We start from the raw sequence: 144179 nt of genomic DNA, 5'->3' as shown, positions 1-144179 counted from the left end.
GAGCTGTATATTATAATATTCTGCAGCAGGTGAGCTGTATATTATAATATTCTGCAGTAGATGAGCTGTATATATAATATTCTGCAGAAGATGAGTTGTATATTATAATATTCTGCAGTAGATGAGCTGTATATATAATATTCTGCAGAAGATGAGCTGTATATTATAATATTCTGCAGTAGATGAGCTGTATATATAATATTCTGCAGTAGATGAGCTGTATATTATAATATTCTGCAGTAGATGAGCTGTATATTATAATATTCTGCAGTAGATGAGCTGTATATATAATATTCTGCAGTAGATGAGCTGTATAGTATAATATCCTGCAGTAGATGAGCTGTATATTATAATATTCTGCAGAAGATGAGCTGTATATATAATATTCTGCAGAAGATGAGCTGTATATATAATATTCTGCAGAAGATGAGCTGCATTTTATAATATTCTGCTGTAGATGAGCTGTATATATAATATTCTGCAGAAGATGAGCTGCATTTTATAATATTCTGCAGTAGATGAGCTGTATATTATAATATTCTTCAGTAGATGAGCTGTATATTATAATATTCTGCAGTAGATGAGCTGTATATTATAATATTCTGCAGCAGATGAGCTGTATATTATAATATTCTGCTGTAGATGAGCTGTATATTATAATATTCTGCAGTAGATGAGCTGTATATATAATATTCTGCAGAAGATGAGCTGTATATATAATATTCTGCAGAAGATGAGCTGTATATTATAATATTCTGCAGAAGATGAGCTGTATATATAATATTCTGCAGAAGATGAGCTGCATTTTATAATATTCTGCTGTAGATGAGCTGTATATTATAATATTCTGCAGTAGATGAGCTGTATATTATAATATTCTGCAGTAGATGAGCTGTATATATAATATTCTGCAGAAGATGAGCTGTATATATAATATTCTGCAGAAGATGAGCTGCATTTTATAATATTCTGTAGTAGATGAGCTGTATATTATAATATTCTGCAGAAGATGAGCTGTATATATAATATTCTGCAGAAGATGAGCTGTATATATAATATTCTGCAGAAGATGAGCTGCATTTTATAATATTCTGCTGTAGATGAGCTGTATATTATAATATTCTGCAGTAGATGAGCTGTATATATAATATTCTGCAGTAGATGAGCTGTATATTATAATATTCTGCAGCAGATGAGCTGTATATATAATATTCTGCAGAAGATGAGCTGTATATTATAATATTCTGCAGTAGATGAGCTGTATATATAATATTCTGCAGTAGATGAGCTGTATATTATAATATTCTGCAGTAGATGAGCTGTATATTATAATATTCTGCAGTAGATGAGCTGTATATTATAATATTCTGCAGTAGATGAGCTGTATATATAATATTCTGCAGAAGATGAGCTGTATATTATAATATTCTGCAGCAGGTGAGCTGTATATTATAATATTCTGCAGTAGATGAGCTGTATATTATAATATTCTGCAGTAGATGAGCTGTATAGTATAATATCCTGCAGCAGATGAGCTGTATAGTATAATATTCTGCAGAAGATGAGCTGTATAATATAATATTCTGCAGTAGATGAGCTGTATATTATAATATTCTGCAGTAGATGAGCTGTATATATAATATTCTGCAGAAGATGAGCTGTATATATAATATTCTGCAGTAGATGAGCTGTATATTGTAATATTCTGCAGTAGATGAGCTGTATATATAATATTCTGCAGCAGGTGAGCTGTATATTATAATATTCTGCAGTAGATGAGCTGTATATATAATATTCTGCAGTAGATGAGCTGTATATTATAATATTCTGCAGAAGATGAGCTGTATATATAATATTCTGCAGAAGATGAGCTGTATATATAATATTCTGCAGAAGATGAGCTGTATATTATAATATTCTGCAGAAGATGAGCTGTATATATAATATTCTGCAGAAGATGAGCTGCATTTTATAATATTCTGTAGTAGATGAGCTGTATATTATAATATTCTGCAGAAGATGAGCTGTATATATAATATTCTGCAGAAGATGAGCTGTATATATAATATTCTGCAGAAGATGAGCTGCATTTTATAATATTCTGCTGTAGATGAGCTGTATATTATAATATTCTGCAGTAGATGAGCTGTATATTATAATATTCTGCAGTAGATGAGCTGTATATATAATATTCTGCAGTAGATGAGCTGTATATTATAATATTCTGCAGCAGATGAGCTGTATATATAATATTCTGCAGAAGATGAGCTGTATATTATAATATTCTGCAGTAGATGAGCTGTATATATAATATTCTGCAGTAGATGAGCTGTATATTATAATATTCTGCAGTAGATGAGCTGTATATTATAATATTCTGCAGTAGATGAGCTGTATATTATAATATTCTGCAGTAGATGAGCTGTATATATAATATTCTGCAGAAGATGAGCTGTATATTATAATATTCTGCAGCAGGTGAGCTGTATATTATAATATTCTGCAGTAGATGAGCTGTATATTATAATATTCTGCAGTAGATGAGCTGTATAGTATAATATCCTGCAGCAGATGAGCTGTATATTATAATATTCTGCAGAAGATGAGCTGTATAATATAATATTCTGCAGTAGATGAGCTGTATATATAATATTCTGCAGAAGATGAGCTGTATATATAACATTCTGCAGTAGATGAGCTGTATATATAATATTCTGCAGCAGATGAGCTGTATATTATAATATTCTGCAGTAGATGAGCTGTATATTATAATATTCTGCAGTAGATGAGCTGTATAGTATAATATCCTGCAGCAGATGAGCTGTATAGTATAATATTCTGCAGAAGATGAGCTGTATATTATAATATTCTGCAGTAGATGAGCTGTATATATAATATTCTGCAGAAGATGAGCTGTATATATAACATTCTGCAGTAGATGAGCTGTATATATAATATTCTGCAGCAGATGAGCTGTATATTATAATATTCTGCAGTAGATGAGCTGTATATATAATATTCTGCAGAAGATGAGCTGTATATATAATATTCTGCAGTAGATGAGCTGTATATTATAATATTCTGCAGTAGATGAGCTGTATATATAATATTCTGCAGCAGGTGAGCTGTATATTATAATATTCTGCAGTAGATGAGCTGTATATATAATATTCTGCAGTAGATGAGCTGTATATTATAATATTCTGCAGAAGATGAGCTGTATATATAATATTCTGCAGAAGATGAGCTGCATTTTATAATATTCTGCAGTAGATGAGTTGTATATTATAATATTCTGCAGCAGGTGAGCTGTATATTATAATATTCTGCAGTAGATGAGTTGTATATTATAATATTCTGCAGCAGGTGAGCTGTATATTATAATATTCTGCAGCAGATGAGCTGTATATTATAATATTCTGCAGCAGATGAGCTGTATATTATAATATTCTGCAGTAGATGAGCTGTATATATAATATTCTGCAGTAGATGAGCTGTATATTATAATATTCTGCAGAAGATGAGCTGTATATTATAATATTCTGCAGTAGATGAGCTGTATATATAATATTCTGCAGTAGATGAGCTGTATATTATAATATTCTGCAGCAGATGAGCTGTATATTATAATATTCTGCAGTAGATGAGCTGGATATTATAATATTCTGCAGAAGATGAGCTGCATTTTATAATATTCTGCAGCAGGTGAGCTGTATATTATAATATTCTGCAGTAGATGAGTTGTATATTATAATATTCTGCAGTAGATGAGCTGGATATTATAATATTCTGCAGAAGATGAGCTGCATTTTATAATATTCTGCAGCAGGTGAGCTGTATATTATAATATTCTGCAGTAGATGAGCTGTATATTATAATATTCTGCAGCAGATGAGCTGTATATTATAATATTCTGCAGTAGATGAGCTGGATATTATAATATTCTGCAGAAGATGAGCTGCATTTTATAATATTCTGCAGCAGGTGAGCTGTATATTATAATATTCTGCAGTAGATGAGTTGTATATTATAATATTCTGCAGCAGGTGAGCTGTATATTATAATATTCTGCAGTAGATGAGCTGTATATTATAATATTCTGCAGTAGATGAGCTGTATATTATAATATTCTGCAGTAGATGAGCTGTATATTACAATATTCTGCAGTAGATGAGCTGTATATATAATATTCTGCAGTAGATGAGCTGTATATTATAATATTCTGCAGAAGATGAGCTGTATATTATAATATTCTGCAGTAGATAAGCTGTATATTATAATATTCTGCAGAAGATGAGCTGTATATATAATATTCTGCAGTAGATGAGCTGTATATATAATATTCTGCAGCAGGTGAGCTGTATATTATAATATTCTGCAGTAGATGAGCTGTATATTATAATATTCTGCAGCAGATGAGCTGTATATTATAATATTCTGCAGCAGATGAGCTGTATATTATAATATTCTGCAGTAGATGAGCTGTATATATAATATTCTGCAGTAGATGAGCTGTATATTATAATATTCTGCAGAAGATGAGCTGTATATTATAATATTCTGCAGTAGATGAGCTGTATATATAATATTCTGCAGTAGATGAGCTGTATATTATAATATTCTGCAGCAGATGAGCTGTATATTATAATATTCTGCAGTAGATGAGCTGTATATTATAATATTCTGCAGAAGATGAGCTGCATTTTATAATATTCTGCAGCAGGTGAGCTGTATATTATAATATTCTGCAGTAGATGAGTTGTATATTATAATATTCTGCAGCAGGTGAGCTGTATATTATAATATTCTGCAGTAGATGAGTTGTATATTATAATATTCTGCAGCAGGTGAGCTGTATATTATAATATTCTGCAGCAGATGAGCTGTATATTATAATATTCTGCAGCAGATGAGCTGTATATTATAATATTCTGCAGTAGATGAGCTGTATATATAATATTCTGCAGTAGATGAGCTGTATATTATAATATTCTGCAGAAGATGAGCTGTATATTATAATATTCTGCAGTAGATGAGCTGTATATATAATATTCTGCAGTAGATGAGCTGTATATTATAATATTCTGCAGCAGATGAGCTGTATATTATAATATTCTGCAGTAGATGAGCTGTATATTATAATATTCTGCAGAAGATGAGCTGCATTTTATAATATTCTGCAGCAGGTGAGCTGTATATTATAATATTCTGCAGTAGATGAGTTGTATATTATAATATTCTGCAGCAGGTGAGCTGTATATTATAATATTCTGCTGTAGATGAGCTGTATATTATAATATTCTGCAGTAGATGAGCTGTATATTATAATATTCTGCAGTAGATGAGCTGTATATTATAATATTCTGCAGTAGATGAGCTGTATATATAATATTCTGCAGTAGATGAGCTGTATATTATAATATTCTGCAGCAGATGAGCTGTATATATAATATTCTGCAGAAGATGAGCTGTATATTATAATATTCTGCAGTAGATGAGCTGTATATATAATATTCTGCAGTAGATGAGCTGTATATTATAATATTCTGCAGTAGATGAGCTGTATATTATAATATTCTGCAGTAGATGAGCTGTATATTATAATATTCTGCAGTAGATGAGCTGTATATATAATATTCTGCAGAAGATGAGCTGTATATTATAATATTCTGCAGCAGGTGAGCTGTATATTATAATATTCTGCAGTAGATGAGCTGTATATATAATATTCTGCAGAAGATGAGCTGTATATTATAATATTCTGCAGCAGGTGAGCTGTATATTATAATATTCTGCAGTAGATGAGCTGTATATTATAATATTCTGCAGTAGATGAGCTGTATAGTATAATATCCTGCAGCAGATGAGCTGTATAGTATAATATTCTGCAGAAGATGAGCTGTATAATATAATATTCTGCACTAGATGAGCTGTATATTATAATATTCTGCAGAAGATGAGCTGTATATATAATATTCTGCAGAAGATGAGCTGTATATTATAATATTCTGCAGTAGATGAGCTGTATATATAATATTCTGCAGTAGATGAGCTGTATATTATAATATTAAGCAGTAGATGAGCTGTATATTATAATATTCTGCAGTAGATGAGCTGTATATTATAATATTCTGCAGTAGATGAGCTGTATATATAATATTCTGCAGAAGATGAGCTGTATATTATAATATTCTGCAGTAGATGAGCTGTATATATAATATTCTGCAGTAGATGAGCTGTATAATATTATATTCTGCAGTAGATGAGCTGTATATTATAATATTCTGCAGAAGATGAGCTGTATATATAATATTCTGCAGAAGATGAGCTGTATATTATAATATTCTGCAGTAGATGAGCTGTATATATAATATTCTGCAGTAGATGAGCTGTATATTATAATATTCTGCAGTAGATGAGCTGTATAGTATAATATCCTGCAGCAGATGAGCTGTATAGTATAATATTCTGCAGTAGATGAGCTGTATATATAATATTCTGCAGTAGATGAGCTGTATATTAAAATATTCTGCAGAAGATGAGCTGTATATATAATATTCTGCAGAAGATGAGCTGTATATATAATATTCTGCAGAAGATGAGCTGTATATTATAATATTCTGCAGCAGGTGAGCTGTATATTATAATATTCTGCAGTAGATGAGTTGTATATTATAATATTCTGCAGCAGGTGAGCTGTATATTATAATATTCTGCAGCAGATGAGCTGTATATTATAATATTCTGCAGCAGATGAGCTGTATATTATAATATTCTGCAGTAGATGAGCTGTATATATAATATTCTGCAGTAGATGAGCTGTATATTATAATATTCTGCAGAAGATGAGCTGTATATTATAATATTCTGCAGTAGATGAGCTGTATATATAATATTCTGCAGTAGATGAGCTGTATATTATAATATTCTGCAGCAGATGAGCTGTATATTATAATATTCTGCAGTAGATGAGCTGTATATTATAATATTCTGCAGTAGATGAGTTGTATATTATAATATTCTGCAGCAGGTGAGCTGTATATTATAATATTCTGCTGTAGATGAGCTGTATATTATAATATTCTGCAGTAGATGAGCTGTATATTATAATATTCTGCAGTAGATGAGCTGTATATTATAATATTCTGCAGTAGATGAGCTGTATATATAATATTCTGCAGTAGATGAGCTGTATATTACAATATTCTGCAGCAGATGAGCTGTATATATAATATTCTGCAGAAGATGAGCTGTATATTATAATATTCTGCAGTAGATGAGCTGTATATATAATAATCTGCAGTAGATGAGCTGTATATTATAATATTCTGAAGTAGATGAGCTGTATATTATAATATTCTGCAGTAGATGAGCTGTATATTATAATATTCTGCAGTAGATGAGTTGTATATTATAATATTCTGCAGCAGGTGAGCTGTATATTATAATATTCTGCAGCAGATGAGCTGTATATATAATATTCTGCAGTAGATGAGCTGTATATTATAATATTCTGCAGAAGATGAGCTGTATATTATAATATTCTGCAGTAGATGAGCTGTATATATAATATTCTGCAGTAGATGAGCTGTATATTATAATATTCTGCAGCAGATGAGCTGTATATTATAATATTCTGCAGAAGATGAGCTGTATATTATAATATTCTGCAGTAGATGAGCTGTATATATAATATTCTGCTGTAGATGAGCTGTATATTATAATATTCTGCAGTAGATGAGCTGTATATTATAATATTCTGCAGTAGATGAGCTGTATATTATAATATTCTGCAGTAGATGAGCTGTATATATAATATTCTGCAGTAGATGAGCTGTATATTATAATATTCTGCAGCAGATGAGCTGTATATATAATATTCTGCAGAAGATGAGCTGTATATTATAATATTCTGCAGTAGATGAGCTGTATATATAATATTCTGCAGTAGATGAGCTGTATATTATAATATTCTGCAGTAGATGAGCTGTATATTATAATATTCTGCAGTAGATGAGCTGTATATTATAATATTCTGCAGTAGATGAGCTGTATATATAATATTCTGCAGAAGATGAGCTGTATATTATAATATTCTGCAGCAGGTGAGCTGTATATTATAATATTCTGCAGTAGATGAGCTGTATATTATAATATTCTGCAGTAGATGAGCTGTATATATAATATTCTGCAGAAGATGAGCTGTATATTATAATATTCTGCAGCAGGTGAGCTGTATATTATAATATTCTGCAGTAGATGAGCTGTATATTATAATATTCTGCAGTAGATGAGCTGTATAGTATAATATCCTGCAGCAGATGAGCTGTATAGTATAATATTCTGCAGAAGATGAGCTGTATAATATAATATTCTGCAGTAGATGAGCTGTATATTATAATATTCTGCAGTAGATGAGCTGTATATATAATATTCTGCAGAAGATGAGCTGTATATATAATATTCTGCAGTAGATGAGCTGTATATTATAATATTCTGCAGTAGATGAGCTGTATATATAATATTCTGCAGCAGATGAGCTGTATATTATAATATTCTGCAGTAGATGAGCTGTATATATAATATTCTGCAGAAGATGAGCTGTATATATAATATTCTGCAGTAGATGACCTGTATATTATAATATTCTGCAGCAGGTGAGCTGTATATTATAATATTCTGCAGTAGATGAGCTGTATATATAATATTCTGCAGTAGATGAGCTGTATATTATAATATTCTGCAGAAGATGAGCTGTATATATAATATTCTGCAGAAGATGAGCTGTATATATAATATTATGCAGAAGATGAGCTGTATATTATAATATTCTGCAGCAGGTGAGCTGTATATTATAATATTCTGCAGTAGATGAGTTGTATATTATAATATTCTGCAGCAGGTGAGCTGTATATTATAATATTCTGCAGCAGATGAGCTGTATATTATAATATTCTGCAGCAGATGAGCTGTATATTATAATATTCTGCAGTAGATGAGCTGTATATATAATATTCTGCAGTAGATGAGCTGTATATTATAATATTCTGCAGTAGATGAGCTGTATATTATAATATTCTGCAGAAGATGAGCTGTATATTATAATATTCTGCAGTAGATGAGCTGTATATATAATATTCTGCAGTAGATGAGCTGTATATTATAATATTCTGCAGCAGATGAGCTGTATATTATAATATTCTGCAGTAGATGAGCTGTATATTATAATATTCTGCAGAAGATGAGCTGCATTTTATAATATTCTGCAGCAGGTGAGCTGTATATTATAATATTCTGCAGTAGATGAGTTGTATATTATAATATTCTGCAGCAGGTGAGCTGTATATTATAATATTCTGCAGTAGATGAGCTGTATATTATAATATTCTGCAGCAGATGAGCTGTATATATAATATTCTGCAGAAGATGAGCTGTATATATAATATTCTGCAGCAGATGAGCTGTATATTATAATATTCTGCAGTAGATGAGCTGTATATATAATATTCTGCAGCAGATGAGCTGTATATTATAATATTCTGCAGTAGATGAGCTGTATATATAATATTCTGCAGCAGATGAGCTGTATATTATAATATTCTGCAGTAGATGAGCTGTATATATAATATTCTGCAGAAGATGAGCTGTATATATAATATTCTGCAGTAGATGAGCTGTATATTATAATATTCTGCAGCAGGTGAGCTGTATATTATAATATTCTGCAGTAGATGAGCTGTATATATAATATTCTGCAGTAGATGAGCTGTATATTATAATATTCTGCAGAAGATGAGCTGTATATATAATATTCTGCAGAAGATGAGCTGTATATATAATATTCTGCAGAAGATGAGCTGTATATATAATATTCTGCAGTAGATGAGCTGTATATATAATATTCTGCAGTAGATGAGCTGTATATTATAATATTCTGCAGAAGATGAGCTGTATATATAATATTCTGCAGAAGATGAGCTGTATATATAATATTCTGCAGAAGATGAGCTGCATTTTATAATATTCTGTAGTAGATGAGCTGTATATTATAATATTCTGCAGAAGATGAGCTGTATATATAATATTCTGCAGAAGATGAGCTGTATATATAATATTCTGCAGAAGATGAGCTGCATTTTATAATATTCTGCTGTAGATGAGCTGTATATTATAATATTCTGCAGTAGATGAGCTGTATATTATAATATTCTGCCGTAGATGCGCTATATATTATAATATTCTGCAGTAGATGAGCTGTATATTATAATATTCTGCAGTAGATGAGCTGTATATTATAATATTCTGCAGTAGATGAGCTGTATATATAATATTCTGCAGTAGATGAGCTGTATATTATAATATTCTGCAGCAGATGAGCTGTATATATAATATTCTGCAGAAGATGAGCTGTATATTATAATATTCTGCAGTAGATGAGCTGTATATATAATATTCTGCAGTAGATGAGCTGTATATTATAATATTCTGCAGTAGATGAGCTGTATATTATAATATTCTGCAGTAGATGAGCTGTATATTATAATATTCTGCAGTAGATGAGCTGTATATATAATATTCTGCAGAAGATGATCTGTATATTATAATATTCTGCAGCAGGTGAGCTGTATATTATAATATTCTGCAGTAGATGAGCTGTATATTATAATATTCTGCAGTAGATGAGCTGTATATATAATATTCTGCAGAAGATGAGCTGTATATTATAATATTCTGCAGCAGGTGAGCTGTATATTATAATATTCTGCAGTAGATGAGCTGTATATTATAATATTCTGCAGTAGATGAGCTGTATAGTATAATATCCTGCAGCAGATGAGCTGTATAGTATAATATTCTGCAGAAGATGAGCTGTATAATATAATATTCTGCAGTAGATGAGCTGTATATTATAATATTCTGCAGTAGATGAGCTGTATATATAATATTCTGCAGAAGATGAGCTGTATATATAATATTCTGCAGTAGATGAGCTGTATATATAATATTCTGCAGCAGATGAGCTGTATATTATAATATTCTGCAGTAGATGAGCTGTATATATAATATTCTGCAGAAGATGAGCTGTATATTATAATATTCTGCAGTAGATGAGCTGTATATATAATATTCTGCAGTAGATGAGCTGTATATTATAATATTCTGCAGCAGGTGAGCTGTATATTATAATATTCTGCAGTAGATGAGCTGTATATATAATATTCTGCAGTAGATGAGCTGTATATTATAATATTCTGCAGAAGATGAGCTGTATATATAATATTCTGCAGAAGATGAGCTGTATATATAATATTCTGCAGTAGATGAGCTGTATATATAATATTCTGCAGTAGATGAGCTGTATATATTATATTCTGCAGTAGATGAGCTGTATATATAATATTCTGCAGTAGATGAGCTGTATATTATAATATTCTGCAGTAGATGAGCTGTATATTATAATATTCTGCAGCAGATGAGCTGTATATTATAATATTCTGCAGTAGATGAGCTGTATATATAATATTCTGCAGTAGATGAGCTGTATATTATAATATTCTGCAGTAGATGAGCTGTATATATAATATTCTGCAGAAGATGAGCTGTATATATAATATTCTGCAGAAGATGAGCTGTATATATAATATTCTGCAGAAGATGAGCTGTATATATAATATTCTGCAGAAGATGAGCTGTATATATAATATTCTGCAGTAGATGAGCTGTATATTATAATATTCTGCAGAAGATGAGCTGTATATATAATATTCTGCAGAAGATGAGCTGTATATATAATATTCTGCAGAAGATGAGTTGTATATTATAATATTCTGCAGTAGATGAGTTGTATATTATAATATTCTGCAGTAGATGAGCTGTATATTATAATTTTCTGCAGTAGATGAGCTGTATATATAATATTCTGTAGTAGATGAGCTGTATATATAATATTCTGCAGATGAGCTGTATATATAATATTCTGCAGAAGATGAGTTGTATATTATAATATTCTGCAGTAGATGAGTTGTATATTATAATATTCTGCAGTAGATGAGCTGTATATTATAATATTCTGCAGTAGATGAGCTGTATATATAATATTCTGTAGTAGATGAGCTGTATATATAATAATCTGCAGCAGATGAGCTGTATATATAATATTCTGCAGATGAGCTGTATATATAATATTCTGCAGAAGATGAGTTGTATATATAATATTCTGCAGTAGATGAGCTGTATATTATAATATTCTGCAGCAGGTGAGCTGTATATATAATATTCTGCAGTAGATGAGCTGTATATTATAATATTCTGCAGAAGATGAGCTGTATATATAATATTCTGCAGAAGATGAGCTGTATATATAATATTCTGCAGAAGATGAGTTGTATATTATAATATTCTGCAGTAGATGAGTTGTATATTATAATATTCTGCAGTAGATGAGCTGTATATATAATATTCTGCAGAAGATGAGTTGTATATATAATATTCTGCAGTAGATGAGCTGTATATATAATATTCTGCAGTAGATGAGCTGTATATATAATATTCTGCAGTAGATGAGCTGTATATTATAATATTCTGCAGTAGATGAGTTGTATATTATAATATTCTGCAGAAGATGAGCTGTATATATAATATTCTGCAGAAGATGAGTTGTATATTATAATATTCTGCAGTAGATGAGTTGTATATTATAATATTCTGCAGTAGATGAGCTGTATATATAATATTCTGCAGAAGATGAGTTGTATATATAATATTCTGCAGTAGATGAGCTGTATATATAATATTCTGCAGTAGATGAGCTGTATATATAATATTCTGCAGTAGATGAGCTGTATATTATAATATTCTGCAGAAGATGAGCTGTATATTATAATATTCTGCAGCAGGTGAGCTGTATATTATAATATTCTGCAGAAGATGAGCTGTATATTATAATATTCTGCAGTAGATGAGCTGTATATATAATATTCTGCAGTAGATGAGCTGTATATATAATATTCTGCAGAAGATGAGTTGTATATTATAATATTCTGCAGTAGATGAGTTGTATATTATAATATTCTGCAGTAGATGAGCTGTATATATAATATTCTGCAGAAGATGAGTTGTATATATAATATTCTGCAGTAGATGAGCTGTATATATAATATTCTGCAGCAGATGAGCTGTATATTATAATATTCTGCAGTAGATGAGCTGTATATATAATATTCTGCAGTAGATGAGCTGTATATATAATATTCTGCAGTAGATGAGCTGTATATTATAATATTCTGCAGAAGATGAGCTGTATATTATAATATTCTGCAGCAGGTGAGCTGTATATTATAATATTCTGCAGAAGATGAGCTGTATATTATAATATTCTGCAGTAGATGAGCTGTATATATAATATTCTGCAGTAGATGAGCTGTATATATAATATTCTGCAGTAGATGAGCTGTATATATAATATTCTGCAGTAGATGAGCTGTATATTATAATATTCTGCAGTAGATGAGCTGTATATTATAATATTCTGCAGCGGAGGACAGAGGAGCGGAGGACGGAGGGGAGGACGGAGAGGAGGACTGAGAATAACCACAAGAGCCCAGCAGGGACACAGGAAACCCCGTGCTTTTATGTATCTTGGAGCCTACAGATTTACGTTACATAAGATAAAACAGATGAGACCCCCCAGGGATGAAATCCTATAACCCCCCCCTATAAAGCGCAGCCAAGCTCCTCCCCTGTACAGTGATAACAGGACTATTATAGCGCTATTACAGGCGAGTAGGTGACGTGTCTCCAGCCAATAAGAGCGGCCCGTCCATTATCCAATCAGATTACAGAGGTGCCGGGGCAGCGACCAATCAGGACGCGCTGATGACAGTTCTGGATCGGCGGTCCCGGCTTCCCGTCCGTGCTCTTTATCGGTGCCCGCTCCGCTCTCAGGAGCGGCTGTCAGGCGGTGTCTAGTAACCGTCTGTGAATACGTTCCCGGCTTCCCTGCCTGTTACGCTGCTGGTGGAGGGCGGTTTGTGTTATGGCGTCTTATTACCTCTGTTACATGACAAGCGCTGGCTTGTCAGCTGCCGTGAGACTACAACTCCCAGCATGCCCGCCTATGTCCTGATGGTGCTGGTGTGCCGGGAGCTGTAATGTCGCCATGTTGGCTCTCCTGTGGCTTACTCTAGTCTTGCGCTGCCGCTAGACACCAGTAGGGGGAGCCCTGCGCATAGGATTTCATATATGGGCTCTATAACCCAAGTCTGTTCCCCGGGCTCCCCCTGGTGGTGGATGCTGGTATAGCATAGGGCTGAATGATGAGCTGCTCTTCGCCCAGCTTCTGTAGTTAGAGAGAAACCTCCCTACTAATTCTCTGGGGTTTCCTCTTCTCCTTGTCTCTACAGTCTGTGGTAGTGCAGATGAATCATGTACTGCTGAATACATGGACCTGATGCATGAAGACTAGTGATGAGCGAGCATGCTCTCTACTGCTCGGTGCTCGCCCCAGCATCTCACTGCTCGAGATGCTCCACGCTCGCCAAGTATTTCCGGGGTTGCTCGGCGGGAGCTCGAGTCCCCTCCCTGCGTGTTTGTTGCTCTTTACCGAGCTAATGAACATGCAGGGATTGCCTGTCACTCATTGTAATGCCGCGGCCATGTTGGTTGTGGCATTACAGTGATTGGCTGGCCGCACAGAGTCATCAGGTCTATATCAGACCTGGGGCCGCTGTGCTCGTCAGTCACTCCGGAATCAGACAGTGGAGGGAGAGCAGGTAGATCTGTGGCTCACACCGCCGAGCCTAAAGCCAGGCATGGACGTGTGTGACAATGGCCGGACCCTGGTGGCAGCTCTGAGGCGAGCTCACACACGTACCATGCCTGGCCCATGTGCTTAACCTCGTGGTTCAGCGCTGTCTCAAATCCTACCTGGAGCTGCCGGATCTGCTTGTTAAAGTACGCCGCCTGTGTGCCCATTTTAGAAAATCACCTCCAGCTTCCGCCACCCTTGCCGTGTTTCAGCAGCGTTTGCAGCTTCCGGCTCATAGACTGGTATGTGATGTCCCTACGCATTGGAACTCTACACTGCAGATGTTGGGAAGGATTTGTGAGCAGAAGACGGCAGTTGTTGACTACCAGCATCAACAAGGCCGTCGGTATTCAGTTCAGACTCCACACATAACACCTCAGGAGTGGACATGGATGTCAGACATATCCTCCAAAACTTTGAGGACTCCACCAAGATGGTGAGTGGCGATGACGTCATAATTAGGCTATGTGCCCACGATGCAGAAATGAAGCAGAAAATTTCTGCATCATTTCTGCATCTCCCTGGCAGATTATGCATGCGTTTTTCCTGCCAAATACATGCGGATTTGAAGCGTTTTCACATGCATTTCTGCATGCGGATTCACAAGCGCTTTCCAGGCGATTTTAGCATCACTTGGAAAGTGCTTGACAACTAGGTCACACTATATAAATCCATGCAACCGGCATGGATTTATATAGTGTGACCGTAAGAATGTTTAAAAATAAAAAAATAAACCTATACTTACCCTCCGATGGCCCGGCGTGTGTAGCTGCGCTCGCTTCTGTCTGCTAGCTGATCGCAGGACACTGCACTGAAGGGCCTGCGGTCACATGACTGTGACTTCACCGCAGGTCCTTCAGTCCTGCCCGCAAGCAAAGGGAAGGAGACCGGGGGCCATCAAAAGGTGAATATAAACTTTATTTTTTATTTTATTCTTTTTTTTACAGGTACAATGGTACCCAGGTCTGGATGAGAGTCTCCTCTCTTCCAGAACTGGGTACCATCCGCACATTGAAACGCATATAATCCGTGAGTACAAATGTACTGACACGAATTATGTGCGTCTCAATGCAAGTCAATGGCGGCGATTACGCTGCGCTTCCGCAAAATTAATGGACATGCTGCGGATTTTTGAGCGCAGCATAAACGCTGCGGAAACATCCGCAGCATGGGCATAGAACTTGCGGAATCCCCTTGGGGACCATGGGGGGCGGATTACCTAGCGTTTAACAAGCATTTATGCTGCGGAAATTCCACAGCACATACGCTTGAAAAACGCTATGTGGGCACTTAGCCTTAGCGTCACCATCCTGCTTCTGTCTTCTGAAATGCTCTCTGCTCACAATAAAAGAGTATGCACTGCAGGCGGAGCACGATGAGATGGAGCAAGGAACCATACAGGGTGATTACACACAGCCCAGCCTCATCTCATCCCAATGTGGATTGGGTGACAATGAGGAAGAGGAGGAGTAAGAACAGGAGCTAGTTTCCTGCGCTATAGATGGTACTATCTGCACTACTGTCATACCGTCTGTTCAGCGTGGATGGTCTGAGGACAGAGAGGAGGAGAGCATGGTCAGTGGTCCTATTGGTGAGGACACAGAAGTATTGCCTGTTAGCAGTCTGGCACGCATGGCTGAGTTTGTTACGCTGCCTTTCCCATGACCCTCGCGTTCTCAAAATTTTGGGTGACCGTCATTACTGGTTGGTGACACTTCTAGACCCACTCTACAAGTAGAAATTTCTATCTCTTATTCCTGAGGCGGACAGGTCTACAAAAATGGGGCAGTACCAGAAGGCCCTTGTTGCGGAACTATTAAAAATCTGAAAACGCTGGTGGCAGAGGTCACAGTTCGTTGGACAACTAAGCAGCAGAGGCGAGAGACACAACTCCAATCCAGCAGAGGCAGTGGAACACTGTCCAAGTTCTGGGAGAATTTTCTCTGCCCCTCCCAGGCCCTGAGGCTCGGGGTACTCTCACAAGGAGAGCAAAGTTTGGGAAGATGCTGAGGGAGTACCTTGCCGACCGTACCAACGTCCTCTGTAATTCCTCTGTGCCTTATAATTGTTTGGTATCCAAGCTGGATACGTGGAATGAACTGGCTCTCTACGCCTTGGAGGTCCTGGCCTGCCCTGCCGCCAGTGTTTTATCAGAGCGGGTTTTTAGTGACGTTGGTGGAATTATAACTGATAAGCACATCCGCCTGTCAACTGAAAATGCTGACAGGCTGTCTCTTATAAAAATGAACAAGGGCTGGATTGGGCCAGACTTCTCAACACCACAGTATGAAAGCAGCGTAACATAAACTCAAACCAGTGTCTTTTTTTGGGAGGTGTATTCACATGCACCTTTTCACACCCACACATGGGTATACGCTTCCTGATTTTGGTGGCTATTTGCTCTTGTCCTCCTCCTTCTCCTCATCATCCACCACCATATCACCAGGGTGACCGTGGTCCGTGATGCAACACCCACAAATTTTTTTAAAGGGTGTTTATGATGCCCATAAAAAAATTTTTTTATGTTGTATGTTATCTGTCAGGACCCTGTAATGGGTAATTGCTGCAGTGTAGACATGGCGGCTGATCAGTGCTGCTCATAGCACTATGGATCTGTCAGGTCCCTGTAATGGGTAATTGCTGCAGTGTAGACATGGCTGCTGATCAGTGCTGCTCATAGCACTATGGATCTGTCAGGACCCTGTAATGGGTAATTGCTGCAGTGTAGACATGGCTACTGATCAGTGCTGCTCATAGCAGAATGGATCTGTCAGGACCCTGTAATGGGTAATTGCTGCAGTGTAGACATGGCTGCTGATCAGTGCTGCTCATAGCAGAATGGATCTGTCAGGACCCTGTAATGGGTAATTGCTGCAGTGTAGACATGGCGGCTGATCAGTGCTGCTCATAGCACTATGGATCTGTCAGGACCCTGTAATGGTAATTGCTGCAGTGTAGACATGGCTGCTGATCAGTGCTGCTCATAGAACTATGGATCTGTCAGGTCCCTGTAATGGGTAATTGCTGCAGTGTAGACATGGCTGCTGATCAGTGCTGCCCATAGCACTATGGATCTGTCAGGACCCTGTAATGGGTAATTGCTGCAGTGTAGACATGGCTGCTGATCAGTGCTGCTCATAACACTATGGATCTGTCAGGACCCTGTAATGGGTAATTGCTGCAGTGTAGACATGGCTGCTGAGCAGTGCTGCTCATAGCACTATGGATCTGTCAGGACCCTGTAATGGGTAATTGCTGCAGTGTAGACATGGCGGCTGATAAGTGCTGCTCATTGCACTATGGATCTGTCAGGACCCTGTAATAGGTAATTGCTGCAGTGTAGACATGGCTGCTGATCAGTGCTGCTCATAGCACTATGGATCTGTCAGGACCCTGTAATGGGTAATTGCTGCAGTGTAGACATGGCTGCTGATCAGTGCTGCTCATAGCACTATGGATCTGTCAGGACCCTGTAATGGGTAATTGCTGCAGTGTAGACATGGCTGCTGATCAGTGCTGCTCATAGCACTATGGATCTGTCAGGACCCTGTAATGGGTAATTGCTGCAGTGTAGACATGGCGACTGATAAGTGCTGCTCATTGCACTATGGATCTGTCAGGACCCTGTAATAGGTAATTGCTGCAGTGTAGACATGGCTGCTGATCAGTGCTGCTCATAGCACTATGGATCTGTCAGGACCCTGTAATGGGTAATTGCTGCAGTGTAGACATGGCTGCTGATCAGTGCTGCTCATAGCACTATGGATCTGTCAGGACCCTGTAATGGGTAATTGCTGCAGTGTAGACATGGCTGCTGATCAGTGCTGCTCATAGCACTATGGATCTGTCAGGACCCAGTAATGGGTAATTGCTGCAGTGTAGACATGGCGGCTGATCAGTGCTGCTCATAGCACTATGGATCTGTCAGGACCCTGTAATGGGTAATTGCTGCAGTGTAGACATGGCTGCTGATCAGTGCTGCTCATAGCACTATGGATCTGTCAGGACCCTGTAATGGGTAATTGCTGCAGTGTAGACATGGCTGCTGATCAGTGCTGCTCATAGCACTATGGATCTGTGAGGACCCTGTAATGGGTAATTGCTGCAGTGTAGACATGGCTACTGATCAGTGCTGCTTATAGCACTATGGATCGGTCAGGACCCTGTAATGGGTAATTGCTGCAGTGTAGACATGGCTGCTGATCAGTGCTGCTCATAGCACTATGGATCTGTCAGGACCCTGTAATGGGTAATTGCTGCAGTGTAGACATGTCTGCTGATCAGTGCTGCTCATAGCACTATGGATCTGTGAGGACCCTGTAATGGGCAATTGCTACAGTGTAGACATGGCTGCTGATCAGTGCTGCTCATAGCACTATGGATTGGTCAGGACCCTGTAATGGGTAATTGCTGCAGTGCAGACATGGCGGCTGATCAGTGCTGCTCATAACACTATGGATCTGTCAGGTCCCTGTAATGGGTAATTGCTGCAGTGTAGACATGGCTGCTGATCAGTGCTGCCCATAGCACTATGGATCTGTCCGGTTCCTGTAATGGGTAATTGCTGCAGTGTAGACATGGCTGCTGATCAGTGCTGCTCATAGCACTATGGATCTGTCAGGACCCTGTAATGGGTAATTGCTGCAGTGTAGACATGGCTGCTGATCAGTGCTGCTCATAGCACTATGGATCTGTCAGGTCCCTGTAATGGGTAATTGCTGCAGTGTAGACATGGCTGCTGATCAGTGCTGCTCATAGCACTATGGATCTGTCAGGACCCTGTAATGGGTAATTGCTGCAGTGTAGACATGGCTGCTGATCAGTGCTGCTCATAGCACTATGGATCGGTCAGGACCCTATAATGGGTAATTGCTGCAGTGTAGACATGGCTGCTGATCAGTGCTGCTCATAGCACTATGGATCTGTCAGGACCCTGTAATGCGTAATTGCTGCAGTGTAGACATGGCTGCTGATCAGTGCTGCTCATAGCAATATGGATCTGTCAGGACCCTGTAATGGGTAATTGCTGCAGTGTAGACATGGCTGCTGATCAGTGCTGCTCATAGCACTATGGATCTGTCAGGTCCCTGTAATGGGTAATTGCTGCAGTGTAGACATGGCTGCTGATCAGTGCTGCTCATAGCACTATGGATCTGTCAGGACCCTGTAATGGGTAATTGCTGCAGTGTAGACATGGCTGCTGATCAGTGCTGCTCATAGCACTATGAATCTGTCAGGACCCTGTAATGGGTAATTGCTGCAGTGTAGACATGGCTGCTGATCAGTGCTGCTCATAGCACTATGGATCTGTCAGGTCCCTGTAATGGGTAATTGCTGCAGTGTAGACATGGCTGCTGATCAGTGCTGCTCATAGCACTATGGATCGGTCAGGACCCTGTAATGGGTAATTGCTGCAGTGTAGACATGGCTGCTGATCAGTGCTGCTCATAGCACTATGGATCTGTCAGGACCCTGTAATGCGTAATTGCTGCAGTGTAGACACGGCTGCTGATCAGTGCTGCTCATAGCAATATGGATCTGTCAGGACCCTGTAATGGGTAATTGCTGCAGTGTAGACATGGCTGCTGATCAGTGCTGCTCATAGCACTATGGATCTGTCAGGTCCCTGTAATGGGTAATTGCTGCAGTGTAGACATGGCTGCTGATCAGTGCTGCTCATAGCACTATGGATCGATCAAGACCCTGTAATGGGTAATTGCTGCAGTGTAGACATGGCGGCTGATCAGTGCTGCTCATAACACTATGGATCTGTCAGGTCCCTGTAATGGGTAATTGCTGCAGTGTAGACATGGCTGCTGCTCAGTGCTGCTCATAGCAGAATGGATCTGTCAGGACCCTGTAATGGGTAATTGCTGCAGTGTAGACATGGCTACTGATCAGTGCTGCTCATAGCACTATGGATCTGTCAGGTCCCTGTAATGGGTAATTGCTGCAGTGTAGGCATAGCTGCTGATCAGTGCTGCTCATAGCACTATGGATCTGTCAGGTCCCTGTAATGGGTAATTGTTGCAGTGTAGACATGGCTGCTGATCAGTGCTGCTCATAGCACTATGGATCTGTCAGGACCCTGTAATGGGTAATTGCTGCAGTGTAGATATGGCTGCTGATCAGTGCAGCTCATAGCACTATGGATCTGTCAGGTCCCTGTAATGGGTAATTGCTGCAGTGTAGACATGGCTGCTGATCAGTGCTGCTCATAGCCCTATGGATCTGTCAGGACCCTGTAATGGGTAATTGCTGCAGTGTAGACATGGCGGCTGATCAGTGCTGCTCATAGCACTATGGATCTGTCAGGTCCCTGTAATGGGTAATTGCTGCAGTGTAGACATGGCTGCTGATCAGTGCTGCTCATGGCTCTATGGATCTGTCCGGTTCCGGTAATGGGTAATTGCTGCAGTGTAGACATGGCTACTGATCAGTGCTGCTCATGGCTCTATGGATCTGTCCGGTTCCTGTAATGGGTTGTTGCTGTGGTTGGAGGCACAGTCCTCTATTCTCTGGTCCTGGCATCTGTAGGAGGATCATCGCTATAACACTGGGCACCTGCTTACCAGGAATGGCTTCCTCTCCTGAGCTCATGCTATACTCCTCCTGACAAGGACCAGCATTATGAAGGGCTCCTCTAATATTCCTGAGTTGTGGTGTCAGGAGATTGTCCAGGGGTTGGTGAGGAGGACACTACTTGTTGGTGTGTTCTAAAATGAAACGTGGCTCATTCTTATATTTTGCCTGCAGAATCTGACTATAATGGCGACCGTGATCTACAGTGACCAGGAGAACGGTGATGTTAATGCTGCGCTGTTGTCCAGAGATCGTGCACAACTATCAGGTGCCGGTAAGTGGTTTCTAAAGGTAACGGCCGATCTGGCCCCAATTCATCAAGGGGTTTAATAGATTTCTAGCAGAACTCTGACAGGTCAAAACTTTTATGCAACTAGATGTTAATTTTTTTATATAATATATATATATAATTGGTTAGTATATGGGTACAGGAGGCGCTGTGGGCTCGTCACTACTAGTGGCAGCAAATTTGTGGACAGGGAACCAGGGTTGTCCAAATAAGTGTTGATATAGCCGAGAAGAAGTAAATTTGCGCTAGTGGTAGTGAACAGAAGGACGGCACGAGAGATTTTGAGTGCAAGGGATAATTTTATTTAATCGAACATGTGCTTAAAAATAGCTAGTTAAAATGATTCAGACTCAGTGAGGTCACTGGGTCGGATATAAGAATAGTTATTAAAAGTATTAAAAGTTATAAAATCGATAAATAGATCGGTGTCCACTGATACAAGGTAATCACTGATTGATAAAAATAGGCCTTTTTCCCTCGTAGTCTGAGGATGTTCGGTTGCAGTAGATGTATAAGGAGGCAAAGGCTTGTAGACCTGGTGGGATAGAATAGGAATGTATAAATATGGTATACTAATAAGCGATGGGGGAAGGGGTAGGTATCTGTTTGTCTGTGGTTACCTGATACTGGTGCCTCGTATGGGGTATGGAGGTTCACTGGTGGCACGTGTTGGTGCCTGGGAGGGAGGACGAGGGGTACCTAGAGTGGGGTACACAAAAAAATGTATGGATAAGTGGGGGTGGAACTCGACAGAGATGTCTCTGCTGGACTCTGAGTTGGGTCGTGAGTTACCTGTTCTTGGTATGGTACTCAATAGACTGTGGTAGTAGTTAGCTGTTGATCCACAGTAGCACTGCTACTGGTGTGACAGTCAGCAGGCTGTGTGGATAATACTGGATTCACCGGAGCAGTACTATAGGGAGTGAGAGGAGACAAGTATTAAGAATAGGGTGCAGGGCTCAAGGGTTAAGGTACAGGGTTCAAAGAGGGTAGTTTTGGATTAGTTACCTTCTAGAGGGTAGCGGGGGGTGTCCTGATTATTTTGGATGACTAGGAGGTATCGGTCCTGGTCCTTCTTGGAGAGAGGTAGAGGATATGTCACACACGGCTGTGGGTTGATGATCTGAGTTAGATCTGCAGGGGGAAGGAATAGGGATAGATCATAAATTAACTGATGTAGCTGTGGTACAAGCCTTGGAGACAAGAGTTTTGGGGTTACCTGTTGGTAGGTACAAGGGGCATCCAGGGACGTCTTAGAATGAGCTGGAGGTAGTAGTCCTGGTCCCTTGTTGAGTGGAGGTAGCACGAGGAGGTCAGAAGTAGGATGCAGCAAGAGGCTTGTACTAGCATGTAATGCCTCTGTTCGCTGTATAGAGATCTGTAGGGAGGGGGAGGGGGTGTATCTGTTAAGGTATCACTGGATTGTGGCTGTAGCCTCCAGTTTTTGCCCAGAGATCGTGATTTACCTGCTTCGTAGGGATTAGGGTGTCAATAGTAGATGCTGGTTCAGGTCTCCATAATGTAGATACAGCAGGGTGCTGTAGTAGGAGGCTATAGTTATGTCAGAGGTAACCAGAGATAGGATACAGTAGGAGGCTTATGTTTTCCTATGTTGGGTGCACCAGGAGGCTCTGGCTGGAAACAGTGGGTGCCAGATTCAGCAATAGGGAGGGTGGCTGGTGCAGAGCCCAACTGAAGGGGTTGATAGCAAGTACTGCGGGGAACAGGGAAAAACCGTTAGAGGGTCAGCTGCGTACAGTATGGACTTGGTGGGGCAGGGGCCCGTTGTTACTTACGGTCTGTAGAGGGCTTCACCGTCTGGGGGTGGTCGAGGTCCGGAGCGAGAGCGGAGTCCTGGCCGGTGACTGCCGCGTGCTCGCTACTTCCGGGTAGGAGGAGGAGAGAGAGAGTATGTGGAGAGCGCACGAGAGTGGGGCAGCGTGACGTGGGGTCACGTGGTGTGCAGCGTGCACAAGGTACGGAGGCCTGTGGGCGCCTCTTTAGCTGTGTTAAGGGTCAGTCCGACGCGTTTCAACAACTGCGGCTGTCTTCCTCAGGGATGGCTTAACCCAGTCAAATGGTGTCCTTATATATGCAGGGCTGGTGACGTCATAGGTCAATTTGTTAGTCATTAAATGCAAAGAGCTCTATTTCGCTGTTCAATCCTCTTGGTCTTAAGGTGTTCAGTTTAAAAATCCACTCACTTTCTTTCCTGGACATGCTCTTAATAAAATCTCCTTGTCTCCAGTTCTTGTGGACGATTTGTATACCTACTATTTTAATTCCTTTTATTGACCCATTGTGTTTTTTTATAAAGTGTTTTGAGAGAGGGTGGCCCATGTATTTATTTTTGATGTTCCTTAAATGTTCGTTGATCCTGATGTTCATAGGTCTTTTTGTTCTGCCTATATATAATTTGCCACATGGGCAATATAGCCCGTATATGACCCCTGTGGTGTTGCATGTTATAAAATCTGTGATGGGGTATATTTCTTTTTGGTGGCTGACAGTGTGTTGTTTTGGTGTGTTTAGGGTTTTGCATGTCTTACATTTTTTGCATGGAAAGAAGCCTTTTAGTTTTTGATGGAATGGGGTTTGAGGTTTTTGAGAACTGGTGTGTATCCTTACTGTGGGGGCTATAATTGATCCTAGGTTACGTGCCTTTTTGAAGATGAATTTGGGTCGGTTTGGGATTTTGTCATCGTGTTCGATTAAATAAAATTATCCCTTGCACTCAATATATATATATTTATTTATTTAAGCACTTTCACTCCAGCTCTGCCAAGTGGACGGAGCATGGTGAAGCCACCTGAGTCACAACTTTCCATAAATTAAGTGCACCCCATCACTATGGTGCGCCTCACCAGAAGTGTTAAGTGGAGTCCACCTCATAATAAACTTTGCTTTTACTTTTGCCCACCCATCTTTAAAGAATCTCTCCCATCAGTTTTTATTCTCTATATATTGCAGTAATCATATTATATAGCACTGTGTACTTACAATTGCTCATTTTGCCTTTCTACCCAGCTTATTGTCATTTACCTAATGGAAAAGAGATGTGATTAAAAACTGACTAGCTGAATCCTTCTAATCTCTATGTTAACACAAGGTGAACTTTTCCTGCATGAGTCATAAGTCCCTGCAGAGGAGGAGGGAGCAGCTGGGTCAGGAGGTGAAGAGGAGAATGATTTTTGCTGGGAAGAGGCTTCCTGTTTCTACATAGAAAAGAATTTACTGGGTAGAAAGGTAAAGTGAGCAATTGTTAGTACACAGTTCTTTATAATTACAATATATTAAGAGGATAAGCTCTGATGGGAGAGGTTCTTTAAGCCTGTCATGTATTGGGTAATGAGTTGGGGTGTCAGTCTCCATCAGTGCTGGCTGAACACTGACTATCCTGCTCAGATTACTACACATGGCGCTGCTCCTCCCTGTAGTATGGGCTACGCAGGACGGTGCCAAGGCTCCAGATTCTACCTGCACAGCAACAAGGTCCCAACACTTCTACCTCTATAACTTGCCTAATGCAGACGCAAACCTGCAGCCTTTCCACTGAGATCTTGTCGGCCTTCTACACTGCCATGGCTTTGTCTGCACAATGTAGCTTAAAGGGAATGTCCACTTCTTAAGCATCCTAGAAGTCTACAATATAAGGTCAGTATTCCTCTAACCCTCTGCCTTATTTGGCTGCCATTGAAGGCAGTCAGCGAAATGGGTTCAATTTTCTATAGAAGTGGCAGAATTTAACCCCTTCCTGACCGTGTTATTTCCCATCTCTGCATTTTTCTTATTCTTCTAAGAGCAGTAACTTTATCTTTCTGTCAATACAGCCATATGAGGGTTTTTGTTTTTATGCCGTTCACTGATCAGGTAAATTACTTTTATATTTTGATTGGACTTTTACAGAAGTAACGCCCATATGTTTTATTTTAAAATGGGTCATAGAGGGGCAGGGGTGATTTGAAGGTTCAGATTATACTTTTTCCTTTTTGTCCCCTTAGGCTGTGCGCCCACGATGCATTTTTTAAGCATTTCCGCAGCGGCAAAAATGCTGCAGAAACGCTTAAAAAACACATGGTAGAAGGCCTGCCATGTTCCCCAATGATAATCCGCATGTGCTGTGCACATGCTGCGGAAATTTCTGCTGCGGATTATCATTGCGGAAAAAAAACGCAGCACTACCAATTATTTTGCGGAAGTGCTGCTTTTTCGCCGCCACTTACTTGCATTAGAACGCATGGATTACGCATCACTGTATATGTAGATGCGCAATCCACGCGTTCCAATGTGCGGATGGTTCCCAGGTCTAGAGGAGAGGAGACCGTCCTCCGGACCCGGGTACTATAGAAACTGTGAAAAAAAGAATAAAATAAAAACTAAATATGATACTTACCTTCTGGCGGCCCCCGCTGCGCCCCTCCTCTCATGCCGGCAAATCGCGATGGACTGAAGGACCTGCGCTGATGTCATAGTCATGTGATGGGTCACGCGACGCTGACGTCGGCAGGTCCTTCAGTGCAGTGTACCGCGATCTGCCTGCAGTCAGCACCGAGTGAAGCAAGACTCTGGGGTCTATCGGAAGGTAAGTATAGATTTATTTTTTATTTTTTGACATTCTCTCGGGTCACACTATATAAATCCATGCCGTTTGCATGGATTTATATAGTGTGACCAAGTTGACAAGCACTTTCCAAGTGATGCTAAAATCGCTTGGAAAGCGCTTGACAACCCGCATGCGGAAATGCATGTTAAGAACTCTTCATTTCCGCATGTCCCTGGCAGGAAAATGCATGTACAATCCGCATGTACAATCCGCATGTACAATCCGCATGTACAATCCACATGCGTTTTTTCTGCCAGGGGAGATGCAGAAACGCTCAGGAAAAATCCGGAGTATTTCTGCATCGTGGGCACATAGCCTTAGGGGACTTGAACATGCAATCATCTGATTTCTTGTTACGTACAGCAATACTGCAGTATATAGCCAGCATTCACAGATCTGTCATGACAGGCATGGGTCTTTTCAGCAGACTCCTTTCTGGCAGTGATGGCATCCCACGATCGTGTTACAGGAGCACAGATGGGCACATGGCATGACTCCCTTCTCAGTTCGCTGTTAATGCCGCTGTCCGTCTCTAACAGGTGGAGCTCTGCCCTACATGTGGCTATTAGAGGTTGATGATGGCTAAATATCACAGCTGGCATATGATGTAACTGCAAATCATGTTGGTAAGGGGTTAAAGTGCCACTCCAGTGGGTTTTTTTTCTTTCACTTTTAGTGCAGAAATGATTTTCAAGTATGTGCTCAGATTGGGCATGGGTGCTGGGATTACTAGTACACCTGACATCCAGGTGGGCATAATTCTGTTCCTTGCGTATTGGAAGACTCTGCCACTGCTGCTTTGGTGTTGGCAATCTTTCAGTTTCTTGCCCATTGATGCTCGGGAACAGTCCTCAAAGTATCTATTTATCGGTCGACCATGACTGCACCACGAGAGAGGGAATCCGCCCACCAAGTACAAGAAACCTACAGGCTTAAAAGGGGCGGCACCTCTCGCCTCAGTTTGGTTTCCTATCCTTGATGAAGGGAACCTGTGGCAGGCTTACCTGTTGAAGATGTACGGATTCTGAAGAATCGAGCTGTCGAGCAGCGCCCACAGCCTGGGGTCGGCAGCTCCAGCATCGCTCTGCGTCAGTGGCTGTGGAGCGGCGCCTATGTCTGGGGTTGGCAGCCCCAGCATCAAATGGGCGCTGGATGGCAGCAGGGGCTGTGCCCCTGTCTGGGGTTGGCAGCCCCAACATCATGCTGGTGCCAGATGGTAAGGGGGAGCTGCGCCCCTGTCTGGGGTGGGCCGCCCCAGTGTCGTTCTGGCGCCAGGCAGTGGTGTCCCTGTGGGAAGTTGCAGCTTCAGTGCCGCATGATACGGCGGGGCCACACGCTTCCGGTCTCTCTATGTAGCCGGAGGCGTGGCATGATGCTGCTGTGCGCCCCGGTGGTCACGTGACCGGACCAGGAAGTTCCGGCCACATGTGTGCCGACTCCAAAGGGAGTGCTGCAATAACCTCTACGGCCAGCAGGTGGCACGCCCAGTGGTAGAATTAGCAACCCTTAAATCCCTCTCCCTTAAAACAGCACTACTAATAGCTTTAACCTCTGCTAGGAGGATTGGTCACATTCAGGCTCTGTCTACGGCCTTACCATTTACTCAAATCCTGGATGATAGGCAGGATCAGGTTTAAGAATGACTCTATCTCCCTAAGGTAGCTACTCATTTCCACTGACTTCAGGAAGTAGTACTACCCTCCTTCTGTCCTAATCCGAGTAATCAGAAGGAAGCAGAGTTGCATACATTAGACGTAAGGAGTTGTGTGGTTAGGTACCTCTCGGTTACCAAAGACTTTAGGAAAGAGAGCTCATTGTTTATATCCTACCAAGGGGTTAGGAAAGGGTTTAAAGTCAAGGTCCCCGTAGCTAGATGGATGAGGGAGGCTATTTCTCTAGCTTATGCGTTTAGTGGCGAAGAAGTATCACAAGGGTTGAACGCTCACTCCACCCGGGCTGTCTATCTCCTGGGCAGAGAAGACGGGTGTCTCGATAGACATATGTAAGGCTGCTACCTGGTCTTCTCCCTCTACATTCTATAGGCACTATAGACTGGATATGGGTGTTTCATCTGACCTCACCTTTGGGAGATGGGTGCTCCAAGCTGTGGACCCTCCCTAGACTTCTTAATCTCTACAATTCTCTCGTGGTGCTGTCATGGTCGACCGATGGTCATAAGTTACTTACCGGTAATGGGATTTTTCTGAGACCATGACAGCACCCTTATATTTCCTCCCTTCATGTTTGTGGGAGCACTCTGTTTGTTAGAATTTCACACTTAATGGGTGGTGTATGATAGAGTCATTTTGTGATTGTTTGCTATGTTTATCCTGGCAGTACTCTCAATACTCTGTAATCCAGACTGAGGCGAGAAGTGGCACCCCTTGTTAAGCCTGTAGGTTTGCTGTCCTTGGTGGGCTGACCCCCCCCCCCCCCCCCCCCCATGGTGCTGTCATGGTCTCCAAAAGATCCTGTTACCGGTAAGTAGCTTGACTTTTTCCCTATAGGAAAGTCGCTTGTCAAAAGCCACCAGGGCAAAGTGCGCAGTTCTGCATCAAGTGGGAAAACATCAAGAAAAGCTCTGGGAAATGTCAACAAGCAAGTAATGACCCAGAAGAACGGGCAGCCTCTGAAAGGAGACCGGAAAGTGCCAAAGCCTGCGCCAGCTGTTATACAGGTATAATGTATTACCGCAGCTCTGATCATACACCGCTCTTGTGTTCTGCCCTGTACTGATGTACAGACTTGTATCTACATAATCCTAAAATGCCACAGGAACATCTGCAAGAAGATCACATGGCATTTTCTACTATTACAAGTCCCATTATTATCTGTTGGATTAAAGTGGGCTAATATCTGGCTAATCTAGCTGTGTAATGTGTATGGGGGTCTCCTGGCTGCCCTAACAAATGTTCAGTTCAAATACCCGCTCCTTGTTCTCTAGGCACAAATTGCTTAGAGGCAGCAGATTACCCTCCTCCCCACAGAACACATGAGAGCTCATCTGTATGTTGGGAGAGATGGCTGCTAGCCAAACAGTGTATGGCCAGGCCACAGCTATGCCACAGGGGCTTGGCTGACTCCTTTTCAGATCATATATGGAGAACCTAATGGCAAACACTGGATAAATGAAGCTTGTGACCTGGTTCCTGTTCCCCTCTAGGTTTCTGGCACTTATGATAAGACAGACGAGCAGCAGTACCCCGACATTGAGAAGTTTGTTCCCTACAATCCTGCAGGTAACTCTTCCACACCTTGCTGTACCTATTGCCTGCCATTAGCCACTTGCCTTTACATTTAATTTTGAGCATGAGAATCAATTCTAATACTTGCACCTGAATCTGGATGGGGTTAGTGAATTTGTCACCAGGATTTTGCTGCCCCATCTGAGAGCAGCATGACTTAGGGGCAGAGACCCTGATTACAGTGATGGATCACTTGGTGCAGTTCAGAGTAACTGTGTCTGCTGCAGATCTACAAATGCTCTGAATGCTGGGCTCTGTATAACCCCACCCACATCACTGATTGGTAGCTTTCTGCCTATGCACAGTGTACAGAACTATCCATCCATTGTGGGGACAGGGTTGGACTACATGGCAGAAGCTTTACTAGTCATCTGGTGGCAGTCTCCTGCTTGTGGAGGATCTCTTATCAAAACTACAGCAATCAGCCCAGAAAGCAACACGTCACTGGAATTGGGGATCTTTGTCCCCACGTTGTGCTGCTCTCAGATCAGGTGGCAATAAACCTGGTGACAGATTCCCTTTAAATGCAGTTTAGGGCCATCTCTGTTACACTCTTACTCTCTATTAGCTGCAATGTCCCATCTGCCTAATGCAGCCACAGATCTCATGGCTGCAGTATCCGGATCTTCAGAAACTCGCTGACATCGTGTCAGTTAATCCAATGAGTGTTTGCAGTGACAGCAATGTCTGTTAGCTGGGCTTCTGCTGCTGCTCAGTTGTGGAGGAGAGCAGACAGATGTCAGTGTGGTGTTCGGAGGCTCCTGGGGCCCCTGCACGTGACATTAGGAGTGCCAGAGATCCAGAGTGTGGTCTTGGGCTCCACTATACAGGTGGGACTTTGCAGCTATTTGGGGGTGGGGAGAGGAGGGCACAACACTGACGTGTGCAGTGAAGGTGGTTAAAGTTCATTGACGCTAGATGACTCATTTTGTTGCATTGAGCCCATAGACAAACTAGGAATGCCAAAGAACCAATCAAGAACAACCGAACTAAATAGTCAAATTCTGCAAAAATAGGAAATTTAAAAAACATATAATGAATACACGGTTAAGTAAGTGACACCGTAGAGACAGGCACTCACACCAATGTACATACAATAGTTAAAATAGAAAAATATAGAATAGATGTATACTACCAGGAGTAGTTCTAGAACGCACACCAGGGGTAGGTGTAGAACCGCCCGCCAGGGTTAGTACTGTAACCGCCCACTGGCACCAGGGTTAGTACTGGAACCGCCCACTGGTGCCAGGGGTAGTACTGGGACCGCCCACTGGCACCAAGGGTAGTACTGGGACCGCCCACTGGCGCCAAGGGTAGTACTGGGACCGCCCACTGGCGCCAAGGGTAGTACTGGGACCGCCCACTGGCGCCAAGGGTAGTACTGGGACCGCCCACTGGCGCCAGGGGTAGTACTGGAACCGCCCACTGGCGCCAGGGGTAGTACTGGAACCGCCCACTGGCGCCAGGGGTCGTACTGGAACCGCCCACTGGCGCCAGGGGTCGTACTGGAACCGCCCACTGGCGCCAGGGGTCGTACTGGGACCGCCCACTGGCGCCAAGGGTAGTACTGGGACCGCCCACTGGCGCCAAGGGTAGTACTGGGACCGCCCACTGGCGCCAGGGGTAGTACTGGAACCGCCCACTGGCGCCAGGGGTCGTACTGGAACCGCCCACTGGCGCCAGGGGTCGTACTGGAACCGCCCACTGGCGCCAGGGGTCGTACTGGAACCGCCCACTGGCGCCAGGGGTCGTACTGGAACCGCCCACTGGCGCCAGGGGTCGTACTGGAACTGCCCACTGGCGCCAGGGGTCGTACTGGAACCGCCCACTGGCGCCAGGGGTCGTACTGGAACCGCCCACTGGCGCCAGGGGTCGTACTGGAACCGCCCACTGGCGCCAGGGGTCGTACTGGAACCGCCCACTGGCGCCAGGGGTCGTACTGGAACCGCCCACTGGCGCCAGGGGTAGTTCTTGAACCGCCCACCAGGAGCATACCAGGAACAGTACTAGAACCGCCCACGAGGACTTGCACGCTAGGAGTAATTCTAGAACCGCCCACCGGCACCAGGGGTTGTTCAGGAACCGCCCGCCAGGGGTAGATCTAGAACCGCCCTCCAGCACCAGGAGTAATTCTAGAACCGCCCTCCATCACCAGGGGTTGTTCTGGAACCGCCCACCAGGGGTAGTTCTAGAACCGCCCACCAAAACTAGGGGTAGTTCTAGAACCAACCACCAGGGGTAATTCTAGAACCGCCCACCAAAACTAGGAGTAGTTATATAACCGCCCACCAGGAGCAGTACTAGAACTGCACACTAGGAGTACTTCTAAAACCGCCCATCAGCACCAGGGGTTGTTCCAGAACCATCCGCCAGGGGTTGTTCTAGAACCACCAGCACCAGGAGCAGTACTAGAACTGCCAACACCAGGAGCAGTACTAGAACTGCCAGCACCAGGAGCAGTACTACAGTAGAACCGGCAGCACCAGGAGCAGTACTAGAACCGCCATCACCAGGAGCAGTACTAGAACCGCCCCGCCAGGAGCAGTACTAGAACCGCCAGCACCAGTACTAGACCCGCCCCGCCAGGAGCAGTACTAGACCCGCCATCACCAGGAGCAGTACTAGACCCGCCCCGCCAGGAGCAGTACTAGACCCGCCCCACCAGGAGCAGTACTAGACCCGCCCCGCCAGGAGCAGTACTAGACCCGCCCCGCCAGGAGCAGTACAAGACCTGCCCCGCCAGGAGCAGTAGTAGACCCGCCCCGCCAGGAGCAGTACTAGACCCGCCCCGCCAGCACCAGGAGCAGTACTAGAACCGCCAGCACCAGGAGCAGTACTAGAACCGCCAGCACCAGGAGCAGGACTAGAACCGCCAGCACCAGGAGCAGGACTAGAACCGCCAGCACCAGGAGCAGGACTAGAACCGCCAGCACCAGGTGCAGTACTAGACCCGCCCCGCCAGGAGCAGTACTAGACCCGCCCCGCCAGGAGCAGTACTAGACCCGCCCCGCCAGGAGCAGTACTAGACCCGCCCCGCCAGGAGCAGTACTAGACCCGCCCCGCCAGGAGCAGTACTAGACCCGCCCCGCCAGGAGCAGTACTAGACCCGCCCCACCAGGAGCAGTACTAGACCCGCCCCGCCAGGAGTACTAGACCCGCCCCGCCAGGAGCAGTACTAGACCCGCCCCGCCAGGAGCAGTACTAGACCCGCCCACCAGCAGCAGGAGCAGGACTAGAACCGCCAGCACCAGGAGCAGTACTAGAACCGCCAGCACCAGGAGCAGTACTAGAGCCGCCCCGCCAGGAGCAGTACTAGAGCCGCCCCGCCAGGAGCAGTACTAGAGCCGCCCCGCCAGGAGCAGTACTAGAGCCGCCCCGCCAGGAGCAGTACTAGAGCCGCCCCGCCAGGAGCAGTACTAGAGCCGCCCCGCCAGGAGCAGTACTAGAGCCGCCCCGCCAGGAGCAGTACTAGAGCCGCCCCGCCAGGAGCAGTACTAGAGCCGCCCCGCCAGGAGCAGTACTAGAGCCGCCCCGCCAGGAGCAGTACTAGAGCCGCCCCGCCAGGAGCAGTACTAGAACCGCCCCGCCAGGAGCAGTACTAGAACCCGCCCGCCAGCACTAGGAGTAGTTTGAGAACCGCCCACAGTCAGCAGAGGGTAGTTTTTTGACCGCCCCACAGTCAGCAGAGGGTAGTTTTTTGACCGCCCCACAGTCAGCAGAGGGGGTAGTTTTTTGACCGCCCCACAGTCAGCCGAGGGGGTAGTTTTTTGACCGCCCCACAGTCAGCAGAGGGGGTAGTTTTTTGACCGCCCCACAGTCAGCAGAGGGGGTAGTTTTTTGACCGCCCCACAGTCAGCCGAGGGGGTAGCTTTTTGACCGCCCCACAGTCAGCCGAGGGGGTAGCTTTTTGACCGCCCCACAGTCAGCCGAGGGGGTAGCTTTTTGACCGCCCCACAGTCAGCCGAGGGGGTAGCTTTTTGACCGCCCCACAGTCAGCCGAGGGGGTAGCTTTTTGACCGCCCCACAGTCAGCCGAGGGGGTAGCTTTTTGACCGCCCCACAGTCAGCCGAGGGGGTAGCTTTTTGACCGCCCCACAGTCAGCCGAGGGGGTAGCTTTTTGACCGCCCCACAGTCAGCCGAGGGGGTAGCTTTTTGACCGCCCCACAGTCAGCCGAGGGGGTAGCTTTTTGACCGCCCCACAGTCAGCCGAGGGGGTAGCTTTTTGACCGCCCCACAGTCAGCCGAGGGGGTAGCTTTTTGACCGCCCCACAGTCAGCCGAGGGGGTAGCTTTTTGACCGCCCCACAGTCAGCCGAGGGGGTAGCTTTTTGACCGCCCCACAGTCAGCCGAGGGGGTAGCTTTTTGACCGCCCCACAGTCAGCCGAGGGGGTAGCTTTTTGACCGCCCCACAGTCAGCCGAGGGGGTAGCTTTTTGACCGCCCCACAGTCAGCCGAGGGGGTAGCTTTTTGACCGCCCCACAGTCAGCCGAGGGGGTAGCTTTTTGACCGCCCCACAGTCAGCCGAGGGGGTAGCTTTTTGACCGCCCCACAGTCAGCCGAGGGGGTAGCTTTTTGACCGCCCCACAGTCAGCCGAGGGGGTAGCTTTTTGACCGCCCCACAGTCAGCCGAGGGGGTAGCTTTTTGACCGCCCCACAGTCAGCCGAGGGAGTAGTTTATTGACCGCCCCACAGTCAGCCGAGGGGGTAGTTTATTGACCGCCCCACAGTCAGCCGAGGGGGTAGTTTATTGACCGCCCCACAGTCAGCCGAGGGGGTAGTTTTCTGACCGCCCCACAGTCAGCCGAGGGGGTAGTTTTCTGACCGCCCCACAGTCAGCAGAGGGGGTAGTTTTCTGACCGCCCCACAGTCAGCCGAGGGGGTAGTTTTCTGACCGCCCCACAGTCAGCCGAGGGGGTAGTTTTCTGACCGCCCCACAGTCAGCCGAGGGGGTAGTTTTTTGACCGCCCCACAGTCAGCCGAGGGGGTAGTTTTATGACCGCCCCACAGTCACCAGAGGGTAGTTTTATGACCGCCCCACAGTCACCAGAGGGTAGTTTTATGACCGCCCCACAGTCACCAGAGGGTAGCCCCTAACCTATTAGTCCCCTGTGCAGCTGCACTGGTTGCACCAATGATATCCACTTAGCCTAGTAAAATCTATCATCCCTTATCAAAGCTGAGCAACAAAAAACTCTCCTAGTTACCCATAGCAATCAGAAATTAAAAGGGTATTCCCATCTCCAAGATCCTATCGCAATATATAGTAGGTGTAATAATAATAATATTAGCAAATACCTCCAATAAGAAATGTAGAATACTTTTTCTGATTCGCTATGTTTCTTTCCTCATGTGCAGGCATTGCAGGACCTTAGGTATCTATGGTTACGACCACTAGCAACTAGATAACTATCGCTATAAGTGGTTTGTAAGCATGGATAGCTAAGGTCCTGCAATGCCTGCACATGAGGGAAGAGACATGGCGAATCAGAAAAACTATTCTACATTTCTAATTGGAGGTATTTGCTAACATTATTATTATTACACCTACTCCATATTCCACAGTGATATAAAAAAAGAATAAAAAGGGGAGACAAGGGGCGCAGAGTCTAAGTGTAGATGAATATGTGCATTTGCCACAACAATATTTGTTTTTTGCACTCACCCTTTAGATGTCTTGTATTTTCACTCAAATGATCTGTATAGTGGATCAGCTCTTTGCAATCCTCTGGTCTGCAGCACAAATGCGGGAACTATGTCAGCCCTGGTATAAGGCTTGCATGTTGGATATTGTAGTGGAGAGAAGATTTCCCTTTTTCGGCGCTTCCAGAGGATAAGGATCGTTACAGATGAATTCTTTTTCTCAAAATCAGATTTATTCGGACACTATATTAAGAACAAACAACGTGTTTCTGCCAGCAACGGCCTTCATCAGGTATAATATGCACTTGTAAGGACTTTAAGGGAAGACAATCTTTATAGACTAGTTACTCTTAAGATGTCGTGTTTTTTTTTTTTTTTTCTTTCCTTGACTTGGTTGAATTGATTAGGATTGACACCACACCCCAATTAAGTTAGGAGAGTGGGTAGTTGTTCAGCATTACATTCTAGCACCATTCTGTGTACTAGAATGGTAGATTTTTTTATATTAGAATGAACATATATATAATAAAATTCCTTTCTCTTATCATTTCCTTCACTTTCCCCTCCTTATATATATAGAAAGAGAAAGTGATATATAATAGTAATTTTAGAATACATAGTTGTGATTAAAATATACCTGGTGATGGTTATATTTATATATAAAAAAATAATAATAAATAAATTACATAGTACTGATCATAAAAATACATAATTGTTAGTCTAGTATATAAAAAAATTCATAAAATATAACAGTTATTTTTACAGGAATGAGATCTTACAATAAAACAAATATTATTTTCAGTATTGGTAAATAGGGCTGTGCATTATTAAATATACATTTTTTTTCTTCTTTTTCCCCCTCACACATTTTCCACTATATCATTAAGACCATCTGGATATAGGGTTTTCAATCTAAAGATCCAAAAAGACTCTTTTCTGTTTAGTTTCTGGAGTTACCTTTATGTCAAATTGTTTGTGGTGTTTAACTAAAAGGTGTCTGGACAAACTGTGTTTTAAAAAACCTTTTTTGGTGTTGTGTCTGTGGCCATTCATACGCGACCGCAGTGTCTGTGTAGTGCGGCCCACGTATTGAAGACCACAGGCACAATTGATCACGTAGATAATGTGATCACTCTCACAAGTAAGGTGCTGGCTTATATTTATTGTCTCTCCTGTGCTTCTTGATGTGATACATTTTTGTTTGTGACTAATGATATTGCAGCAATGACATTATTTTGATCCACATCTAAAAACTCCAAGGGGATTTTGTATAGGAGTCTTTTTTGGTCTTAAAGGAGAGAGGGGTTTCCCTAAGACACTAGGCGCAATAATGTTCCCAATAGTAACCGCCCTCCGGAATGTGATACCAGGATTCTCCGGTAGCCACTTTTTGAGAAAGGAATCCCTTCTTAGAATGTACCAATACTTTTTTTAAAAATAATAAATACAAAAATACTGAAAAAATATCATTCAGTACCAAAGACAATATTTCAAAATCAGAGAAGTTAGCTCTCAAGCAATTGAAAAATAATAAAAAAAATAGTCATCAGACAAGCTGATAAAGGAGGTGGAGTGGTCATTCAGGACAGGGAAACATATCTGCAGGAAGCTCACAATATCCTAGCAGATAAAAAATACTATAAAAAATTAGATACAGATCCTGCAAAAACATTTAAATCAGAATACCACATGTTCATAAATGTAGCATATTCACAAAATATTATCAATAAAAAAAAAAAAACGTTTCCTGACAAACAAAAACCCAAACACAGCAATTTTTTATCATTTACCAAAGGTCCACAAAAACCCTGTAGTACCACCAGGTAGACCGATTATTTCCGGTATTGGATCTCTAACTAGTCAGTTATCTCACTATATAGACTTACATCTTCAGGACCTTGTAAAAAAGCTACCGTCTTTCCTCCATGATTCTTACCAACTTATAAAGGAATATAGTTCTTTAAACTGGGAAAATGATTATCTTTTCATTACACTGGACGTGAATGCTCTGTACTCCAATATAGAACATAATATGGGAGTTGAAGCAGTATCACACTATTTATCTGAGATTCCAAATATACCGTCGGCCCAGAGTGATTTCCTTCTATCAGGCTTAAAGTTTATATTGGAGCATAATGTTTTTGAATTCCAGGGTGAATTGTTCCTGCAGCAGTTTGGCACCGCGATGGGGACTCGGGTCGCGCCAAGTTTCGCTAATCTTTTTATGGGGCGATTCGAGTCCTCATCTCCCATCAGCCAAACACCATTTAAGGAACACATATTGCTATATAGGCGCTATATAGATGATTTAATCATCTTCTGGTAGGGCACAGAAAAACAAGCTATTTCTCTTATAGAGGAACTTAACAAAAATAGTTGGGGTATTTCATTCACATATAACATGGATAAAGAAAAAATCCATTATCTGGACCTGGAAATCAGTCACTCTAATAATAAAATTATAAGTAAAACCTTTTTTAAAAAAAACGGATTCTAATGGATTTTTGGACTTTCGGAGCGCACATTATCCAAAATGGAAGCAGAACATACTGTTCAGCCAATAGCTGCGCATCCGAAAGAACAATACGAAAGACAAAGATTATGTGGAACAATCCAAAATTCGGACTAAAAAATTCTTGGATAAAAAACACCCCAAAAAATTGATAGCAGAAGCCTATGAAACCAACCTGAAAAAAACTCAAAATGAATGTCTGTATGAAAAACTCACAGAAAAAAAACAGTGCTCTGTTATAGACAATGAACAAACAAATACGTACAAAAAGAGAGATAAAGAAAATAATACAAGATGGCAATATAATTTTATTACTGCTTTTAATCAGGGAAGTGTGAAAGTAAGACAGATTTTAAAAAAGTATTGGTACATTCTAAGAAGGGATTCCTTTCTCAAAAAGTGGCTACCGGAGAATCCTGGTATCACATTCCGGAGGGGGGTTACTATTGGGGACATTATTGCGCCTAGTGTCTTAGGGAAACCCCTCTCTCCTTTAAGACCAAAAAAGACTCCTATACAAAATCCCCTTGGAGTTTTTAGATGTGGATCAAAAAAATGTCATTGCTGCAATATCATTAGTCACAAACAAAAATGTATCACATCAAGAAGCACAGCAGAGACAATAAATATAAACCAGCACCTTACTTGTGAGAGTAATCACGTTATCTACGTGATCAATTGTGCCTGTGGTCTTCAATACGTGGGCCGCACTACACAGACACTGCGGTCGCGTATGAATGGCCACAGACACAACACCAAAAAAGTTTTTTTAAAACACAGTTTGTCCAGACACCTTTTAGTTAAACACCACAAACAATTTGACATAAAGGTAACTCCAGAAACTAAACAGAAAAGAGTCTTTTTGGATCTTTAGATTGAAAACCCTATATCCAGATGGTCTTAATGATATAGTGGAAAATGTGTGAGGGGGAAAAAGAAGAAAAAAAATGTATATTTAATAATGCACAGCCCTATTTACCAATACTGAAAATAATATTTGTTTTATTGTAAGATTTCATTCCTGTAAAAATAACTTGTATTTTATGGATTTTTTTATATACTAGACTAACAATTATGTATTGTTATGATCAGTACTATGTAATTTATTTATTATTATTTTTTTATATATAAATATAACCATCACCAGGTATATTTTAATCACAACTATGTATTCTAAAATTACTATTATATATCACTTTCTCTTTCTATATATATAAGGAGGGGAAAGTGAAGGAAATGATAAGAGAAAGGAATTTTATTATATATATGTTCATTCTAATATCAAAAAATATACCATTCTAGTACACAGAATGGTGCTAGAATGTAATGCTGAACAACTACCCACTCTCCTAACTTAATTGGGGTGTGGTGTCAATCCTAATCAATTCAACCAAGTCAAGGAAAGAAAAAAAAAAAAACAACACGACATCTTAAGAGTAACTAGTCTATAAAGATTGTCTTCCCTTAAAGTCCTTACAAGTGCATATTATACCTGATGAAGGCCGTTGCTGGCAGAAACACGTTGTTTGTTCTTAATATAGTGTCCGAATAAATCTGATTTTGAGAAAAAAAATTCATCTGTAACGATCCTTATCCTCTGGAAGCGCCGAAAAAGGGAAATCTTCTCTCCACTACAACCTACTCCATATTGGGAGAGGATTTGGAGATGGGAATACCCCTGTAATAAAAGCTGAGCTCTGACTGGTTGCTATGGGTAACGAGAATAGTTGTAATTCTGCTCCATAATCTACATAATTTCTCCCCTTTCTCATCATTCAGGTGGATGTGACGGGGTCCTGGGTCTCCTCCTCCGCTTCCATCCGGTCAGTCTTGTCATGGCTCAGTGAAGGCTAAGAAGCGGGTTATTCTGTTCTTCTTGGCTTTCTCCTGTCCCTATTCTCCAATCGATTCTTCTTGCCTTCCTTGTGGTTTGTGAGCTCCCGTGTGTCTCCTCTCACCTGCGCTCCTGTGTATGCAGGCACCTGCCATTGTGATGTCATCGCTATGTCATAGATTCCACATTCCGGCACCTGCCATTGTGATGTCATCGCTATGTCGCCATGCTTCCACATGCTGGTATGTGCCTCTGTGATATCACAGCTTTGGCCAATATGGCTGTAGTCCTGGGGCAGCATAAGTCACATGACTGGTACCAGTCGTATGGTTCAGGACATTGCAGTCCAATTGAAGAAATCATTACTTGATTACAATCCGGTTTTCCACACAATTTACCTCACACACATTATTTACTCCAGTGCATTATTAATGGCCGTACAGAACTAGGCCTCAAGAAGGCTGGGTTTATTGAGGTCCTGACAAGACCAGGTAATGAAGGGTTTATTACAGGGTTTGATATGGAGGTTGGATGTGGAACTAGGAATGTGATAGGCTGGTGGTGGAGTTCTAGTGAGATTTATATAATAGGAGGGCTGCCATATTTGGCGTGACATTCAGTGCTGGCTTCACTTTCCTCTCCTACAGACATCATTGACATCTGGAGGAGGTGGGAGAGCAGCTGCAGCGGTCAATTCCTCCAAAGTACGAGAGCGTGAAGACACCTCTGATTGGCCGCAGGGATCGCGGGCCCCGGGAGAGCCAGTGCTGACACTGCTGGAATGGCCAAACCAGATCTTCATAGGTAATTGAATAAAATGGAGGTTTATTTAGAATAAAGTTACAAGTAAAGGTATAGATAAGGATAAGATATAAAAAACTTATACAGAAACCCCTATGAATGAGAAGTGGGTCTGCCTTCTTGCAAAAGGGTGCAGTATTTAAATGTAAATTTCTCTCATGCTTGGAGTTTCCACGCACGCCCAGACAATATAATGAAATGACATGGAAATCTGTATTCCAAGCAAAACATCCATATTCACAGGTGATTAGAATGAGAGAAAAATGTATTTTGAATAATAGTTACAGTTCAGAGATGGAGATGAGACATAAAATGCGTATACAGGACCCCTATGAATGAGAGAGGGACCTACTCTGTTACAGAAGAGTGCAGGATCTAAACCAAAGTTCTGGCTCACAGTAACAAAGTTTCCATGCATGTTCAGATTAAACATTACAATTCTTAGTTCTCAAGGATAAGTCTGTTGCAGGAGACCTCCAGACGCCTGGTTTCTGTGAGTACATTTTATCTATGGAATAACATGGTACAGAACTTTCTAACAATATCTGCAGGCTCAGCCTTGATTTCCCTTACAGAAACAAAACATGATTTAATAAAGCTAGACTATATCAGACGTATCACAAGTAATATAACATATTGGAAAATTATGGATTATAATTACTGTATTGATTATTTTTTTTATTAGAAATATTTAAAGTAAAATATAATTAGTACTTAAGCATAAATCTGACAAGGAGGCTTCCAGGCGGTTTGTTTCTGAAAGAATATCTGATCTATAGTGCAATGTCTTACAGAACCTTCTGACCATATCGGAAGCTTAGCACAGAGGCAGATCTGTTTTCCGGCACCCGGAGCAAGACTTCAGTTTGGCGCCCCCCACACACACCGCTCATGCAGTTTGAATAGTAGTCATGTGACCGCTCATATACGATTTGCTTTTTGACAGTCACGTGACTAGCTGCTCTTCCTAATTCTCTCAATTTCAGTGAAAAACTACAGCCCCTATTTCATGAAGAGAAGCAGGATTAAAGGCTAGTTGTCACATAACCGTAAGTATGAAAATCACATACGAGTGGTCATGTGGTGTCTGCTGGACCCAGCTAGCAGAGCTGAATCCTGACATTGAGTATATTGCACGCTGTTAAGGTTGGGCATGCTACAGTACTTAATTTTATAATTAAAAGGGTTGTCCAGGTTTGTGATTAAAGTCGGCAGTAACTCTAGGTGGCTGCAGACTTCTGAATACTCGCAGCGCATGCACTGCACACTTTCACCTTTCCTCCAGCACAGGAGAATCCTGAAAGGTCATGTGAGTGCAAGTATGAGATTTTCATACTTCTGGCCACATTCCAACTAAACGTGACCAGCCTCACTCAAGTCATTTGTATAGAATGAGGCCACGCATGTCTAGTTGGCATGTGACCAAGTGTATGCAAATCGCATAACTGTGGTTTCAAGATTTCCTGCTCTCACCACTAGCGCCAGAGAGTCCTGACCGCATGCAGTCCACATGCGCACGGTGAGAATTCAGAGGTCTGCTGTCAGTGATTGCAGACTTTCATCACAAATTTGAACAACCCTTTTAATTTTCCTAAAACAAATAAAAACAGAGTAACTCTTGTCAGACAGCACAACACTTTATTAATATGGCCATGTATCATGTAATTTTATAAGTTATGGACTGTTCAATGTGTACAGGATCAGAACCAATAACTGCACAATAATACATCAACATAACTACCAGCAGTATGCAAAAATACAGCATCACAACCCTCATCAATACAGTACAACACCAGAACCACCATCAGTACATGTACTGTCTCCTCCTTGGTATGTCCTCACACTGTCTCTTCATGTTACCCCTTTCCCCACATTACCCAGTCTCTATTATGTGCCCGCACAAGCTTTTCTCCTCCTATACTGTCTCCTGACACCCCCCCCCCACCATTCCTTATACTATTTCTGCACACATCCCCCCCCCCCGTTCCTCATTATTTCCACACACCCATTCACGCTTGCTCCTCACACATTCCCTCCCCGCAGTGTTTCCACACACATTCCTCACCCCCGCTCACTATGCTGTTTCCTCACACATTCTCCCCTTGCTCTCCATTCTGTATCCCAATGCATCCCCCTCCCTATCCTGATCCCACACTCATCCCCCCCCTCCTCTCCGTACTGTTTCTTCACACATTCTCTCCATACTGTCTCCTCAAATTCACCCAGCATTACAATAATTCTTTCGTTCCTTCAGCTTAATTGGAGCGCTTGCCACACCAACAGACATTCTTCACGCCTATGTGTCGCTGAAGAGTGTCATCAGCAGTATAATCAGATGACCTGATGACGCTGCTGACGTCGCCCTGACCCAGAAGTGCGGGAAGTCAGTGCTTGAATTGTTCTTGTGCATGAAAGACGTGAGTAAAGTTGATTGCTGGGAGCCGTTGTTGCACCTTCTCTGAGCCGGCCATCAAGCTAATAGCTGAATCCCACTATGGGGGCGGCAGAGACACGTCTGACCGCGACTTTAGGTGGCCCGATGGCGCCCCCTGGCCGGCTGCACTGAAGTTTAATGCCACACCTGCACCCCCTTAGATACGCCCCTGATTAGAATTGGTTTCTTTTAGCTGAAACAAAACATCACTTTATAAAGCTGACATATAATCCATCATTTGCCAATATGTTATATTACTTGTTATAATAGCTATACGGATTATTTTCATCAGTTCCCACCTTTGTTTTGCACGTAAACAACTCTATGAATCACAAAATTAAAAGCAATAGCTACTTTTTCAAGCTTAAAAGTACACTGTTTCTATTTTGAATATTCATGTGTATTTGCAATGTCTAGAATTATAATAACACAAATTGCAACAATAGGTTTTGAGGAATGAAACAAAGAACTCAATCAACTGAGCTCCTAGGGAACCTATTTTGGATGCTATCACTTGGAGCTCTTTTACATTCTTGAGATGCTCAATCACAACTTCAGAGCTATCAAAGATACAACATTAATCCTCCACGAATGAACACACAACCTTGAGCTGCCAGTAAGAAATCTGCTACTCTACATGTCTGTTCTAATTCTAAAGAGATTTCTGCCAGAGCATCAGAAGTCTCATTGATAACCTGGTCCATAATATTACTATACAGATTTAGCTTTTTCATAATGAGGATACCCCAACCTATCAAAATTGGGGCCATTGAATAGAATCATAGATTCGTAGCTGTAAGTGACCTCCAGGTTCATCGTGTTCAACCCCCTGCTCAATGCAAGATTCAATAAACCATCTCCGGACAGATGTCTGTCCAGCCTCTGTTTGAAGACTTCTATTGAAGGCGAACTCGCCACCTCTCGTGGCAGCCTGTTCCACTCATTGATCACCCTGTCAAAATGTTTCTTCTAATATCTAATCTGTATCTGCTCCCTTTTCAGTTTTATTCCATTGCTTCTCTTGTTTCCATGTGCAAATTAGAATAAAGATGATCCCTCTACACTGTCCCATCCCTTCAGATATTTGTAGACAGCTATTAAGTCTCCTCTTGGCCTTCTTTTTGCAAGCTAAACATTCTCAGATCCTTTAACCGTTCCTCGTTGGACATAGTTTGCAGTCCGCTCAATATCCTCGTGGATCTTCTCTGAACTTGTTCCAGTTTTTCGATGTCTTTTTCAAATGTGGTGCCCAGAAGTGGACACAGTATTTCAGATGAGGTCTGACCATGGAGGAGTAGAGGGGGATAATTACTTCCCTTTATCTAGATTCTATGCTTCTCTTAATACATCCCGGAACTGTTTGCCTTTATTTCTGCTGCATCACACTGTTGACTTATGTGCAGTCTGTGATCTATTATTATACCCAAGTCTTTTTCACATGTGCTGTTGCTTGGTTCTATTCTTCCCATTCTGTAGATGTCCTTTTCGCTTTTTTCTTGCCCAATGAATGTAATTTTAAAAGTGGTAAAAATATCCCTTCTGATAATGATAGCCATGTGATGTGAAGAGCTAATCAGTTCTTTAACCCCTTCACCCTTGTTTCACCTTCATGACTAGGCCAACTTGTACAATTTAGACCACTGCCACTTTATATTGTAGTAACTCTGAACGCTTCAAATCCCAATGATTGAGATTGGGGTTTTTTTTTTGACACATTGTACTTTTAGTGGTAAACTTACAGTTAGGTCCATATATATTTGGACAGAGACAAAATTTTTCTAATTTTGTTTCACAATATTTTTATTGAATTTTATCAACATTTAAACACGAACTCGAACATGGTTCGCATGGGGGGGGGGCATGGGGGGGAGGGGAAAGAATTTATGAAAGGGGAAGGAGGGTAATCAGGTACATTAACATTGTTTATCCAAGATAATATAAATCAAAACAAAACAGAACAAGTAAAAGCGAATACGCTTAGTAATGACACATTGGAACAACATGTTAAACCTGTGTGAAAGGTTTGGGAATGACTATTGTCTGTCTATGGTTTCTCTTTAATCGGGGAATTTTTTTGACCATAATGACCATTTTTTTAAGTTTCTTGTTGAGCCATTTATGCTGGAAGCATATCTGAACTCGTACGATTTATGGAGTGAGATTCTGCCTAGAAGTTCGAAGAAACGAGGGGGATCTGGTTTCTTCAAGTTATATGCGATTGAATTTTTTATTACCAAACATATGTGGATGATAAGGTATCTAGTGTGTGAGGTCAGTGATTCCAACTCTTAAGGACCAGAGAGCCTTCTGGGGTGTAAGGGCGATTTCTTGGTTGGTTAGGTTATTAATTAGTTTAGACGTCTGAGCCCAGATTTTTTTAATTTTGGGGCAGTTCCAGAAAATGTGGATCAGATCTCCGTATTGCCCGCAATTTCTCCAACAGAGAGGGGAATTGTTGGGGTCTATATGCGAGGGCCTTAAAGGGGTATAGTACCAACGTGATAACGTTTTATAGTATCCCTCATGTAACGCCATGCAAATGTTGGAGGAATATGATGAGCAGAGGGCGTTTTCCCACATCTCCATTGTGAAGGATGTATTTAAGTCTACTTCCCATTTTTTCATGAATGTAGTTTTTTTTAAAAATGCGTCTTTGTTAAAACTTGAGTAAATATATTTCAGACTCCAGAAGATGTTATGGTTTGTATTACGAAGTAAGTTTATAGAGGCCTCAGACATTGATTTCCTGCTGGATAGAAATATTCCAATCATGTCCTTAGTCATTGAGTAGTAGAAGAACTCGTCGGATGTCAATTTAAATTTGGATTTTAGTTCTGCGAAGGGAATAAAATTGCTACTGTTAAAAATGTCTTTGATTTTGCTTATGCCTATGATGGGCCAATGAGAGGGGAATGGGTGATTGTAGATTGCTGCGATATATGAAAGAGGAAAATTCAGTGAGTTATTTGAATTGTTTTTGCTTCTATTGAGAGTAATGAACTTTCCCCAAGCAAATAAAGCAGCTTGGAAGATAGGGTGGGATGGAGTATACCGGGATTTTTTGAAAAGATTATTAAGGAGTAGATTTTGGGGAAGAAGGTTACCATTGAGCAATGTCTCCAATTCAATCCATGCTGGAGGGTGTTTTGAATGTAACCAGTATTGGCTTTGTTTAATTAAATTTGCTAAATAGTAAGCGTTCACATTGATGAGACCAATGCCACCGTTAACTTTGCTTTTATATAGCAAAGCTGTCGGGGTCCTCACTTTTTTACCGCTCCAAATGAATGTATTGATAAGGCATTGCATCTTGGTTATGTATGGGGCAGGAATAATTAAGGGAAGGTTTCTTAGTACGTATAAGATTTTAGGAAGTACAAATGCTTTCAGGATTAGCGACTTGCCTAGCCACGATACGTCTTTGTCGTTAAAGTATTGTAAGTCTTTATTGTTTCTGTAATTGAAACCATATTTTTGGTGATAATTGAGTTTATATTTTTTGTGATGATGATTCCTAGGTATGTGAATTCTTCCTCTTCCCAATCGTAGTTAAAGTCTTTTTTTATTTTATTTATTATGCAGTTGCTTAGGTTGATTTGGATTATTTTTGATTTTTTGTTGTTTATTTTGAAATACGATATTTCCGAGAATTTTTCCAGGGTGTTTGTTACCTCTTTGACCGAATTGAGGGGGTCAGCTAGTGTAAGGAGAATATCGTCTGCAAACAGACTAATTGTAAATTGTGGGGAGCCTGCCTGTATCCCTTTGATATTTTCATTTTCCCTGATTTTTTGTGCGAGGGGTTCAATTGCCAAAGCAAACAAAAGAGGTGATAGGGGGCAACCCTGCTTGGTTCCGTTATTTATTTTTATTGGGCTAGATAAGTGATTGTCGGCGTATATTTTGGCAGAGGGGTTAGAGTATAACGCGAGGATGGAAGACAAAATTTTTTCGCCAAAACCAAATTTCATTAGTGCAAGTTTTAAATATAGCAAGTTGAGACGATCGAACGCTTTTTCAGCGTCAAGAGTCAGGAGGATTGATGGGGTTTTGGATAAATTCAATAATTTGATAATATTAATGAGGCGTCTCGTTCCATCTGTAGATTGTCTTTTTTCGACAAAGCCAATTTGATCGTTGTTTATTAAGGTAGGTAATATAGATTTTAATCTATTTGCCAACACTTTGGAGTATAGTTTGACATCGGTGTTTATAAGGGAGATGGGCCTGAAGTTTTTGCCATCCTCCGGATTTCCTTTGGGATTGGGTATAAGTATGATTATGGCTTCCAGCATTTCGTCTGGGAATGAGCCCTGAGACGCTGCCTTATTGAATACTTGGGTGAGGTGAGGGGTAAGAATAGATTCGAACGTTTTGAAATATTCGTTGGTGAATCCGTCGGGGCCTGGGGATTTATAGGGTTTTAGTTGTGTTATTGCCTCGACGACCTCTTTTTCTGTAAAGGGGGATGATAAGGTTTCTAAGTCATGTTTACTGGCTTTTGGTAGATTAATTGAGGAAAGGAATTTGTTGATGAGTTCTTTGTTAGGCTTTGGTATGGAATCATTTGTGTTAATATTATATAGTTTATGATAGTATTTCTCAAAAGTGGAGACAATCTCTTTTGGGTGATGTTTAAGTGTGCCATCCTCCGATAGAACTTTATTAATCCTGTTTTGTATCCTCTTTTTCTTAATACGGTTCATCATAAATTTAGTCGGTTTGTTCAAGGATGCATATATTTTAAATTGTGAGTTCTTGACTAGAGATTCGAAGGGGGCAAATAATTCTTTTTTGAGTTCTACTCTTAAATTATTAATTTCTTGGCCAATTTTTTGAAATGGTGGGTAAGTGTTGGTTTGGATCTCCTCCTTAGATCTAATTAAGGCTTGGAGTTCTATAATTTTAGCTCTATTTTTCTTTTTGATGGAGGATGACAGTTTCAGCAATGTCCCTCTGAGGACTGCCTTATGAGCATTCCAGAGAGTAAATGGACTAATGGTTTCATTTTCATTTAAGTATTGTTTTAAATTTTTCTCAATTATAGATCTGTACTCTGGTGAATAAAGGAGGGACGGGTTGCATTTCCAAAGAAAGTTATTAGTGAGGGGTGGGCCTAACCTAATTTCTCCCAGCAAAGGGGAGTGGTCAGAGATAGTTTTTGGGAGAATTTCAATTTTTGAGATGGAAAAGACATCAGTTAGAATAAGGTCTATTCTGGATGCAGTCTGGTGGACGTCTGAAAAAAACGTGTACTCTTTTGAGGTAGTGTTGATACACCTAAATGCGTCAAACAGCTCGTTTTTTATTAGCCACGGGTTTAGGGAAGCAGATAGACATCTTCTGGGGGATGAGGAGTCCATATGACCATCAGGAACCATATTGAAATCACCCAGTATAAACAGTTCTCCCTTCTTGATTTTGGAAATCTTTTTCATCACCTTGTTAAGAAAGCTGATTTGTCTTTTGTTGGGAGCATAAATGTTTACAATTGTACAAATCTTGTTATTGACCCCACAAACAAGAATGTGATATCTGCCATTAGGGTCAGAAACCTCTTCTTCAAGTTTAAAGGGGACGGTATTTTTGATTATAGTGGCGACCCCCGCTTTTTTTTTATTCTTGTTTGTAGACTCAAAAATGTTAGTAAAGTTTTTGTGGCCGAATTTGGGATGATTGGATTCTGAGAATTTTGTCTCTTGTAGACAGATAATGTCCGCTTTTTGGGAGTTAATTTCTTTCCAGAGGGAGAATCTTTTATTCGGGCTATTTAGTCCCTTAACATTATATGATGACATTTTAATACTCATGTTGGAGAATGCTTATATTCAATTGGGAAAGGTGGAGAGATTTAGGAGTTGGAATCAGGTAGTATGTTAAAGCTTTTTAGATGACTACACAGGTGAGTTATTATAAATGTGTCATAAAATGTGTGAACAATTCACAATGCAAACAACAAACAAATGAGAACAATAACACAACTTTTAGATTGTACGTGATAAGCGAAGTGAATATTTGTGTAATAAAATCACGACTTCTAGACAAACCTCCAGGGGATACCTACTAGTCCGTAGGGTTTTTTTTCTGGGGGAAAAAAGTTCGTGAAATTGTCCGATGTAGAACAACCAAGTTGTTAGAAGAGAAAATCCCAGTGTGAAGAGGTCCAGTTAGGATTGCATGCAGTTGGTATATAACACACTACGAAACGCATAATACCTGTATGATGAAAAGGTTATATAATTATAACATAACATTAAATCCTTCAACAACGTGGAGGGAAACTGCAGCTTTAAGGAGTAAACAAATTTTTAGAAAAGGTAATGGTTAGCCGGAAGTTCAACGATTGTCCCTTTGGGAGAGAGGAGGGACTTTAAATGAGGAATCGTCCTTCAGCGAGGCAATAAATTTACGCCCTTCCTCGGGGGAGAAAAGAACGATGGTTTTTCCTTTGTGAAAAACTAATAGTTTTAGCGGGAAGCCCCATCTGTAGGGCACTCCCGATTCTCTCAAATATGTCGTGGTGTCTCTGAAGGATTTTCTGGCATCTATTGTTTCCTTAGACAGGTCTGTGTAGATTTTTAGATCTTTAAATGGTTCAGGAAAGGTTTTTTCTACCTTGATAAAGTTTTGAATTTTTTCTTTTGTTTGGTAGAAGTGAATTCGTAAGATTGTATCTCTTGGTGTGTCGGCTGCAACTGAGTTGGGACGGGGTAGTCTGTGGATCCTGTCTATAGTGAGTTCTTGATTGGATAATAAGGGCAGAGCTTTTTTGAACACTGATTTAGCGTATTCAGATAGATCTTGTGGTGGGACTGTCTCCGGGATACCTCGTATTTTGAGGTTGTTCCTTGCAGTTACGGTCCTCCAAATCCGCAAGTTTTGCTCTGAGCTTGTTGATCTCTGCGTGGGTATTATACTGGTCGTTTGTTGTTTTTTCGGTTTTGACTTCTACAAGAGCAAGTCTTTTTTCATAATCCTCCAGTCTTTTATTGAAAACTTGGAAAGTGGAATTTATTGTTTCTGTTTTTGTCCAGAGTAATTTTCATATTATCGTTGATCACTCTGGCCAATTCTAACATGTAAGATTCAGTGTTATTTGAGGGAGGTGGAAATTCCTTGAAAATGCCTGAATTGTAAGAAGCTTTATCGGGGGTCTTGGGCCCGTGATCTGTTTTCTGCTTATTTTTTTCCGGGCTATGATTTGGGGATGAGTCTGTGAAGTCAGAGTCTGAGTCAGACTCAGCGTGATCCTGGCACACTGTGCCCTTGTGACCCCAGCTTTCAGGTTTCGATCTTTTATGAGATATTGAGGTGTCCATTCCCTCGAAGTTCAGATTGTTAGGTGCGATTGAAGGAGGATGGTCCTTGTTTATGACTGTTGGAGGGGATAGGATAGAGGAAGAGGGATTTTGGAAAGAAGTTTGTGACACTTCTTTTTGGGAATTTTTTCTGGAGGTTGATTTTTCTTCCCTTTTGAAGGGAGATCTGGACTTGAGAGGGCTTGCTGTATTTGGAGAGTCCTCCAGGGTATTACAGTATGTGTGGTAATGAGGATTTTTCTCGGCAGGATTTTTAGATTTATTTGTAGAATTAGAGGATTTGCTACTTGCAGTAGCACTTTTTTTGGTAGAGCTCATGTTTGACTGTGTCAGTTAGAGCAAAACTTTAAATTTTTAGACAGGATTTGATTTTGAAATGAGTTTATCCGACACCTCTGTAGTTTATAGGTTTTTGTAAAGAAAAAAAAATGTTATTGGATATTAAATGATCTCAACCAAGCAGAGGTAATCTGTCAGAGATATAATTAACCTGTATTACTAAGTTAGAAAAATACAAGTTAGACGGTTGGAAATAAGTCCGTGGGACTCTGTAATCCTAACGTTTAATATGATTTTCCTTCTTTTCCAGTGACAGGTTGAGACCTATTGCCTGAACATAGGAGAGTTTTGTAGGGGATCCAAGTAAATGATACGAGAATTGAACCTTAAGAGATCAGTAGCACTGATTTATTGTGCCAAAATTGAGGAAGTCACAACTTTGTCGTGTTATATGTGTCATAGATTTTGCATTCAGATGTGATCTATGCTCAAGATTGGCAGTTGGCAGAAGTAATTCTGTAGATTCAAGTAGGGAACAGTGTTACGTTTTGCAATTCCAATTAGTGCTGCGAGATGCACTTAGATTCTGCTGTTGAGGCAGTTGACTGTCAGGTGTAACACTGTAGGTGTTAGGGGAGTTGTAGCTGTGATATGCGGATGGCAATCTGTATTCACACTCTGAGTTCCAAAAGAGACAGAACTGCAATGTATAGATGCAATGTGCCACAAGGGCCAGTTAATATTTAAATGCAGAGCAGTCAGCAGTCTGTATTCACACTGTGGGAGCTGAGAAGGACGCGATGATTCCTTCGTTCGCCAGGTAGTAGGGGGGGGACGGGACGGGGGAGTATGTACTAGCCTGTACTATGTCTCCGCTGATCCGGTGTCCTCTTCGCTCCCTCCGTGCAGTCCGCGCTGTCCTCCTCACCGTGGTGCTGGATCTTCTCCTCCGTGCCTTCCTGTGTGGGACCTCGGTCGGCCTTTTCGTGATCCAAGGGTGTCAGGAAGGATGTGGGTTTGTGATGAGGCACAGCTTATTAATGGTGCCTGAGGTGCTGTCGCCTTCCCTCTTCTCCCTTGGGAACTTGAGCTGTGCTTCTGATGGTGGGAAAGTGCAGCCGCCGGCTTCAAGTAGCTGGAACAACTTCAATTTTGGTGCGATTTCTTCAGGGAAGGTCTCAAAATACTCCTGAGAATTTCCCCAGACGGATTTTGTAGGAGCATTTGGGATTTCCTCATTTAAATTGCTTTGAGGTAGCTTTGATTTGGTTGCCTGTACGGAGCTCAGCTCTTCTGCAACCTACATCAGCCAAGCCCAGGCCACGTCCCCCACTTCTACTTTTTAAACCATTTTCACTATGCAGCATTTTTCCACACCTGCCTGTCTAGTTGATTGGAGGGGTTTCGGTCCTGAGGAAAGGTCTTGGGAGCCTGCCAACAACATCGTTCTCCCCCCTGCGATTTTTGAGCAGTTTCTCCGTCGGGTTGGCCTAAAGAACAGTGGGGCGTAAGGGGGGTGCTGTCACAGCAGTAACTCACGTGCCTCCTCAGCGTCGTCCTACTCTCCATCGTCAGCGTTCGGCGTCTCCTCCCATCAGGTCGGCTCGCTGAGGTTTGCCTCTTGCAGCTCTCCTCCCATCAGGTCCGCTCGCATGGTGTTTTCCATTTGGCCTTAGGGGGCATGGCCGGTCTCTGCAGGAATTTAACCCTGCTTTGTCCTGCAGAGATCAGGAGTGGTACCTGGCGACTACCTTCGGCCGAGACTATCCTCGCCACCAGAGGCTCTAGTGAAAACCAGTTAGTAGCTTAGTGACGCCACTCCAGGGTAAGCCCGGCCCCAGGAGCAGTGGGTCCACACCCAGCCGTGTTACAGGAAGTTTCAGCAGTTTTTATTTTAAGTACATTAAGACTTTTTCTGTTGAACAACTTCCTTTGTAGAGAAGCTGTCACTTGACATAAATGTGTAAATTTTTCCGTTCTCATGAATCTGCGTCATTTTGTTTTTCTTTCCTGTGCCCCTTCGTTTCTAAAATATGGCACTTTACGCCTTGTGTAAAGTAGTCTTTTTAGCCAACTCGGAGTGGTCTTTAACCCCTTACTGGCCAGGGGCGTATTAGTACGCCCCAGGCCATCACCCCCGGTTCAGCACTGGCTCTGGCGCTGAGCCCGCACTGAACCAGGCACATGTCAGCTGATTCTTACAGCTGACATGTGGCTGCAACAGCCGTTGGTGGAACTGCGATCTACCCGCAGCTGTTAACCACTTAAATGCCGCTGTCAATCTCCGACAGCGGCATTAGCCCCGCCCATCGGTGACCTGTCACGTGATCGCGGGTTACCGATGCGTGGGCATGGCAACCCGTGGTCTGCAGCAGACCCCTGTGGTTGTCATGTCTTGCTTGCTATGAGCGCCACCTAGTGGTTGGCGCTCATAGCACATGAGCATTTCTGCTACATAGAGGCCATCTGCTCATCGCCTTTCTGAAGCCGAGCCGATCATGTAACTGCAGCTTCTGGTCTCCTGTGGAGACTATTGAAGAGGCAGAAAGTGGAAAAAAATGTTTTAAAAAATATGAAAAAGGTAAAACAATATATAAAAGTTTAAATCGCCCCCCTTTCACCACATTCAAAATAATAATAAGAAAGAAAAAACACATACACATATTTGGTATTGCTGCGTTCAGAATCGCCCATTCTATCAATATAAAAAAAAGAATTAATCCGATCGGTAAACGGCATAACGAGAAAATTCTAAACGCCAGAATTGTGTTTTTTGGTCGTCACAACATTGAAATAAAATGAAATAACGGGCGATCAGCTCGACACGCAAAAAATAAGCCCTCACTTGGCCCCAGATCCCGAAAAATGGAGACTCTACGGGTCCTGGAAAATGGCGCCATTTTTAGCAAACGTTGGATTTTTTTTCACCACTTAAATAAAAAAGAACCTATACATGTTTGGTGTCTACAAACTCGTAATGACCCGGAGAATCATAATTGCAGGTCAGTTATAGCATTCAGTGAACGTGGTAAAAAAAAAACAACCGTGGAATTGCATTTCTTTTGCAATTTCACCGCGCTTGGAATTTTTTTCCCCGTTCTCCAGTACATGATCTGGTAAAACCAGTGATGGGATTAAAAGTACAACTTGTCCCGCAAAAAATAAGCCCTCACATGGCAATATTGACCTAAAAATAAAAAGGCTATGGGTCTGGGAAGAAGGGGAGCAAAAAATGAAAATGCAAAACTGGAAAATGCTCCGGTCATTAAGGGGTTAAAAAGACCCCCATGTAGAGGAGTTTTGTATCACTACCACTTAGCTAAAGGGACAAGATGAATATATAAGTAAGAGGAGTGGAGTGGCAGATGGAAAAGGGAATAAAACCAATCCCAGATCCAGAAGAACAGCGGCATTTACACCAAATAAATGTTCTAGATTTATGACAAGTGACAGATCCTATTTAATGTGATTGTTTCTGTGACAAAACAGCCATTTTCTGCTATTCTAGAACTCCTTTCCATATAAATGTATTGTGGGCTCTAGATGGTACCGTGTCTGCGATCATTGTAATCTCCATTACTGGATAGAATTAGAGAAGAAAGACTAAGGCTCGAAGCTGTGACCAAAAATTATCAAAAGTGACTGCAGATTTTATTAGTATTTTTTTTAGGCAAAAGGAGTTAATAACAGCGATCACCTGACCGGGGTCTTACATCTTCAAGCAACTATTCCCAATCATCTGGGGAATCTACAAGAAGAAATGTCTTGTTTGCAGCCACTGATTTCTCTGCCTCCATTCAGTCCACAGTTGTGGATTTGTCCGGCTGAATCTTCCATGAGGCTTTTCCTCCATCACTGACTGCGAGGATCCATCACAGAACTGCCATAGATTCAGCTTATGTGCTCAGACATCACTGGGAGCCCCCCAGCAATGTATACATGACATTGCCAGAACAGACCACCCCACTGTATCCAGAGCTGATCACTCCGTACTAGGACCCTGGAATAGAAGTGGACGGCCCCCACACACAGGGGGCAGCTGTGGACGTGGTCCTGTGCCGGCTTCATTAGGGCAAGGTATATAGAGGATCTCATCTGTACCGAGAAGCCGGACAAGCAGTCCTGCAGCAAAAGTGACCGAACACTGCGAGGGTCAGGACCTAGGACCACCTCTTGGGAGGAGGAGGATGTTTTAATGAAGTATAAAAACTTAGGACACTATAGTCCTGATTGATCAATGCAATTATGCCAGAATTCTGGTGTAAATCACTTTGAAAAGTCACAATTTTTGTGCATTGTTGAGTTGATCAAAAATGTTGTGACGTTTGGTGTTTTCTCGTCAGTTTTGCCCAGCTTCACCAAAATGGGCAGAGTTGGGGCAGGATGGAAGTGTGGCACCACAGCTTGTCTAATTCATAGCGAACTGTGGCTTCCCTTACACCAGAAATCTTACTCCAGTCCGTGACTGGAGTAAGATTTGTGGCAAGGTGCACACACCACTTGTCAGAAGTGCATAATTCATGCGCCACTTAATGAATCTGGACCGTCTGACTCCAGCACGCTCCCTCATCAAGAGCAGCTTGAATATGGCCAATATTAATGAATCCGTGTCCTAAGTGCTTTATTAGTTAAAGAATAACCGTTGTTCTAATTTTTGTTTTGTAAATTAATATTACACATGAAAATAAGTAATTTTATAATCTTATCAGAGAAGTCTTCTTTTTCCTGCTGGATTGATCTTTCAGTCTCAATTCGCGGTAACATCTGTAAAATCTGTATTCAGTGAAGACAAACTTTCCTATTAGTGAGATAAATGACAGTTAGTGCTATTAATACTCTTTACAGAAGGAAGGGGAGGAGCTAGCGGAAGGGGGAGGAGCTAGCGGAAGGCACAGACCTTCTGCTGCAAGTTCTCCTGAAACCACAGTTACTTCTCCATGGAAGATTGCAGCTGGTGTTTATACATAGAATCCTAGAACATTAGAATTGGAGGAACCTCCAGGGTCCTAGTGTCCAACCCCTGCTCAATGCAGGATTCACTAAAGCATCTCAGACAAATGTCTGTCCAGCCTCTGTTTGAAGACTTCCATTGAAGGAGAATTCACCACCTCTCGTGGCAGCCTGTTCCATTGAAAAACGCACCAAATCTGCAGCGTGTGCACACAGCCTTGATGTTCTTTTGGTCACAGGCAGGTCTTTGCACAGTCCTGAATGATAAGTACAGCACATACACGCTAAGGCTATGTGCACACGTAGCAGATTTACATGCATTTTTTCTGCCAGAGAGAAGTGTTTTTTCAGCATTTTTTCAGCGTTTTTTCAAGCACTTTTCCAAGTGATTTTGAGCATCACCTGGAAAGTGCTTGACAAGTTGGTCACACAATATAAATCCATGCAACCGGCAACCGGCATGGATTTATATTGTGTGGCCAACTTAGATGCTTTAAATGCTGCATCTATAGTAAAAAAAAAAAAAAAAAAAGAATTAAAAAGTTAAAAATAATAAAAACCCTGTATACTCACCTCTCCAGTCTCCTCCCGGCGGCGTTCTCTCTCTGCAGCGTCCAGCGGTATACTGGCAGGACCTGCGGTGACGTCATTTAGTCAGCTGATGGTCACGCGACCATCACCTGACCTCTGACGTCAGTGGTCGCGTGACCATCAGCTGACTAGATGACGTCACCGCAGGTCCTGCCAGTACACCGCTGGACGCGGAGGAGAGAGGACGCCGCCGGGAGCAGACCAGAGAGGGGAGTATACAGGTTTTTTATTTTTAACTTATTTATTTCTTTTTTTCACCGCTTGGTAGCCGGGATGAAGAGGAGTTGTAGTCTCTTCTTCATCCTGGGTGCCACACGCACCCAGATTACGCTGCAAATTCTCGGCCATTGAATTTAATTGAAACGCAGCAAATCCACATATACCTGCGGGTTTGCTGCTTTTCAATGGCCGCGTAATCGCGGTAGAAATGGTCATGCTGCGTGTTGCAACGCAATGCCAATTCGGCGCGCTAATTAGCGCATCATGTGCACAGCACATCCCAATTCACATTGCTTTGCATGGCAGACGGTTTTACATGGGCACATAGCCTAAGAGCGGGGAGCGGCTCTAGTGTCACCGGCTGGGATGGCACAATCACTGTCAGCAGGATACAGGGGACATTATCAGAAAGGAGGAGATGACGTCTCTGCCCTCTCGCCTATCAGAGAATAGATGGCTGTATACGGGGGGCCTTATCCTCCTCTATTACACAGCACTCAGCTCCTAAAGGGAATGATTTGACCATAATACAATATATTTGAGTGGGGCCAGTGCTCCAGGTTTACGTTCATAATGTTGAATGGAGATTGATCAGTGCCAGTGTGTCTGAACAGGGTCCGAGCCCACATCTCCTGAGCTCAGGCTTTACACTGAGCATCACTGTCACGGAGGTCAGATTAGAAGGGCATGGAGCACGATGTGGATGGTTGCCTCCGTATCCGCCATTACCTGGACTGCTAGCTTTACCTGGACACTCTGGATCAGCTCCTCCGTCTTGTCGAGACCTCTAAGGGCCTGTTCACACAAGCAGATAAAATATCATTCAGAGTTTCATCCAGAAAAGTGGGAGAATTCTTTCCTCACTTGTCGTCCATGTGCAGTCCAGATCTAATCTGGCTTTTTAACCATTTACAGTTTCCAGGGCTACAGGATTGCAATGTATCTGTAAAAAGCAGATTTTTTTCTGTACCCATAGACTTGAATGGGTGAATCTTGTCTGACGGATGAAACGAGGACATGCTGCCATTTTCTTTCTTTATTTTTTGCTCACACACAGATTCGATCAGTGACAAAAAAGAAAAATGACTCCTCTGCACTTTCCCATTGAATCCCATTGGTCTGAGTGCCGTCCATTTGTTCCACAGACAACTTTCCTACTGAAAATACATTCGTGTGAACGAGTCCTAAGAAAGACCTTGTAATTGGTTATTAGATGTTGACTGAAGTTTGGCTCTGAAAATGCAGGGCTCTTAAAGACGTTCTCTAATACTTTAATGCAGATGATTTATGCATAAAATAGGTGGTCTATATCAGATCGTTGTAGGTCCGACTCTTGGCTCCCCACCAATAAGCTGTTTATAGCTCTGGCAACGGCCGGATGTAACTTGTGAACAGAGCGCACCCCAGTGGCCACTGCCTGGTGCTGCAGATCACCTCCGGTACTCCTGAATAGCTGGTCTGCACCCGGCAGCGGCCGCAGTGTACGGAGCGGTTTTGTTCCACTTTGAACATTGCCTGCATCTTACCAGAGGTGATGACAGCTGATCATCGGGGGGCCGATGGTTGGACCCCCACCTATCTTATATTAATGACCTATCCAGTGGAGTATAAAAGTGTTGGATAAATCTTGTTTCCATCCCATTGTCTTATACAGCGTGTATCTGTGTTCTTTCTGTAACCAGATGGGCCTGACCTCTGATGGTTCTTCTAGGCTTCTATTACAGCTCTTACAGCCCCAGCATGCATCATTTGTGCTGGAGAGGAATATGAGGACGCAGGAGCAAATAGAAGAACAATTAGGAAAGCTTGGATTATTAGAAGAGCAAAAAATGCTCATAGTGGAGGTGAGCCGATTATTATTTTTTTTAACTTTCATTTTTATATTTTTTTATTTTTAGGACATTTGTTTCCTCTCTTCAGAAAATAACAGCAGATAAGATTGATTAAAGCTTCTGGAAAGGTGTTCAATAACGTCTGATCAGGTGGCTGGTTTGTAATGGTTGTCCCATCTTACCAATCCCTCTCTTCTACCATGAATGTGACATTGTGGGATGAATATATATATATATGTATATGTGTATGTGTGAAAAGTTGTTTGCCCCTTCCTGATTTCTCATTCTTTTGCATTTTTGCATGTTTGTCATACTTAAATATTTCAGATCTCAAAACAAATTTTAATATTAGACAAAGATAACACAAGTAACCACAAAATGCAGTTTTTAAATGAAGATCCTAATTATTAAGGGAAAAAGAAATCCAAACCTACAGGGCCCTGTGTGAAAAAGTGATTGTCCTCTAAACCTAATAACTGGTTGAAGCACCCTCAGCAACAACAACTACAATCAAGTGTTTGGGATAATTGGCAATGAGTCTTTTACAACACTCTGGAGGAATTTTTGCCCACTCATCTTTGCAAAATTGTTGTAATTTAGCCACATTGGAGGGTTTCCGAGCATGAACCTCTTTCTTAAGGTCAGGACTTTGACTAAGCCACTGCAATGTCTTAATTTTGTTTTCCTTAAGCCATTCAGAGGTGGACTTAATGGTGTGTTTTGGATCATTGTCCTGCTGCATAACCCAAGTGCACTTCAACTTGAGGTCATGAACAGAAGGCCAGACATTCTCTTTCAGGATTTTTTGGTTAACCAGCAGAATTCTTGGTTCCATTTCCACAGCAAGTCTTCCAGGTCCTGAAGCAGCATAACAGTCCCAGACCATCACGCTACCGCCACCATATTTTACTGTTGGTATGATGTTCCTTTTTTAAAATGCAGTGTTACTTCTACGCCAGATGTAATGAGACATACACCTTTCAAAAAGTTCAACTTTTGTCTTGTCAGTCCACAGAGTATTCTCCCAAAAGTCTTGGCGATCATCAAGATGTTTTCTGACAAAACTGAGATGAGCCTTTGTTCTTATTGCTCAGCAATGGTTTTCGTCTTGGAACTCTGCTATGCGTGTCATTTTTGCCCAGTATCTTTCTTTTGGTGTAGTCATGAACACTGTCCTTAACTGAGGCAAGTGAGACCTGCAGTTCTCTGGATGTTGTTGTGGGGTCTTTTGTGACCTCTTGGATGAGTCGTTGCTGCGCTCTTGGGGTAATTTTGATCAGCCGGCCACGCCTAGGAAAGTTCACCATTGTTCCATATTTTTGCCTATTGTGGATAATGACTTCCACTGTGATTCGCTGGAGTCCCAAATCTTTAGAAATGGGTTTAGAACTTTTTCCAGACTGATAGATCTCAATTACTTTGTTTCTCATTTGGTCCTGAATTTCTTTGGATCGCAGCATGATGTCTAGCTTTAGAGGATCTTTTGTTCTACTTCACTTTGTCAGGCATGTCCTATTTAAGTGATTTCTTGATTGAGAACACGTGTAAACAGGGCTGTGTGGGGCTACGGAAATTGAACTCAGCTTCCCAAAGATGTGACAAATCACAGTTAATTTATGTTTTAAGGAGGGAGGGGCATCACTTTTTCACACAGGGCCCTTTAGGTTTGGATTTCCTTTTCCCTTAATCATAAAAACCTTCCTTTTAAAAACTGCATTTTGTGTATACTTGTGCTATCTTTGTCTAATAGGAGTCTGCTGCTGACATTGGTATTGGGGTAATGTCCCCCAATTCTGTTACTATCCTCCATCCTGGTATGTATGGTCCCTCCTTCCTGGTATATGTGGCCCCCATCACATCTTGCTATACGTGACCCTCATCCCCATCCTGGAATGCATGGCACCCCTTGAGCCCCCGGTATTCATGGCACCCCTTTGATCAACCATCCTGGTATGCATGGCACCCCCTGATCCCCATCCTAGTTTTCATGGCACCCCTTGATCCCCCATCCTGGTATGCATGGCATCCCTTGATCACCCATCCTGGTATGCATGACACCCCTTGATCTCCCATTCTGGTATGTATGGCACCCCGTGATCACACATCCTGGATATATACAGTAACAGACCAAAAGTTTGGACACACCTTCTCATTTAAAGATTTTTCTGTATTTTCAATGACAATGAAAATTGTACATTCACACTGAAGGCATCAAAACTATGAATTAACACATGTGGAATTATATACTTAACAAAAAAGTGTGAAACAACTGAAAATATGTCTTATATTCTAGGTTCTTCAAAGTAGCCACCTTTTGCTTTGATGACTGCTTTGCACACTCTTGGCATTCTCTTGATGAGCTTCAAGAGGTAGTCACCGGAAATGGTTTTCACTTCACAGGTGTGCCCTGTCAGGTTTAAAAAGTCTGGTGGATACACAGCTGATAGTCCTACTGAATAGAATTTGTACTATGGCAAGAAAAAAAGCAGAAAAACATGTCCCCAGCATGAGACACCCATTCAGGGCCGGCGTAATGGCAAGCAGACTAGGCATCTGCCTGGGGCCTCCAGCCCGTGGCATGCCTCTATAGGGTCCGTGAGTTCGTCCCCCCGCATCGCGCATTGAACTGTATCGGTAGCGGGGGAATGACTGTGCCTGCAGAGTGGAGCTGCTGAGACGCTCTGCAGAGCATGGAGCAGCTGGAGAACGAGGAGAGGTGAGTATTGTATGTATTTGTTTTTTTATACGTGGTGACCATAATACTGCAGAACTGGGGGGCTGCATTATACTGTATGGAGTGGCTGAATTATACTCTATGGTTGGGGCCGAATTATACTTTACGAGGACTATGGGTTGCATTATATTATATGTACTATATGTTTGGCTGCATTATACTATAGGGAGGCTGCATTATACTCTATTAAGGACTGAGGAGAATGCATTATACTATATGAAGGACTATGGGGAGTGCATTATACACTATGAAGGACTATGGAGAGTGCATTATACTATAGGGAGGGCTATGGTGTCACGGGTGTGTCGCCACGAAGATCGTCACGATTACACAGCCTGACTTCTCGCAGCTGACTTTTTGGTGCTTTGTGTTTTTCAGCAGTGAGGGAGTTAATTCTCTCTCTCTCTGTGCTAGACGAGGTCCAGCCTCGCCCAGCTGCAATCAATGTTGCTGTAGTTAGACTCCTTCATATGCCTGCTGGTCTGTTAGGGAAGTGTCGGTGAAAGCTTTTCATGCAGACTAACAGAGCGGATCGTGGCATTTGGAGTTTAAGAGATAAGTGTATTTGGAGAGTTTTTTCCCTTCCTCGCTTTATCATTTATCTCCTTTCCCGTTGGTGTTCCCTCTGTTGTAGTTGTGTAGTTTTTGTATGCAAGGTGATTTTGGTTTTTCCCTTGTACTGTCTCGTGCGTCTAAGTACTGTGTGTGGGCATATTATTACTTGTCCCCTTTTGTAGTGATCGGGGTCCTTCTCAGGACTAGATTACTTTGGTGCAGGGATCCTCAGGAGGTAGGGGTTACGCTGGCGGCCTGGACCTCTGTACCTTTAACAGTACCTCCAGGTTGAGGGATTAGTCAGGGCCCCAGCTTAGGGTCAGCTTAGGCCCCCTACCTCCAGTATACAGAGACAGCGTGACATTTTCACCGACCCGCTTAGTTTTTCTCCAGCTACCATGGATCCAGTAGCCGGTCTAGCTCGGCAGTTGCAGAGCTTGTCCATGGAGCTGACGGACGTTAGGTCCAAGGTTTTGTATCCTCAGGAGCAAGCCGGACCAGAACCTAAAGTAGCTCTCCCTGACAGGTTCACTGGGGGGCGGGACAAGTTTTTTGTTTTCCGGGAGGCATGCAAGTTGTACTTTCGGCTGCGGCCTCGGTCATCGGGGAGTGAAGAACAAAGGGTGGGAATTGTCATCTCGCTCCTACAAGGGGACCCACAATCTTGGGCGTTCTCTCTTCCCCCGGGCTCCCCGGTTCTCCAGTCAGTGGATAGGTTTTTCGCTGGTCTGGGACTCGTATATGATGACCCAGATCGGATCTCCCTTGCTGAGTCTAAGTTACGTAGGATCCAGCAGGGAGATCGTCCGGCGGAGGAATTCTGTTCGGAGTTCCGCAGGTGGGCCACGGACACCCAGTGGAATGATCCGGCTCTTAGGAGCCAGTTTTGTCAAGGTTTATCCGACAAATTACAGGATGTGTTGGCACAGTATGACTCTCCCGCGTCACTGGAAGCCGCTATGGCCCTTGCTATTCGCGTTGACAGACGGCTTCGGGAGAGGTGTGGGATAACTCTACCCCCTGTGATGACTCCACCTCCTACAAGGTCCCCTCATATGGTTGTTCCCCTGGTCAGTCCAGAGGAGCCTATGCAATTAGGTGGGACATCATTTCGGGGGAGGGGACCGGTGGTGCGCCATAAGACAGGAAGGTGTTTCTTCTGCGGGAGAAAGGGACATTTTATTGGGGGGTGTCCATCCCGTCCCTTGCAGAGTGAAGAGTCGTCGGAAAACTGTTGATCCCAGGTTGTGTGGTGGACGGCAATCTGGGAGTAGGTATTTCGTCCCTAGGTTCGTCTCAGTTTCTCGTACCGGCGGAGGTGGTGGTGGGTACGAGAACTGAGAGGATATCTGTTCTTCTGGATAGTGGGGCCGGGGCTAATCTGGTTGATGCTCGGTTTGCCCGGGTTCAAGGTATGCGATTGAGTGAGTTGGCTAAACCCATCCCCATATTCTCGATCGATGCCAGGCCTCTCGGTCAGGGAAGTTTTTTGCAAGCTGTGCATAATGTAAAACTTCAAGTGGGGGCGATACATAAAGAACTGTTGTCTTGCTACGTGTTGGAGGGTCTTCCCACTCCTATAGTGTTGGGCCTTCCTTGGTTAACTAAGCATAACCCGGTTATTAATTGGCAAACCAGAGAGATAAGCCAATGGAGTAAATTCTGTAATAAAAACTGCATGAACACGGTCATCGGTGCGGTTACTCCTTGGGTATTACCTCCATTTCTGGCGGACTTTGAGGATGTATTCTCGGAGAAAGGGTGTCAGGAACTACCTCCTCATCGCGAGTATGACTGTTCTGTAAAACTGCTCCCTGAGGCCAAGTTACCTAAAGCTAGGTTGTATAACCTTTCTGGTCCTGAGAGGCAGGCCATGAAGGATTATATTTCAGAAAGTCTGGCTAAGGGGCATATTAGACCTTCATCTTCACCGGTGGCTGCGGGGTTCTTCTTTGTTAAGAAGAAAGATGGAGGCCTACGCCCTTGCCTGGATTTCCGTGAACTTAATCGGATTACGGTCCGGGATCCGTATCCGCTCCCACTTATTCCCGATCTCTTTAATCAGATCGTGGGCGCCAAATGGTTCTCTAAGTTGGATCTCAGGGGGGCGTACAATCTGATTAGGATGAAGGAGGGGGATGAGTGGAAGACGGCGTTTAACACTCCGGAGGGGCATTATGAGAACCTTGTCATGCCATTCGGTCTGACTAATGCCCCGGCGGTGTTCCAACACTTTGTTAATGACATTTTTCGCCGCCTGGTGGGACAGTTTGTTGTCATATATCTGGATGATATCTTAATTTACTCGCCGGATCTGGTGTCTCATCAGGAGCACGTTAGGCAGGTGTTACAGATCCTGCGGGATAATAAACTGTATGCCAAATGGGAAAAGTGTGTGTTCGCCGTACAGGAACTCCAGTTTTTAGGCTTCCTGGTTTCAGCGTCCGGTTTTCGTATGGACCCTGGGAAAGTGCGGGCAGTTCTTGAGTGGGATCGGCCAGAGAATCTTAAGGCACTACAACGTTTCCTGGGGTTTGCGAATTATTACCGGAAGTTCATTCGTAATTTCTCGTCCATGGTTAAGCCTCTCACAGACATGACTAAAAAGGGGACGGATTTTTCTAGGTGGTCTGACAAGGCTTGTCAAGCATTCTCCTCCTTGAAAAAATGTTTTGCCTCGGCACCCATACTCATTCAACCTGATGCGTCACAGCCATTCATTGTAGAGGTAGACGCTTCCGAGGTAGGGGTGGGAGCAGTATTGTCACAAGGTTCGTCGCCTGGTAAGTGGCATCCGTGCGCCTTTTTCTCTAAAAAATTGTCGTCCGCTGAGAGGAATTACGATGTCGGCAATAGGGAACTCTTGGCCATTAAGTTAGCTTTTGAGGAGTGGCGCCATTTTTTGGAGGGGGCAGTCCATCCGGTCACCGTCATCACCGATCACAAGAACCTGCTATATCTGGAGTCCGCGAAACGTCTGAATCCCAGACAAGCTAGGTGGTCATTGTTTTTTACCAGGTTTAATTTTGTCGTTACATATCGTCCTGGGTCAAAAAATGTAAAGGCGGATGCCTTATCTCGTAGTTTCCCTGGGGCCGGGAATACGGACGACCCGATTCCTATCCTTCAGGAGGGGGTGGTGGTTTCGGCACTATGCTCTAAGCTGGAGGAGGAGGTATTGGAGGCTCAGGGGGACGCCCCTGTTGGACCTCCGGGGAGACTGTTTGTTCCAGATCAGTTGCGACAAAAGGTGATCGAGGCACACCATAACTCAGTTTTTGCAGGACACCCGGGGAGTAGAGCAACTGTGGATCTCCTCTCGCGTCGGTTTTGGTGGCCTAACTTACATAAGGAGGTGGTAACTTTTGTCGCGTCCTGTGGGGTTTGTGCGCGCTCTAAGACCTCACATACCCGTCCGTCTGGGTCCCTCTTACCTTTGAAGATCCCGGAGCGTCCTTGGACTCATCTGTCTATGGACTTTATTACGGACCTCCCTCCGTCTTCGGGTAAAACGGTCATACTCGTTGTAGTGGACAGGTTCAGCAAGATGGCACATTTTATCGCTCTTCCGGCTCTCCCTAATGCTAAAACTCTTGCGCAGGTGTTCATTGGGGAGATTGTGAGGCTTCACGGGGTACCCTCCGAGGTGGTGTCTGATCGGGGGTCTCAGTTTGTGTCCAAATTCTGGAAGGCGTTTTGTGCACGGCGGGGGATGCATTTGTCGTTCTCATCGGCTTTTCATCCTCAGACCAATGGTCAGACGGAACGTATGAACCAGAGCTTGGAGACATATCTCCGGTGTTTTGTGTCAGAGAACCAGGAGGACTGGGCTTCTTTCTTACCTCTGGCAGAGTTTGCTCTCAATAATAGGCGGAGCGAGTCCACTGGTAAGTCCCCGTTTTTTGGGGCATATGGTTTTCACCCCCAGTTTTGTACTTTCAGTAGGGGGGGCTCTTCGGGGGTTCCTGAGGAGGAACGATTTTCCTCATCACTCGCTTCAGTATGGAGAGGGGTGCTGAAGAATCTGAATACTATGGGGAACCGATACAAACGTATGGCTGATAGGAGGAGAGTGTCTGGTCCGGACCTAAGTGTGAACGATCGGGTATGGTTGTCTACCAGGAATATAAAACTTAAGGTTCCCTCCTGGAAACTGGGTCCCAGGTTCATCGGGCCGTACAGAATCAGTTCTATTATTAATCCGGTGGCATTCCGTCTTGACCTCCCCCCTACGTTTAAAATTCACAACGTGTTCCACAGATCGTTGCTTAAGAGGTATGTGGCACCGGTGGTACCGTCACCTTTACCTCCCCCTCCAGTGGTGGTCAATGGTAACTTGGAGTTCCAGGTATCGAGGGTCATCGATTCACGCTTTAATCGCCGGTCCCTTCAGTACCTGGTTCATTGGAAAGGGTATGGTCCTGAGGAGAGGATGTGGGTTCCTGCGTCGGATATTAACGCAGACCGATTAGTTCGGGCCTTCCACACGACTCACCCGGATAAACCTGGCCCTGAGGGTCCGGAGGCCCCTCGTAGAAGGGGGGGTACTGTCACGGGTGTGTCGCCACGAAGATCGTCACGATTACACAGCCTGACTTCTCGCAGCTGACTTTTTGGTGCTTTGTGTTTTTCAGCAGTGAGGGAGTTAATTCTCTCTCTCTCTGTGCTAGACGAGGTCCAGCCTCGCCCAGCTGCAATCAATGTTGCTGTAGTTAGACTCCTTCATATGCCTGCTGGTCTGTTAGGGAAGTGTCGGTGAAAGCTTTTCATGCAGACTAACAGAGCGGATCGTGGCATTTGGAGTTTAAGAGATAAGTGTATTTGGAGAGTTTTTTCCCTTCCTCGCTTTATCATTTATCTCCTTTCCCGTTGGTGTTCCCTCTGTTGTAGTTGTGTAGTTTTTGTATGCAAGGTGATTTTGGTTTTTCCCTTGTACTGTCTCGTGCGTCTAAGTACTGTGTGTGGGCATATTATTACTTGTCCCCTTTTGTAGTGATCGGGGTCCTTCTCAGGACTAGATTACTTTGGTGCAGGGATCCTCAGGAGGTAGGGGTTACGCTGGCGGCCTGGACCTCTGTACCTTTAACAGTACCTCCAGGTTGAGGGATTAGTCAGGGCCCCAGCTTAGGGTCAGCTTAGGCCCCCTACCTCCAGTATACAGAGACAGCGTGACATATGGGGAGTGCATTATACTATAGGGAGGGCTATAGGGAGTGCATTATACTATATGGAGGGCTATAGGGAGTGCATTATACTATATGGAGGACTATGAGGTGCATTCCATTATATGGAGGACTATGGGGAGTATATTATACTATATGGAGGGCTATGGGGAGTGTATTATACTATATGGAGGACTATGAGGGGCATTATACTATATAGAGGGCTATGGGGAGTGTATTATACTATATGGAGGACTATGAGGTGCATTATACTATATGGAGGGCTATGGGGAGTGTATTATACTATATGGAGGGCTATGGGGAGTGCATTATACTATATGGAGGGCTATGGGGAGTGTACTATACTATATGGAGGACTATGAGGTGCATTATACTATATGGAGGGCTATGGGGAATGTATTTACTATATTGAGGAAAATGGGCCACATTATACAATATGGAGGGCTGTGGGGCACATTATACAATATGAAAGACTATGGGGAGTGCATTATGCTATATGAAGGACTATGGGGAGTATATTATACTATATGGAGGGCTATGAGGTGCATTATACTATATGGAGGGCTATGAGGTGCATTATACTATATGGAGGACTATGAGGTGCATTATACTATATGGAGAACTATGAGGTGCATTAAACTATATAGAGAGCTATGGGGAGTGTATTATACTATTTGGAGGAATATGGGCCACATTATACAATATGGAGGGCTATGGGGAGTGCATTATACAATATGGAGGACTATGGGGAGTGCATTATACAATATGGAGGGCTATGGGGCACATTATACAATATGGAGGACTATGGGGAGTATATTATACTATATAGAGGGTTATGGGGAGTGCATTATACTATATGGAGGGCTATCGGGAGTGTATTATACTATATGGAGGACTGTGGGCCTCATTATACAATATGGGGGGCTGTGGGGCACATTATAAAATATGGAGGACTATGGCATGTATTATACTAAACAAGCAAAATGCTGCCTATTCATCGAGTAATTGGATTGTTTATGCCAGAACAAAAATCCTTGTTCTCAGCAGCACATCGGCCGGTGTAACCTGCAGATGTGCTGCTGATAACATGATGCTGTATGGGGACAGATTGATCTATTAGTGATTGTTCTGTATCCATCATTCTTCCTCAGCTGGTGTAAAGAGGTCGGGAAACAAGCGTCGAACGGCTTCAGTATTGTGGATTGCGCTCGTTTAGCGGCCTGATCTCAGGGCATGTAAATACAAGCTAAATGTTTGTGTGGTGCTGTATGTCAGCATTTGGGACCCCACTTTAAACTTTTCCCCAGGGCCCCACTTTATCTAAAATCGGCCCTGCACCCATTTAAATGGTTCCCGTCCGCTGCACAGACTGGGAGAGAGAGGGGAGACTATTTGTGGCTTATGTAGTGGCGCTCAGTTTTGTGGACATCGGAGGGAAAGTTTTCTTTTAATTTATGAAATTCAATTCATGTGCTAAATGTAAAAAAATATTAGTAACAATTCAACTTTATTTTAATCCTTAGGTTATGGGTGAGGATCTTTTGGCAGAAAGAACAGAGGAAGGACAAATGGACACAAAAACCACTCAGACATTGGCCTCTTACATAATGCCGTCTGACGCCGAGTTCACAGTCAAATGGTTTCAGAAAGCGACCACTTTCCTAATGAGCAGCGAGTAAAGATGATCAGCTCTCCGCCATCACTGACTGTCTGCAGACTGGAGCTTGTCCATCTCTAATCATTCCTGCTCAATGGGGGCACAATATTTTGACTTCACAGTAATCACTGACATCTTTTCGGAGTATATTGTATACATAGTGATCTTTATACGGCTGGAGCACTTACAGTAGCCAATCAGATGGCATGCAGGTAGCGTTGTGCGAGATCCAGTATGCCGTCCTGCTTCTATCATTAGAGGGTCCTGCTAGAGAACAGCGGCCACACTATTATACTGTGTCCAGAGTTACAGGAGTCTGTCAGATGTGGACTGCTACGTTGCAAAAAATGCTTAATGAGTTATTTTTTTTCAAACTGGATTGATATGCAAAATATTTTTAATAAAATAATTTTCTTATACTTGCAGGGTTTCTGTTTATTCAGTAATGTTGTAGCTGTTTTCTCTCACGCTGTGGATGATTGTAAATGAATACAGTTTCCTACATAATCATTGCAGCGGATCAGTTAAAAACGGGTGCCGTATGTGTTGTACCCAGGGCCGGCATCACCACCCGGGCAAGTGCCTGGGCCCTGAGCGAGCAGGGGGCCCACTCACCCTCTGGGACACCAGCGCGCTATGGGGCCCATGAGTCAGCGGGGCCTGATGCCAGCGAATGGGCACTTGCACTGGGCCTTCCCCAGTGCTTTAAACTGTTTGCAATACTTACCTCTCCCTGTTCCTCTGCTGCTCCTCTGTCTTCTGCGTCTTCTTACTCTGTGACATCTCAGGACAGAGGGCGCAATGACGTCACTACAGAGCGCCCTCTGCTGAGCAGTCCCAGTGCAGAGAGTCAGAAGACGCTGATGAGACAGGCCTGCTTCCAGCATGGAGCGGTGAGTATTTGATTTTTTTTTTTATGTTATGAGTATTATATGGGGCTCATTATCTATTGAACAATATATGGGGCCCATTATGTATGGAGTATTATATAGGGCTTATTATCTATTGAACAATATATGGGGCTCATTATGTATGTAGTATTATATGGGGCTCATTATCTATTGAACAATATATGGGGCCCATTATGTATGGAGTATTATATAGGGCCCATTATCTATGGAGCATTATATGGGGCCTATTCTTTATGGAGCAATATATTGGTCCCACTATTTATGGAGCAATATATAGGGCCCATACTGTATGGAGCAATATTTGGGCTCCATTATTCTGTATGGAGCATTATATGGTACCCATTATGTATGGAGCAATATATGGGGCTCATTTTACTTTATGGAGCAATATATGGGATCCATTATACTGAATGGAGCAATATATGGGGATCATACTGTATGGAGCATTATATACGGTCCGTTATTCTGTATGGAGCAATATATGGTGCCCATAGTACTGGATGCAGGACCATGTGGTGCCCATAATACTGTATATGGAGGACCACGTGGTGCCCATAATACTGTATGGAGGACCACGTTGTGCCCATAATACTGTATATGGAGGACCACGTGGTGCCCATAATACTGTATATGGAGGACTACGTGGGGCCCATAATACTGTATAGAGGACTATATTGTCTGGTCTGCACTGTGCGCTGGGAAGATTCGCCGGTTTCTGAGCTGTTGTAGACTTTACAATAGATATCACTCATGTAATGTGAGAAGTAAGTGAAATCTTTAGCATTGTACTATACCTATATTCCTGTGCATCATGAATCGTGGAAGGTGTGAAAGGGGCCCACTGAGACTTTTGCCCGGGGCCCATGAAATCCTGGAGCCGGCCCTGGTTGTGGCATCTATTTCTTTTTGTACTGTATGCATGAGTTTTAATGGCGAATTTCTTTAAAAAAACAGTGGGATAAACAGTCATGTGAACTTGTCCCTTAACTTACATTGGTCTGTGAGGTGATCTGAAAGCAGAAAATCCAGTGCTGACTTCTAGAACATTTGGGGTAACTTTCCCGCATTGGTCTCTACATAATCTGTGAATTCAGGGAACTGCTAGATCTGCAGCAGATAAAAGAGGGATTATATCAAAATGCCATCATGCAGACCAGCAAGTGACACATCGCTGGGATAAGGTCCTCTGCCCGACTTGTTGCTTTTAGATTACATGGCAAAAACCTGATGACAGTTTCCCTGTAATAAAATCCCAGAGCTTCTCCCATGGGAGATACAGCGGGTGGCAGATACTGGCCTGGAATCCTGCAGATACACAGCACTGCCGTCGCCTATACACTGCATTGTGAAAGGATTTGGCCCCCTTGAACTTTTCTACCTTTTGCCACATTTCTGGCTTCAAACATAAAGATATAAAATTCTATTTTTTGGGGGAAGAATCAACAACAAGTGGGACACAATCGTGAAGTGGAATGAAATTTATTTGCTATTTTAAACTTTTTTAACAAATTAAAAACTGAAAAGTGGGGCGTGCAATATTATTCGGCCCCCTTGAGTTAATACTTTGTAGCGCCACCTTTTGCTGCGATTAGAGCTGCAAGTCGCTTGGGGTATGTCTCTATCAGTTTTGCACATCGAGAGGCTGAAATTCTTGCCCATACTTCCTTGCAAAACAGCTCGAGCTCATTGAGGTTGGATGGAGGGCGTTTGTGAACAGCAGTTTTCAGCTCTTTCCACAGATTCTCGATTGGATTCAGGTCTGGACTTTGACTTGGCCATTCTAACACCTGGATATGTTTATTTTTGAACCATTCCATTGTAGATTTTGCTTTATGTTTGGGATCATTGTCTTGTTGGAAGATAAATTTCCGTCCCAGTCTCAGGTCTTTTGCAGACTCCAACAGGTTTTCTTCCAGAATGGTCCTGTATTTGGCTCCATCCATCTTCCCATCAATTTTAACCAACTTCTCTGTCCCTGCTGAAGAAAAGCAGGCCCAAACCATGATGCTGCCACCACCATGTTCGACAGTGGGGATGGTGTTTTGAGGGTGATGAGCTGTGTTGCTTTTACGCCAAACATATTGTTTTGCATTGTGGCCAAAAAGTTTGATTTTGGTTTCATCTGACCAGAGCACCTTATTCCACATGTTTGGTGTGTCTCCCAGATGGCTTGTGGCAAACTTCAAACGAGACTTTTTATAGATATCTTTGAGAAATGGCTTTCTTCTTGCCATTCTTCCATAAAGCCCAGATTTGTGCAGTGTATAACTGATTGTTGTCCTATGGACAGACTAACCCACCTCAGCTATAGATCTCTGCAGTTCATCCAGAGTGATCATCGGCCTTTTGGCGGCATCTCTGATCAGTCTTCTCCTTGTTCGAGATGAAAGTTTAGAGCAGTGTTTCCCATACTCCAGTCCTCACAGACCCCACAGGTCATGTTTTCAGGATTTCCATAGTATTGCACAGGTGAGAAAATTCCTGATGCCTTGATGATACTTCCATCACCTATGCAATACTAAGGAAATCCTGAAAACATGACCTGTGGTGGTCCGTGAGGACTGGAGTTTGGGAAACACTGGTTTAGAGGGACGGCCGGGTCTTGGTAGATTAGCATTGGTCTGATACTCCTTCCATTTCAATATGATCGCTTGCACAGTGCTCCTTGAGATGTTTAAAACTTGGGAAATCTTTTTGTATCCAAATCCGGCTTTGAACTTCGCCACAACAGTATCTCGGACCTGCCTGGTGTGTTCCTTGGTCTTCATGGTGCTCTCTGCACTTGAAACAGAACCCTGAGACTATCACAGAGCAGGTGAATTTATACAGAGACTTGATTACACACAGGTGGATTCTAGTTATCGTTACCAGTCATTTAGGACAACATTGGATCAGTGGATTCTAGTTATCGTTACCAGTCATTTAGGACAACATTGGATCATTCAGAGATCCTCACTGAACTTCTGGAGTGAGTTTGCTGCACTGAAAGTAAAGGGGCCGAATAATATTGCACGCCCCACTTTTCATTTTTTATTTTTAAGTTTAAAATATCCAATAAATTTCATTCCCACTTGTTGATTCTTCCCAAAAAAATTTGAATTTTATATCTTTATGTTTGAAGCCAGAAATGTGGCAAAAGGTAGAAAAGTTCAAGGGGGCCAAATCCTTTCACAATGCGCTGTATCTACCACTCGCCGACCTCCCTCTGTGAGAAGCTGATGGTTATTAATGATGGAATACAATGTTTTATTATAGCGGTGAGTGCTGCATTCACTTCTTACACTCATTCATGTGGATTTGTCTGATTAGTGACCTGCACCAGCTTATATCATCAGGCTGCTCAAAGTATAAAAATTTACCAAAAAGGTGTGGTCTGTTTATTTTCTTTTGGTTTCCATTTTTTTTTACTTTTTTTTTTTCTTTACGTGGATCTTTCAGTAAAAAATAAATAAATAAAAAATAAAATATAGTCAACCTCTGGTATGCTCTACTACCATGAGATCCCCATAATAAAGGCAGAATTTAATAAAGGGTTACACATTTATCCAAGACATTGAAAGTTATGGTTAAAAAGGTAAAAAGACTTTTCTTTTTTTGCAGCAAAATTGGCTACAATTGCCCAGACAGGTTATATTTGCCCACAGCGTCGGACTGGGGAGACTGGGGCCCACCCTACAGCTAGATGCAGATACCTGATAGCCGTTATCCCCGTTATAGTGGGACCTCGACTGTAAAACACAGGCGGCTCCTGCACATCTACTGTGCGCACAGCACAACTGGGATGGACAATTACGGTCGTTTGCATTAAAGGGCTTCTTTGGTGAAAACAAGTTATCACCGATCCATGGGCTCCTCAGGATTGGTGATAACTTAATGATCGTTTGGGTCCGACCATTGGAAACTGCCCTGATCAGAATTGGGAAGTTTTATCCCTGACAGGACACTTTTATCCCCATTTTAACCCCTTAAGCCCCGCGGGTGGTTTGCACGTTAATGACCGGGCCAATTTTTACAATTCTGACCACTGTCACTTTATGAGGTAATTACTCTCGAACGCTTCAACGGATCCCCCTGATTCTGAGATTGTTTTTTCGTGACATATTGTACTTCATGATTGTGGAAAAATTTCTTCGATATCACTTGCGTTTATTTGTGAAAAAAACGGAAATTTGGCGAAAATTTTGAAAATTTTGCAATTTTCAAAATTTGAATTTTTAAGCCCTGAAATCAGAGCGATATGTCACACAAAAGAGTTAATAAATAACATTTCCCACATGTCTACTTTACATCAGCACAATTTTGGAACCAAAATTTTTTTTTGTTAGGGAGCTATAAGGGTTAAAAGTTGACCAGCGATTTCTCATTTTTCCAACAAAATTTACAAAACCATTTTTTTAGGGACCACATCACATTTGAAGTCACTTTGAGAGGTCTTTATGACAGAAAATACCCAAAAGTGACACCATTCTAAAAACTGCACCCCTCAAGGTGCTCAAAACCACATTCAAGAACTTTATTAACCCTTCAGGTGCTTCACAGGAATTTTTTGAATGTGGAAGAAAAAAATGAACATTTAACTTTTTTCACAAAAATGTTAATTTAGACCCAATTTTTTTTATTTTCACAGGGGTAACAAGAAAAAATGGACCCCAAAATTTGTTGTGCAATTTCCCCTGGGCATGCAGATACCCAATATTTGGGGAAAAAATACTGTTTGGGCGCACGGCAGGGCTCGGAAGGGAAGGAGCGCTATTTGACTTTTTGATTGTAAAATTTGCTTGAATAATTAGCGGACGCCATGTTGTGTTTGGAGAGCCCATGTGTGCCCAAACTTTGGAGCTCCCCCACAAGTGACCCCATTTTGGAAACTAGACCCCCCAAGGCACCTTTCTAGATGCATAGTGAGCACTTGGAACCCCCAGGTGCTTCACAAATTGATTCGTAACAATGAAAAAGTGAAAAAAAAAAACACTTTTTCATTTTTATGAATCAATTTGTGAAGCACCTGAGTGTTCCAAGTGCTCACAATGCATCTAGATAGGTGCCTTGGGGGGTCTAGTTTCCAAAATGGGGTCACTTGTGGGGGAGCTCCAATGTTTGGGCACACAGCGGCTCTCCAAACGCAACATGGTGTCGCTAACAATTTGAGCCGATTTTCCGTTAAATTTGTTAGAGGACACCATGTTGCATTTAGAGAGTCCCTGTGTGCCCAAACATTGGAGCTCCCCCACAAGTGACCCCATTTTGGAAACTAGACCCCCCAAGGCACCTATCTAGATGCATAGTGAGCACTTGGAACCCCCAGGTGCTTCACAAATTGATTCGTAACAATGAAAAAGTGAAAAAAAAAACACTTTTTCATTTGTATGAATCAATTTGTGAAGCACCTGAGGGTTCCAAGTGCTCACTATGCATCTAGATAGGTGCCTTGGGTGGTCTAGTTTCCAAAATGGGGTCACTTGTGGGGGAGCTCCAATATTTGGGCACACAGCGGCTCTCTAAATGCAACATGGTGTCCGCTAACAAATTTAACGCAAAATTGGCTCAAATTGTTAGCGACACCATGTTGCGTTTTGAGAGCTGCTGTGTGCCCAAACATTGGAGCTCCCCCACAAGTGACCCCATTTTGGAAACTAGACCCCCCAAGGCACCTATCTAGATGCATAGTGAGCACTTGGAACCCCCAGGTGCTTCACAAATTGATTCGTAACAATGAAAAAGTGAAAAAAAAAACACTTTTTCATTTTTATGAATCAATTTGTGAAGCACCTGGGGGTTCCAACTGCTCACTATGCATCTAGATAGGTGCCTTGGGGGGTCTAGTTTCCAAAATGGGGTCACTTGTGGGAGAGCTCCAATGTTTGGGCACACAGGGACTCTCTAAATGCAACATGGTATCCGCTAACAAATTGAATGGAAAATCGGCTCAAATTGTTAGCGGACACCACATTGCGTTTGGAGAGCTTCTCTGTGCCCAAACTTTGGAGCTCCCCCACAAGTGACCCCATTTTGGAAACTAGACCCCCCAAGACACCTTTCTAGATGCATAGTGAGCACTTGGAACCCCCAGGTGCTTCACAAATTGATTCGTAATAATGAAAAAGTGAAAAAAAAAACACTTTTTCATTTTTACGAATCAATTTGTGAAGCACCTAGGGGTTCCAAGTGCTCACTATGCATCTAGATAGGTGCCTTGGGGGGTCTAGTTTCCAAAATGGGGTCACTTGTGGGGGAGCTCCAATGTTTGGGCACACAGGGACTCTCTAAATGCAACATGGTATCCGCTAACAAATTGAATGGAAAATCGGCTCAAATTGTTAGCGGACGCCACATTGCGTTTGGAGAGCCCCTCTGTGCCCAAACTTTGGAGCTCCCCCACAAGTGACCCCATTTTGGAAACTAGACCCCCCAAGGCACCTTTCTAGATGCATAGTGAGCACTTGGAACCCCCAGGTGCTTCACAAATTGATTCGTAATAATGAAAAAGTGAAAAAAAAAACACTTTTTCATTTTTACGAATTAATTTGTGAAGCACCTAGGGGTTCCAAGTGCTCACTATGCATCTAGATAGGTGCCTTGGGGGGTCTAGTTTCCAAAATGGGGTCACTTGTGGAGGAGCTCCAATGTTTGGGCACACAGGGACTCTCCAAATGCAACATGATATCCGCTAACAATTTGAGCCGACAATTTGTTAGCGGATATCATGTTGCATTTGGAGAGTCCCTGTGTGCCCAAACATTGGAGCTCCCCCACAAGTGACCCCATTTTGGAAACTAGACCCCCCAAGGCACCTATCTAGATTCATAGTGAGCACTTGGAACCCCAGGTGCTTCACAAATTGATTCATAAAAATGAAAAAGTGTTTTTTTTTTCACTTTTTCATTTTTACGAATCAATTTGTGAAGCACCTGGGGGTTCCAAGTGCTCACTATGCATCTAGAAAGGTGCCTTGGGGGGTCTAGTTTCCAAAATGGGGTCACTTGTGGGGGAGCTCCAAAGTTTGGGCACAGAGGGGCTCTCCAAACGCAATGTGGTGTCCGCTAACAATTTGAGCCGATTTTCCATTTAACTTGTTAGCGGATACCATGTTGCATTTAGAGAGTCCCTGTGTGCCCAAACATTGGAGCTCCCCCACAAGTGACCCCATTTTGGAAACTAGACCCCCCAAGGCACCTATCTAGATTCATAGTGAGCACTTGGAACCCCAGGTGCTTCACAAATTGATTCATAAAAATGAAAAAGTGTTTTTTTTTTCACTTTTTCATTTTTACGAATCAATTTGTGAAGCACCTGCAGGTTCCAAGTGCTCACTATGCATCTAGAAAGGTGCCTTGGGGGGTCTAGTTTCCAAAATGGGGTCACTTGTGGGGGAGCTCCAAAGTTTGGGCACAGAGGGGCTCTCCAAACGCAGTGTGGTGTCCGCTAACAATTTGAGCCGATTTTCCATTCAATTTGTTAGCGGATACCATGTTGCATTTAGAGAGTCCCTGTGTGCCCAAACATAGGAGCTCCCCCACAAGTGACCCCATTTTGGAAACTAGACCCCCCAAGGCACCTATCTAGATTCATAGTGAGCACTTGGAACCCCAGGTGCTTCACAAATTGATTCATAAAAATGAAAAAGTGTTTTATTTTCACTTTTTCATTTTTACGAATCAATTTGTGAAGCACCTGGGGGTTCTAAGTGCTCACTATGCATCTAGATAGGTGCCTTGGGGGGTCTAGTTTCCAAAATGGGGTCACTTGTGGGGGAGCTCCAATGTTTGGACACACAGGGGCTCTCCAAACGCAACATGGCGTCCGCTAACAATTTGAGCCGATTTTCCATTCAATTTGTTAGCGGACACCATGTCGCGTTTGGAGAGCCCGTGATGTGCCTAAACAGTGGAGCTCCCCCACAAGTGTCCCCATTTTGGAAACTATACCCCTCAAAGATTTTATTAAGGTGTATAGTGAACATTTTGAACCCAGAGGTACGGCACATTATTTGTTTACATTAGGTCATCATATTGAATAAGTTTTCATTATTCTTGAGCGCAAGTGCTCGCTACTTGAGTTTGCATCGGGTACTCAGGTATGCACCATGTACAGCGTGTGCTCGAGTGACATGCTCGAGTCCCTGCTCCGCATGTTTCACGGTTATTAGACACCCAAAAAAAAACATGCGGGGATCGCTCGTGCATGGCAGGCAATCCCCGTAAAGTTTTTTGGCCGCGAAGCATATGGGGCAGAGACTCGAGCATGTCACTCAAATACCCACGATACTAAATGCATACCAGAGCACCCGATGCAAACTCAAGTAGCGAGCACTTGCTCTCAACACTAGTCGCCATATCGTCATCTTTTTTTCTTACTTTTGAAAAAAATCCCAACCCCAGCCCTAACCCTAGCACAACCCTAGCCCCAGCACAACCCTAGCCCCAGCACAACCCTAGCCCCAGCACAACCCTAGCCCCAGCACAACCCTAGCCCCAAACCCAGCCCTAACCCTAGCCCAATCCTAACTCAAGAGTTTATTTTTGACGCCGTTCCTTGTGCGGTATAAGTGATTAGACGACTTTATTCTTCGGGTCGGTGTGATTACAGCAATGCCAGAATCATATGGGGTTTTTATGACTGACAGCTGTCACACACTAAAAGACGCATTTTTTGTAAAATCTAGTTTTTGCATCGCCATATTTTGAGAGCTATAATTTTTCCAAATTTTGGCAGACAGTCATGTGACGGCTCGTTTTTTGCGGGATGACTTGACGTTGTTATTGGTGCCATTTTCAGGCACGTGACATTTTTTGATCGCTTTCTATTCCGATTTTTGGGAGGCAGAATAAACAAAAACCAACAATTCAGGAATTGTTTTTTTTTTTTTTTTTTTTATTCTGTTCCGCGTGTGGTAAAATTGATGAGGCAGCTTTACTCTTCGGGTCAGTACGTTTACAGCGGTACCACATTTGTATAATTTTTCTATGTTTTGGCGCTTATACACAATAAAAGCTATTTTATAGAAAAAAATATTTTTTAGTATCGCTTTATTCTGAGAGCTATAACTTTTTTATTTTTCGGCTGATGGAGCTATATGGCGGCTTGTTTTTTGCGGGACGAGATGACGTTTTCAGCGGTATCATTTTTATTTATATGCGTCTTTTTGATCGCGTGTTATTCCACTTTTTGTTTGGCGGTATGGTGATAAAGCATTGTTTTTTGCTTGGTTTTTTTTTTTTTTTTTTTACCGTGTTCACTGAAGGGGTTAACTAGTGGGACAGTTTTATAGGTCAGGTTGTTCCGGACGCGGCGATACCAAATATGTGTACTTTTATTGTTTTTTTTTTATTTTTTTTATAATAATATTTATTGATGGGTACATTATATTTTTATTTTTGGTGTATTATTTTTTTTATTTTTTTATAATATTTTTGCACATTTTTTTTTTTTTTTTTTTTCCACTTTCACACAGTTTATACACTTTATTACTTTGTCCCACTCTGGGACTTTCACTTTTTTTTTTCTGATCGCCTGCATGGCACAGGAATGGAGCACCATCCCTATGCCATGAAGGCTGTCAGAAGTGCACAGTGTGAAGATTGCTTGGAGATGCACTGCGCATGTCCAAGCAATCTTCCTGCTCTCTGGTGACCCGGATGTTGTCATGACGACATCGGGTCGTCATGGCAACACCCGGGAAGCCTTTGCAGACTGCGCTGGAAGCCGGAAGAGGAGGTGAGTATCGGCGATCACCTCCCCTTGCCCCCGCAATGCCGCGATCGACTTCGATCGACTTCGATCGCAGCATCGCGGGGGTTAATGTGCTGGGAGCGGTGCGTGACCGCTCCCTGCACATAGTACCGGGTGTCAGCTGTGACAATCAGCTGACACCCGGCGGCGATCGCGCCCGCACAGCCTGTGTGCGCGCGCGATCGCCATGACGTACTAATACGGGTCTGGCTCTTAAGTCCCAGGGCACAGACGCGTATTAGTACGTCAGATGTTATTAAGGGGTTAAAATGCAGCGGCAGGTGGGATGTCTGACCGCAGATCCATTCATTCTCTTTGGGGCTTCCAGAAAAAAACAAGAGCAGCGCTCGCAGCCATTGAGGGAATGAATGGATCAGTGGTGAAGTCGCACATGCTGCTCCAGTCTAGTGGGGATAAAAGCTCCACATTCTACCAATCGGTGCGGGTCCCAGCAGTCAGACCCCCACCAATCAATACCTTATCACTTATCCTTTGGAAAGGTGATTACTTGTTTTCACAGTAGAATTCCTGTAAGTGCATCTTGTTCCAAGTATTTAATCACAAATCTAAATAAAGATTATTCTCCTAATATCAGAGAGAACAATTGACTGCTATACACAACACACTCCACTTTTTCAAGACCAATAATACCACATTCAAGGGAGAACTAACGTGACACTGTGACCAGACCACATATTACCAGCATAAAGCGACCGAATAATCCCACGTAGAAGGGAGAAATACAGCCACACCGTGACCAGACCACATATTACCACCACATAGTGACCGAATAATACCACATATTGTATAAGGGACAAATATCGCCACACCATGATCAGACCAGATTTTAGCAGCATATAGCGACCAAATTATTCCACATAGAAGGGAGAACTACCGTCACACCGTGAGCAGACCACATGACCACCACATAGTGACCGAACAAGACCTCATACTGTAAAAGGGACAAATATCGCCACACCATGACCAGACCAGATTTTAGCAGCATATAGCGACCAAATTATTCCACATAGAAGGGAGAACTACCGTCACACCGTGAGCAGACCACATATGACCACCACATAGTGACCGAACAATACCTCATACTGTAAAAGGGAGAAATATCGCCACACCATGACCAGACCAGATATTACCAACATATAGCGACCAAATAATTGCACATACAAGGGAGAAATACCACCACACCATGTCCACACCACATAGTGACCAAATAATAACACATACAGGGATAAATACCACACCATGACCGGACCAGATATTACAACATAGTGACCGAATATTACAATACTGATCATTAATGAAATGTCCTCGGACGCACATTCAGTTGAAACCAGTGGGCCCCCTCTACGTCCTGCTCAAGGTCCTGCCAAGGACCCTGGTCCACCGGATAATCGTCCAGTGTCCCGGTGCACCAGTCAGACCCTGTTTGCCCACCAAACTCATCCATTTAAATGTCTGATTTTAGAGTTTGCATTGTGTTCCTTTTCTTTGCTTATAAAAACATAATAATTATAGTCTATGGACCTTTTCTGATGCTGATGGTTCACAAAAGAAATTTGAGACATGTTTGATTATAATCTGATTTGCAGATAAAGCTGGCCCATTCAAATGATTGGATTGCCAAAAAAAGATCCATTTGCATCCTTGTTCTGTGTGTTTTTCACTGACTAATGTTAGAAGTTTGTAAATCTTCATCACTTTTTTTCTCTCATCAATAGGTGGCAGAAAATGTCATTTTTCAACATGAGGAGAGAAAACTTCATTCCACCACTTTACCTGATGGGCCCATGCAGGGTCGGACTGGCCTGGTGTGATAAATTCCCGGTGGGCCCCGATGAGAGAGTGAGAGAATTGGTAGCGGGGGCTCTTAAAAAGTGCGGGCCCTTTAAAAGCGCAGCCGAAGGAAATGTAGCGTCACGTGCGGCGCTCATACTATTCAGTGGTGACAGCGGGTGACGCGCATAGTCACATGACAGGAGGACGTGATCTTGGTGGGCGGTGACACGCACCGCGCTTTGCTTTCCCGCTGGTGGCTGACAGTTGTGTGGTGTCAGGTGACACGCTGACGTCACGCTCTCCTCTCCCTGCTCCCCTGCCAGTTTTTGATACGCCGACGCCGCGCTCTGCTCTCCAGTCCCGGCTTCTGCTCCCTTGGAATTGGCCTTGTAACACCGGCTCCCGTCCGGGTATGTAACACCGCACCAGCACCGCGCACCGCCCTCTTCTCTCCTGCTCTCTTGGCCTTTTAAGCCGGCTCCTGGGCTGAGTATGCGGTGACCTGCACTCTGCTCTCTCACCATCACCCTGGAAACAAGGCTGCCGGCCCCGGCTACAGCTCTCCCTGCTTCAACTTCAAGTCAAGTGCAATATCCACGTTTTTCTGGGTGAGTGTTCCCAGCATTGGTCATCATCCATATATGGAGGGGTCGCAGGCTGGTCACATGGGGACATGGGGCTGAAGGGGGGACTGGCTGGACCCATGGGAACATGGATGGGGACATGGGGCTGAAGGGGGGGCTGGATGGACCCATGGGGACATGGGGCTGAAGGGGGGGCTGGATGGACCCATGGGGACATGGGGCTGAAGGGGGGGCTGGATGGACCCATGGGGACATGGGGCTGAAGGGGGGGCTGGATGGACCCATGGGGACATGGGGCTGAAGGGGGGGCTGGATGGACCCATGGGGACATGGGGCTGAAGGGGGGGCTGGATGGACCCATGGGGACATGGGGCTGAAGGGGGGGCTGGATGGACCCATGGGGACATGGGGCTGAAGGGGGGGCTGGATGGACCCATGGGGACATGGGGCTGAAGGGGGGGCTGGATGGACCCATGGGGACATGGGGCTGAAGGGGGGGCTGGATGGACCCATGGGGACATGGGGCTGAAGGGGGGGCTGGATGGACCCATGGGGACATGGGGCTGAAGGGGGGGCTGGATGGACCCATGGGGACATGGGGCTGAAGGGGGGGCTGGATGGACCCATGGGGACATGGGGCTGAAGGGGGGGCTGGATGGACCCATGGGGACATGGGGCTGAAGGGGGGGCTGGATGGACCCATGGGGACATGGGGCTGAAGGGGGGGCTGGATGGACCCATGGGGACATGGGGCTGAAGGGGGGGCTGGATGGACCCATGGGGACATGGGGCTGAAGGGGGGGCTGGATGGACCCATGGGGACATGGGGCTGAAGGGGGGGCTGGATGGACCCATGGGGACATGGGGCTGAAGGGGGGGCTGGATGGACCCATGGGGACATGGGGCTGAAGGGGGGGCTGGATGGACCCATGGGGACATGGGGCTGAAGGGGGGGCTGGATGGACCCATGGGGACATGGGGCTGAAGGGGGGGCTGGATGGACCCATGGGGACATGGGGCTGAAGGGGGGGCTGGATGGACCCATGGGGACATGGGGCTGAAGGGGGGGCTGGATGGACCCATGGGGACATGGGGCTGAAGGGGGGGCTGGATGGACCCATGGGGACATGGGGCTGAAGGGGGGGCTGGATGGACCCATGGGGACATGGGGCTGAAGGGGGGGCTGGATGGACCCATGGGGACATGGGGCTGAAGGGGGGGCTGGATGGACCCATGGGGACATGGGGCTGAAGGGGGGGCTGGATGGACCCATGGGGACATGGGGCTGAAGGGGGGGCTGGATGGACCCATGGGGACATGGGGCTGAAGGGGGGGCTGGATGGACCCATGGGGACATGGGGCTGAAGGGGGGCTGGATGGACCCATGGGGACATGGGGCTGAAGGGGGGGCTGGATGGACCCATGGGGACATGGGGCTGAAGGGGGGGCTGGATGGACCCATGGGGACATGGGGCTGAAGGGGGGGCTGGATGGACCCATGGGGACATGGGGCTGAAGGGGGGGCTGGATGGACCCATGGGGACATGGGGCTGAAGGGGGGGCTGGATGGACCCATGGGGACATGGGGCTGAAGGGGGGGCTGGATGGACCCATGGGGACATGGGGCTGAAGGGGGGGCTGGATGGACCCATGGGGACATGGATGGGGACATGGGGCTGAAGGGGGGGCTGGATGGACCCATGGGGACATGGATGGGGACATGGGGCTGAAGGGGGGGCTGGATGGACCCATGGGGACATGGATGGGGACATGGGGCTGAAGGGGGGGCTGGATGGACCCATGGGGACATGGATGGGGACATGGGGCTGAAGGGGGGGCTGGATGGACCCATGGGGACATGGATGGGGACATGGGGCTGAAGGGGGGGCTGGATGGACCCATGGGGACATGGATGGGGACATGGGGCTGAAGGGGGGGCTGGATGGACCCATGGGGACATGGATGGGGACATGGGGCTGAAGGGGGGGCTGGATGGACCCATGGGGACATGGATGGGGACATGGGGCTGAAGGGGGGGCTGGATGGACCCATGGGGACATGGATGGGGACATGGGGCTGAAGGGGGGGGCTGGATGGACCCATGGGGACATGGATGGGGACATGGGGCTGAAGGGGGGGGCTGGATGGACCCATGGGGACATGGATGGGGACATGGGGCTGAAGGGGGGGGCTGGATGGACCCATGGGGACATGGATGGGGACATGGGACTGAAGGGGGGGGCTGGATGGACCCATGGGGACATGGATGGGGACATGGGGCTGAAGGGGGGGGCTGGATGGACCCATGGGGACATGGGGCTGAAGGGGGGGCTGGATGGACCCATGGGGACATGGATGGGGACATGGGGCTGAAGGGGGGGGGTGGATGGACCCATGGGGACATGGATGGGGACATGGGGCTGAAGGGGGGGGGTGGATGGACCCATGGGGACATGGATGGGGACATGGGGCTGAAGGGGGGGCTGGATGGACCCATGGGGACATGGATGGGGACATGGGGCTGAAGGGGGGGGCTGGATGGACCCATGGGGACATGGATGGGGACATGGGGCTGAAGGGGGGGGCTGGATGGACCCATGGGGACATGGGGCTGAAGGGGGGGGCTGGATGGACCCATGGGGACATGGATGGGGACATGGGGCTGAAGGGGGGGCTGGATGGACCCATGGGGACATGGATGGGGACATGGGGCTGAAGGGGGGGCTGGATGGACCCATGGGGACATGGATGGGGACATGGGGCTGAAGGGGGGGCTGGATGGACCCATGGGGACATGGATGGGGACATGGGGCTGAAGGGGGGGCTGGATGGACCCATGGGGACATGGATGGGGACATGGGGCTGAAGGGGGGGCTGGATGGACCCATGGGGACATGGATGGGGACATGGGGCTGAAGGGGGGGCTGGATGGACCCATGGGGACATGGATGGGGACATGGGGCTGAAGGGGGGGCTGGATGGACCCATGGGGACATGGGGCTGAAGGGGGGGCTGGATGGACCCATGGGGACATGGATGGGGACATGGGGCTGAAGGGGGGGCTGGATGGACCCATGGGGACATGGATGGGGACATGGGGCTGAAGGGGGGGCTGGATGGACCCATGGGGACATGGATGGGGACATGGGGCTGAAGGGGGGGCTGGATGGACCCATGGGGACATGGATGGGGACATGGGGCTGAAGGGGGGGCTGGATGGACCCATGGGGACATGGATGGGGACATGGGGCTGAAGGGGGGGCTGGATGGACCCATGGGGACATGGATGGGGACATGGGGCTGAAGGGGGGGCTGGATGGACCCATGGGGACATGGATGGGGACATGGGGCTGAAGGGGGGGCTGGATGGACCCATGGGGACATGGATGGGGACATGGGGCTGAAGGGGGGGCTGGATGGACCCATGGGGACATGGATGGGGACATGGGGCTGAAGGGGGGGCTGGATGGACCCATGGGGACATGGATGGGGACATGGGGCTGAAGGGGGGGCTGGATGGACCCATGGGGACATGGATGGGGACATGGGGCTGAAGGGGGGGCTGGATGGACCCATGGGGACATGGATGGGGACATGGGGCTGAAGGGGGGGCTGGATGGACCCATGGGGACATGGATGGGGACATGGGGCTGAAGGGGGGGCTGGATGGACCCATGGGGACATGGATGGGGACATGGGGCTGAAGGGGGGGCTGGATGGACCCATGGGGACATGGATGGGGACATGGGGCTGAAGGGGGGGCTGGATGGACCCATGGGGACATGGATGGGGACATGGGGCTGAAGGGGGGGCTGGATGGACCCATGGGGACATGGATGGGGACATGGGGCTGAAGGGGGGGCTGGATGGACCCATGGGGACATGGATGGGGACATGGGGCTGAAGGGGGGGCTGGATGGACCCATGGGGACATGGATGGGGACATGGGGCTGAAGGGGGGGCTGGATGGACCCATGGGGACATGGATGGGGACATGGGGCTGAAGGGGGGGCTGGATGGACCCATGGGGACATGGATGGGGACATGGGGCTGAAGGGGGGGCTGGATGGACCCATGGGGACATGGATGGGGACATGGGGCTGAAGGGGGGGCTGGATGGACCCATGGGGACATGGATGGGGACATGGGGCTGAAGGGGGGGCTGGATGGACCCATGGGGACATGGATGGGGACATGGGGCTGAAGGGGGGGGCTGGATGGACCCATGGGGACATGGATGGGGACATGGGACTGAAGGGGGGGGCTGGATGGACCCATGGGGACATGGATGGGGACATGGGACTGAAGGGGGGGGCTGGATGGACCCATGGGGACATGGATGGGGACATGGGGCTGAAGGGGGGGGCTGGATGGACCCATGGGGACATGGATGGGGACATGGGGCTGAAGGGGGGGGCTGGATGGACCCATGGGGACATGGGGCTGAAGGGGGGGGCTGGATGGACCCATGGGGACATGGGGCTGAAGGGGGGGGCTGGATGGACCCATGGGGACATGGATGGGGACATGGGGCTGAAGGGGGGGGCTGGATGGACCCATGGGGACATGGATGGGGACATGGGGCTGAAGGGGGGGGCTGGATGGACCCATGGGGACATGGATGGGGACATGGGGCTGAAGGGGGGGGCTGGATGGACCCATGGGGACATGGATGGGGACATGGGGCTGAAGGGGGGGGCTGGATGGACCCATGGGGACATGGATGGGGACATGGGGCTGAAGGGGGGGGCTGGATGGACCCATGGGGACATGGATGGGGACATGGGGCTGAAGGGGGGGGCTGGATGGACCCATGGGGACATGGATGGGGACATGGGGCTGAAGGGGGGGGCTGGATGGACCCATGGGGACATGGATGGGGACATGGGGCTGAAGGGGGGGGCTGGATGGACCCATGGGGACATGGATGGGGACATGGGGCTGAAGGGGGGGGCTGGATGGACCCATGGGGACATGGATGGGGACATGGGGCTGAAGGGGGGGGCTGGATGGACCCATGGGGACATGGATGGGGACATGGGGCTGAAGGGGGGGGCTGGATGGACCCATGGGGACATGGGGCTGAAGGGGGGGGCTGGATGGACCCATGGGGACATGGGGCTGAAGGGGGGGGCTGGATGGACCCATGGGGACATGGGGCTGAAGGGGGGGGCTGGATGGACCCATGGGGACATGGGGCTGAAGGGGGGGGCTGGATGGACCCATGGGGACATGGGGCTGAAGGGGGGGGCTGGATGGACCCATGGGGACATGGGGCTGAAGGGGGGGGCTGGATGGACCCATGGGGACATGGGGCTGAAGGGGGGGGCTGGATGGACCCATGGGGACATGGGGCTGAAGGGGGGGGCTGGATGGACCCATGGGGACATGGATGGGGACATGGGGCTGAAGGGGGGGGCTGGATGGACCCATGGGGACATGGATGGGGACATGGGGCTGAAGGGGGGGGCTGGATGGACCCATGGGGACATGGATGGGGACATGGGGCTGAAGGGGGGGGCTGGATGGACCCATGGGGACATGGATGGGGACATGGGGCTGAAGGGGGGGGCTGGATGGACCCATGGGGACATGGATGGGGACATGGGGCTGAAGGGGGGGGCTGGATGGACCCATGGGGACATGGATGGGGACATGGGGCTGAAGGGGGGGGCTGGATGGACCCATGGGGACATGGATGGGGACATGGGGCTGAAGGGGGGGGCTGGATGGACCCATGGGGACATGGATGGGGACATGGGGCTGAAGGGGGGGGCTGGATGGACCCATGGGGACATGGATGGGGACATGGGGCTGAAGGGGGGGGCTGGATGGACCCATGGGGACATGGATGGGGACATGGGGCTGAAGGGGGGGGCTGGATGGACCCATGGGGACATGGATGGGGACATGGGGCTGAAGGGGGGGGCTGGATGGACCCATGGGGACATGGATGGGGACATGGGGCTGAAGGGGGGGGCTGGATGGACCCATGGGGACATGGATGGGGACATGGGGCTGAAGGGGGGGGCTGGATGGACCCATGGGGACATGGATGGGGACATGGGGCTGAAGGGGGGGGCTGGATGGACCCATGGGGACATGGATGGGGACATGGGGCTGAAGGGGGGGGCTGGATGGACCCATGGGGACATGGATGGGGACATGGGGCTGAAGGGGGGGGCTGGATGGACCCATGGGGACATGGATGGGGACATGGGGCTGAAGGGGGGGGCTGGATGGACCCATGGGGACATGGATGGGGACATGGGGCTGAAGGGGGGGGGCTGGATGGACCCATGGGGACATGGATGGGGACATGGGGCTGAAGGGGGGGGGCTGGATGGACCCATGGGGACTTGGATGGGGACATGGGGCTGAAGGGGGGGGGCTGGATGGACCCATGGGGACATGGATGGGGACATGGGGCTGAAGGGGGGGGCTGGATGGACCCATGGGGACATGGATGGGGACATGGGGCTGAAGGGGGGGGGCTGGATGGACCCATGGGGACATGGATGGGGACATGGGGCTGAAGGGGGGGGGCTGGATGGACCCATGGGGACATCGATGGGGACATGGGGCTGAAGGGGGGGGGCTGGATGGACCCATGGGGACATGGATGGGGACATGGGGCTGAAGGGGGGGCTGGATGGACCCATGGGGACATGGATGGGGACATGGGGCTGAAGGGGGGGGCTGGATGGACCCATGGGGACATGGATGGGGACATGGGGCTGAAGGGGGGGGCTGGATGGACCCATGGGGACATGGATGGGGACATGGGGCTGAAGGGGGGGGCTGGATGGACCCATGGGGACATGGATGGGGACATGGGGCTGAAGGGGGGGGCTGGATGGACCCATGGGGACATGGATGGGGACATGGGGCTGAAGGGGGGGGCTGGATGGACCCATGGGGACATGGATGGGGACATGGGGCTGAAGGGGGGGGCTGGATGGACCCATGGGGACATGGATGGGGACATGGGGCTGGATGGACCCATGGGGACATGGATGGGGACATGGGGCTGAAGGGGGGGGCTGGATGGACCCATGGGGACATGGATGGGGACATGGGGCTGAAGGGGGGGGCTGGATGGACCCATGGGGACATGGATGGGGACATGGGGCTGAAGGGGGGGGCTGGATGGACCCATGGGGACATGGATGGGGACATGGGGCTGAAGGGGGGGCTGGATGGACCCATGGGGACATGGATGGGGACATGGGGCTGAAGGGGGGGGCTGGATGGACCCATGGGGACATGGATGGGGACATGGGGCTGAAGGGGGGGGCTGGATGGACCCATGGGGACATGGATGGGGACATGGGGCTGAAGGGGGGGGCTGGATGGACCCATGGGGACATGGATGGGGACATGGGGCTGAAGGGGGGGGCTGGATGGACCCATGGGGACATGGATGGGGACATGGGGCTGAAGGGGGGGGCTGGATGGACCCATGGGGACATGGATGGGGACATGGGGCTGAAGGGGGGGGCTGGATGGACCCATGGGGACATGGATGGGGACATGGGGCTGAAGGGGGGGGCTGGATGGACCCATGGGGACATGGATGGGGACATGGGGCTGAAGGGGGGGGCTGGATGGACCCATGGGGACATGGATGGGGACATGGGGCTGGATGGACCCATGGGGACATGGATGGGGACATGGGGCTGAAGGGGGGGGCTGGATGGACCCATGGGGACATGGATGGGGACATGGGGCTGAAGGGGGGGCTGGATGGACCCATGGGGACATGGATGGGGACATGGGGCTGAAGGGGGGGCTGGATGGACCCATGGGGACATGGATGGGGACATGGGGCTGAATGGGGGGCTGGATGGACCCATGGGGACATGGATGGGGACATGGGGCTGAAGGGGGGGCTGGATGGACCCATGGGGACATGGGGCTGAAGGGGGGGCTGGATGGACCCATGGGGACATGGGGCTGAAGGGGGGGCTGGATGGACCCATGGGGACATGGGGCTGAAGGGGGGGCTGGATGGACCCATGGGGACATGGGGCTGAAGGGGGGGCTGGATGGACACATGGGGCTGAAGGGGGGGCTGGATGGACACATGGGGCTGAAGGGGGGGCTGGATGGACCCATGGGGCTGAAGGGGGGGCTGGATGGACCCATGGGGCTGAAGGGGGGGCTGGATGGACCCATGGGGACATGGGGCTGAAGGGGGGGCTGGATGGACCCATGGGGACATGGGGCTGAAGGGGGGGCTGGATGGACCCATGGGGCTGAAGGGGGGGCTGGATGGACCCATGGGGACATGGGGCTGAATGGGGGGGCTGGGTGGACCCATGGGGACATGGGGCTGAATGGGGGGGCTGGCTGGACCCATGGGGACATGGGGCTGAAGGAGGGGCTGGCTGGACCCATGGAGACATGGATGGGGCTGATGGGGGGGCTGGCTGGACCCATGGGGACATGGAGGGGGACATGGGGCGGAAAGGGGGGCTGGCTGGACCCATGGGGACATGGAGGGGGACATGGGGCGGAAAGGAGGGCTGGCTGGACCCATGGGGACATGGGGCTGAAGGGGGGGCTGGCTGGACCCATGGGGACATGGGGCTGAAGGGGGGGCTGGATGGACCCATGGGGACATGGGGCTGAAGGGGGGGCTGGATGGACCCATGGGGACATGGGGCTGAAGGGGGGGCTGGATGGACCCATGGGGACATGGGGCTGAAGGGGGGGCTGGATGGACCCATGGGGACATGGGGCTGAAGGGGGGGCTGGATGGACCCATGGGGACATGGGGCTGAAGGGGGGGCTGGATGGACCCATGGGGACATGGGGCTGAAGGGGGGGCTGGATGGACCCATGGGGACATGGGGCTGAAGGGGGGGCTGGATGGACCCATGGGGACATGGGGCTGAAGGGGGGGCTGGATGGACCCATGGGGACATGGGGCTGAAGGGGGGGCTGGATGGACCCATGGGGACATGGGGCTGAAGGGGGGGCTGGATGGACCCATGGGGACATGGGGCTGAAGGGGGGGCTGGATGGACCCATGGGGACATGGGGCTGAAGGGGGGGCTGGATGGACCCATGGGGACATGGGGCTGAAGGGGGGGCTGGATGGACCCATGGGGACATGGGGCTGAAGGGGGGGCTGGATGGACCCATGGGGACATGGGGCTGAAGGGGGGGCTGGATGGACCCATGGGGACATGGGGCTGGATGGACCCATGGGGACATGGGGCTGAAGGGGGGGCTGGATGGACCCATGGGGACATGGGGCTGGATGGACCCATGGGGACATGGGGCTGAAGGGGGGGCTGGATGGACCCATGGGGACATGGGGCTGGATGGACCCATGGGGACATGGGGCTGAAGGGGGAGCTGGATGGACCCATGGGGACATGGGGCTGGATGGACCCATGGGGACATGGGGCTGAAGGGGGGGCTGGATGGACCCATGGGGACATGGGGCTGGATGGACCCATGGGGACATGGGGCTGAAGGGGGGGCTGGATGGACCCATGGGGACATGGGGCTGGATGGACCCATGGGGACATGGGGCTGAAGGGGGGGCTGGATGGACCCATGGGGACATGGGGCTGGATGGACCCATGGGGACATGGGGCTGGATGGACCCATGGGGACATGGGGCTGGATGGACCCATGGGGACATGGGGCTGGATGGACCCATGGGGCTGAAGGGGGGGGCTGGATGGACCCATGGGGCTGAATGGGGGGGCTGGATGGACCCATGGGGCTGAATGGGGGGGCTGGGTGGACCCATGGGGCTGAATGGGGGGGCTGGGTGGACCCATGGGGACATGGGGCTGAATGGGGGGGCTGGCTGGACCCATGGGGACATGGATGGGGCTGAAGGAGGGGCTGGCTGGACCCATGGAGACATGGATGGGGCTGATGGGGGGGCTGGCTGGACCCATGGGGACATGGAGGGGGACATGGGGTGGAAAGGGGGGCTGGCTGGACCCATGGGGACATGGAGGGGGACATGGGGCGGAAAGGGGGGCTGGATGGACCCATGGGGACATGGGGCTGAAGGGGGGGGGGCTGGCTGGACCCATGGTGACATATGGATGGGGACATGGGGCTGAAGGGGGGGCTGGGTGGACGCATGGGGTGACATATGGATGGAGGCAGGGGGCTGAAGGGGGGGCTGGCTGGACGCATGGGGAGACATGGATTGAGGCATGGGGCTGAAGGGGGGGGCTGGCTGGACGCATGGGGAGACTTATGGATGGAGGCACGGGGCTGAAGGGGGGGGCTGGCTGGACGCATGATCGGACACATGGAGGTGAAGGTGGCCAAGTTGGGTACCTGGATGGACACATGGAGGTGAAGGGCGGCAAGCTGGACACATGGGGACCTGGATAGATATATGGGGTGGGATGGGATGCATATATGAGGGGGACAGGATGGATATATGAAGGGGGGCGGGCTGGACACATGGAGGCCCGGATGGATATATGGGAGGGGCAGGCTGGACACATGGAGACCAGAATGGATATATGGGGGGGGGGGGGGGGTCAGGTTGGATAGATGGGTGGCCACGCTGGACAAGGGACTTTATTACTGTTTAGGGGCCAGATTGAGGAACTTTATTAGTTTATGATGGCGAATGGGGAACATTATTACTTTAGAGTCCAATTAGGGACATTATTACTTCTGTAATATAATTTACTTTTTAGGAAACTGTTTTCCATAAGAGGGGACAAAAGGGGGGTCCTGTTACTGTGCAGGGCGCCACTATGTCGCTTTATTTCTTCAACTGGTGTAGTGTAGAATCCTGGGGAAAAGTGGGAATGTGCTCTAAAAGAGATCAGTTATTGATAACTGTGTGTTATTTTCTGCAGAGATGATTCCTGGCTGGAAGAAGTGATGGCGGACTGTGCCAGATGAAGAAAAGCGAAGATGAAGGACTTCACCTAGAGACATCACTGGTGAGTCAGTGTATTACTGTACACTTACACTATATAGTATATACTGAGCTCCTGTGTATGTCACTCGTGATAACTGTATTACCTGTACACTATATACAGAGCTCCTGTGTATAATGTCACCGGTGATCACTGTATTACCTGTACACTGACACTATATACAGAGCTCCTGTGTATAATGTCACTGGTGATCACTGTATTACCTGTACACTGACACTATATACAGAGCTCATATGTATAGTGACAGTGTTGTTAGTATTGTGGTTTTTATTCCTGATCAGTATTGTATTATTTGGTCACTATGTGGTGGTAATATGTGGTCTGGTCATGGTGTGGTGATATTTGTCCCTTTTGTATGTGGTATTATTGGTGTTGTTATAGTGGATGATGTTGTGTATGGCGGTTATTTGTTCTCGCTGAGATTAACTAGGAAAAGATTTTTTTCCATGAGGCCACGGCTTCACTATCAGTATTTGGTCAGTATTTTTTCTCAGTAGTGAGAGGCAAAAGCAGGAGTGGGTGATAAATCCAGAATTGGTGACTTGTTTCTATTCTCCCTTTTCTCTGATTGTTCCTCACCTGGTTTTGGCTCCCACTCCTGAGAATAATCCTGACTGAATACTGATAGTGGGGCTGTGGCCTTAGAGATGAAATACTTGGAGCAGAGCGTCAGAGATGCACTTACAGGGGTTCTCCGGTGAAAACAAGTCATCACCTCTCCACAGGATCAGTGATAACTTATTGATTGGTGGGGGTCTGACTACTGGGACCTGCACCGATCGGCAGAATGTGGAGCTTTTCTCCCCATTAGACTGGAGCTCATGTGCGACTCGACCACTGATCCATTCATTCCCTCAGAGGCTGCGAGCGCTGCTCTTTTTTGGAAGCCCCCAAGAGAACGAATGAGGCTGTGGTCAGACGTCCCACCTGTCGCTGCATTGTAAAATGGGGATAAGTGTCCTGTCAGGGATAAAACTTCCCCATTCTTCCAATCGGTGCGGTTTCCAATCAATAAGTGATCACCTATCCTGTGTAGCCCATGAATCTGTGATCACTTGTTTTAACCAAAGAAGCTCTTTCATGCAAACTCCAGAAATTGTCCATCCCTGTTCTAGTCTGTGCACAGTAGATGTGAGGAGCCGCCGGTCACTGCTCCACTATAACAGGGAGAGCAGAGAAAAGAGATCTGCATATTGCTGTAGGTGGCCCCTAGAGTCAATGTCCCCTGTGGGCCCCAGACACCCCAGTCCGACCCTGCTGACATCTGATTAAAGCCTAAGGCCCCGTTCACATGTCAGGTTTTAATCAGTGTTTTTTTCTAATTTTCATCTGATTTTGGTCAGTGTGGCAGTTTCTCTCCTCATTCGGGCATATTTTTTTATATGTAAAGTAAAAGGCTAAAGGTTTCCTGGCCTCGCTTGCCCGGCCTATAGACACTGGAGAACAGGCAGTACAGGCAACATGGTTGGTTCTGGCCATTTTTCTGACCGACTCATTGACTTCAATAGATGATCTTTATCTACAAATCGGATGAAAATCGGACCGGTCTCAGTTCTGATTTACAGATCAATCGTCCACAATAAATAGAGCTGTAAACCTGTCCCCGGTCTATAACGGAGCATATTCTACCTGTTACAGAAATAACCAGACGTGAAAAGAGCCGTGTGCTATTCTTACAGGGAAGGGGCCACCATTTTATGTTTTGTATTAATAATTATGTAATCAATTATTTTTAATACAAAATTAAATGTCCCACTTTATTAGTTTTTTAGTTATTTATGTTGACATTGGCCACTAGGGGCTGCCATTTTTATTTGGGGGGGGGGGTGTAATAAGCGCTCTTACACACCTCATTTACGGCAGCCCTGGCCATAAGAGACAGTAGTCTGTCACCGACCCTATCTCTAACACTAGAGGCCGCTCCTCCTGCCTCTAGCTGTGACCTGGGCACGCCCCCTTGGCTGTTCAGGTCGCAGCCGTGGGAGGAGATTGCAGCCATCTTTGTGGAGCCTGCAGTGTAAGCTGTACATTCCCCCTGTCGTCGCACGCACTGCTCAGTCAGAGCGTGCCATGACAGGAGCTGCCGGGGAGGAAATGCCTGGGAGTGGACGTCCCGAGTGAGTATCTGCGGCGGCGCCGTGCGGTGATCTCAGCTTCTCTGCTGTTATCACTGCCGACATCCTCAGGCACCACAGACACAGCGCTGCGTGGGAACGTGGAAGGTGAGTAGAAGCGTTTATTGTTTTGTTTGTTTTTTTTCCTTTGCATTGAATATATGGGGGCATATACACACAAGGGTGTAGTTGGAGGCATATACCCACCAGGGTGGAGGGGGGGGGCATATACCCACCAGGATGGATGGAAGGGGCATATACCCACCAGTATGGAGGGGGGGGATATACCCACCAGGATGGATGGATGGAGGGGGGCATATACACCTACCCAGGATGGATGGAGGGGGGCATATACACCTACCCAGGATGGATGGAGGGGCATATACACCTACCCAGGATGGATGGAGGGGCATATACACCTACCCAGGATAGATGGAGGGGCCGATACACCTACCCAGGATGGATTTATGGATGGAGGGGCATCTACACCTACCCAGGATGGATGGATGGAGGGGCATATACACCTACCCAGGATGGATGGATGGAGATGCATATACACCTACCCAGGATGGATGGATGGAGGGGCATATACACCTACCCAGGATGGATGGTTGGAGGGGAATATACAACTACGCAGGATGGATGGATGGAGGGGAATATACACAGACCCAGGATGGATGGATGGAGGGGCATCTACACCTACCCAGGGTGGATGGATGGATGGATGGAGGGGCATATACAGCTACCAGAATAGACTACCCAGGATGGATGGATGAAGGGGCATATACACCTACCCATGATGGATGGATAGATGGAGGGGCATATACAGCTACCCAGGATGGATGGATGAAGGGGCATATACAGCTACCCAGGATGGATGGATGAAGGGGCATATACACCTACCCAGGATGGATGGATGGAGGGGCATACACACCTACCCAGGATGGATGGATGGAGGGGCATATACACCTACCCAGGATGGATGGATGGAGGGGGATATACACCTACACTGGATGGATGGATGGAGGGGGATATACACCTACCCAGGATGGATGGATGGAGGGGGATATACACCTACACTGGATGGATGGATGGAGGGGGATATACACCTACCCAGGATGGATGGATGGAAGGGTATATACACCTACCCAGGATGGATGGATGGAGGGGCATATATGTGACACCCTAGGGGTCTGGTTGCCACAGTGATAGAGATATTACGTCTGAGAGCAGGTGGGAGGTCTCTTGGTCAGGAATCCTATGCATGCCACACCTCCTGCCCAGTCCTGGGAGGGGAAGAACTTCCCCTGTATAAACCTGGGTCTGAGGCAGGGTTAGAGAGTGGAGAGGGAGAGTTCAGCCAGGAGGGCTGACAGGGAGCTGTGGCTCCGGCTGGGCCCAGCTCCTGGGCCATGCCAGAAGTAGAGAAGAGAAGCAGCATAGGAAGAAACAACAGGAGCTCTGTGGGAGCAGTGTTACAAGGAGTCAGGGGCTGGCAGCTGCAGAGCTCGCCCTGACTGAGAAGATTTCTTACCGGACCCGGAGTCCGAGGCTGTGGGGACTAACTCCTACCCAGCAGCAGAATCCGTCAGGCAGGGGATTCCAGGTCCTCTGGCCAAGAAACCCGAAGGCACGGTCGCACGCATGGGACCAGCACCGCCGTCGTGGAGCGGAAGCTACTAGAAGGCCCCGAGTCACCGGCCATACGGGTGAGCACCACACGGTACACTCAGGGACGTGGGCTACTTATACTCGCTTCAAGCAAGGTAGCCAGAAGAGTATCGTTAGTTTGGGAGGCCTACAACTCCGCCTGGCCAGGGGAGATCCCATCTGCTCAAGGACTGACCAGGCCCCAACCGCTAGCCAGTACTCCGGGAGGGTCTATCTTTGTCACCAGTAAAGACCCTGAACTACACCGCATCGTCTCTGAGTGGTTCCTGCTACCCCCATCATCCACTTCGGCTGCCCTGAGGCCATACCCCTCCCGTTGGGGGTTATACCATCCCCGCTGCACCATCCTTCCACCGGCCTCAGCGGTCTGCCCTGCAGCGGCAGCTCCAAAGCTGCATTCAACGGGTGGCGTAGTCATCCAACATCTACTGCTAATAGACTCGCCACTTAGTTTGACTCCCTGGGCACGGACCGGGTCACCGCCACGAGACTACTACCCCCATCTGATCCGGCTCCGGGTAAGCCCCCGTGCACGCGATGCCGCACGACACAGAAGGCCCAGGGGCGCGTCAACTTTTGGCGTAGTCGGCAGGATTTCGTGCCCGCAACCACCGGGTACTGCGTGCCTGAAAAAGACTGTTCAAACTTACCAGTGGTGAAGATTCCCGCCATCCGGCGCCATCTTCAGCCTTCTTCCCGCCATCCGTGAAGATTCCCGCCATCCGGTGCCATCTTCAGCCTTCTTCCCGCCATCCGTGAAGATTCTCGCCATCCGGCGCCATCTTTTGCCTTCTTCCCGCCATCCGTGGAGTTTTCCCGCCGTTGGACGCCATCTTGAAGACGCCGCGCGGGAAGAAGAGGGGCGTGGACTCCGAAAGCGCGCGAGAACTGAAGCTCCGCCTCACGTCCAGACGTCGCGTAAGGTCCTGGAAGGAGCCCAGCAGACGCTGACGTCACAGGAGCGCGACGGAAGGTCCTCAACCCTGACGATCCACTGCGGAGCCGCGGCCTACGGAAGAGGATCATCGCAAGGTAGGCCACGGTCCACTAGGGGGGAGGAAGATGTCGGATACGGAGGAGAGCTTCACTGCCTCAACCCCCGCCAGCGCCACCGCTGCTGCAGTCATGCCTTTCACCATGCCCTATATCCCGGGAGCGGCCTGGCTACCCCAGTACTCAGGGGAGTCACATACTCTGCATGACTTTAGAGAAAAGCTGGATAGCCTCTTCCAGGTGTACCCCCTCACAGAAGAGCAAAAAGTGAGCATCCTGGTGGCCCAATTAACTGGGGCAGCCCAAAGGGAGGTAAAGTCCTGGCCACCTGGGGGAAGGACTGTCGCAGGGATACTAACCCGGCTGAGGGACACCTTTGATACCCGCACCTCAGCCGAGATTAAGCTTAGATTCTATGGGTGCAAGCAGTGAGCACATGAGAGTATAAGGGACTATGCACTAAACCTACAAGAGGCCCTGAGAGCCATTAAGCAGACCGACCCTGACGGCGTGGGAAACGAGGACAGGCTGTTGACCGAACAATTTATAGAGGGACTATATTGCAATGCCCACCGAACCCAGTTGCGGGCAATGGCCTTACAGGATCCTCATCTGGACTTTGCACAGTTCAAGGACAGAGCCATCCGGGTGCTCCGAGAACCGGCACCGGGTGGCGTTGTGACCCACAGGCGCCCTACTACCGCTTACCACCAGGAGGCGGCGCCCTTGTCGACAGGGCCTGTGGGAGCTGACGCGCAGGCTTTGAACAATGACCCGGCTCCGGACCTGCACCATCAGGTCCAAGAGCTAGCTAAAAGCGTTGCTGCGCTAACCCGAACTGTGCAGTCTTTACAGGTTTCCACTCCAGGGAAGATCCAGCTGGCATCCGGACCGGAGGACATCCCGTGGCGTCGACCAAGGAGGACCCCACCGGCCAGAGGAAGACCCAGCGACCGGTACAACGAGGACGGACAACCTATCTGCCGCCGCTGCAATCAACCCGGACATATGGCAAGGTACTGTCCTTTAAACTGGCACAACCTGGGGTAGAGGGCCAACCCCCAGGAAAAAGATCACCAGGCCCATCGAACTGGCGTGACAAATATGTGGGAGGACGTCCAGTCTTGCCTGTGGTACTGGATGGCATTCCTATGAGTGCCCTACTGGACACTGGGTCACAGGTCACCACCATCCCGTACGTGCTCTTCAAGCAGTACTGGAATGACTCGGATATAACCCGCTACCCTGACGACGACTTGAGTATCATCGCCAGCAATGGTCAGCCCGTGCCACAGATCGGATTTAAAGAGGTGACCATTAAAATCGGTAGAGTCGTGCTGGCAGCCCAGGGACTGATCATTGTGGACATTGACAAGCGCGAGAGTCACCCTAAGATAACTCTAGGAACTAATGTAATTGAAAATTGTCTTGCAGAGGTGATTTTTATTTTACAGCAGGTTGCCAAGAACGCCAGCTCCGGCCAGCAGCGAGTGCTCCAAAAAGAGATCCGGGCACTGATGCGACGGCAACAGGTGGAACTCTCCGGCGGTGAGATTGGTAGCGTGAGAATGTGTGACCCTTTTCCTATTGCCATGCCCCCAAAAAGTGAAATGATGATTTGGTGCCGGGCGGCTAATGGTCTGAGGGGTAGAGATTACCAGGCAATGGTAGAACCAGTTTACTCAGACAGTAGGCCCACCATTTTGACAGCACGGGGGGTGGTCAATGTACGCCATGGGAGGGTGCCCGTTCGCATAATAAATATCGGGAAGAGGGAAGTGTACCTGCCCCGGTATGCCACGCTAGCCAAATTGTATACTATCAATCAGAATTCCATACAGTCCGTAGAACCCTTGCCTCCATCTTCTCCGGAGGAAGGTAACGGCTCTAAACAACAAATGGAGGATTGGTGTCAGCAACTACATTTGGGTACTGACTCCACTCCCTCACACCAGAAACAGGGAGTCTATCGGGTGGTTCAAGAGTATGAGAGAGTGTTTAGTAAACACCCGTTAGACTTCGGGCGAGTCAAGGGGGTAGAACACCACATCCCCACGGGAGACCATCCTCCCATAAAAGAGAGGTATCGACCCGTACCCCCTGCACACTACCAACACGCCAAGGGGATGCTTAGAGACATGAAGGAGGCTGGGGTAATCAGAGATAGCTGTAGCCCCTGGGCAGCTCCACTAGTCTTGGTCAAAAAGAAAGACAACACCATGAGAATGTGTGTAGATTACCGGAAAATCAACCGTATCACACACAAGGATGCGTACCCCTTACCAAGGATAGAGGAGTCTTTGGCTGCTTTAAAATCTGCTAACTTCTTCTCTACCTTGGATCTCACTAGCGGGTACTGGCAGGTTCCTGTAGCAGAGGCGGACCGGGAGAAAACTGCATTCACCACCCCGATGGGACTTAGTGAGTTTACCTGCATGCCGTTCGGGCTCTGTAACGCACCAGGAACCTTCCAACGATTGATGGAATGCTGTCTGGGACACCGAAACTTTGAGACGGTTTTGTTGTACCTGGACGATGTCATCGTATATTCCAAGACTTATGAGGACCACCTGAAACACCTGGCGGAAGTGTTCGAAGCTCTGGCAAGCTACGGCCTAAAGGTGAAACCCTCCAAGTGTCACCTCCTGAAGCCAAAGGTGCAGTACCTGGGACACGTGGTGAGTGCGGACGGAGTGGCTCCCGACCCTGATAAGATCACCGCAATTAAGGAATGGCCAAGCCCCTCCAGCGTAAAGGAAGTGAGGCAGTTCCTCGGGTTGGTAGGCTACTACCGAAGGTTCATTCCCGGTTTCACCAAAAAGGCAGCCCCTATGCAGGACCTCCTGATAGGCCAGTCCAGGAAAGCCAAGAACCAGAAGCCACCCTTCAGATGGGAGAAGCTGGAAGAAGAGTCCTTCCGTCAGCTGAAGATGGCCCTCACGGGGGATGAAATCCTGGCGTACCCTGATTATAGCCAGCCCTTTATCCTCTACACCGACGCCAGTAGCATCGGGCTAGGAGTCGTACTGTCCCAGATCCAGCAGGGGAAAGAACGGGTAATTGCTTACGCCAGCCGAAAACTGCGACCCACCGAAAGAAACCCTGAGAATTACAGCTCATTTAAGCTAGAGTTCCTGGCAGTGGTGTGGGCAGTCACCGAACGCTTTAAGCACTACCTCGCTTCTTCCCGGTTCACCGTGTACACGGATAACAACCCGTTGACACACCTGGACACTGCAAGACTCGGTGCCCTAGAGCAGAGATGGATGGCCCGCTTGTCCAACTATGAGTTTACAATCAAATACCGGGCAGGACGCTCCAATACCAACGCGGACGCCCTGTCCAGGATGCCAAACCTACCGGACGAGGGTGAGGATTCAGAAGACTTGTAAGAGGTCGAACTCCCTGCGTTCCACCGTCATGGGACTATCCAGTATTCCCACCGTGTAAGGGGTAAGCAAGCCGCTACGTTCAACCCCTTACCTCACTACAACTGGGCGGAAACGCAAGACAGTGACCCTGCCGTCCGGCTGGTGAAGGAGATGCTGACTCAGCCAGAAGCTCGCCTTGACCCAGACGCTCCGGAGGAGGCCAAGCAACTGTGGGCAGAGAAGAGTCGACTGTTCCTTTACAAGGGGAAGTTGTGCCGCAGAATGGTTAACTCCCGGACGCATGAACTGATCTGGCAAGTAGTGGTGCCAAGAAGGGACGCAGCTATGGTGATGGAGGCATACCACGACGGGGCTGGGCACTTCGGATGGAAGAAGCAGGAGTTCCTGCTGCGCGGGCGGTTCCATTGGGTAGGCATGAGAGGAACCATCGAGAGGTGGTGCAGAGACTGTGGCCCATGCAACCTAAGAAGGAAGGACCGTGCCAGCCAGAAGACCCCCCTTCAGTCCATCGTCACCCGGCAGCCGTTGGAACTGGTCGCCTTGGATCATGTAAAACTGACCCCAAGCAGAAGTGGCTACGTCTACGCATTAACCATCGTGGATCACTACTCCCGGTTCTTGGTTGTCGTCCCCGTCAAGGACTTAACGGCTCAAACAGCAGCTAGAGCCTTCCAGCAGCACTTCTGCCGTCCACACGGCTACCCAGAGCAGGTGCTGACGGACCAGGGACCTGCCTTTGAAGCGGAGGTCTTCCAAGAGTTCTGTACTCTGTATGGCTGCCGGAAGATCAGGACGACACCCTATCATCCGCAAACTAATGGACTTTGTGAGAAAATGAACCAGTTGGTGATAGATCTTCTAAAAACATTGCCCCTGGAAGAACGCAGTCTGTGGCCTGAGAAGCTGCCCGACCTGGTGGACCTATACAACTACATCCCTGTAGGTTCCACCAACTGTACCCCGGCTTACCTAATGAGGGCAAGACCCGGTAAGCTACCTGTTGACCTGGAGATGGGAGTCCTAACACCCGAGGACACTTCACCGGAAGCAGACTGGGACACAGAGAGGCAGCAGCAGTACCGGAAAGTACAGGAGAGCGTGGAGCGAAGTCTCTGTCTAGCTAGGGAAAGACAAGAGAAAACTTACAACCAGTATGCTCCCGCTGTTCCCTTGGTACCCGGAGAGCAGGTCTTGAAGAGGAAAAGACGGCTCCACAAGTTGGACGACCAGTGGGAGAAGGACCCGTACATCGTACTGCCCTCAAGCCACGACAACCCAAAGGTCTGTACCATCAGTAAAGACGGAGGGGAAACCACAACCATTGTATCCCGGGATCACCTGAAGAAGTGTCCCGAACAGCTACGGAACCCTGAAGAGGAACAAGAAGACCCTCGACCCGTAGAGGAAAGGGAAGATGTGGTTAGTACTGTGCTCGGAGACTTCCCTCGGTCCTGGACTCAAGTCAGTGGTGCAGTTGTGGTACCCGTCCTCACGTTCCTCCAACCAGCATCCCAAGTACTTACGGAGCAACCGGTAGAGCTGGAAGAACAGCCGGTCCAGGAGGCAGAAGACTCCACACAAGCAGATCAGGAGGATCAACCCTCTGCTTATAGTGAGCCTGCCATACCCCTAGTGAGTCAAAGAGCCTGTAGACAGCTGCCCAGTTTATCCTTGACAGCTCCTACACCCTGTAGTTCAGGGCCAGACAGTCAGCTCCGTAGGTCCACTAGGGCCACTAGAGGCCAGTTACCCGCACGTTGGAGGATTTGAAGTGTTTAAATTGTTTTATTTGTGGTCACCTGTCTGTTACTTGTAAATAATTATGTGTTTCTAGTTATTTTTAGGAGTCCTTGGTGGATTACCGGGAATCCTTGTACAAATAGTTGGAGCGTAACCCAGGACGGACTAAAGACTGTTAAGGACTCGGGGCAGGACAGACCCCTAACTGGTTACGTCTCCCTGTTTTGGTGAAATGGACACCTTGCTTTTCTTCAAAACTGCACCCGGTTGCGGACACGCCGTAACCATCTTTATGTGTTTTTCTTATTGTATTATTATTGTTTATACCTTGTTATGTTTTTCTAAAAATATGTTTAGTCCCGGAGTACTAAATTTCACTAGGGGGGAATGTGACACCCCAGGGGTCTGGTTGCCACAGTGATAGAGATATTACGTCTGAGAGCAGGTGGGAGGTCTCTTGGTCAGGAATCCTATGCATGCCACACCTCCTGCCCAGTCCTGGGAGGGGAAGAACTTCCCCTGTATAAACCTGGGGCTGAGGCAGGGTTAGAGAGTGGAGAGGGAGAGTTCAGCCAGGAGGGCTGACAGGGAGCTGTGGCTCCGGCTGGGCCCAGCTCCTGGGCCATGCCAGAAGTAGAGAAGAGAAGCAGCATAGGAAGAAACAACAGGAGCTCTGTGGGAGCAGTGTTACAAGGAGTCAGGGGCTGGCAGCTGCAGAGCTCGCCCTGACTGAGAAGATTTCTTACCGGACCCGGAGTCCGAGGCTGTGGGGACTAACTCCTACCCAGCAGCAGAATCCGTCAGGCAGGGGATTTCAGGTCCTCTGGCCAAGAAACCCGAAGGCATGGTCGCACGCATGGGACCAGCACCGCCGTCGTGGAGCGGAAGCTACTAGAAGGCCCCGAGTCACCGGCCATACGGGTGAGCACCACACGGTACACTCAGGGACGTGGGCTACTTATACTCGCTTCAAGCAAGGTAGCCAGAAGAGTATCGTTAGTTTGGGAGGCCTACAACTCCGCCTGGCCAGGGGAGATCCCATCTGCTCAAGGACTGACCAGGCCCCAACCGCTAGCCAGTACTCCGGGAGGGTCTATCTTTGTCACCAGTAAAGACCCTGAACTACACCGCATCGTCTCTGAGTGGTTCCTGCTACCCCCATCATCCACTTCGGCTGCCCTGAGGCCATACCCCTCCCGTTGGGGGTTATACCATCCCCGCTGCACCATCCTTCCACTGGCCTCAGCAGTCTGCCCTGCAGCGGCAGCTCCAAAGCTGCATTCAACGGGTGGCGTAGTCATCCAACATCTACTGCTAATAGACTCGCCACTTAGTTTGACTCCCTGGGCACGGACCGGGTCACCGCCACGAGACTACTACCCCCATCTGATCCGGCTCCGGGTAAGCCCCCGTGCACGCGATGCCGCACGACACAGAAGGCCCAGGGGCGCGTCATATACACCTGCCCATGATGGATGGATGGAGGGGGATATACACCTACCCAGAATGGATGGAAGGATGGATGGAGGGGTATCCACACCCACCATGGATGGATGGAGGGGCAACTACACCTACCAAGGATGGATTGATCGATGGAGGGACATCTACACCTACCCAGAATGGATGAATGGAGGGGTATCTACACCTACCCAGAATGGATGGATGGAGGGGCATATACACCTACCCAGGATGGATGGATGGAGGGGCATATACACCTACCCAGGATGGATGGATGGAAGGGCATATACACCTACCCAGGATGGATGGATGGAGGGGCATATACACCTACCCAGGATGGATGGATGGAGGGGCATATACACCTACCCAAGATGGATGGATGGAGGCGCATATACACCTACCCAGGATGGATGGATGGAGGGGCATATACACCTACCCAGGATGGATAGATGGAGGGGTATATACACCTACCCAGGATGGATGGATTGAGGGGCATATTCTCCTACCAAGGATGCATGGAGGGGCATATGCTCCTACCCAGCATGGATGGATGGAGGGTCATCTACACCTAACCAGGATGGATGGAGGGGCATAAACACATACTAGAATAGACTACCCAGGATGGATGGATGGAGGGTCATCTACGCCTACCCAGAATGGATGGATGGAGGGGCATATACACCTACCCATGATGGATGGATGGGCCGATACACCTACCCAGGATGGATTGATGGATGGAGGGGCATCTACAACTACCCAGAATTGATGGATGGAGAGGCATATACACCTACCCAGGATGGATGGATGGAGAGGCATATACACCTACCCAGGATGGATGGATGGAGAGGCATATACACCTACCCAGGATGGATGGAGGGGCATATACACCTACCCAGGATGGATGGAGGAAGGGACATATACTGTTACCCAGGATGGATGGATGGAGGGCCATATACACCTACCCAGGATGGATGGACGGGCAAATACACCTACCCAGGATGGATGGAGGGGCCGAAACACCTACCCAGGATGGATTGATGGATGGAGGGGCATCTACAACTACCCAGAATTGATGGATGGAGAGGCATATACACCTACCCAGGATTGATGGATGGAGAGGCATATTTACCTACCCAGGATGGATGGATGGAGGGGCATATACACCTACCCAGGATGGATAGATGGAGGGAGGGACATATACTGCTACCCAGGATGGATGGATGGAGGGGCATTTACACCTACTGAGGAAGGATGGAAGGGTATATACACCTACCCAGGATGGATGGATGGAGGGGCATATACACCTACCCAGGATTGATGGATGGAGAGGCATATTCACCTACCCAGGATGGATGGATGGAGGGGCATATACACCTACCCAGGATGGATGGATGGAGGGGCATATACACCTACCCAGGATTGATGGATGGAGATGCGTATTCACCTACCCAGGATGGATGGATGGATAGGCATATACACCTACCCAGGATTGATGGATGGAGAGGCATATTCACCTACCCAGGATGGATGGATGGAGGGGCATATACACCTACCCAGGATGGATGGAGGGGCATATACACCTATCCAGTATGGATGGGGGGGCGTATACACCTACCCAGGACGGATGGATGGAGGCGCATATACACCTACCCAGGATGGATGGATGGAGGGGCATATACACCTACCCAGGATGGATGGATGGAGGCGCATATACACCTACCCAGGATGGATGGATGGAGGGGCATATACACCTACCCAGGATGGATAGATGGAGGGGTATATACACCTACCCAGGATGGATGGATGGAGGGGCATATACACCTACCCAGAATGGATGGATGGAGGGGCATATTCTCCTACCAAGGATGGATGGAGGGGCATATACTCCTACCCAGCATGGATGGAGGAAGGGACATATACTGCTACCCAGGATGGATGGAGGGGCATAAACACATACTAGAATAGACTACCCAGCATGGATGGATGGAGGGTCATCTACGCCTACCCAGAATGGATGGATGGAGGGCCATCTACGCCTACCCAGTATGGATGGATGGAGGGGCATAAACACATACTAGAATAGACTACCCAGGATGGATGGATGGAGGGTCATCTACGCCTACCCAGAATGGATGGATGGAGGGTCATCTACACCTACCCATGATGGATGGATGGGCCGAAACACCTACCCAGGATGGATTGATGGATGGAGGGGCATCTACAACTACCCAGAATTGATGGATGGAGAGGCATATACACCTACCCAGGATGGATGGATGGAGAGGCATATACACCTACCCAGGATGGATGGATGGAGAGGCATATACACCTACCCAGGTTGGATGGAGTGAGAAGCATATACACCTACCCAGGTTGGATGGAGTGAGAAGCATATACACCTACCCAGGTTGGATGGATGGAGAGGCATATACACCTACCCAGGATGGATGGAGGGGCATATACACCTACCCAGGATGGATGGAGGAAGGGACATATACTGCTACCCAGGATGGATGGATGGAGGGCCATATACACCTACCCAGGATGGATGGACGGGCAAATACACCTACCCAGGATGGATGGAGGGGCCGAAACACCTACCCAGGATGGATTGATGGATGGAGGGGCATCTACAACTACCCAGAATTGATGGATGGAGAGGCATATACACCTACCCAGGATTGATGGATGGAGAAGCATATTTACCTACCCAGGATGGATGGATGGAGGGGCATATACACCTACCCAGGATGGATAGATGGAGGGAGGGACATATACTGCTACCCAGGATGGATGGATGGAGGGGCATTTACACCTACTGAGGAAGGATGGAAGGGTATATACACCTACCCAGGATGGATGGATGGAGGGGCATATACACCTACCCAGGATTGATGGATGGAGAGGCATATTCACCTACCCAGGATGGATGGATGGAGGGGCATATACACCTACCCAGGATGGATGGATGGAGGGGCATATACACCTACCCAGGATTGATGGATGGAGATGCATATTCACCTACCCAGGATGGATGGATGGATAGGCATATACACCTACCCAGGATTGATGGATGGAGAGGCATATTCACCTACCCAGGATGGATGGATGGAGGGGCATATACACCTACCCAGGATGGATGGAGGGGCATATACACCTATCCAGTATGGATGGGGGGGCGTATACACCTACCCAGGATGGATGGATGGAGGCGCATATACACCTACCCAGGATGGATGGATGGAGGGGCATATACACCTACCCAGGATGGATGGATGGAGGCGCATATACACCTACCCAGGATGGATGGATGGAGGGGCATATACACCTACCCAGGATGGATAGATGGAGGGGTATATACACCTACCCAGGATGGATGGATGGAGGGGCATATACACCTACCCAGAATGGATGGATGGAGGGGCATATTCTCCTACCAAGGATGGATGGAGGGGCATATACTCCTACCCAGCATGGATGGAGGAAGGGACATATACTGCTACCCAGGATGGATGGAGGGGCATAAACACATACTAGAATAGACTACCCAGCATGGATGGATGGAGGGTCATCTACGCCTACCCAGAATGGATGGATGGAGGGCCATCTACGCCTACCCAGTATGGATGGATGGAGGGGCATAAACACATACTAGAATAGACTACCCAGGATGGATGGATGGAGGGTCATCTACGCCTACCCAGAATGGATGGATGGAGGGTCATCTACACCTACCCATGATGGATGGATGGGCCGAAACACCTACCCAGGATGGATTGATGGATGGAGGGGCATCTACAACTACCCAGAATTGATGGATGGAGAGGCATATACACCTACCCAGGATGGATGGATGGAGAGGCATATACACCTACCCAGGATGGATGGATGGAGAGGCATATACACCTACCCAGGTTGGATGGAGTGAGAAGCATATACACCTACCCAGGTTGGATGGAGTGAGAAGCATATACACCTACCCAGGTTGGATGGATGGAGAGGCATATACACCTACCCAGGATGGATGGAGGGGCATATACACCTACCCAGGATGGATGGAGGAAGGGACATATACTGCTACCCAGGATGGATGGATGGAGAGGCATATACACCTACCCAGGATGGATGGACGGGCAAATACACCTACCCAGGATGGATGGAGGGGCCGAAACACCTACCCAGGATGGATTGATGGATGGAGGGGCATCTACAACTACCCAGAATTGATGGATGGAGAGGCATATACGCCTACCCAGGATTGATGGATTCAGAGGCATATTCACCTACCCAGGATGGATGGATGGAGGGGCATATACACCTACCCAGGATTGATGGATGGAGGGGCATATACACCTACCCAGGATTGATGGATGGAGGGGCATATACACCTACCCAGGATTGATGGATGGAGAGGCATATTCACCTGCCCAGGATGGATGGATGGAGAGGCATATTCACCTACCCAGGATGGATGGATGGAGGGGCATATACACCTACACAGGATGGATGGATGGAGGGGCATATACACTTAGGATGGATGGATGGAGGGGCATATACACCTACCCAGGATGTGGACCATATTCCATATACCAGGATGGGGCATATAGAAGGATGAGGGGCATATACTGTAGGGCGTATATGGTGTCATTACGCTTAGGCTCTTTTGATACCTGTGATACGTCTGACCTCATAGTATGTCCCCCCCTTTTTACTCTTTTGAAGGAGGCTGTTTTACACTTGAAGCATATATGTGTTACAATCCATAACTAAATCGTGTATATTTTTTTATTTTTCCTCTTTAGTGGTTAACTCTGGAACGAAGCACCGCTTTGTATTCATTTATATGAGATATTTTCATGTGCTGAGTGTCGGCTTATTTGTTACCCCCCCCCCCTCTTTTTCTCAGATATGATTGTAATTTGATTTATCATGAGACGATGGATTTTCGTTTTTTATACAGTTCTTCCCATTTTTGTATTGTTTTAGATAAACCTTGATAAAGGCTGAGGCCGAAATGTTGGTCAAACATCTGTATCATGAACAATTTATTGTCTGAATAAATACCTTGATTTGCATCAATATCCATTGTGCCTAAAGGTTTATATATATATATAAAATAAGTATTTTTGCATGTGAGTTTTCTTATAATGGTTTTAAATAGAAGACCGTACTGCGATATCATTAAGATACAAATGTTTCTGTTGCGATCCTCAGCTCTACCTGAGAACACAATCTGCGTGGGGGGCATCTGGCCAACATATAGCGGCGGGCACTCTGCAGCAACTCAGCACTGTTGACTTTGGAGGTCCTCTTCATTCCCTGGTGGTCAGCGGCTGCATGCATCCCCTAGAACTGGATATGCGAAGACTGTTTGCTGTGGAGCCCTCTAGTTTCGATCAGATAAATGTGGAGGACAGCTCAACATATCTGTCATCATAGACAATCTGTGCCGAATCCGCACCCCTCACTGCTGAGCAGCTACCCTGTCTAGGTGGCAGCACACAGTGCTTTGTGTGTGTCCCATTGTGTTACTAGTGATATAGCAGTATACTAGGGATGCACCAACTCCACATTTTTATTAATATTACTCCAGATATGGACGAAACCCTCCAAGATGCAGGCTTTATTATATTACAGAATTTTGGTGCATCCATAATATATGCTCAAGCACTTTAATAGAAACCTGTTCCACCATGTCCATCCTTCACTGCGCTACTGGTATTTATTTGGAAACACAGGGATATTCCAGGAAAACGTGTTTTATGCTTAATAGAAATAAACTGATAACATTTTCAAAGAATTTCCATTGGTGTTTATCTCCTTTTTGTAATTTACCTGTCTGGTTAATTCACATTTTTCATGTTTTTTTGTACAACCAGTTAATGGGGTGGTCTCAGTTTCTTAAAGGGAGTCTGTCACCCCAATACTCAAATCATTTATGGATTTGTATAGGAATCTTGGCCCCTATAAAAAAAAATATACTTTAGGTACAGATGATATTTTTATGCAAAAACAGCATTTACACCCCACGCTTAATTACCATCCTCTGCCCCTTACGATGATTGACAGCACAACCTATATTGAATCCTCATCCCTGCACACACTGACACTGCAGGAGCTGAAAACTCAGTGTCACGAGCTTGTGGGCATCCTCTGATCCCCTTGTCCAGTCTACAGTTGTCTTGTTCAGTGGGCAGAAAAAAGCTTTTACTTAAAAATTGTAAGTCTCGATTTGAGTTTGCCAAAAAACATGTGGGAGACTCCCAAAATATATGGAGGAATGTGCTGTGGTCAGATGAGACCAAAATTGAACTTTTTGGCCACCAAGGTAAACGCTATGTCTGGCACCAAACCAACAGCTCATCACTCCAAGAACACCATCCCCACAGTGAAACATGTTGGTTGCAGTATCATGCTGTGGGTATGTTTTTCTGCAGCAGCCACCTCCATTATCTGAATGCAAGGAAGATTGTGAACTTGTGCAGTAACACTTTGTCATTTCTGCTCCATTCTGTCTTCAAGCACAGGGTTAACAATGCTCTGACTTCATATCCAGCTTCATGGCTTGATCATAGATGCTGGATCCTGATTCCCAAGAAAATCCCACCAACCCAAGATTGTGAAAGAAATGCACAAAACACTTTTAGTGAATGTTAAATAGACCAAATTTTATTACAAATCATATTATTTCATTCAGTGTCTGAAATTTAGAATCAGCCAATTGCTATGAAAAAGACACTGAAAATGGCAAACCTCCGACTCACGAAGAATCATCCGTCAGCACTCAGGAGAGGAAAACCCCCTGTGGAGGAAACCTCTAGGGAACCATGGCTGGAGGACTTGCCCATCCCTCGGGCTTAGAAGGATAGTGCCAACAAGTAACAGCAAATTGTACTAGAATTTGTACATTGTATCATATTTACAGTGAGACATGATATACATCCACTATAGATATGATAGCAGTGACATCACATAGTCACACAAGTTACACATTACATCATCAGAAAACAGACAGTAATGGAGATGGTCAAAGTAGGTGCCCTGTGCGAGCACCATATGGAGAAGTCTAATGCGACATCTCCAGGCCGTACACATAAAGGTGAAGGCAACTAGTACCGGACGTGAGGGAGATCTGGCTGCAACATCTGTCACCCCATTGATCGCTAGGGTTAGTTTGATCTGGCTGGCTAGGCGATATGGCTGATCTGGCTGGCTAGGCGGTATGGCTGATCTGGCTGGCTAAGCGGTATGGCTGATCTGGCTGGCTAGGCGGTATGGCTGATCTGGCTGGCTAGGCCGTATCCCCTTCCTCCCTTACAGGTTGTGGAGTGATGAAGCTCCAGGTCTCCAGACACATCAAGTACGGCGCTTCATACGGCTGAATGACCTGTGGTTCCGGAATCATCTTTTATATCATAGATGTATGTGTTTATGACATCAGCACAGTTGCCGTAGTTACCACAGGTGTTTATTACTGGTGCTTCACTGGCTAGAAAGTCTCTCTCAGTGTTCCAAAGAATTAACCCTTGAATGACTGGCACTGTACATTTGTCCGGAATCCTGTAACATAATCTTGTCACTATGCAGGACCGTTATCAATATTATACTTTAAAATTGCCCTAAACAAAGTCTAATTAGTGAGCGCATCTACAGATTTGATGGGTAACAAGCACAATAATCCCCTTAAGCCCTACTAAATGCATAAATGTCCAATATGAGTACAGAGCAGTCCATACAGAATGGATGATATAGAGGGCAATACAGTTAGATAAAGAAGTAGAAAGACAAACCAAGTAAATGTCTCCTGAGATCTCGGCTACTGAGGTCTCAATTGCGCATGTGCTGCCTCAGGCGGCCATTTGTGTAACACAAGCGATCGGAAGATCACAGCTTCTAGTCTGCTAAGGAGACTATTGAAGCATGTAAAAAGTAAAAAAAAATATTTAAAAGTTCAAATCACCCCCCTTTTACCCCATTCAAAATAAAACAATCAAAAATACACGTTTGGTATCGCCGCATTTAGAATCGCCCGATCTATCAATATATAAGAAGAATGACTTCGATCAGTAAACTGTATAACGAGAAAAAAAACAAAACTCCAAAATTAAGTTGTTTTGGTCGCCGCAACATTGCATTAAAATGTAATAACAGGCGATCATAACATCATATCTACACCAAAACGGTATCAATAAAAATGTCAGCTCAGTGCGCAAAAAATAACCCCTGACCCGGCTCTAGATCACCAAAAATGGAGACGCTACGGGTCTCGGAAAAATTATTTATTTTTTTTACAAGCTTTGAATTTTGATTTCACCCCTTAAATAAAATAGAAGCTCCACATGTTTGGTAACTACGAACTCGTAATGACCTGGAGAATCATAATGGCCGGTCAGTGTTAGCATTTACTGAACATGGTAAAAAAAACCTTTTGTGGAATTGCACTTTTTTTGCCATTTCACTGCACTTGGATATTTTTCCCATTTTCCAGTACACAATATGGTAAAATCAATGGTGGTGTTCAAAAGAATAACTCATCCCATAATACAACAAGCCCTCACATGGCCATATTGACGGAAAAATAAAAAAGTTATGGCTCTGGGAAGAAGGGGAGCAAAAAATGAAAGCGCAAAAATGGAAAATCCTGAGGTGATAAAGGGGTTAACTGGAATTTTCTGCCATGGACTCATTGGCAAATCTGAAATAGATATTTCTCGCTCCCTTATCAGTGTGGAAACATATATCTTTGGCCTCATTCAGACGTCTGTTTTTCATGTTTGTGTCCTCTCCATATTTGTTACGGATAGATCACATACACAATATAATCTGTGGAGTCGTCCACATGTCATTTTTTTTTGTTGAAAACCGCGTAGTGTCCGTTTTTTATCCTAGTGGTTGATGAAAATTCTCCAGTCAGATCTATGGGTCCATGACATCGCTGACAGCTGGCATTGCCATCCATGTGCTGTCTGGGATAACACTGTTACCATAGTAACATAGTAACATAGTTTGTAAAGCCGAATAAAGACTTGCGTCCATCAAGTTCGACCTGTTAGTTCTGTAATTGCTAAAGTTGATCCAGAGGAGGGCAAAAACCCCAAATGATTTAGCCAATCTTCACCTGAGGAAAAATTCCCTCCCGACTCTGAAACCAGCAGTCAGAATAAATCCCTGTATCAACTTACTATTTTATTTTATTTTTAAGTATATGCTGAAATCTGCCTGGTATCTAGAAATGCATCCAGTCCCCGCTTGAACTGGTGTAGTGAATCCGACATTACCGTCTCCTCACTCAGTGAATTCCATATTCTCACTGCTCTTACCGTAAAGAACCCCTTCCTATGCTGGTGCTGAAACCTTTTCTCTTCCAGTCTTAGTGAGTGCCCTCTTGTTACCGTAATATCCCTCCTTTTGAACAAATCCCTGGCAAGATCTCTATACTGTCCCCTAACATATTTGTACACATTTATTATGTCCCCCCTCAACCTTCTCTTTTCCAGGCTGAATAGTCCTAGTTTTGCCAACCTCTCTGGGTATTGCAGTCCCTCCATTCCCTTTATTAATTTTGTTGCCCTCCTTTGTACCTTTTCAAGCTCATTTATATCCTTTCTATATATTGGGGCCCATAACTGAGCACAGTATTCCAAGTGTGGTCTGACCAGTGCTTTGTACAGTGGAAGAACAATGTTCTCATCCTTTGCAGCTATACCTCTTCTGATACATCCCATTACCCTGTTTGGCCTTACAGCAGCGGCCTGACTTTGGGCACTCCAATTTAGTTTGCTATCAATCAAGATGCCCAAGTCCTTCTCCATCTCTGAATTCCCCAATGATTTCCCATTCAGTGAGTACTGGTGACTTCCATTTTTCCTTCCCATATGTATGACCTTACATTTCTCCTCGTTAAACCTCATTTGCCATTTAATGCTCCACCTACCCAGCTTATCCAAATCCCTCTGTAGGTCTGCACTGTCCTCTTTTGTATTAATTGTTTTACATAACTTTGTGTCATCTGCAAATATTGATATTTTACTATTTATCCCATTGACTATGTCGTTAATAAAGATATTAAATAACATTGGGCCTAGTACAGACCCCTGTGGTACCCCACTAGTGACGCTTACCCAATCTGAGTATATTCCATTTATAACCACCCTCTGCCTTCTATCCTTTAGCCAGTTAGCTACCCACTTGCAGACATTTTCCCCCAGCCCCATCATTCTCATTTTGTATACCAACCTATTATGTGGCACGCTATCGAACGCTTTTGAGAAGTCGAGATACACGACATCCACTGGTTCCCCCTGATCTACTCGAGAGCTAACCTCCTCGTAGAAGTCAATCAGGTTTGTTTGGCAGGAGCGATTCCTCATGAATCCATGTTGGTTCGGGATTAAAAGATTATTAGCATCAAGATGCTCCATAATTGCCTCTTTAATGAAGCTTTCAAAAATTTTGCCCACAACGGACGTCAGACTCACCGGCCGATAGTTTCCGGCGTCACTTTTCGCTCCCTTTTTGAATATTGGCACTACATTCGCCTGTCGCCAATCAAGTGGCACAGACCCAGTCTCAACAGAGTCCTTAAATATAAGATATAACGGTCTGTCTATCACATTACTTAGTTCCCTTAGTACCCGTGGGTGTATGCCATCAGGTCCTGGTGATTTGTTTATTTTAATGTTACTGAGGCGTTTCTGTACCCCAGCTTGGGTTAGATTTGTCATACTTAGTGGAGGATTAAGTTTGTCACTTCTCATTTCTCCTGTTAGTTCGATTTCCTTTGTGAAAGTTGTCGAAAAAAAATTATTTAATAGATTAGCTTTATCCTCATCTTTCTCTATGATTTTGCCTTCCTCACTTTTTATCGGTCCAATATTATCCGATTTAATCCTTTTACTATTTATATACGTAAAGAACAGTTTGGGATTTGATCTACTTTCCCTAGCAATACGTCTCTCTGTTTCCTCCTTCGCTATTTTTATTTGTTTTTTGCAGGTTCTCGTTTTTTCCTTGTAACACATTAGTGCCTCCTTACTGTTTTCCTGTTTTAATCTCTTGAATGCCTCTTTTTTGCTATTTAACGCCCCTTTTACGTTCTTGTTCAACCATATTGGTTTCCTCTTATTTCTGGCCCTTTTATTCCCATACGGTATATACCTCTCGCACTGAGTATTCAGAATTCTTTTGAAGGTTTCCCATTTACTATTCGTATTCCTTTGATTAAGAACTTTGTCCCAGTCAATAAGTTGAAGGCTTTCTTTCAGCTGATCAAACTTCGCCCTCCTAAAGTTTAATGTTTTTGTTGTTCCCTTATTGATAACCCTACTGAAGGGCATTTTGAAGTCGATAATATTATGGTCGCTATTACCTAGGTGCCCCCCTATCTATACCTCAGTTATTCTATCAGGCCTATTAGTCAATATTAAGTCTAACACGGCCTTCCCTCTCGTTGGTTCCTGCACTAGTTGGGAGAGATAATTATCCTTAATATTTGTCAAGAACCTTTTTCCTTTCTGAGATCTACAGGTTTCTGTTTCCCAGTCAATATCCGGGTAGTTGAAATCCCCCATTACAATCACTTCATTATGTTTTGCTACTTTGTCTATTTGTCCTAATAGCAGTTTCTCATTCTCCTCTGTTATATTGGGTGGCTTATAGCCGACCCCCAGTAATATTTTATTATTATTTTTAGTTCCCTCTATCTCTACCCACATGGACTCGACCCCCTCTTCTCCCTCTCCTATATCTTCCCTTAGTCTCGGTTTTAGACATGACTTTACATATAAGCAGACTCCTCCGCCTTTCCCCTGTTTCCGGTCCCTTCTAAATAAACTATAATCTAATAAATTTACCGCCCAGTCGTAGCTATCGTCTAGCCAAGTCTCTGTTATACCTACGATGTCATACCTCTCCTCCCATATAAGCGCCCGCAGCTCATCCGCCTTATTGGTCAGGCTTCTTGCGTTGGTCAGCATGCAAGATAAAACTTTGTGGTTATTTAGCATCCTATTCTTCTCTAACGATCTAACTGTACTATCCCCACCCCCCTCTCCACCCTCATTATATTCACTTCTCCCCTTCCCCCTTGCTTGCCTCACATCCCACCTATTTCCTTGGTTTCCCCCCCCTCGTCTCTAGTTTAAAAACTCCTCCAACCTATTAGCCATCTTCTTCCCCAGCACCGCTGCACCCTCCCCATTGAGGTGCAGCCCGTCCCTACGGTAGAGCCTGTAGCCGACCGCGAAGTCGGCCCAGTTCTCCATGAACCCAAACCCTTCTGCCTTGCACCAACTCTTTAGCCACTTATTCACCTCCCTAACCTCCTGTTGGCGCTCCTGTGTGGCTCGCGGGATTGGTAGTATTTCTGAGAAAACTACCTTGGAGGTCCTTGCCCTAAGCTTCCTACCTAGGTCCCTGAAATAATTTTTAAGGACCCTCCATCTACCACTCACTTTGTCATTGGTGCCAATGTGGACCATGACCGCTGGGTCTTCGCCAGCCCCACCCAGTAACCTGTCAACCCGATCTGCGATGTGCCGGACTCGAGCGCCAGGGAGGCAGCACACCGTTCGGCGATCCCGGTCTTTGTGACAGATTGCCCTGTCTGTCCCCCTAATAATAGAGTCACCCACTACCAGAACCTGTCTTGCCTGCCCTACACTTCCCCCCTCCCCCTCATTACTGGAGCATACACTCCCCCGGCGGTCAGAGGATCTGTCGTGCTCCAATAATGCCGGTTCTGAACCAGCCTTCCTATACTTCTTCCCTCTATCCCTCCTTACTGTTATCCAGCTCCCTGCCTGTTCAGCCTGCACTTCCCCTCTATGCTCCACCCCCAGTATTGACCCATTGAGTGTCTGCTCGGTGAGCAGCAAACTCCGTTCTATGTTGTCGATGCTCCTCAGTAACGCTATCTGAGCACTTAGATCCAGAATTTGGGCTTCCAAGTGCACGATATGCTCACATCTCTCGCAGCAGTATGGATCCTCGAGCGGGTGCTCACGGAATGCATACATTGCGCAAGATGTACACTGCACGGCTCCGTCCAACATGGACGTCATTCTAAATATGGGGATACAGTCAGTATATATATACAAGTACAAAACACAATTATTTATATATAGGTGTATGGACGGGGATCAATTAGGGATGTGCAAGTGTATCAATTAGATATCGGCGGGGGATCAGTTAAGTATGGACGGGGGATCAATTAAGTATCAAGTATGGACGGGGGAATCAGCTAAGTAGGTCAGGTGGATTAATTAAGTAAAAAGTAAAGTAAAGAAAGAATGAAATACAGTCAGCAATTCAGTCCTAAGTCCTCCCTTCCAAACTCCCTGAATCCAAAGTCACTGAAAAACAAGTCACACACTTACTTTCGTTCGCACTTACGCTCCGGACACACGCAGCTCGTTCACACTCGCAAACTAAGAGATTTAAAGTGTTTTTTTTTTTTTGTTTTTTTTTTCCTTTTCCAGCAATGTACCCTTCACCTCAATGCACTTCCAAAGGACTTGATGCCCAACCAGCTGCCCCTTATAAACCCTTAATTATGACCCCTTCCCCTTAATTAACCCCTTGTGAGTAAATCTACACCTCAGGATTTTAGTGCAATGTAGTTAACCCTTAAATACACAGGTAGTAAACTAAGAAACTAAAACTGTAGTGAGAAAATAGATTTTTAATAGCCCAATAAATCTAAACAGGTAGAAAAGCACTCAGCAGATCACAATGCAGCACTCACCGCAATTCACACAGGTATTTTCTGCAGGATTCCCAATACCTCTTCACTAGTGTTGAGCATTCCGATACTGTAATATCGGGTATCGGCCGATATTCGCGGTATCGGAATTCCGATACTTAATTCCGATACTTTTACAATATCGGATACCGGAATCGGAAGTTCCCATAATGCCTGCGCTCTGCAGTGTCTGTGAAGGATGACAAGTTGGATGGCAGCGCGATCCAGCCTGTCATCAGAATGCCATCCCAGCGGGGGAGAATTCTCCTGATTGTTTAAAAGCCGGCGGGCGGTATAAAGCCGCCGGCTTTTAAACAATCACACAGCCCCATACTGCTTCCCCGCAGCCTCCCACCCCGATCCTCCGCTCCCCTCGCCACCTCCCATCCCGATCGTAAGTTAGGACCGGGCGGGGAGCGCAGCTCCAAGGAGCGGGGAGTGAAGGACCCGGGCGGGGAAGCCGGCAGTGAAAAGACTTCACCGCCGGCTTTCCCGTTCTGTGCTGCGCTTTCCCGCCGGTTATTTCAAATGAACAGCTGAGGTATCAGCTGATGCCGATCAGCTGTTCATTTGAAGTCGCCGCGTTGCCCTCAGAGGGTTCATGTGAGTTCATGCTTGACTGCATGAACTCACATGAACTTTCCCACGGCCGCACAGGTCAGCCTCACCTCCCAGACCCGTCATGATTAGTGTGTGTGCGGGGTGTGTGTGCGGGGTGTGTGCGCGATGTTTGTGCGGGGTGTGTGCGGGGTGTGTGTGTGCGGGGTGTGTGTGTGCGGGGTGTGTGTGTGCGGGGTGTGTGTCTGCGGGTGTGTGTGCGGGGTGTGTGTGCGGGGTGTGTGTGCGGGTGTCTGTGCGATGTGTGCGGGTGTGTGTGCGGTGTGTGTGCGTGCAGGCAGACATAGGCCGATGTGACACTACTACTCCCATCGGCCTATGTCTGTCCCCCGTCCACTCCTGCCAGCAGGATCAGCTCGATGGGAGCAGTAGTTCCCATCAGCCTGATCCTGCTATTTAAATTGCCCTACTGTGTCCCCAATAAATGTTAAATACATGTCATTGGTGGCCAGTGGTTACCTAAAAGAAATTAGTTCATACATTACCTGTCCCCGCCGATCGCCACCTAAAATAAAGTAAAAAATAAAAAACTACACCTATACTCATCAAGACACCTAATTCCCCGAAGCCATCGATCTCCTGTAATAAAATATAAAATAATAAACCACAACCTTATCCTTACCCCTCCGTAGCAGTCCACGAGTGTCCCACGAAGATCTCCAGTTCAGAGCAGCCACATAGAATGTGACTGCTCTGAACCGCTGCCGCCGCTAGAATGACGGGGCCGTAAGGGTTCACCGGAGTTCAGGCAGCGCTGCTCCGGTTAGCTCCTTTACGGCCCTGCTGTATCGTGAGAAATTCCCACGGTACAGCAGTGCCGTAAAGGAGGTCTCCGGAGCTGCGCTGCCTGAATGCACTCCGGTGACCTCAGTCAGTGGCTCCCGCTGCCGGGAGCGGACGTGTTCCCGACAGCGTGAGCTTACAGCAGCCATGCACAGCTGTCACCATCTCCAGATGTGACAGCTGTGCATGGGAGATCAGCGCAGGAACGTGGACAGGTAACTATTATTTTTAGTAAACTAAGAATTAAATAAAATTGTGTGTTTTATTTCAAATAAATTATTTTTTTCTGGGTGTAGTGTGTGTTTTTTTTTTTTAACACTTTGTAGGTTAGTAATGGGGGTGTCTTATAGACGCCCATCATTACTAACCTGGGCTTCATGGCAGCTGGCGCTGACATGAACCCCACCACTATTACCCCCTGCCACCGCACCAGGGCAGCGTGGAAGAGCGAGGCTAAGTGCCAGAGTTGGCGCATCCTATGGATGCGCCATTTCTGGGGCGGCTGACGACTGGTGTTTCTAGCCTGGGAGGGGGCCAATATTCATGGCACCCTTCCTGGGCTATTAATATCAGCCCCCAGCTGTCTGCCTAGCCTTTGCTAGCTATTAAATAGGGGGTCCCCCATTTTAATAGCTAGTAAAGGCTAGGTATTCAGCTGGGGGCTGATATTAGTAGCCTGGGAAGCTCCGTGGGTTTTACCCCCTTCCCAGGCTTCAAACATCTGCCCCAGCCGTCTGCTTAACCTCCGCTAGAGACTAAAATTATGGGGGATCCCACGCTATTTTTTTTTTAAATAAATCCATTATTTTAACACTAAATGACATTTGAGGAGTTAATAAAGATGCAGTCCCTAAATTATTATTTATTTTTTAATTAATTTTTCCCAAAACTTTTGACGTGGGCTTCGCCATATTTTTGTATGCCAGCCAGGTACAGCATCCAGCTTCTATGAACGCGCCATTTTCCGGGGCGGCTGCGGACTGCAATTTTCAGCGGGGGGCAGAAAGCTTGGGCCTCCCTGCGCTGCAGATTCCATCCCCCAGCTGCCTAGTTGTACCTGGCTGGACACAAAAATAGGGAGAAGCTCCACGGTTTTTTTTTTTTAATTATTTCATGAAATTCATGGAATAATTAAGAAAAAAAGGGCTTCCCTATATTGTTGTGTCCAACCAGGTACAAATAGGCAGCTGGTGGTTGGGGGCAGCCCGTTCCTGCCTGCTGTACCTGGCTGGACCCAAATATAGTGCAAAGCCCCACGTCAATTTTTTTTTTATTATTTCAGGAAATTCATGAAATAATTAAAAAAAAATTATGTGGGGCTTCGCCCTATATTTGTGTCCAGTCAGGTACAGCAGGCAGGAACGGGCTGCCCCCAACCACCAGCTGCCTATTTGTACCTAGCCGGACACAACAATATAGGGAAGCCCTTTTTTTCTTAATTATTCCATGAATTTCATGAAATAATTAAAAAAAAAAATACGTGGGGCTTCGCCCTATTTTTGTGTCCAGCCAGGTACAACAAGGCAGCTGGGGGCTGGAATCCGCAGCGCAGGGAGGCCCAAGCTTTCTGGGCCCCACCCGCTGCAAATTGCAGTCCGCAGCCGCCCCGGAAAATGGCGCGTTCATAGAAGCGCCATCTTCTGGCGCTGTACCCAACTCATCCAGGGCCCTGGTGCGGTGGCTCACTGGGTAATAAAGGGGTTAAGGCCAGCTTGGCATTATCAGCTGGCCCTAAGCCCGAAATTCATGGGGTCACGCCAATATTAGACATGACCACCATGAATTTCTAGTAAAGTATTTAAAAAAAACACAAACACCCAGAAAAAAAGTCCTTTAATTGAAATAAAGACACAATTCTTTATTGTTCTAAATTAAACCATACTTACAGTCACGCCCATTCCAGCTGAAGCCAACGATCTCCTGCAATAAAAGTAAAATAATAAAGCAACCTCATCCTTACCTTTCCATGGTTCCCAGGACAGCTTCAGCTCTGCTACATCGAGATGACAGGCTGGACCGCAGCAGAACGCTGCCATCCAGCCTGTCATCCCGCAGACACTGAGAAGCGCAGGCATGCTTGCGCTCCTCAGTGTCTCGCTGTGACGGCATCCAGATGAGCCGAGGTCATGTCCAATGAACTCAGCTCACCTCATGCACGTCACTGACAGCGTGGGAAAATTCTCCTGCACTCAGCGCTTCAGCGTGAGAATTTTCCCACGCTGTCAGTGACGTGCATGAGGTGCGCCGAGTTCATTGGACATGACCTCACCTCATGCACGTCACTGACAGCGTGGGAAAATTCTCACGCTGAAGCGCTGAGTGCAGGAGAATTCTCCCACGCTGTCAGTGACGTACATGAGGTGAGCCGAGTTCATTGTCGGCTCATCTGGATGCCGTCACAGCCAGACACTGTGGAGTGGAAGTATGCCTGCGCTTCTCAGTGTCTGCGGGATGACAGGCTGGATGGCAGCGTTCTGCTGCGGTCCAGCCTGTCATCTCGATGTAGCAGAGCTGAAGCTGTCGTGGGAACCATGGAAAGGTAAGGATGAGGTTGTTTTATTATTTTTCTTTTATTGCAGGAGATCGTTGGCTTCAGCTGGAATGGGCGTGATGGTAAGTATGGTTTAATTTAGAACAATAAAGAATTGTGTGTTTATTTCAATTAAAGGACTTTTTTCTGGGTGTTTGTGTTTTTTTTAAATACTTTACTAGAAATTCATGGTGGTCATGTCTAATATTGGCGTGACCCCATGAATTTCGGGCTTAGGGCCAGCTGATAATGCCAAGCTGGCCCTAACCCCTTTATTACCCAGTGAGCCACCGCACCAGGGCCCTGGATGAGTTGGGTACAGCGCCAGAAGATGGCGCTTCTATGAACGCGCCATTTTCCGGGGCGGCTGCAGACTGCAATTTGCAGCGGGTGGGGCCCAGAAAGCTTGGGCCTCCCTGCGCTGCAGATTCCAGCCCCCAGCTGCCTAGTTGTACCTGGCTGGACACAAAATTAGGGCGAAGCTCCACGTTTTTTTTTTTTAAATTCATGAAATTCATGGAATAATTAAGAAAAAAAGGGCTTCCCTATATTGTTGTGTCCGGCTAGGTACAAATAGGCAGCTGGTGGTTGGGGGCAGCCCGTTCCTGCCTGCTGTACCTGACTGGACACAAATATAGGGCGAAGCCCCACATCAATTTTTTTTAATTATTTCATGAATTTCCTGAAATGATTTAAAAAAAATTGACGTGGGGCTTCCCACTATATTTGTGTCCAGCCAGGTACAGCAGGCAGGAACGGGCTGCCCCCAACCACCAGCTGCCTATTTGTACCTGGTTGGACACAACAATATAGGGAAGCCCTTTTTTTCTTAATTATTTCATGAATTTCATGAAATAATTAAAAAAAAAAAATACGTGAAGCTTCTCCCTATTTTTGTGTCCAGCCAGGTACAACTAGGCAGCTGGGGGATGGAATCTGCAGCGCAGGGAGGCCCAAGCTTTCTGCCCCCCCCCCCCCCCCGCTGAAAATTGCAGTCCGCAGCCGCCCCGGAAAATGGCGCGTTCATAGAAGCTGGATGCTGTACCTGGCTGGCATACAAAAATATGGCGAAGCCCACGTCAAAAGTTTTGGGAAAAATTAATTAAAAAATAAATAATAACTTAGGGACTGCATCTTTATTAACTCCTCAAATGTAATTTAGTGTTAAAATAATGGATTTATTTAAAAAAAAATTGACGTGGGGCTTCGCCCTATATTTGTGTCCAGCCAGGTACAGCAGGCAGGAACGGGCTGCCCCCAACCACCAGCTGCCTATTTGTACCTGGTTGGACACAACAATATAGGGAAACCCTTTTTTTCTTAATTATTCCATGAATTTCATGAAATAATTTTAAAAAAAAATGCGTGGGGCTTCGCCCTATTTTTGTGCCCAGCCAGATACAACTAGGCAACTGGGGGCTGGAATTCGCAGCGCAGGGAGACCCAAGCTTTCTGGGCCACCCCCGCTGCAAATTGCAGTCCGCAGCCACCCCGGAAAATGGCGCGTTCATAGAAGCGCCATCTTCTGGCGCTGTACCCAACTCATCCAGGGCCCTGGTGCGGTGGCTCACTGGATAATAAAGGGGTTAAGGCCAGCTTGGCATTATCAGCTGGCCCTAAGCCCGAAATTCATGGGGTCACGCCAATATTAGACATGACCACCATGAATTTCTAGTAAAGTATTTAAAAAAACACAAACACCCAGAAAAAAGTCCTTTAATTGAAATAAACACACAATTCTTTATTGTTCTAAATTAAACCATACTTACCATCACGCCCATTCCAGCTGAAGCCAACGATCTCCTGCAATAAAAGTAAAATAATAAAGCAACATCATCCTTACCTTTCCATGGCTCCCACGACAGCTTCAGCTCTGCTACATCGAGATGACAGGCTGGACCGCAGCAGAACGCTGCCATCCATCCTGTCATCCCGCAGACACTGAGAAGCGCAGGCATACTTCCACTCCTCAGTGTCTGGCTGTGACGGCATCCAGATGAGCCGAGGTCATGTCCAATGAACTCAGCTCACCTCATGTACGTCACTGACAGCGTGGGAAAATTCTCCTGCACTCAGCACTTCAGCGTGAGAATTTTCCCACGCTGTCAGTGACGTGCATGAGGTGAGCTGAGTTCATTGGACATGACCTCACCTCATGCACGTCACTGACACCGTGGGAGAATTCTCACGCTGAAGCGCTGAGTGCAGGAGAATTTTCCCACGCTGTCAGTGACGTGCATGAGGTGAGCTGAGTTCATTGGACATGAACTCGGCTCATCTGGATGACGTCACAGAGAGACACTGAGGAGCGCAAGCATGCCTGCGCTTCTCAGTGTCTGCGGGATGGCAAGCTGGATGGCAGCGTTCTGCTGCGGTCCAGCCTGTCATCTCGATGTAGCAGAGCTGAAGCTGTCGTGGGAACCATGGAAAGGTAAGGATGAGGTTGCTTTATTATTTTACTTTTATTGCAGGAGATCGTTGGCTTCAGCTGGAATGGGCGTGATGGTAAGTATGGTTTAATTTAGAACAATAAAGAATTGTGTCTTTATTTCAATTAAAGGACTTTATTCTGGGTGTTTGTGTTTTCTTTTAACTTTGACTATGGGGTTAGTAATGGGGGTGTCTTATAGACGCCTCTCCATTACTAACCTGGGCTTGATGTCAGCTGGCATTATAAGCTGACATCAACCCCAACCCTATTACCCCCTGCCACCGCACCAGGGCAGCGTGGAAGAGCGAGGCTAAGTGCCAGAATTGGCGCATCCTATGGATGCGCCATTTCTGGGGCGGCTGACGGCTGGTGTTTCTAGCCTGGGAGGGGGCCAATATTCATGGCTCCCTTCCTGGGCTATTAATATCAGCCCCCAGCTGTCTGCCTAGCCTTTGCTAGCTATTAAATTAGGGGGGACCCCACGTCATTTTTTTGGGGGGGTTCCCCCATTTTAATAGCTAGTAAAGGCTAGGTATTCAGCTGGGGGCTGATATTAGTAGCCTGGGAAGCTCCGTGGGTATTACCCACTTCCCAGGCTTCAAACATTTGCCCCAGCTGTCTGCTTAACCTCCGCTAGAGCCTAAAATTAAGGGGAACCCCACGCCAATTTTTTTTTAAATAAATCCTTTATTTTAACACTAAATGACAAGTACAGTAAGCAACACTGTCACTGTACTTCATATATATGTGACTGACATGTTTCTATCTATCTAATCTATGTGTGATTCTCTATTCTTTCTATTCTAAATTGTCGGGTACAGATGCTGAATTGCCGGCCGGCTTTCTTAAAGAGACGGTGCATGAAAACACTATTATTTTTTTAAATAAATCCTTTACACTAAATGACAAGTACAGTAAGCAACACTGTCACTGTACTTCTTATATATGTGGCTGACATGTTTCTATCTATCTAATCTATGTGTGAAGCTCTATTCTGTCTGTTATAAATTGTCGGGTACCGCTGCTGAATTGCCGGCCGGCTTTCTTAAAGAGACGGTGCATGAAAACACTATTATTTTTTTAAATAAATCCTTTACACTAAATGACAAGTACAGTAAGCAACACTGTCACTGTACTTCTTATATATGTGGCTGACATGTTTCTATCTATCTAATCTATGTGTGAAGCTCTATTCTGTCTGTTATAAATTGTCGGGTACCGCTGCTGAATTGCCGGCCGGCTTTCTTAAAGAGACGGTGCATGAAAACACTATTATTTTTTTAAATAAATCCTTTACACTAAATGACAAGTACAGTAAGCAACACTGTCACTGTACTTCTTATATATGTGGCTGACATGTTTCTATCTATCTAATCTATGTGTGAAGCTCTATTCTGTCTGTTATAAATTGTCGGGTACCGCTGCTGAATTGCCGGCCGGCTTTCTTAAAGAGACGGTGCATGAAAACACTATTATTTTTTTAAATAAATCCTTTACACTAAATGACAAGTACAGTAACCAACACTATCACTGTACTTCTTATATATGTGGCTGACATGTTTCTATCTATCTAATCTATGTGTGAAGCTCTATTCTGTCTGTTATAAATTGTCGGGTACCGCTGCTGAATTGCCGGTCGGCTTTTTTAAAGAGACGGTGCACGAAAACACTAATATTTTTTTTAATAAATCCTTTACACTAAATGACAAGTACAGTAAGCAACACTGTCACTGTACTTCATATATATGTGACTGACATGTTTCTATCTATCTAATCTATGTGTGATGCTCTATTCTTTCTGTTGTAAATTGTCGGGTACCGGTGAATGCCGCTGATGAATTGCCGGCATTTCATGTCATTCTACATTATTGTTAGTTGTTTTCCTTCATGTAGAATTAACCTACAAGGAAAGAAAGGGTTTATTTTCATTCCGATATTTGTGTACCATTGACTTGCATTGGTTTCCGGTATCGGAATCGGCGATATCCGATACTTTTTGGGTATCGATCCAATCCGATACGATATTTCCTGATATCGGAAGGTATCGCTCAACACTACTCTTCACTGAAAAACAAGTCACACACTTACTTTCGTTCGCACTTACGCTCCGGACACACGCAGCTCGTTCACACTCGCAAACTAAGAGATTTAAAGTGTTTTTTTTTTTTTTTTTTTCCTTTTCCAGCAATGTACCCTTCACCTCAATGCACTTCCAAAGGACTTTATGCCCAATCAGCTGCCCCTTATAAACCCTTAATTATGACCCCTTCCCCTTAATTAACCCCTTGTGAGTAAATCTACACCTCAGGATTTTAGTGCAATGTAGTTAACCCTTAAATACACAGGTAGTAAACTAAGAAACTAAAACTGTAGTGAGAAAATAGATTTTAAAAAGCCCAATAAATCTAAACAGGTAGAAAAGCACTCAGCAGATCACAATGCAGCACTCACCGCAATTCACACAGGTATTTTCTGCAGGATTCCCAATACCTCTTCACGCAATTCACACAGGTATTTTCTGCAGGATTCCCAATACCTCTTCACGCAATTCACACAGGTATTTTCTGCAGGATTCCCAATACCTCTTCACCTTCACCTCAATGCACTTCCAGTTTTAGGCTTTATCAGGTAAGTTTTGGCAAACTCCAGCCTGGCTTTTTTATGTCTCGGGGTAAGAAGTGGGGTCTTCCTGGGTATCCTACCATACAGTCCCTTTTCATTCAGACGCCGACGGATAGTATGGGTTGACACTGTTGTACCCTCAGACTGCAGTGCAGCTTGAACTTGTTTGGATGTTAGTCGAGGTTCTTTATCCACCATCCGCACAATCTTGCGTTGAAATCTCTCGTCAATTTTTCTTTTCCGTCCACATGTAGGGAGGTTAGCCACAGTGCCATGGGCTTTAAACTTCTTGATGACACTGCGTACGGAAGACACAGGAACATTCAGGTCTTTGGAGACGGACTTGTAGCCTTCAGATTGCTCATGCTTCCTCACAATTTGGTTTCACAAGTCCGCAAACAGTTCTTTGGTCTTCTTTCTTTTCTCCATGCTCAATGTGGTACACACAAGGACACAGGACAGAAGTTGAGTCAACTTTAATCCATGTTAACTGGCTGCAAGTGTGATTTAGTTATTGCCAACACCTGTTAGGTGCCACAGGTGCTCTTTCAGCTGCTCATAAAACCCGGCCCTGTAATCCGGACCCATTAAATTCCTCTCAGCACTATGTGTGCTGGAGCCTGCTTCTCCGAATCCTACATCACCGAAGCATGGCACTTCGAGGACACATACCTCCCGTCCACGATCTGTCCGGCAGCAACCTTACATACACCCCCCCTCTGTCCAAAGCCGTAGGGCTTGGCACCTTCTGTCACCATACAATAAACCCTTGACAAGGCAGCGGCATTCCCATGTTGTTTCCCAGGCCTATGCTCTACCCGGAAACTAAAATCTTGTAGAGCCAGGAACCACCTAGTCACTCTGGCATTGTTTCCCTTCTTTTCTCGCATCCACCTCAATGGGGCATGGTCTGACACTAACCTGAACCTTCTACCTAATAGGTAATACCTCAGAGTGTTTAACGCCCACTTAATGGCCAAACATTCTTTTTCTACAATGGAGTAGTCCTTCTCACAAGCGGAGAGCTTCAGACTGAGGTATTTTACAGGGTGTTCTTCTCCGTTAATCTCCTGGGACAAGACTGCTCCCAGCCCGACATCCGATGCATCCATCTGGACCACAAACTCCTTGGAGAAGCTGGGTGCCACCAAGACTGGTTGTTTACAGAGGACCAGTTTCAATTCCTGGCAGGTCGCTTCTGCTTCCGGGGACCACTTGGCCATAGCTGACTTCATCCCTTTCAGAAGATCCATCAGTGGGGCTGCTATCAGGGCAAAGTTAGGGACAAATCTTCGATAGTAGCCCACAATGCCTAGAAACGCCATGACCTGCTTCTTCGAGAGGGGCTGTGGCCAGTTCAAGATCGCCTCGACCTTATTTATTTGTGGTTTTATTTCCCCTCTACCAACCACGTACCCTAGGTACTTGGCTTCCTCCATCCCCATGGCACATTTCTTCGGGTTGATAGTAAAGCCCGCCTTCCTTAGGGCATCAAGTATGGCTTGAACTTTGTCCAGATGACTTTCCCAGTCCTGGCTAAATATGACGATGGCATCTAGGTAGGCCGCTGCATACTGTTTGTGGGGTGCTAAGATCCGGTCCATGGCTCTCTGGAAGGTGGCCGGAGCTCCCTTCAACCCAAACGGCATCCTGACGTATTGGCGTTGAGAAGGCTGTCTTCTCCTTAGCCTCTTTGGACAGGGGAATTTGCCAATATCCTTTGGTGAGGTCCAGAGTGGTGATGTACCGAGCGGGTCCTAGCCTTTCGATAAGCTCATCTACCCTAGGCATTGGGTAGGCGTCGAACTTTGAGACCTCGTTCAGCTTCCTATAGTCGTTGCAAAACCGCCATTCCCCATCTGGTTTCGGCACTAAGACTATAGGACTGGACCATCCACTTTTGGACTCTTCAATGACTCCCAGGTTTAGCATCCGCCTTACTTCTTTAGAGATCACCTCTCTGCGGGCTTCGGGGATCCGGTATGGTTTTAGATTGACGCGAACATGAGGCTCTGTGAGAACCTCATGCTCTATGACCTGAGTGAGTCCTGGCAACTCCGAAAACATGTCTTTATTTCGCTGTAACAACTCTTTGCACTGTTGCTTTTGGGCATGTGACAGTGACTCTGCCACCTTGACCTCTTTCACATCGGCCTCAGCCATTAAACAGGGAGCTTCCGCAGGCTCTCTATCTTGCCATGGCTTAATCAAGTTAACATGGTAAATTTGGTAGGGCTTCCTCTTCCCTGGTTGGTGGATCTTAAAGTTGACTTCCCCCACTTTCTCTACCACCTCATAGGGGCCCTGCCACTTGGCCATGAACTTGTCTCCACTGTGGGACTAGCACAAGCACTCGATCTCCTGGGTTGAACGATCTCACCCTGGCCGACCTATTATACACCCTGGACTGTGCCTTTTGTGCCTTAAGGAGGTGCTCCCTCACAATGGGCATCACATGGGCAATCCTCTCTTGCATCTGGGCAACGTGCTCCACCACTCTCCTATAGGGAGTGGTCTCAGCTTCCCAGGACTCTTTCTCCACCTCCAGGAGTCCTGAGGGTGTCGTCCATAGAGTGGTTCAAACGGGGAGAAACCTGTGGAAGCTTTGGGAACTTCCCTCATGGCGAACAACATATAGTCCCAGTCTCGGCCATCCTTTTCCACTGCTTTCCTCAACATTGCTTTCAAGGTTTTGTTAAACCTCTCTACCAGTCAGTCCGTCTGGGGAGAGTACACGGAGGTTCTCAGTTGTGCAATCTGCAGTGTCTTGCACAATTCCCTCATGACCTTCGACATAAATGGAGTTCCTTGGTCTGTTAGGATCTCGTTAGGCAACCCAGTTCTTGAAAACATGTGGACTAACTCCCGGGCTATACACCTGGTGGAGGAGTTTCGTAGTGGTACGGCCTCCAGATACCATGTAGCATAATCTAATACCACCAGGATATACTGATGCACTTGGGCGGACTTGACCAGAGGCCCCACTAGATCCATTGCTATGCGTTCGAATGGAACCTCGATGACTGGTAGTGGCACTAGGGGACTGCGGAAGTGGGCCACTGGGGAGGTTATCTGGCATGTGGGGCAGGAACGACAATAACTCTATATTTCTCTATAGCAACCTGGCCAGTAGAATCTTTGGAGGATCCGTTCTTGAATCTTGTCTGCACCCAGGTGACCACCCAACACATGAGAATGAGCCATGTCTAACACCCTGCGTCTATAGGGCCCTGGCACCAGCAACTGTTCTATTCCCTCACCCCTTGGCTTGGTTATTCTGTACAGCAAATCCCCATTCACAGCAAAATGAGGGAACCGAGTGTCAGCCCCCGATTCCTGAGGCACCCCATTTAACACAGAAACATTTTCAAAGGCCCCTTTCAGAGTTAAATCCCTGAGTTAGGCAGTTCCAAAGTTTCCCTCGGACACCTAAAGCTCAGGGATATTGGACTCAGGGGATGCTACTTCAGCCTCATTGCCCACCAGCACACACATGGGAAACTCATCTACTATGTTCTGCGGGTAAGTTTCCTTAGGGGCGATCTGGCTGTCGTCCAAGCAACCAGGTGTCCCCGCTTTCCCCCACATTTCCCAGAATAATGCAAAGTAACGTCCAATTATTATGGGATGCAATAGGTCCTTAACGACCGCCACTTCATGAGATGTGGTGCCACAGTCTGTGTTTACATCCACCTGGGCCACAGGATAGTTCTTAGCGTCCCCATTGATACACCGGACACCCACCACCTTCCCAGAAACCAGCCGATGAGGGAGTGTGGCCCTTATCAGGGTCACCAAACTTCCTGAGACCAATAGTCCAGAGACTTGTGCCCCGTTAACTGACACTGAGCATCCCTGAGGGCCCTCGCCATGTTGACGAACCGCGCTGCAGGCGGGGTAGGCAAAATAAGAGCAACGCCGGCCCATGTTACAGTCCATTGGTTCAGAGGTTATGGGACACCGGGAGGCAATATGGCCAGGGGTATGACATCTCCAACACACTATATTATGGGGTGGGACCTTGGGCAGCAACTCAGACCCCTCCTGAACTCTAGGATGCCCCCCAGGTGTGGCGCTAGCTCCCTTCTTTTGGGTGTCCGCCTCCTTTTGGGAACCCCAGTATTGAGAGGCTACGACCCCTTGTTTTCCCAACGGACTCTCAACCGCCTGGTATCTTTCCACCAACCCCACCAAGTCATCAGCATTATAGGGATCTCCCTGGGCAACCCAGGATTTTACCGACTTCGGGAGAGAGTGTATAAACCTGTCTATAACGACCTCTATCTCATATCATAGGACTATCTATCATCTATCTATTATCTATATGACGCGCCCCCTGGGCCATGGGGCACCCGGGACCGGACTTCAGGGCAATGCTGGGAGTAGTTGTGGCGACCTGGTCCCGTGGCTCAGGGTGGCCAGACCAATATTGTGGCAGTCTCTGTATCAGTATAATGCAATGTCCGACTACGCCACCCGTGGATTGCGGTCAATAAGAACGGCCGCTGCTGAGCAGACCTCTGAGGCTGATGTTGTGAGGGCAGCAGAGTGTAGTATAACTCCCCACGGGAGGAGTATAGCCTCAGGCTAGTGAGTGTGGATGATAGGAGTGATGGTACACGAGCGCAGCAGGAACGACTCAGAGGCTTTGCAGTGCAGTTCAGGGTCTTTACTGATGGTGATAAGGCAGACCCTCCCGGGAGTACTGGCTAGCATAAGAGGCCTGGTCAGTCTGTGAGCAAACTGAAGTTCCCCTGGCCAGGTGGAGTTGTAGGCCTCCCCGACTATCTGCACTCTTCCTGGCTACCTTGCTGTAAGCGAGTGGAAGTAGCCCACGTCCCTGAGTGTTCCGTGTGGTGCTCACCTGTATGGCTGGTGACTTGGGGCCTTCTGATAGCCCCCGCTCCTCGATTGCAGTGCTGGTCCCTTGCTCGTGACTGAGCCTCCGGGCTTCTATGGCCAGAGGACTTGAAATCCCCTGCCGGCGGGTTTCTGCTGCTGGGTATATATAAGTCCCCGCAACCTCGGACTCCTGTGTCCGGTTCTCAGAGTCTTCTGCCAGGATGAACTCCGCTTAGCTCAAGTCCCTGGTCTTCAGCTCCTGCTCCTACAGAGCTCCTCGCTGTTACTTTCCCTGTGTCTGGAACTAACTCCAGGCTCTGACTTCACTAACCCCGCCCCAGATCCAGTTTATATAGGGCAGGTTCCTCCCCTATCTGGTCTGGGACAGGAGGTGTTCCATGTTTAAGGGCTCCGAACCAGGAAACCTCCCACTTGCTCTCAGACATAATATTTCTATTACAGTGGTAACCAGACCCCTGGGGTGCCACATATCCATCTATCTATCTCATATCTATCTATCTATCAATCTCATATCTATCTATCTTCTCCACTTTTTATCTGGTCTCAGGTATGACTTTCATATTACCCACGACTGTTACTTGCCACAGGTGAGTTTTAACGAGCATCACATGCTTGAAGCAAAGTTGTTTTTCCACAATTTTGGAAAAGTGCCAACAATTTTGTCCGGCCCATTTTTGGAGCTTTGTGTGAAATTATGTCCAATTTGCCTTTTTTTCCCATTTTTTGTGCTGTTTCAATACACACAAAGGAAATAAATATTATAACAAATGTATAACAAAACGTGTAATTGTAATAATTTTCTGGGAGAAATACTTCACTTTCTGGAACAATCTCAAGGTTGCTAAACACTTCCGGCCATGACTGTGTGTATATATGGGCCCTCAATAAACCATCCCTCTCAACGAAAAGGCCACAGCAAGGGTCAGGAATCGGTGTCCTTCCCTCTCCGAATCTTAGGGAGAGACGGTTGTGCTTCCAGCATCCACCTAGGCTGCCACCCCAGTGGAACTAATAGCAGGGTAGCCAACTGTCCAGAAATTCTTGGACAGTCCATAAAAATAGGGCACTTTTTTCCCTGTCCGTAAAAAAAATGTGATGCGTCCATAATCTTTCTGAAGTTGGAGAGACTTGTTCAGATGGAGGGAGATGTAGGGGCATCATATTGTGTATAGGGAGATGTAGGGGCATCATATTGTGTATAGGTATCATATTGTGTATCTGCATGTGTGGGGACATCATACGGTGTATATGGAGCTGTGAGCACATCATACTGTATTTAGGGAACAATGAGGGAATCATACTGTATACAAGGAGCTGTGGAAACATAATGCTGTGTAAAGGGTCTGTGGGGTCATCATCTAATATACAGTACAGACCAAAAGTTTGGACACACCTTCTCATTTAAAGATTTTTCTGTATTTTCATGACTATGAAAATTGTACATTCACACTGAAGGCATCAAAACTATGAATTAACACATGTGAAATTATATACTTAACAAAAAAAGTGTGAAACAACTGAAAATATGTCTTATATTCTAGGTTCTTCAAAGTAGCCACCTTTTGCTTTGATGACTGCTTTGCACACTCTTGGCATTCTCTTGATGAGCTTCAAGAGGTAGTCACCGGAAATGGTTTTCACTTCACAGGTGTGCCCTGTCAGGTTTAATAAGTGGGAGTTCTTGCCTTATAAATGGGGTTCGGATCATCAGCTGTGTTGTGCAGAAGTCTGGTGGATACACAGCTGATAGTCCTACTAAATAGACTGTTAGAATTTGTATTATGGCAAGAAAAAAGCAGCTAAGTAAAGAAAAATGAGTGGCCATCATTACTTTAAGAAATGAAGGTCAGTCAATGCAAAAAATTGGTAAAACTTTGAAAGTGTCCCCAAGTGCAGATGCAAAAACCATCAAGCGCTGCAAGAAACTGGCTCACATGAGGACTGCCCCAGGAAAGGAAGACCAAGAGTCACCTCTGCTTCTGAGGATAAGTTTATCCGAGTCACCAGCCTCAGAAATCGCAGGTTAACAGCAGCTCAGATTAGAGACCAGGTCAATGCCACACAGAGTTCTAGCAGCAGACACATCTCTTCAACAACTGTTAAGAGGAGACTTTGTGCAGCAGGCCTTCATGGTAAAATAGCTGCTAGGAAACCACTGCTAAGGACAGGCAACAAGCAGAAGAGACTTATTTGGGCTAAAGAACACAAGGAATGGACATTAGACCAGTGGAAATCTGTGCTTTGGTCTGATGAGTCTAAATTTGAGATCTTTGGTTCCAACCACCGTGTCTTTGTGCGATGCAGAAAAGGTGAACGGATGGACTCTACATGTCTGGTTCCCACCGAGAAGCATGGAGGAGGAGGTGTGATGGTGTGGGGGTGCTTTGCTGGTGACACTGTTGGGGATTTATTCAAAATTGAAGGCATACTGAACCAGCATGGCTACAACAGCATCTTGCAGCGGCATGCTATTCCATCCGGTTTGCGTTTAGTTGGACCATCATTTATTTTTCAACAGGACAATGACCCCAAACACACCTCCAGGCTGTGTAAGGGCTATTTGACCAAGAAGGAGAATGATGGGGTGCTACGCCAGATGACCTGGCCTCCACAGTCACCAGACCTGAACCCAATCGAGATGATTTGGGGTGAGCTGGACCGCAGAGTGAAGGCAAAAGGGCCAACAAGTGCTAAGCATCTCTGGGAACTCCTTCAAGATTGTTGGAAGACCATTTCCATTGACTACCTCTTGAAGCTCATCAAGAGAATGCCAAGAGTGTGCAAAGCAGTCATCAAAGCAAAAGGTGGCTACTTTGAAGAACCTAGAATATAAGACATATTTTCAGTTGTTTCACACTTTTTTGTTAAGTATATAATTCCACATGTGTTAATTCATAGTTTTGATGCCTTCAGTGTGAATGTACAAATTTCATAGTCATGAAAATACAGAAAAATCTTGAAATGAGAAGGTGTGTCCAAACTTTTGGTCTGTACTGTATATAATCGTCTAATCCCGTCTGTCTGTCTGTCCTTCTGTCCAGGAAATCCTGCGTCGCTGATTGGTCCAGCCGCGGCCAATCAGCGACGCGGGATTTCAGAAAAAGATGGCGGCCGTTAGCAGCTCATCTGCCGCACGGAGGTCAGCGGCGATGCAGCCGGGAGATGACCGGCGCTAGCCGCTCATCTCCCGGCTGCTCGCAGCAGAAGTACCGCGACCGGCGGCGCTGCTGACCTCCATGCGGCTACCGTCGGGAGATCAATGGCTAGGGCCGCTGATCTCCCGACGGCAAGTGTGAAGCGAGGACCGGGGAGCGGCGCCGCCAGTCGGGATACTTCGGCTGTGAGCAGCCGGCCATCTCCCGGTTCCTCGCAGCGGAAGTACCCGCACAGGTAGCGTCGCTGCCCGGTCCTCAGTAATACGATTCGCTGATTGGTCGGAATCAGCGATATTGGCGCCACATTTAAACACCACTCTGTTGATTGCTCCTGGTCGGCCGCATACAGATTCTAGAATACCCGATGCGTTAGAATCGGGACACCATCTAGTACTGTATATAAAGAGCTGTGGGAGCCATCACACTATATATAGAGACCTGTGAAAAGCTAATGTGTTGATCCAGAGGAAGTCAAAAAACCCCATGAGGCAGATGCTGCTTGCCCAAAATTAGGGGAAAAATTCCTTCCCGACTCCACATATGGCAATCAGACTAGTTGCTTGGATCAACGTCCCATAACAAAATCTAGTATGAATAACCTGTAATGTTATTCAAGAAAGTCACACAGGACCTCCTTGAACTTTTTTTTAGAGAATTAAGTATTACAAGGTCATGTGGTAGAGAGTTCCATACCTCACACAATAAAACATTGCCATCTAACTTCCTTTAGACAAAGCGAATTAGGAGCTTGATGCTAGAGTAGTTGAATTAAAACTGAAAAAAATTATTAACACAGCAAAAAAGAGGAACAGTATTTATTCTCCAGCCCAGGTCTCAAAACGAATGCACTAATCAGGATGAAGCAAACCATATAATAAAGGCAGGGGCAGCACAGGTGCAAAATACTGATGAGACAACCAACTCATAACCTACCAATTCTTGGAGGGGGTCATTGCTTGGTATTAAAACTGCACACAAAAAATGGCTTGTATAGGTCACTGGTCACACACAGATTGTTAGGGGAATGGTTGCAAACAACTTTATTAAATAATGGAAAGCAAACGAACCCGGGGTCCGCGATGCAGCCTGGAGGACTACGGACGAACACCTTCCGGGTAAGAAGGTAAAACAACCAACTGAAATAACAATCCCCCCCGTGTTACTGCACACCGGAACGGGAATAGGGATTCGCACTATCTCCGTTAACTGCACGAGAGATGTGCGACACATAATGTAGCCGTAGCCCTGTTAACTGCACAGAGGCTACGCAGCAGGCGCTAGGATGCGTGTGTGATTCACGCCGGCTTATACGTGCTCCCAGCCGGCGTGCTACCGGACTGAGGAGTATCTCTCCACGTGGCTAACAGGCGGTGCCGGGAATACGGAGTCCGCAGTCTGCTCGGGGTGTATAGCGACCCCCTTGTTGGAGCCAGACTGTCAGACGAAGCTACCTGCCTCCCTCCATCTAAGGCTGCCTATCCCCTGCTAAACCTGCCTGTCAGAAGCTATAACAGCAAAAGCACACGTGGAGCCGAAACGACCAAGCGTCCACACAATAACACCAACTCAGCTCAATGATCAGAGCGCGCCGCCATGTTTGTGGGCGTGCTATTTAAATATTAAGCCATGCCCACCGTCACATTATTGGTGACGTCACCCGCGACCAATTAGGCGGTGCCAGGTCACCGGATCAGCTGACTCCCAAACCACTAATCACGGTCCGCCATGTCACGGGCATGCTCAGTGCAATGTATCCTGGACTTAGGCTGTAACAGCCCTGTTTCCCTCCGCAACCTATCCTTCATGTTGCTAGGAACAAAGACCCAAGAGACAGCTTGTACATCTCGTGCACCAGCTAGGCGTTGGGACCAATGATGATGCTGAGCAGCATCTGCCCTGGCTGGACCAGAATGGGAGACCACAGAATCCACTGATGATTCTGAACCCATTTCAAATCCAGAAAACACCTTACACAGATAGTGCTCAATATAGGGCTTACAGCCTATTAGTGACCCTCATACTGTTAGACTAGGCAGGCTGCAAAGCACTATCTAAGTGCACCCCATGAGGACAGACCCCCTAGTTTACAAATCCAGCATTGATGGGCTTGGCTGCACCCTGAATAAAAATAATGTGCAAAATCTATATATGAGGTTCTGGTAGATATTTTGGCGCTGGTCACGCACAGTGTCTGGTTTACAGCCTATTAGTGACGCCCATACTATTAGATTAGGCGGGCTATGCTCCCCTCATACACCTTACCACGGTGTGTAGTGTGACATGGAGCTAAACCCCCTGTCTTCTTAAGAATAAGGCTGCGAAAACCCTTCTCTTTATTGATAGTAGAGAAACCTCCATACAGTAGATGCGGAAAACATACGATGAACCCCAGTATTGTACCACATAGATAGGGCTCTTACCGGCTAAGCTTGGAGCAGGCTGTGTGCACAGAGCCCAAGATACAAAACTGTAGGGATGTGGACTGTCTTACCCTGTTCCTGCCCCTGAAGACAACAAACACCTCATGTGAATACTGTCTTGCGGTTTTATATCTAAAAGTGATATGTGTCTTATGTAATGTATAATGGTGATGTAACAGCATGTGAAGTGTTAATGCATAATGTGAGTATAGCATAAGATAAGCTTAGGATACCATAAGACATAAGTATAACATAAACCCTAAAATACAAATTTTATTAAATCTCTTTAAAATCGGGACATGCGGCATAAAGATGATCCGCATCAGTATTGCACTTTATCAAGATAAGTTCCTTTTATTGTTTAGTCTTGTGATCATTTATGTCATTGATACCTCTATGGGTGATTAATTCCAGGGCTGGCTAGGGTTATCCAGGGATAGCCGCCGTGGAGCGGGGGCGCCACAGTGTCAACATTAACTAGGGTGTCACCCTCCACTATAAGGCAGGTAATCAGCATCTAGGGTGTTGAACAGGGCTGATTGTAGCCTTTGTTTGGATGCCCGAATGTATCCTTTGGCTTGGAGGTCCAAAGATATTAGGAACGTTCTTGGGTGTTTTTATAAATTTGCACATTGTCACTTTATTCACTGTTGTCACTTTAATCATTTAGTACACACTGAGGATTGATTGTTTGATGTGATATCTGTACCAGTTTCTGGTAGACTGTCAGATCTTTGGTCTATGTAAGTACGAATAAGGGACTTTTAGGGTCTAGGGGCAGCTGCTGTTCAGCAAGGGTGCCATTGTCATCTATATGTAGGATGCCCATCTCCGTTGACATGCAGGTTCAGGCTAGGGTATCTATAGGGTGAGTTTTATTGAAGTACAGTGGGTACGGAAAGCATTCAGACCCCTTTAAATTTTTCACTCTTTATTTCATTGCAGCCATTTGGTAAATTCTAAAAAGTTCATTTTTTTCTCATTAAAGTCCACTCTGCACCCCATGTTGACTGAAAAAAACAGAAATGTAGAAATTTTTGCAAATTTATTAAAAAAGGAAAACTGAAATATCACATGGTCATAAGTATTCAGACCCTTTGCTCATATTTAAGTCACATGCTGTCCATTTCCTTGTGATCCTCCTTGAGATGGTTCTACTCTTTCATTGGAGTCCAGCTGTGTTTAATTAAACTGATAGGACTTGATTTGGAAAGGCACACACCTGTCTATATAAGACCTCACAGCTCACAGTGCATGTCAGACCAAATGACCAGTATTGAGTAGAAGCCCCCTTTTGAGCTAGTGCATCCATGAGTCTTCTTGGGAATGATGCAACAAGTTTTTCACACCTGGATTTGGGGTTCCTCTGCCATTCTTCCTTGCAGATCCTCTCCAGTTCTGTCAGGTTGGATGGTGAACGTTGGTGGACAGCCATTTTCAGGTCTCTCCAGAGATGTTCAATTGGGTTTAGGTCAGGGCTCTGGCTGGGCCAGTCTAGAATGGTCACAGAGTTGTTCTGAAGCCACTCCTTTGTTATTTTAAGGCTGTGTTCACACGATGCGTATTTCATGCGTTTCCGCGGCGTTTTTGCAGTTGCGTAAACGCCGCGGAAACGCATGAAAAACGCATGGTAGAAGGGAAGCAATGTTCCCCAATGGAAATCCGCATGTGCTGTGCCCATGATGCGGATTTTTCCGCAGCGTTAACGCTGCGGTCAAAAATCCGCAGCATGTCAATTAATTTTGCGGAAACGCGGCGATTTCGCCGCCATTGACTTGCATTAGAACGCGCCAATTCCGCAAGACTGCATCTGTACTTGCGTAATTGGTGCGTTCTAATGTGCGGATGGTACCCGGGTGTGGAGGAGAGGAGAGTCTCATCCACACCCAGGTACCATTAAAAAAGCTGTAAAAGAAGAATAAAATAAAAAATAAATGTATTCTTACCTTCTGTCGGCCCGCGCAGCGCTCCCGCTTGGTTCCCGGCACTTGCAGTGAGTTGTAGGACCTGCGGTGACGTCAGAGTCATGTGACGGGTCACGTGACGCTGACGTCGGCAGGTCTTTCAATTCAAAGTTGCCGGCGAGGGAGAACAGATTGAGCAGGACAGCGCGGGCCATCGGAGGTAAGTATATACACTCTCTCGGTTCACACTGTATAAATCCATGCTGTTTGCATGGATTTATACAGTGTGACCTAGTTATCAAGCACTTTCCAGGTGATGCTAACATCGCCTGGAAAGCGCTTGTCAATCTGCATGCGGAAACGCATGTGAATCTGCATGTGGATCCGCATGTATTCTGCAGGAAAAACGCATGCACAATCTGCATGCGTTTTTTCTGCCAGGGAGATGCAGAAATGATGCAGAAATTTTCTGCTTCATTTCTGCATCGTGTGCACATACCCTAACTGTGTGCATAGGGTCATTGTCTTGTTGGAAGGTGAACCTTCGGCCAAGTCTGAGGTCCAGAGCACTCTGGAAGAGGTTTTCATCCAGGATATCTGTGTACTTGGCCGCATTCATGTTTCTTTCAATTCCAACCAGTCGTCCTGTCCCTGCAGCTGAAAAACACCCCCATGATGCTGCCACCACCATGTTTCACTGTTGGGATTGTATTGGGCAGGTGATGAGCAGTGCCTGGTTTTCTCCACACATACCCCTTAGAATTATCACCAAAAAGTTCTATCTTAGTCTCATCAGACCAAAGAATCTTATTTCTCATAGACTGGGAGTCCTTCATGTGTTTTTAAGCAAACTCTGTGCAGGCTTTCATATGTCTTGCACTGAGGAGAGGCTTCCGTTGGGCCACTCTGCCATAAAGGCTCGACTTGTGGAGGGCTGCAGTGATAGTTGACTTTATGCAACTTTCTCCCATCTCCCTACTGCATCTTTGGAGCTCAGCCACAGTGATCTTGGGGTTCATCTTTACCTCTCTCACCAAGGCTCTTCTCCCACGATTGCTCAGTTGAGCTGGACGGCCAGGTCTAGGAAGACTTCTGGTGGTCCCAAACTTCTTCCACTTAAGGATTATGGAGGCCACTGTGTTCTTAGGACCCTTGACTAATGCAGAAATTCTTTTGTAAACTTGGCCAGATCTGTGCCTTGCCACAATTCTGTCTCTAAGCTCCTTTGGCAGTGTCAGGATGCCAGGTTTAATTTTACTTTGCCAGTAGTTTTTCCCTTAGCCAAGATGGCTTCCATTGCCTCACTGGGGTCATGTGTTTCCTGCCTGTGGACCTACTTAAACTGCATGTGTTGCAATCATGCCTTGCCTGAGTATTGTGTGCTTTTAGCTTTCTACTCACCTGTGCTAGCCCTCTGAATAGAGTCTTGCTGACTTTGTGTTTACTCCTAGTCATCCGCTGAAAGGATTTCTGCCTGAATCCTCTGCTAAGGGGACTTCTGCTGAAAGGAACCACTGGCTGTTGTTCACTCACGCTGGGATCTCTGAACTTTTGTCTTCCTGAAGAAAACTTCTCCTGGATCTCTACACCTCTGGTATAGTCACCATCTTGCTCTGTGTTTAAATACCCGGCTCCAGCTCTGCTTAAGACATCGCTGTTTCCTCCGCTGCACCTCCTGCATTCTTCAATATCCAGATCCATATTCCAGTTTGTCTTCTCTTCTGCACTACGTGAGTCCACAATCAACTGAGGAATGCCTACGTCTGCTTACTATCCTTATTTCTGTTTGCATATTACTGTACCTAAGTAAACTTGAACTATGGTTAACTTTTGCATACCCTAATAGTAATGAAGGCCGTGCCTTACAGATTAGGTTCTAAGAAGTATTGTTTGGAATGAACTTACCTTCATAAACTGTTTGCTGTGATCTTTTGCACTTGAGTTTAAAATAGACTTTCACACTACTCTTGTCTCAGTCTCTGCTTTTGGCCCACACCATTGGACTTCAGGGTATCTACTAACATCGTAACAGGCAGTTCCTTTGAGCTCATGATTCTCATTTGGTCTGACATGCACTGTGAGCTGTGAGGTCTTATATAGACAGGTGTGTGCCTTTCCAAATCAAGTCCTATCAGTTTAATTAAACACAGCTGGACTCCAATGAAAGAGTAGAACCATCTCAAGGAGGATCACAAGAAATGGACAGCATGTGACTTAAATATGAGCAAAGGGTCTGAATACTTATGACCATGTGATATTTCAGTTTTCCTTTTTTAATAAATTTGCAAAAATTTCTACATTTCTGTTTTTTTTCAGTCAACATGGGGTGCACAGTGTACTTTAATGAGAAAAAAAATGAACTTTTTAGAATTTACCAAATGGCTGCAATGAAACAAGGAGTGAAAAATGTAAAGGGGTCTGAATGCTTTCCGTACCCACTGTATATAGTACTCAATGGGTGTGGTCTGCCTCTGATTGAGAAGTGCCTCTTCCGGCAGTCTGAATAAGGGTCTATCGTTAGGGGTGTGACTAATTTGTTTTCACTTAGGGTGATATATGTCCCGCTTTTAATGAGATTTAATAACATTTGTATTTTAGGGTTTCTATTATAATTCTGGGATTTCCTAATTTGTTTATAGAATTTTTGAATTGCATAACACATAGGATAAGGATAATAGGTTTAGTATATGAGATAGGAAATAGTTATTGATAGAACTAGTGCAGTGGATGGGCACTAGTGTTAATAAAAAGAGGGGCACTTCCTGATAGTGTGCGCCATGTCCCATGATTTGGGAATCTTACAGACCATATTGCACTATCATTAAGTTGCTGTTTTGTTGCTATGCAGTAAGGTTTTCCTTTCTTATAAGTTTGTCCTTTGTCTCTCCCTGTCTCTCTCAGATGTAGCTGTGATGTCAGTAACCCCTCCCTTCTTCTCCATTCTTCTTCCTCATTCACCATCTTCAGCCATGTTAGAAGCTTATGTGCTTCCAGCCCGTTTCTAAAAAAGTCTTTTTACCTGCTGTACATTTGCACATCATCGAGTATTCTGCTAGAAAATAAATCTTCTTCTGAATCTTCAACAATGTGCTTCTTGCAGTCGAGTTAAACTATCTGAAGACATCACTATGTGTGAGTACGGTAAAGAGACAGCCTAGAAACGGTGTCTCACAGCGCCCTATGCTTGCAGCTTAGTCATGGAGTCAGAATAGTGTGAGTTCAGTGAGAGTTAGTGAAGTGCATAGTGAAGGTGAAGTTCAGGTGCGGTGGGCTGCTAGGGGCAGCATGTGTCACTTGTTCCAGGCAGTGGGAGGCATTACTGGGATCCAGAGCAGTCGCTCCAGTCACGTCCAGAGCCTAAGGTCTGGCATAGGAGCTGCCGGACACTTTGTGTGCTCTGAAGTACAAAGGAAGATGGACAGGGACCTGCATAGATGGAAGTTGAAGGCCAGTCCCGGGTGCACTGCAGAGGTGGACGAGAAATACAGGATGAGCTAGCAACAGGGCTGAAGAGGAGTTATGCTAAGAAGGAGGATAATGTGAATTGCTGTGCCTTATCCCATCTGTACCCACCTGATGAACTTGAACTGTCAAGTATATGTTTGACTGTTACAAAGAACTTCGTGTTCCCTAAATTGTGAGCGGCGGCTTCTGAGGACAGAAGCCTGAAGGCAGTGGAGGCCTGCGGCCTACAAGAGAGTGTGCTGCACCCCACACCCTAGAGCACACTGGGACTGGGACACCCATTGTCTGTAAAGTGCCAGAGCGAAATCAGACCGACGTTCAGTCACGACTACCGCTCTGTGCCACTTTACAAGATGAGTGATAAGGGAACTTCTCCATCAGAAGAGAAGAGGAAATAATGGTCGCTGCCCAAACTGTGACAAGAACAGGACCACAATGCAACAAGAACTGTCTCACAATGCTCTTGGAACTTTCCCATAATGCATTGCAAATTGAAACTAGAGCAAATACATTAAATCACTAGCAGACAGTGCCGTTATCAAACAATAAAAAAGAGACAGGATTCAAATGCAAGCAACATAATGTCAGAACTGATATACACATAAAGTGACTAGATTCCCTGGATAGCTAAATTCGCTGCTGAGGCAAGAACACGGGCTGCCCAGCACTATTTAAGTGCACCCCATGAAGATAGACACTCTAATTTACAAGGCCATAACATATAGGTGCATCTCACAAAATTAGAATATCATCAAAAAGTTAATTTATTTCAGTTCTTCAATGCAAAAAGTGAACCTCATATATTATATAGAGTCATTACAAACACAGTGATCTATTTCAAGTGTTTATTTCTGTTAATGTTGATGATTATGGCTTATAGCCAATGAAAACACAAAAGTCATTAACTCAGTAAATTAAAATAATTAACAAAAAACACCTGCAAAGACTTCCTAAGCATTTAAAAAGGTCCCTTAGTCTGTTTTAGTAGGCTCCACAATCATGACAATCATGATGAAGACTGCTGGCTTGACAGATGTCCAGAGTTCCAATTTTCATTTGAAATCAAGGTCCCAGAGTCTGGAAGAAGAGTGGAGAGGCCACAATCCAAGCTGCTTGAGGTCTAGTGTGAAGTTTCCACAATCAGTGATGGTTTGGGGAGCCGTGTCATCTGCTGGTGTAGGTCCACTGTGTTTTTTCAACACAAAAGTCAGCGCAGCCGTCTACCAGGAAATTTTAGAGCACTTCATGCTTCCCTCTGCCACAGTATCAAGCTACCAGGGGGGCAAAGGGGGCGGTGGCCCCGGGCCCCTCGCTCTTAGGGGGCCCATCCAGGGCTACGCCAGTGTAACTGTATCTAGCATGCCCCTGGTGCCAGCATCGGGCCCCACTGCCCGCCACCGCCGCAAGTTTACTGATGAGAGAGGGAGCGCGGATCTCTCTCCCATTAGTCCCTTCTGTGACTGACGTCTCTGACATCATCACTTGGCGCCCAGCCCGCTGTGCTGAAGATGTGTGCGTGCTGGGTGCTCTGAGCAGCGAGGGAACCAGGAGGAGAGATGAGTACTGTTTATTTATTTTTTGCCGGGTGGGGGGCGGCATTATATTACAGACTCTGCCTATGGGAAGGGGGAGGTGCATTATACTACAGACTCTGCCTATGGGGGAGCATTATCCTAAAGACTCTGCCCACAGAGAGGGGGGGCATTATACTAAAGACTCTGCCTATGGGGAGGGGGGGCATTATACTACAGACTGTCTATGGGGAGGGGGGGAGCATTATACTAAAGCCTCTGTCTATGGGGGGGCATTCTACTACAGACTCTGCCTATGGGGGGCATTATACTACAGACTCTGTTTATGAGCAGGGGAGAGCAGTAGACTACAGACTCTGCCTATGGGGGGACATTGTACTACAGACTCTGCCTATAAGAGGGGGAGCATTATACTACAGACTCTGCCTATGGGGGGTGCATTTTACTACAGACTCTGCCTATAGGTGGGGCATTATACTACAGACGCTGCCTATGAGATGGGGGGGGCATTATATCACAGACTCTGCCTATGAGGAGGGGGGGCACATTATACTACAGACTCTGCCTATCGGGGCGCATTATACTATACGAAGGACTATGGGGAGTGCATTATACTATATTGAGGACTATCTGGTGCATTATACTATATGTACTCTATTTATACAGTGTGGGAGATAATGTGGGTTCTTTGAACAGTGTGGGGGCCATCATACAGTGTGGGAGATAA

General features: G+C 46.4%; 2 long non-coding RNA genes across 2 annotated transcripts; one reads left to right on the top strand and one right to left on the bottom strand.

The window, feature by feature from the left end:
• Window positions 1-22904: 22904 nt before the first annotated feature.
• LOC141222219 (uncharacterized) lies at window positions 22905-23581 on the bottom strand. The gene is made up of 3 exons (XR_012290066.1): window positions 23474-23581; window positions 23144-23391; window positions 22905-23055 (listed from the first exon to the last, which is right to left on the bottom strand). It is a non-coding gene; the product is annotated as an uncharacterized lncRNA (long non-coding RNA).
• Window positions 23582-80771: 57190 nt separating this feature from the next.
• LOC141222221 (uncharacterized) lies at window positions 80772-140176 on the top strand. The gene is made up of 3 exons (XR_012290067.1): window positions 80772-81107; window positions 91937-92023; window positions 139907-140176. It is a non-coding gene; the product is annotated as an uncharacterized lncRNA (long non-coding RNA).
• The last annotated feature ends 4003 nt before the right edge of the window (window positions 140177-144179 follow it).

The sequence above is a fragment of the Phyllobates terribilis genome, unplaced genomic scaffold (genome assembly GCF_046119375.1).
Source record: "Phyllobates terribilis strain yellow unplaced genomic scaffold, ASM4611937v1 Scaffold_343__1_contigs__length_2019054, whole genome shotgun sequence".
NCBI lineage: Eukaryota > Metazoa > Chordata > Amphibia > Anura > Dendrobatidae > Phyllobates > Phyllobates terribilis.
The sequence above is the reverse complement of the archived record's forward strand: the minus strand, read 5'-3'. Positions and strand labels throughout refer to the sequence as shown.